The following is a 121,896-nucleotide window of genomic DNA, read 5'->3' on the forward strand; positions in this document are numbered from 1 at the left end:
AGGCCCTGGGTAGAATAAAAGCAAGAAGTCTAGAAAATGGGGGATTTTTCATATGGGAAGGACATAGAGATGAAAGAAGGGTTATTGGGGTAAAGGAGAAAAAATACAAGGTTCCCACAAAAGGCTAGGGAGTCTTAATTCTCTATTTAGTGAGCAGGAACTCAGACACTGGGGGATGGGGATATGGGTTAAGATTTATGATATTTGAGAGTTTATGGATAGGTGATTGGAAATAGTCTTAAAATAAGCATATGCAAAAATATGGATTTTATTTTTGGTTCTGAAGATAAGATCACTAATGAAGTATAGCTACTTATTTCCCACTTAATGAAAATTGTTACTTAACAAATATTCTTTTATTCTTGTCACCTGTTTCAACAGAGTTTACTGATTAAGCAGAACATGAAAATGTCATAACAGGACAGTAAACCTTGACATCCTACCCAACTCCAGTTCATGATAATGGACTGGCAGTTGCACTGTTAGTTATGAATAGTCATGATGTATTATCCTTAACTAGGATGTGCAACTTTTGGTCTCCTCATCATTCCCTCAAAATGCATAAAGGGCAAGGCCTTTCTGGAGAAATACTCCAAAAACTACCTCTGAAGATACTAGTTTCAGTCAGCTAAGTCACCTATCTTTAGGTGTATGATTTTGTCTGCACAATATTGCTAAGAATTAGTTTGTCAAAACTATTCAAACTGTTTCTTTTCACTGAGGATTGACTGTGGAGTGTGCTTTAGGGGTAGAGATGGGCATCAGGGAGCTCATAAGCTGGTGGCGAAAACACAGATGTGCAGAAGGGAAAATACCATGTCTGATGCCTTCCAGTTCTCAGCCTCTCCTCTGTCTGAGCAGCTATGGAGAGTGGTGCTGGGGCCCTCAGGACACGTGTTCCCCAAACACACATTGCCAGGTACTTAGGGTGCCTGAGACATGAGTTCATCCTGACCCGTGATACAGGTGTAGAAGGTGAGTGAACCCTGAGTGGGAACCTCACCCAGAGATAAAAATGTTTCAGAGAAGAAGCTTCCACAGAGAGCTGTGTGAGCATTGGATTAAGAAAGTGTTAGATATGCTTGGGGAATAGCATCTAAGTGGATGAGAATTCCTGCGTCTCTATGATATATTTCATGGGATGGAACAATAAAACTCCTCAAGAATGGCTTGTTTACTCATTGATTGAGCCATTCTGTGCCAAATAAGAATGGTAGGAACTTGGAGATAAAATGTGGTTGCTTCTATTGAAACTACCTATAGTCATTCTCATTTCCATCAAATTGTTGTGAAGTTCCTTTTAAAAATAAAAAAAAAGACTTCTAAGGAATTTCATTCTCTTCCTCAGTTTCAATTTCACCATCTTTGTCATAAATGGAGGTAAATATCAAATAAGCTAAAATACATGGAGAGCCAAACTTACCCGCGCACTGTTCTTAGTACTTTTACAAGCAGTATCTCATTTATTTCTACCAGAACTTTCATTAGTGTGGCAGTCCTCTTGGACCACCACTATGAGAAACAGATAATCACAGAATTCACAGCAATGCTACCCGATCATATCTTTCAGCAAGTTGCTGTACTTAAGACAGCATATACAATATTGTATTATTCCTTTTTTTAAAAATGTAAAACATTTAAGTAGTCTTACAGAGCTATACTTAGGAAAGTTCTATAAATATAATGGAAATGCCATTTAAGTAAAATGTTGGAAACATTTTCCAACCAGTGAACAACTCTACCTTACTTCAAAAAATAGGATATCTACTAGCGCAATACATGGAAAGTATGATGGTTGCATGCTGGTAGAAGACGAGACACAGAAGGAGATCTAAGTTCCATCTGCAATTCTACCCTTACAGCAAATGGTATTTCCTTCAAGATTCCAGCTTCCTCTTTTTGAAAACAGTGGTATAACCAGATAATCTCTAAGGCATATTATAAAAGTTCTAATTTTATCAAATATAATTGATAGTTTTCATCCTTTGTCACAACTTCCCTTTCTTTCCCCATTCATGATCCTGAATAGCATTCAGTTATTTATAAGCAGGACCCAAGTCCAGCAAGTAAGTCTACAAATGAGTACTCCAAAAGGATGGATAGAGTAAGTTCTGCATTGTATTCTAGGGGAAGAGATCAAAATACACTGATGCAGCTTTGGGACATCTTTCATAACTCTACTTTGTCCCATTATCTGACAATAATCCACTATCCTTCCAGTACTCTGCTTATTTATTCTCACTATGCTGCTCTCTGACTTCAGTAAGGTACCTACTTTCTGTTCTAATTCTTCCAATCCTCTGGAGATATTCTTCCTTTATGATCCAAACTTCTACCACCCCTTTATCAAGATGTTCAAATCTGTCACTACATTGTGGCTATAAAACTTTTCAACAAGCCCACAAATTACAAATCCAAACATCATTTTAGTGTGCCTCTGCCACTATGCTGCTGATCACATCATTTATTTACTGCACACTCATAGCCTTTCTCTTTATCTGAAGCCTTGATGCTGATGGCCAATTCCCTTTGTTTCTCTTCTGTGGCAATTTTTAACCTGCATAACTGTCTACAAGCCTGTATCTCTGTTGCTCCTCCCTTATAGAGAAAATGGATTATTATCTCTTTCTTTATAAGGAAAATAGAAATTATCAAGTAGGTACTTCTTCAATTTTCTATCAACAGATATGTCACATCAATCTTCTACACCATTTTATCACCAATTAGTCCCTTTTTCTACTGAAGCTTTAATCCCTATCCTTTCTCTGGACATTGGATCCTAATATCCTTTCTGTCTCCAAGGATATTTATTTTGTTAATAATTTTGCATTTGGATGCATTATGTTCATATTTATAAGACTCATCGTTAATAGGATAATAATTCTCCTGAATTCAATATAATCCCAACCAAAACACCAGTAGGCTTTAGTAAAAATTGACAAGCTATCATTGAAGATGCAAATGGAAAATAATAGCTCAGATAGTCTTCTGAAGAACAAAGCAGTAATATTTCAATACTTTATATAAAATTATAATGATTAAGACAGTATGATGTTAGAGCAAACAAACAAAAAAGGATGAATTGAGCAGAATAGGAAATAAAAAGTAGACTCAAATATATGACCAACTGATTGATGATTTATGACAATAGTAACACTGCAGTGCAGTGGAGAAAAAGAATAATTATTTGAATAAGTATGCTAGATCAATTGGTTATATCTTTGTGGAGAAAGATGAATCTTAACCTCTACCTCACATGATACCAACATATCAGATAGACTGCAGACGTAAATGTATAATGTAAAACAAAATCTTCAGTAGAAAAGATAGAAGACAATCTTTATGATCTTGGGGTAGCCAAAGATTTGAAAGATAGGACACAAAAAGCATTGCCATAACAGAAATATTGATCAATTGAGCTATTTTAAAATTTAGAATTTTAGGACATCAAAAAATACTAATAGGTGTGCAAAGGAAACACACAGAGTAGGTGAAGATATTTTTGTTTATCATGAAGTATATAATTAAATTTTTGATAGGATTAATGTATAATAGACGAATTTTGAAGTCTCATTAAATATTTGATGGATTTTGAAGTTATGTATTTAGCGCCTACTAAATGGCAGGGACTGTGCACTGGGATCTTTAAGTACGTTATTTCATTTATCCTCACGAGAATCATGCGAAGTTATTTGGTAATGTATTTAATTTACAGATAAAGTAATTGAAGATCAAAGGAATTTAATGATTTTCTCATACTCTCACTTCTAGTAGGAGACAAAGCTGTAATTTAAGCAACAGTCTGACGTCAAAGTCCAAATTCTCTCTAAAATCTGTTTTGGTGGATTTAATCAATATGTAGGTGCAGGCACATTTTATGTGATCTAGTCCACAGATAGAGTACATCTAAAGTATGAACAGAAAGAGATCTGAATATCATTTTATACCATAGAACACCTCAAGTGGGTTCTTGAAATTCAATAATCTAACAGCTATGTGAGTTTGCAGCAAAACTGAAGGGAAAGCGGAAGGAAAGGGGATCTTTAGTGAAGAATAAGAAAAGGGAATTTGGGAAAAGCCTGATGTAAACAGACATGGAAACAAACAGGCAGGCATTCTATAACCCAAAAACAGAAAAAAAAATCTGTGTAAGAGAAAAATTGTACTGGCTTAGAAATCTGGAGAAACAGACCAAACAAAGATCTCAGCTAGGGTCTCAAGGGTGAGCCTGAAAAAGTCCCCTGTTCTCTCTGAAACTTAGTTCTTCTGTCAATAAAATGAGAGAAATAGACTAAAGGATCTCAAATATTCCTTCCATCTCTGGTTTTAAAAGAATCTATGTTTCTACCAAGGGCTGCACATAGGGCAAAGAACACACACAGATAGCTTTTGCTTAGTGAATAGCAAATTCGTCTACAGTTAATGCTTTTCTTTTTCATTTATTTCTCAAAAGTATTGATTAGTCACATTTAAATCAATGCTTTAAAAAATAAATTGGTTTTAATCACAAGTATTTCTTATTTTTCCTGTGAACTTCAGGTTTCACTTCTACCAGGCCTGTGTTCTATATTAAATTGTACTAAGTTCAATATTATTGGGCCAATGAAACTGATTCATAGCCCCAAATGACTATCTTGGCTGCTTAAAGTATACTCATTTCACATAAACACTTACACATAAGTTTCTTTTACTTAAATAAATACAACTGTGCGATTCTCTGGGACACTCTTAAAAAATAAAATGCAGTTTGTTGATCAGACAAAATCCTATAGAGGGCAGTATGGGTTTAGTTGACTCAGTTTTAAATCTCATTTCCGTGTAAAGAATAAAACACTTTAAAAGAATAAAAGGGTAAGAGATCAGGGATGCCTGATTATAATGTAATATATAATCACTGTAACATTTTTGGCATACACCAAAATAAAATGATTTTTAAATTACTGATTATCCGCAAGTTCAGACAGAACTATTTTGATGTTTATATATACAATGTAGGTGTGTACTCATATTTTCTTAATGTTACATTTTATGAATATTCTAGTGTGATTTAAGTCTTTACAGGTTATGTTTAATGGGAAGGCAAAATTCCTTTAGAAGGCATGGTGACTTAAGCCATTCAGCTCTTGATTGAATTTTAGGTAAATTTCATTTTTAACAATTAGTGCTGAGATAAACATGTTTTCATTTGAATTTATGTCCTCATTTATGAATATTACTTTACAATATGCTTAAAGTGGGATTAATAGGTAAATAGGTATTCACATATAAATATTCTTTATATCTAACACTGAACTGCTTCACAGAAATATACCAATTTACACCTGTGTGATATATAGCTTTGACAACACTGAATGATATACTTACTTTTATTTTTACTAGGAAAAATGATGTCTCACTTTAATTTAGTGATGGAGAAAAGCATTGATAAGAATAATATTTTAGAACTAAAAATACTATACTATCTCAGCAAAATCTAAGAATAGATGGTTGGCAAAATAAAGTGTAAAAGCATTTCATAGGTCTCCTGAGAGAGTCAGGAGAGATAAAGAAGGAAGAAGTGAAAATATTTTTAAAATATTATCTTATTGAAGTAGAAAGAAAGAATGATGTAATAGAATGATTTTCTGAAGTAAATAATTTAGTCAGTGAGAATCAGTATATAATTTAGAGTTTCAAAGCTTTGGCTAGGCTCAGTCTACCTGGATTCATCTCTTACCTGTGTAACATTTGATAAGTGCCTCGATTCCTCAGTAGTTGGATATGACAGTTATGCCTGCCTTATAGGATTGCCATAAGAAGTAATTAGATAACAGACTATTATAATTGGTAGATAATATATATTATTAACACTTAGAACAGGCACAGAGTATGCACTCAATAAACAGTAATATTATTTTCTTTTAGTCAAATAGTAATGTATCACAACATGAGTACCTAGAAAAAAATAATGAAATAATGAAAATATATGGTACAGTTTCCAGTTAACAAAGTGACAAATGGAATGAATACTAACTCAATCAAACAAAAATTAAGAATGAAAAGAAAAGATAGAAAAGTGGGATAGAGAAAGCCAAAAAAAATAAAATGAAAGATATAAAATATAGAGCAAGGGCATTAGAACAGGGAAACTATTCTGTATGATACTCTAATGATGGGTATATATATATATTTTGCCAGTATGTATTTGTCAAAACCTATAGAATGTATAATCAAGGAGTGACCCCTAATGTAAACTATAGGACACACAGTTAATAATGTATTGGTATTGGCTCATCAATTGTAGCAAATATACCACTCTAATGCAAGATGCTAATAATAGGTGGGTTATCACTTGGTAGGTGGTAGGGGGGGAAGTAAGAAGTACAGGGAAACTCAGCTGTTCCTTTCTACTGCTTAACTTTCCTGTTTCTTTTCTGCTTAACTTTCCTATAAAGCTAAAACTACCAAAAAAATCCTAAAAACTTAAAACTTAGTATAGAAACTTCTGCTTGATTACATACATTATTTAGTAATAAAAGATACTTTCAAGCTGTAGGACAGAATAAATTTGTTAGTTTTTAATATGTTAAATTATTTTATATTAATATTTCCTTAAGATATTAGTGACACTTTAAAAATTTATGGTTTTAAACATGTTATGTATAGATTATTTCAGCAATCCAGTAACCCAAAGAGGTAAGCAAAGGCAGGCATGATTTATGCCTTCTGGATTAAAGAAAAAGGTTAATTGCAAAGAAAAAGCAAATTGTTCAGTAAAAATCAACACTAATTCTGGTTTCTTGGATCTTGGAAAGATCCATGTTCATTAATATGAAAATAAAACGAACATTATTCTGCTAAAAAAAATGGTAAAAATAGGAAACCAAATATATTAAGCACATAAGGCAACATGAAAGATTTAAAATGTTTTATCAATCATTACATAATTTGGGAATGTATTATAATCTCCCATAAAAAGATTTAAGTTCCCAAACTGGATTTAAAAAAATCCAGTTCTAAGCTATTTACAGGTACCAGAATGAGAACAAAGTACTGAAAATATGAAAGTAAATGCAATTGAGAGAGAGAGAAGGAATAACAGAAGGTGGGCACTACACAGGGTATAAAGTGGGCCAAGATGGATTAATAAAAGAAGGTACACAGACCTTAATATGACAAACAATACAGCAGCTAAATATATAAATAAAGACATATTAGAATATTGGCAACTTGATGAAAATACAATTATAATAAAAACCCTCAATGTGGTTTTTTTTGAAATTTGACTGAATCTAAGCATTTTATCATTTGTCATAACTCATTTAATCCTCACCATAATAACCCTGTGGAGTTACATGAAGTAGACACGTTTGTAATCTCTATGTGCAATTCAGGAAAAGTATAAAAGACAAATCGAAAGTATTTTTTTTGAGAAGTCCAGCAAAAATGATAAACACCTCATAAGCCTGATTAAGGACAAAAGACAGGAATGAAATATAGAATATTAGAGATGATAAGACTTAACTGCAGAGGGTATTAAAAAATAATGAAGTGTCATGATATGCAATTCTAGGGTGATACATTTGAAAGTCTAAAGGAATGGATTAATTTTGGGCAAAATATATAACTACCACAATTAAATAAAAGTAAGCAGAAAATTTGAAATTATCACATATAACTAAAATGAAATTAAAGGAATTGATAGGTTCACAGGTAATTCTATAAAATATTTAAACTACAGATATTTCAGATGTATTAAAATAATACAGAAATTCTATAGATAGAGATATTGAAAGGGTATTATATAAAATTGAGTAGCCATCCTAAGAACACCAAATAAAATCAGAATGGAAAGAAACTACTTAAATTTAATACTTGACTATACAAATAAAATAACAAATATTGTTATAAGTGGTAAAGCTTTAAAATAATTTTATTTAAGGTCACAGAATGGATAGGGAGGCCTGCTTTTGACATTAGTTTTCAATACTGGCTGAAAGTTTACTGAAATAAATTGGGTAAGGAAACAAACTAGTATTAATATTGGAAAAGAGAGAGTTTCACTTCTTGGTACTGTTGATATGGTTGTATCCATCCCAGAAGATTCTAGAAAAATCTTACAAAATTAATGTGATAGTTTTTAAGGAGTCTGGATACAAGACATATTAAAAAGAATAGTTTTCTCTGTAGCTTTGAAGCATCTAGAAGTGGAAAGAGGAAAACTCATTCAAAACAGCACACACACACACACACAAATGCACACTGAAAAAAACAGAAATCAGCTGAGTGGAACTGGATCTATGTGAAATATATATGTTTGAAACATATGAAATTAATAAATATATACATACATATATACACACATATATATAATATTATGAAAGACATATATATACATATATATAATATTATGAAAGACACAAAATACTGTGAAAAAAGTATAACAGTTGTATGCTGTCAGTTGAAGCATATATTGCAGCCAATTTAGAAAGAAGCAGTCTTACAAGATCTATTAAAATTATGAAACATTTGACTCAGCAAACATTCTTCTGGAAATCAATCCCTAAGAAATTAGTCACCACTACATAAGGATATATTCATGGAAATACATTATTATGTAATGTATATGTTACAATATTATATAGCTATAATATTTTAGCCAATGTATTATTTTACAACTAATAAAATAAGAAGTACTAAAATTGTTCCAGTATACTTGATTCCTACAAGGTACCAGTGAATGAGAAAAGGAATATCATATAGACAAGTCTGTTTAATACCCTTCCATTCCTTTGAAAAATGATGCTCAAATCTAGAATGATGTTATAAATAGTCCTACATGGTATATACACAAATATTATCCATAGATATTTAATCAAATATGCTAATTAACTAAATTATATTAATAATATAAATACTAATAAGCAATGAATGAATAAAAATTAATTATACTGAATTAATTGGTAGATGACATCAGTAGGGGATGTGGAGAGAGGACTTGTCTCTCCAGGACAGGGAGAGAGAAGTGATCGCCATGGCTGCATAACAAACAACCCCAACACTTAGTGGCATAAAGCAGTGATTTTTCAACTTGGGGTTGTTCTGTTCCCCAGGAGACATTTTTGGATTATCGTGACTTGAGAGGGTGTTGGTAGTGGCAGGAGGCCAGGGATGGTGTTAAACACCCTATAATACACAGGACAGCCCCTCATAACAAGGAATTGTCCTGGCCAAAATATCAGCAGTTAAATCTGAAAAATCCTGTCTTACAGAGATGACTACATTAGTTTTGGTCAGGCATCTGCTTGTTTGGGCAGGGCAGAGATGGGTGGGCACAGCTTCTTTCCGCTCTACACAGCATCAGGCTAGGAGGCCAGGTTGAAGTCCTGTGAATCTCTCTCATGCACATGGTTTGGTTTGATACTGACTCCAGCTTGAGACCTGAGATTGTCAAGAGAAATGTCTATCTCATGTAGCCTCTCCTGTGGCCTAGTCTTTTTCATAATGGTGTGGCTCAGTTCCAAAGTTAAGTGTTAAGAGAGGAAGAGGGGGAAGCAGAAGGAGAGGGAGGGAGGGACAGGAGATTGGGAGAGAGAAGAGCCACATCCCCACGTGCTGTTCATTTGGTTGAAACAGTCACAAAGTCCTGTGTAATTTCAAGAGGAAGAGAAACAAACTCCACCTTTTGATGGGAGTGGTTTTAGAATGAAGCATATGTAGGAATGAAATACTGTTCTGTCAATTATTAAAAAAAAAAATCTGTCACACTAGCAATAAAATGTTGCTACAAAAAATTATGTCTGTAAAATTATCTACATATGTGTATGTGGACATTTCAGAAGTCCAGGTCAGTTTAACAATTTTACACATTGGTAACCATTTGTTATTTTTTGCAAATACTCATGTCCTTTGCCCATTTTTTTCTCTCAAAATTTTGTTTCCTTATTTGTTTGTATATGTTCTTTATTATTAATTATTCTCCACCTTTTTCCAGAAAGCATTTAAGCTTATTAAGTGGGTAGAAAAATACAAGAAGCTGGCATAGAAAAACTAGAAGAGACATGAGAATTTAAAGAAATGCAAAGACATCTAACAAAACCAGAATGAGAATAAAAAGTCCATGTCATAAAACCTTTGCTTTCCTGTAGGCTGCACACTTACACAGCCAGTGGAAAGAGGGAAACCTGAGACAAATTCTCAATGCAAATGTTTGTTTTGATGTAAAGAACAGAGTTGGTCAAGAGATGGTTGTGAACCATGAGAAACTAAACTTTTGCAATACTGCATGCCTTTCCCTTTGTACATGATTTTATTTATGGAATATTATTCAGCCATAAAAAGAAGGAAATCTTGCTATTTGTGACATGGGTAGAACTTGATGTCATTATGCTAAGAGAAATCAAGTCAGACAGAGAAAGTCAAATGCCATATGATCTCACATATTCTGTGAAATCTAAAAGCAAACACACAAAAAAAACCCAAACTCACAGGCAGAGGGAACAGATTTGTGGTTGCTAGAGGTAGGGCATGGAGGATGGGTGAGATAAGTGTAGGTGGTCAAAAGGTTATAAACTAAGTAAGCCATGGGAATGTAATGTAGGCATGGTGACTATAGTTAATAATACTGTATTTCAAACTTGAAAGTTGATAGATAAGAGAGTAGATCTTAAAAGAAAAAAAATATATATTTATGCTTAGAAAGTCATCTTGCAGCCAGAATTCAGATTAATATATTAAGAACATGATGCTTTTTTTAGGTTAAAAATATCTTAGCCTGAATAATGATGCTTAAAACAAGTGACATGATATGGCTAATATAACTATAATTTCATTTCAGAAAATTACATAAGTTTTTCTGATTATACTTAGAATACCCAAGGAAGGCCATTAGAATAACTTTGTAATAGTTCTAAATTATTATAAAATAAAAGTTGCCCAAGGCCTCATATTTAAAATGCAACTACCAAATAAACACTACAGAATTATTATAATTGCTAATCAGTCATAAAGGAAACAACAGTGATTAATTGAAAGATTGGATTGGAGTTTGGAGATCCAATTTCTGTTTCTAGCTTGGTTCTTAACAATACGGCCTTGGGCAACTAACTAAACATCCTGGGTATGTTTTAAGGAGGTGAAAGATCAAATGGGGTGATATCTTTCTATTCCAAAAAGCTATGGATTCACAGAATTATAATGAGAGGTAGTTCTAAATGAGAGGTTTTTCTGCATACATATGGGGACCTGTACTGCCTTAGGTATGACTGATTGGAGGAAGTGCCTCAGCTTTGTAGATTCTTGAATTTGGGAGGTCATTATTTTATTCAGTATGTGATGCTTTGGAAACAAATCTCACTTCATTCATCCAGTTAAAACTCTTCACTAATTTACCAATGCTCTTAGGATTGAGCATGATACCTGCATGATTTGCTCTCAAACCACTGCTCCTACCCATAACTCACTACTTTTTCTGTTTCTGATACATGTTTCAGGGCCTTTGTATGTGCTCGTCATCCTTGTTTTGCGTATTTCCCTCTCTTTCACCTGCTCAACTCCTACCCTTCCTTCAGGTCTTTGCTAAAATGTCATTTCTGCAGGAAAATGCATCTTGACACCTCAGACTATTCCCAGCTTTTTCCTACCAGTACAAGTGGGTTAGGAACATGGTGGTTTGTGATTTCCCCTTTGTTATATTTATCACAGTTGCAATTTTGTAAATATGTGTCCAGTATTCTCCCTCTAGAGTATGAACATCATTAAGACAGAACTGTCTTGCTTTGTTTAGTGCTTTATCCCCACTTATGTAATGCAGCATAAAATGGAAGAGGAGCTCCCTTACTTTATGACTGAAATCCTACTTGCATTTGGTAAATAACTCCTTGTTTTCTGGCCTTTGAAGGAACACCACCAGTAATGGAAAACCCACTACTGCCTAAGGAAAATCACTTCTTGTTTTGACAACTCTATTGAAAGTATGTTCAACTATTGAACATAAAACTGTGTCCTTATAATTTCTATTTCATATTTCTGTTTTGACCTCTGAATTCCCATGGAATAAGTGATTCCTGAACATCATCAAATTATGTATGACTTTCTCTGTTCCATACATATATTTTTTAGCTAGAAAATAGTCACATTTCCAGTGCAAAAGAAATAGTGAAAGTTGATGCCCGCAGGGAAATGGCCAACTGAAGAAGCGTAAAAGATGGGAGGCTAACCTCTGTTCCACAAAGAGCAAAGGAAAATACTTCACTTGTAGTTTATTAGCCTTAATAAAACAAAGGATTCTGTGAACCAGTTTTCACATCCTCCTTCTCTTCTGATTGCCCAACTTCTGGTCCATCTTCTTTATATATTCTTTTAATTTTTTACTAAATTTTATATTTTATGCAAGATAATGTCATCTACTCTAACTGTGTATTTTTCAATTTTCTGGAGTTCCTAGTCTGCTCATAACCTGAAGTTCCTACAGGCATAAATCAAAGCATCAGTGAGGGAAGAAAGCTCAACTTGGTGACCTCTAACTTACTTTTGAACCCTGATAAGTTATGACTTAGTGTAACATGAACCATGAAGGTCCCACACTCCAAATTCCCTCTCTCTTTTTTTTCCCCCTAAGGTGTAAACCCTTAAGACTTGAGCTGGACTCAATATATTCTTTCACTAAGTATGCTCCTCTTACTTAACATAACTGGTCCTAAGAACCTAGAGACCCTGAGAATGGAGGAAAGATGCTACAGGAATGGGGATTAGCAGGGATCCTACCTTACCACCAGCACTCCCTGCTGCCCCTTCCTGTCTTCCCAATCAGCCTTCATCCCAATGGAAGTTCTACTAAATTGAGGAAAGCACAAGTTCTCTGTCCCTTTAAAGATATGCATGGAAATTAATTACAAAGACAGACTTCTAATCTCAAAATCACATTAAACTATGAGTTCTTATCATTGGAAATAAGTTTAAGGAGCCCATCTCCTTGGCATTACTAGAGTAAGAATGACATATTAAACATTTGAGATTACTGCTAATCCAGCCTCTCTGTGAAGTCCTCTAGTGACCAAGAGCTCAATACTCACACATATCAAGTTCTATCTTTACATAGTACTGGTGGTTAGACATGTCTTTCTTTTTTAAACTGAAATCTGGCAGCTTGTTAATTCTAATTATTGGCATTAATTCTATTTAATCTCAATATTTTGTTGTCATTTGAAGATTATAATCATAACCTAATTTATTTTTACTCTCTATATTAAAAAGAGACTTAAATCTTCTTGTATTTTATTACATTTTTATCTTGGTGTCAAGGTCCTACTAAGTCTCTGTGGTTTTGGTGTTTTGGGGCAATTCAGTATTTAAATAAAGTGGGCATTTTGTTGTAAAATATTTTTTTTCTTCTCCAGATATTTATATAATATTTGAAACCACCTTGAGATTGCGGGGGGCAAGGAAATAAAACATTTTTATACCACTATCTCATCCCTCACATGCAAATTTGTATAAAAGTAAGAACATACAGAATACTTATTTTTATTAATAGATACACAGACATTATCACTACTATTCAAGTTGCGTTAATTTTAAGTATGATGTTATTCCACAAAAATATATCACTAATGATCATTTGTATGATAATTTATGTGATTTGATGATCATCTGTATATATAGTTGGATAACTTTTTTCTGATTAAAAAAAGTAAAATTTGTTTCTTGTAGAATTTCTGGACTATACAGGAAGTGAAAATAGAATCATAATCACCACACTTCTCTTAGAAAATAAACATCATTAATATGTTAGTATATTTTCTTTTTTTCATTTGTATGAATATACCTGTATGCATTTTAATATACTTAACATAATGATGTTTATACATGTTTTAATTTTTTCCAAAAATATTTTCTATGAATACATAATTCAGACTATAGACATGCTATAATTTATTGAGTCTCTTATTATTGGACATTTAAAAAGTACTTACAAATGTTTGTTATACTGATGTGATGGACAAAGTTGTATGTTATTTTTATTCAAATTTACTATTTTCATAAATAGAGTTTTATGCTTGCTGACCTGAAGGATATGAATATTTTAAAGTTCTTGAAATATATTTGCAAATGGCTGAAGGTGATATATTTTTTCTCCTGATTACCTACGTTCTATTACAAACCACAAAATTATTCTTCATACATATATGTATGTATTTGTATAAAAAGAGAATAATAAATAACACTCCTTTTTTTCTCTTCTGAGCTAAGAAACAAGCAATAGACACAAAGACAGGGACATGGAAATAAAAGTTACCTTCATCATTAAAATAAAAAGAAGTTTGATTGTCAAACATGACTTATATTTGTAGTTTTAATAAGCTTTCTAACATATATTTATGAATTATATGGATTTACTTGCCCTATCACAAATGATACTGGCCAGCCATACACAACTCCAATCAGGACAGAGACTTCTTTTCTCAAAGCTTTCCTCAGGGGAGGCAGAGGCAGTGTGCATCATGTCTAGACCTTGACCTTAATGTATGTAACAGATTTCCCTACCTTCATCCAATCTCACCTATCAGACATATATGTTCCCATAGGAACTGTTGTCCCTTTATAGAAAAGTTCAGAGTGTAAAATAAGTATTTGTTTCCAAATATCTTTATAATTCCATCTATAAGTATTTCAAGGCAGTGGACTTCATGGATTCCTTCAGATACATGCATATGTATTTATGAAAATACATCAACACATACATTATACATATCCAGATAGATACTAAAGAATACAGAAAGATACTAAGAATACATAAAGATTCATTGCTAATAACTTTTTTTTTTAAGATGCAAGTTTTCATATGCCTCAACACCAAAAAAACCCAAATAATCCAATTTTTAAAAATGGGCAAAGGACCTGAACAGACATTTTTTCAAAGAAGAAACACAGATAGCCAACAGGCACATGAAAAGATGCTCCACATCACTAATCATCAGGGAAATGGAAAACAAAACTACAATGAGGTATCACCTCACACCAGTCAGAATGGCCACTATCCAAAAGACAAGAAATAACAAGTGTTGGCAGGATGTGGAGAAAGGGAACCCTCCTACGCTGTTGGTGGGAATGTAAATTGGTGCAGCCACTGTGGAAAGCAGTATGACAGTTCCTCAAAAAAACTAAAAACAGAATACCATATGACCCAGGAACTCCACTCCTAGGAATTACTCAAAGAAAAAAAATCTCTGAGTTGAAAAGATGTATGTACCTGTATATTTATTGCCACATTATTTACAATAGCCAAGATATGGAAGCAACCAAAGTGCCCATCAATAGATGAATGTATAATGAAGATGTGGTACATATACACAAATTGTATTGCTCAGACATAAAAAGAAAAGAAATCCTTCCATTTGTGATAACATGGATGGATACAGAGGATATTATGCTCAGTGAAATAAGCCAGGTGGAGAAAGACAAGTACCATATGATTTCACTTATTTGTAGAATATAAATACAAAACAGAACAGAATGAACAAAACAGCACTGAGAAGTGACTGGTGGTTACCACAGGGAAGGAGCTGGGTTGGGTTGGGGTGGGTGAGGGGGATAAAGAGGCCCCAAAATCTCAATCATAATATAAGCTGGTCACAGGGATGGAAGTGCAGCATGGAGAATACAGCCAATGGTTCTGTAACATCTTTCTATGTTGACAAAAATTAACTGCACAAATTAGGATGAGGATTTAATAATGTGGGTACCTGTTGAATCACTGTATTGTATACTTGAAACCAATATAATACTGTATATCAACAACTTCAATAAGTGTGTGTGTGTGTGTGTCTGTACACACATGATGCAAGTCCTGCAATATGCAATTTGAGTTTTTACCAATTTGTGTTCTAGGATGATGGACCATTTTTTAAAGAGCTTAATCAGTTCGCTTGCTTTTATTTTGGTGCTGTCTCATCTACATACAAAGCTACTGAAATTTATTTGTGTGCTTAAGATCAGCGGCTATGATTTGGTGATGTGGTGCTAATACGGCTGTTAATACTGTGCTAAGTGGCAGCAGAAGGGCTTCTGGTTGGATGAAGCCAAAAAGATTCTCTGCACTGCCTTCATCATTGCCCTTTTTCTACATTCACACAGAATTTTGGAGTTTTATTTTCTTGCTGCCTTGGTAGTTTATTCATATTGTAATGCTTTTGTTCATTTGTTCTAATGTCATTTAGCATTATTAGCTTTATAGCAGCTATAATTCTCTATTTTTCTCATATTGTTTTGGAATGTATAAATGCTTCCACTGGCTAGAGGTTGGCATTATGCTTTCATTTTGAGAAAAAGAAATGTGGAAAACAGAGTGTGACTGGAAACACCAAAATTTCAGTGTTACAAATTTCAAGTAATTCTTTGATTTGATTGTAAATGTGGTGATTTTACCATAATAATTGGGTTAATAAGAATTCAGGCAACATTTTATGGATTATAAAAACATGGAATTTAACTTCATTGTAGCTTAACTTTCATACCTAAATATATTTCATTGTCTTTTCATGAAAGATCTCATGCTGTTTCAGATTCTCTGATAATTTCAGGGCTAGAAGGAATCAGGTCCCAGTTGTCTTGTTTTGCAATTACATTTTGAAGCAAGCTTTTGAAGGGTCCAGGCAGTGATGTCCTTATTTCTACTATCTCCAGGATGAAATTGGATGCCATGGGCAGTGCCAGTTCACCTTCCAGGTCTTTAATGCCTAGTCAGCAATCAATCCACTAACCTCTGAATCAAAAATCCTTAAGAAGGATTTCAGGAGCAAAGAAAGCACTGACGCCTAGTTTATGGTAACACTAGTGTCCCTGAAGCAGAAATTCATTTGATTTCAAATTACATTTGGACTAGCATATCTCTTCTCTATAGTAATGATGATAACTCACTGTTTTCATTATTTTCTAATGTGGTTGGGGTAATGAGGATTTGAGTTGTATTTGTTTTGTTTTGCTTGGGATCCACATCTCTAATCTTTGTGGTGATGCAAAGTTAATTTCACTGTTTGTGTGTGTGTTTTTTAATAGTATTGAGACTCTTTTATTCCGTTTGGACCAAATAGGTTATCACGAAGCAGAGCTTCCTAACCAGTGTGCCAAGGCATGGTGAGTTAGAGCCCTGGTAGATACTGATGTCCTTGTCCTCACGGTGGTGACAGGGCCTGAGAGACATGGAACTCCCACACCTGTCCAAAGCCCCAATAAGTACTGACTGTTTATTCTAGCTTGCTTACAAATATTATTTAAGTGCCAAATTATGAGAACAGCCAGAAAGCAATGCTGTAGAATACAGGTCTGCCTGACTTTACACAACGAATACAGATCTGCATCTATTTACTAGCTATCCTTCAAATATGAAGTAGATTGTTATTTTAAAAATATACTCTTAAACTTGAAAACCTTCAGATTTTTGAATATCATTAGAGTATGTGATTCTCACTAATACAATCAAATGCAACTGAAAAATTAAGAAATCAATGAGTCAATAAATAAAGGGCTACAGCTGGTTATAAAGCTATTGAAATAAATTCTGGCTGAAATATTCAATAAAATAGTATCATAAATTTCCAACTCCCAACCCCCTTCACTGCCTCAGTTCTATATAGCACTAATCTGAGTCAGGCCTAATTGAACATTTTACTTCTTAATTTATCCACTTTCTCTTTCGTGCATAATAACCTTATATAATTTTCTCAAACTTAAAAAAAATTTTTGTTGCCACAATTAACAGTTGACTTTCCCCGTTTTTCATGTAGAAACACTTTCTAAGCATGGCATAAGTATTGCATATATGTTGGTTACTAGCAGCTGTGCAGACATGTTAAGTAGTAGGTAGTAAGCAAGCCTTGGTCTATATCAACATGATTGATTTCTGCACATGGGTCTGGAGTGATGAAATTCAAAACTATGACTGAACACACTAAATGTGTCATAGTTCTCCAGATATGCTAAAATAAAATACTCAAATGTTAAATCTTGCAGTGTAAATCATCTACTGCACTGAATTTTCTCTAAGGGTTATGCTTTTCTTTACTCACCTGTGAAAACAGAAATCCTATCTTTTCACTGCTTGGAGATTCAGTTGTTGAAGGTATAAGAAAAGGCCATGTTTGTAAAGAGAAAATTTAAATTGTCCTTTTATTAGATATGCTACTGAATTCACTAATGAGGTACTCATATAAAGTGTCCTCCAGGGGTGAAATAAAAGAACATTCCATATGCCAATCTATTTATCTCCTTGGCCCACCTCCGATCACACTCTACCCTTTTCTGTCTACAGCCTTGGTTTGTATGCAGGTCAAATTACCTTCTATTTATTATATCTTTGCCCTGGCAGGAGGCAGTACCCTGACTGAACAATTGGGTTGTTATTAGCCACCTCCCTTTTAACCCCATCCCTTCAACCACAATACAAAAGGCAATTTTTAACTGATCTTATTGTTGACAGAAGACAAAACATCAATGTGGTTGCAATCACTAAATAACTTGCATATTTTTCTTTAAAATACATGAACAAAAATTAGCGAAAGGATTTCTTATTGTTTACTTGACTCATTTCTCAAAAAAAAAATCATCAAACAAAAATAAGGCTTGTACCTAAGCAGCGGATTTTAAATAAAAAGATATGCTTAAGTCAGAGCTTAAGAATTTGGAAATTTTTCTATTAGTTATGGTTTCAGTAAAGCTTTATCTTGATTTATGTTCAATTGTCGATAGCTCTTCGCTGTTCAACTTTAGGGTTTCTCTACCACCACATACACTCCCACTCCTTCCATGCTAAAGTAGTTAATGATTTATGAAACATTTATGTGCTTAAAAGCCATCAAAAACTTTAAAAAAACATTTCTAGTCCTCAAAAAAAGCCTGTTTTATAATGTACCTTTCATTTGCAATTATTTTTAATAAGCAAGGCACAGCAGCATATATGCTCAAAGGTAGAGTTTTCCTCACCTATAGTAGTAGCTACTACTCATGATTTAAGTAGTAAATTAGGAATTTTTCAGCATTAGTGGTCAGCTTGGTCAGCTTTTTAATAAGTTTCTTAAGTATTTCTTTCTTTCTTAATCTACCAGAGGTGCTGAGGATTCAGAGACCCTATAGCCCCAGGTTATTCAGTTTCAGAGTAGAGCTGGAATCTGAACCCAGGTCTATCTGGATCCAAAGCCTATGCCCTTTATTTTCGTACCATATTTTCTCAATTGCCAATTTTATGTCATATTTAGAATCAAGAAATTTATCTTCCAGAGGCTCACATGTCTCATTTATGACAGTTTCCAAAAACAAAACAACTCGATCCTCCTTTTCCTCCCCCTGGTGCCTACTGCAAAACGAATTAGGCTTTTCCTTGCTGGGAACAAGATTATTGATTCTTACAATCAAAGTGGGCTTTGATATGTCTCCCCCATCATCTCAGGGTTATATTGCCAGGGCACCCTTGCCCCTTGTGCAGTGAAGAGAGAGAGCAGACCCCCTCTCCCACAGCTAACTAAAATGAGTCATGTCAAGTAAGCCAGGAAGTATCTTCCAGGCAGTGATCCCCAAATCTGGTGCTATTCACTTAAAAATGCTTGCCACTGAACAGTATCTTGCTCCTCTTCCTCTCCCATTGCTTCTTTAAAATTCTGGACACAGAGCACTTAATGAGCATCTGCTGTGTGTTAGTCACCGTAAACGCTGTGGATGGTAAGTACAATACAAAGAGGAATAAATAAAGGAACTCATTTTTAACAAACTGGTTTAGAGGAAGCACTATGTAAGACGGAATCAGAAGCTTTTTCAATCCCTATACCATGCCTATATTCATTTTCTGGGGCTTCGGCAACAAGAGCCAGAGACTGGATGGCTTAAACAGAAGTTTATTTTCTCTCTCTCTGGAGGTTGGAAGTTCTAGATCAAGGGGGCCGCCAGGGTTATCAGTTTCTCTGAGGCTTCCTTCATTGACTTAGAAATGGCCCCCTTCTCCTTGTGTCCTCATGTCACCTTTTCTCTGTGCAGGTCATCTGTGGTGTCTCTTCCTCTTCTTATAAGGACATTTATTAGATTGGGCACCCCCTTCATGACCTAATAATCTTAATTACCTCTTTAGAGATCCTATATCCAAAATCAGTCACTCTGGGTCAACATACAAATTTCGGGCAAACACAGTTCAGTCCGTAAAAGTGCCCATTATGCAAATGACTATAAAAGAAGTCAAATAGAGTTTTTAAAAAAAAGCTTAATTATGGTAATTAGGAGCATGGATGCTGGAGTCAGGGGTTTGCTAGTTTGCTAGTTCCTAATTGGTCAAGTAAACAGTGGTCGATTTTCTTAACTTCAGGGCTTGTTGGCCATTCCTTAAAAGAGGGACAATAAGAGTACCTACCTTAGAGGTTATTGCCAGTTGAAATAAGAGTTGGCTATTAGTAGTAGGGTAGCGTTTCTGCAGCGCCTTCTTCCACTGCAAGATGGTGAGGAGCTGGCGTTAGCTACAAGTGGCGAAACCTGTGTCTCTGAGAGCTAGTAAGTTTTGCATTTAGAATTTTTCCCACCTTGAAAGCAAGATTTCTCTGCTACCTGCCCATCAAAACGGCTTCTCTACATTTTAAAATGATATTACTCCATTTTCTCCTTGGGATATAGCATCATAGGAATCACGTGAATAAAAATCACGCAAGAAAAGACGGCAGAATACCTCTCATTTTGAGTATTAACACACATTTTAAAAATTGTAGTAATTTATTCTATATAATACTAGTCGTGAATATATGAACCAACACAGAGACACTTTATGTCCTTAAATTTGTACCTTAATTCATTCTTTATTGAGCACCTCCTACATGTTAGAGATTGTTCGAGGCACTTTGGAGGCAGCAGTGAACAAAACGGACAGCGACAGCTCTTAGCCCTAAGTTTACTTTCTAGAATGCATATAGACACCTTCTCATTTAACAGCCACTTGAAGGGTTGGGGGGAAATGCAACGTACCAAATAGAAATAAAAACAGCCAATCAATTCGGAGAGTCACACAGCCAGTTGGTATTTACCACGTAGCTAGAAAGTACCCCGTGCAGTTAACTCTGGGACCTGTCGGATGGGCCTCCCCCAGAGCTGCCCGGCTCCCTAAGGGGCGCGTCCGGGCTTCCACCGGCCCTCCGCCCCGAGCTGCCTGGCCGCCGCGAAGCCTCCTCCGGCAGGAGCCCGTTCGCCCCGCCGGCCCTGGACGCCCCGCGCGCGGGTTTTGAAGCAGCGCTGCGCACCCGGAGGCGGGGCGCCGCGGGCCCTGCCCCCGACCCACCGCCCGTCCCGACCCGCAGGTCTCAGGTCCCCGCGCGGCGATCGCCCAGAGTGCCCGTGACTTGGGCTTTGGCTGGATGTCTCCTGACCCACGGGACCAGATTAACAGCCTCGCATTAAATCAGAGGGTGGCTCTCGCCGGGAGCCCCGGGCGTCACTGGGAGCTCCCGCAGATTAGAACTCGCCTCTCCTAGCTCCTCCCCCCAGTCCCATGTAAAGCTCCCATCGACTTTTCCGAAAAATCAAGAGTGGCTCAGTTTCTGCAGCGCCTTCTTTCACTGCAAGATGGTAAGTGAGGAGCTGGCGTTAGCTACAAGCTGGCAAAACCTGTGTCTCTGAGAGCTAGTAAGCTTTGCATTTAGAATTCCTTCCACCTTGGAAGCAAGATTTCTTTGCTACCTGCCAATCAAAACGGCTTCTCTTCTGCCCTGTCCCCCTTATCTTATGGCTTTTCCTGTCTTTCCATCTGTCTCTCTCATACTTTCATTCTCCCTCTTTCCCTCTCGCTCGCTCTCTTTTTCTCTTTCCCTGGCATTCCCTATCTCTCTCTCATTCTTTTACCCTCTGTTTACTCTCTATACTTTCTTCCAACTTTCTCTCCCTCTACACCTGCACTCACTTTTCATTCCACCTCTTTCTCTAGATTATGCACATTTGCAAACACTTGGACTTGAGCTAGTCTAGGGGTATTTGGGGTTTTCCTCTCAGGTGTCAATTGCATAATAGCTCAGCTCTGATTCCAATAATAACCTCAGGGAAAGAGCCTACAAACATACTTTTAGAATAAAAGAAAATAGCACTTGATAAACTTATGGCTGAATTTCTTTGGTCTGCACAGCCCAAGCTGGACTTGCTTCAAACTGGGCTTTTTCAAAACCTAACTTACCGGTAATATTAACAAAGTGTGGCTGAACTGACTTAATTTTTTCTCTCTCTTCTGATTTGTTTTTTTCTCTGTTTATGCTATGCTGAATAAAGTCCTCAAATCAACAAAAGACTTGTAATGGTCAAAAGGGGTTTGTCCAAAGCTGGGCTCTGCTGAAATGAATGGCCTTTACCTGATTAAACATTGACAAATAATTAGGAATGGGCTTTTGTACAAATTAACCCAGGAAGGCTGCATACCTGCCCCTGCCTGGACATTTGGAAAGACTGTGTTTGATGTTTGAGGAGTCGGGGGTAGGAGGGTGTTCACTGGTTCAGAACACAGTGGGGAACACATGCCAGGCACTTAGTTGTGGCAAGATGACTTTGGCAGGGCATTGAGACCTGGTGATGGAGAAACCTACAGCTGTGGGTCTGCTGATAACTTATTTCAGTTTTCATTATGTTTACTGGGAGTGACTTGATGCTCCTGTGGTTAGAGTTAGGCATTAGGATCCAACTTTATTTAGTTATCTCTGTAAGAGAGCTGCATGTCAATCTCAGACCATTCAGATCACCATACGGTCCAGCAGCAGTTAAAATTGGAAGAAGGAGGAAGGGAAAAATAGGGCAAGTTTATAATTCAGAAACTAAGAAACTGAAATAAGGGGTTTCATTATATGTCATGCTCTGTCCATTATAGCCTTAGCATTCTGGGTGTGTTGTCTTTCAAAGTTATTAGAAATACAACTAAGGTATTTGCTAGAAAGAGTCAAATAGTTCTTATGTCTTTGAATTATTAAGTGAATTCCATTTACTTAGATTCTGGGTAGCCTGTTAGGTGATTCAGACATGACAACAGAGAATACTCCTGGACATTTACAAATTGGGTCCATCCAATACTAGCCTGTTCTTTGCTGAGAGAGCCTAAGGGAAGTACTGGGTAAACCAAACTGCCAATCCCCTTTTAGTAATTATATTTTGACCACACAAAATTAATCTGAGATCTATACTTAACTGATCTGTTTTGGGTTCACTGTATATAATTTCTGCATCTTTCTTCCACCCTTTTCCCCTTCCAAATTCCTATCACCCATCTCCTGGGGCCTCTCTCCTTCACCCCTCATACTGGGTTTCACAGAACACCGTTCTGCCTTGCCAAGACCAGTACTTTGTAGGAGGCCAGAGCTATAATTGCCCGTATTCCACTACCACGTCAGAATCTAGTGTTGACGTTTCCACGGAGACTTGGGTCTCTTTCTGGGCTGCTGGTCTCCTGGACAACAGAAAGCCCCAACAAGCACCACAGGCACAGGGTAAGTTCTACTCTTCTGCTTTCCTGGTATATCTGAAGCCCTTTTCCAGCACCAATAGTTATAAAGCATCATGGGCTGGAACTCTGTAGAAGGGATGATATGGAAAGCTTAAGGAAGCCCAATGACTCCTGCCTTTTACAGTCTAAATAACCTGCTTTTTAAAAAATACTTGGAAAATAGTGAGAATGGGATTCTTTCCCTTGTCCTCTGGATAATATGTATTTCTTCCTACACTTTACAATTCTTGGAGATTTCCAGCTCACTGAGGAAGTTCGGAGTTTAGGCAAAGCTTTATAACAGTACTCGCGGGATGCTGTTAAGAGTCAAGATACGAGTTGGAGTATTTATTTTAGAATTCAGGAAAGTTCCCTGGGGTATGAGAGAAGAACAAGGGGAAATACTAACTTAATCTTTTATTTCATGGAGGAAATTCTAAGAACAGTGTCTTATTTGTAGAAAAAAGTTAATCATTTCTGCACAAAGATTTCCACTTTGGAGGGGAATAGAACATTGACAGAAAAATGACATATTAATTTTGACCTGGAGCTTAGTAAGCAGTATTTATAAATATTAAAAGGACTTCTCTATTAACACTCAACCTTCTGGAAAAACTCAGACACTTCAGCCCCCGAACACTGAAACACACTTACGTGTCAGGAAGGAAGTTGTTGAATTTTAGCTTTCTACCACAAACAACAGAGAAAACAATGCCCAAGATTCTGAAACCAGTGTATGCAATTTTATTCCTGTCTCTTTACCTATTATTCTAGTTTAATAAAAAAAACAGTAATATTTCAGTTTAAGTAGAGGAGGAACAGAGTCAGACCTGTACTAAATGGGGAAAAGTAAGTAAAACAATTTAGCATATTTTTATTGGAAGGTGTCATTTGCTGTCAAATAAAAAAAAAAACTCTGAAAAAGTATAAGAGACATACAGATGGTGACATTTGAAATATATTAGTTTGGGATGCAGTTTTGAGATTTTCATCAAGCTCTTCAGAGAAGCAAGGTCCAAATTATTTTAAAGTAGGAAGTGCTAGTACATAAAATTCTGAATAAATACTGCCCATCACATTTAACTGACAGGCAGATGAGCTGAGATTTTCATCTGGGGAAAAATGGTAGCATCAAAAACAGGATTTGATTCTAGAGCCAAACACTATATTATCAAGCACTAAAGCTTAGGAACTAAGATATAAACTTGGAAAATATAGTGGAATTGCAATGTTATGCATAGTAGGGGAAAGGAGGATCAATAAATATTGGCATGAGTCTATAACACAGATGGGAAAGTCTTTATAAGTTTAGCAAGCAGGAATGTATATATTAGGGAGGAGGAATGTGACCTCTTAGCTCCTAAAAATTTCAAGTGTAGTCACACTGGCAAAGAGTCCATAAATTTTTTTCTTTCATAGAATTATTGCCCCTTGAAAGCTTTAAATATTTTGTTTTCCTGTGTGGATGCATTAGCTCTTTTTAGAAAGGTAATCAAGCCTATTAGGCTTTCTGAAATCCTTCAGTGACTCTTTATTACACAAAAACTGTAAGTTTTTTTATTACACAGAAAAGTGCAAGTGTGTTTTCTCAGTTATCCATTTGGGGTTTTCACATAGAATCATCCAGTGACTCAAGTTTCCCTGTTCCTAACACGTGTTCATGGGAAGAGGCTCAGCTTTCCTCTCAGCTCTACAGAAACAAGCAGGTATGTGTAGATCATCAGAATATTGAGACTGGCCATGTTCCATGCAGGCCATTTTTTTTATTAAGGTATCATTGATATACAATCTTATGAAGGTTTCACATGAACAACATTGTGGTTACTACATTCACCCATATCATCACCATGCAGTCCATTCTTAATGTCATCCCTTAATACCACATTGCTTCTTTTGCTTTGTTAAATTCATATGGTGACTTTCAGTTGAGAATCGAAGTGGATATATGTCCACAGAGTGATTAAAGTTAGGTGACCAATGTCACATTGAGGAAAATAAAGAAAACACTAATGAAAACAACCACCAAAACCCTCAAGGAAGGAAGACCTGCAGTCAAGCCCTGACTTTATACATTTTAGTTGTGTGACCTCTTGAATCCTTGTTCCTTGCCTATGAAATGGGAATATTTGCACTGCTTTCCTCAAAGTGTTTTTGGAAAGATCAAATAATATGAGTGTGATAGTAGTTTTAAACCATAAGCCACAGCTCATCACTTGGAGAAGGGATGCAAAGATAAACGGTTTTTGCAAAGATTGCTTCATTTTCCATGTTTTGTTTGTTGTTGTTCCTGAGAGAGTAATTTAATCTAGTGGATGTACAAACGCATCAGTCTGAGGCTGCAAGGAGCCAACCCACCTCTTATTTTTTTCTTTTTTTTAATGTGCAGGGAAAGAATGCAACAAAACCTTTCTAAACCCTTTTTTCTGTATTTAAACAGTTGCATGCAGCTCATTTTCCTACATACCTTCCCGATTCTCCTGTGGTTACAATCTTAAAGGCCATATAATCTCTTCAAACACTCAGCAAAGAATAAAAAATCCACAGTACAAAACTGAACAATCAGGTGGTAGGTGGGTGTAGATTGAATTTAGGTCTCTGAGGAGGAGGGCTCCCTGAGGTTGAGTTCATAAAACAAGCAAAATAATAAAAAAGTTTAAGCAGGTTAGGGATCAGTGGCATTATTATAAGGTTACAAAGTCAACATAGTAGAGCAGCTTTCACCATTGTCTGCTTTTTGCAGCTCCAAGATACTCTGGTGCAGAAGGAGGAAGAACTTGCTAGGTTACATGAAGAGAATCATCATCTCAGACAATACTTGACCTCTGCTTTGGTTAAATGTCTTGAGGAAAAGGCCAAGGTATGTAACTCTCCCCTTTGTAAGGACAGAGCTGTGATTTGAGAAAACAGACCATTTGGGTAAAACTCCTTGATTAACTCTAAGAAGTGTACTAAAAAACACGGTTTGGAGTGCATTTAGAGGATGGGTAGATTTTTCTAAAGGGAATACATACAGCATCAAGAATTTTTACACATGGTTTCCTGGAAGTATCTCAATTGTAGATTTTACCATATATTTTAACGAGAGTTCCTTAAGAATCAAAAGCCAGTCAAGGGAATTGCTGAAACAATAGAGGTTAATCAAACGACAGTTAGATAGATGGAACACTGGAATGGGAATCACATCTCAGAGATACTCGGTTCTTTTATTTACCTGTTTGACTTTTGGTAAATCACTCCCTCACTGAGGGCCTCAGTTGCCTTCATCTGTAAATGGATGAGCTAAAACATCTTTTAAGAGTCTCCTCAGCTCTAAAATGTTACGAATATGGCTGGAGCCTAGATCTCTTGACTGGCAATTAAATATCACCAATCACATTATCTTTTAATGAACATCTTTTCTTACAGTTACAAAATGAACTATTTCTAATCACAGATAAATAGTGTACCCATAGTCCCTTTTTGTTCTTCCTTACTTTGGGTTTTGTATTTTTTTTTTGTTATCTGTTTGCCTTTGGTTTTCATTATTGCTTCTATCATGAATCTTTACCTTCTTGACATGCTACATTATTTGATATCTACTCTTACGAGTCATATCAGTTCAGAGAAGAATGGATACCATATTTGATTCTTTTGCAGCTCAGTTAGCTTTGTTAATAAAGGGAACACTTCTCACATTTATTAGCCTGAGCTCGTAAATCTCCACCATTCCTCAACTAAAGGAGTTATTAAGTTAGTAAGTGATAGTAATTCAGCACTTTTTCTCTCATTCTTGATTTTTCAAGATTAAGAATAATATAATACATCTCACACAGGATGCAATCTGGAAGTGAAGGAAATCAGAAGCAGTGTTAGTATTTCTAGCGGTTCTGTCTAGGTTCAGATAGCTTAGGTTTCACTCTTGGCTGCATGATCCAGGCAAGTCACTGATAGGCCTGGACTTCAGTTTCAATCATTAAAGAGGATTTTAATACTGCCTATATAAAATGAGACTGTGCATGTAACCAGTGTTCAATACATGATAGTTGCTATTATTGCCATTATAACAACAATTACTTCCTTCAATTGAAATTTTAAAGGCATCATTTCTTCTTTTCAATTTTTAAATGACCAGTAAAAAATATGAATTGGAGCTTCTAGGTGGTAAATTTTCATCATGGATCTTAATTTAGAAAAATAAGTTAATCTAATCAGTGTGCATGGGAGATTTTTCAGGAATTTCAGTGACTAGTAAATATTTGAAGGAGTTGTAATTAGAAAGAGTAAAGAAAATGATCTTGGTTGATTATCTGATTGTATATTTTCAAATATTACTTCTCCAGAAATTGTTGTCAGCAGATGAGCTCTCCAAAGCATATGGGAAATTCAGGAAGGGGAAGAGGAAACCGAGAGAGCAAAGGTATGTTCCTCCAGAGACCCCCCATCGCAAAAATGCCAGGAGGAACCTCTCTAGAGAATTTGCCACTTGTGAAGAACAACCTGGGCCCCCCGTGGATCCCTGGGTTCTTCAGACGCTCGGGTTGAAAGACCTCAACACCATTGATGACACCTTCCCAGCTAACTACAGTGCCCTGCCTTCCCATCCCAGAAGGATCGCCAGCACATTTCCCCAGGTTCCGGACGATGCGGTGGATTATGAAAATGTCCCCCAGGAGGATCTGCAGATGGACTATGTGGGTGACAGAACAACCCTCTCTAACAGCACTGCCAGGCACAGGAAAGATTCTTACTTCTTTTCTCAACCTGTGAATCCCACAGGAGGGCTGCAGACTCTTCCTTACTATACTGCTGATGTGTCCCCCAATAAGACGGAGATGGCCTTTTCCACCTCCCTGAGCCCTCACTGTAATGTGAAAACTCATTCCTTCCACCAGGGACAAGCCTTTGTTCGTCGAGATGAGGAGGGAGGCTGGAAGTTTACCTGGGTCCCTAAGCAGTCTTAGTGACCTCTCATCTGTCACACAGGACTGCCATGCACTCTGTTTACGAAGGCCTCTCTTGCCCTTGAACCTGACCGTGTGGAATATGGAAGCTATTGCCCAGACTGTGTCCTGCCACTTTAAATGTCACTCTCCATGACCCACTTCAATCTGCAGAGAATAGCTTCCAAGAATCCATAATGAAACATGCCTACTCTTCTTTCACCTAGATTTGACTTGTTTACACAGCAATACCTGCTGTTGACTTCCTCCCTTTGCCCTATACTTGAAAAGGTATTTTCCAATTGCCTGAATATTCCTTTGAGACCTACCTGTGCTATTCCAATGGTAATGTGTCTGACAGCTTTTCTTCTTTCATCAAGCAGTTTAACGTTCACAGCCTTCACCTTTTCACTTTTATCTCTCTCCTGCTCCTCTTCATTTCTGAAAACTGCCTTTAAAATGAGTGTTATTATTCCTCCGAGTGCCTGCTGCTGAGTGTTCAGATAGCTGGGGGTGGGGTAGAAACAAGTGTCTTTGCCATCACCATTCCTGAAGGTATGATGTAAATGTGCGCAGTGTGATGTGCAACTCAGTGCGCCCGGGGGCCCCATGCTGGGGTTGACAAAGAGCCTCTCCAAACAGCTGTAACTGCTGGTGAGCAATGCCACTGATAAATTAAAAGATGAAAGAAGATGAAAACTACTTTGAAATGCCCCCCATGGAAAATCAGCTCCTGTGGGCACCTGGCAGTGTCTCTTTAGCCATCATGGCTCAGACAAGAATATTTTTGAGGTGCTTGTGTAACAAAACTCAGATTCTGACTAACTTTTATTGCTGAAAGTATAGTCTAGCCTAGCTCTGCCACTGCCTCACTCACTCAGTCATTCATATATTCATTTCATCATCATTGATGCACCCAAAATATTTGTAGAACATGTGCCAGCTATCAGACATTGTGTTATGGAGTGGTGAGCAAGTTAGGCACGGTGGCCACCCTCATGAGACAACCACTCACCTGCCGTGACCTTGGTAATGCTGCTTCCCAAGTGTGAAGATTCAGGTCTCTCAGCTGCAGATCACAGAAGTTGGACTAGATAATCACTAATATCCCATGACTTGAGGTTGGATGTGTCCCCTTTACCCTAACACTGCCCTCCCAGGCCACTGTTCTCTCTAGTTTTGATAGGCATTGCAGGTATGTTGGGTGAACTTCATATGCAATTTTAAAAAATGTATGCTATTTGTAGTCAACACCAGAAGTCATCGGTCTGATCCCAGTATTCTTTTTTCTGGCACGAGCCCATTTTGCAGGCCAATTCAGTCTGTGTGAGAGTAAGTGGCATCTAACAAATAGAGACATAAATTAATTTTTAAATGAGTATGCATAGAATTAATGCAAATATCGACATCAACAATTTCTCTCTTTCTAAATAAAAAAATGTATTCTTAGTGCTCATGCTAGTTCTCTTCCTTACCAATGCCACAAGCACCCTGTCCTTCCAGAATAATGTACGTATCAAAGATGTGCACCCAGGTCTCTGGGGACTAAATAACAGTTAATGACAGAATCCACCATGTTGAGCCTCTTTCCTATTTTTCTCTTTTCCCCCCTCAGTCATCCACCTTGTGCAATCAGTGCCTGAGAGCATGGCCGTTTGGGATTCTTTGTAAGAAGACATCCCTTCTGTTGCTGTTGCTGTTTGGATTTTGCTTTATTTTGGTGATGTGAGCAAATACTCTGTTTTATAAGGTTTTGTTACCACCCAGTTTTCTTTATAATTTTTGAAAGGGAATCCAAGATAGTAACTAATATGATTCTCAAGAATATTTTCATGACTTTAGGAAAAGAGAACATGCTCAATTTGCTAAAAAAAAAAAAAAAGAAAAAAAAACAAAAACAAAGACAAAATGAAAAGAGTACCTTTTAAATTCTGTGTATCTATACTTTCAAATTTAGTATCTGTGCCCCAGTGGGTGAAATTAATCTCTTTTTAAAATAACCAACTTATGAATTAGAATTTATAGTATTTTAATACCCTAGGAATCAATAAAGCAACGTAATTATTTTGAAAGTCTAAATGATCAAACTGTGAAACAAAATCGGTCAGTCAACAAATATTTATTTCACATTTTGATGTGCCTTTTCCTGTGTTATGGACCATGATGAAACACCCAGGCTTGCCACGATACATTTGGTACATAAACAAAGCCACATAAATTGTAATAGCTTTTAAGTGAAACTTGAGCTCCACTTTGTTTAAAGATACTACAGCACACATGGTAAATTATGATAACATGCTCTAGTTTATATCATGGTTGGTAGTATGGAAGAAAATTACCACATCTTCTTTCAAACATTTCTACAGACATTTGATATTCATTTGAATCATGTATAGAAAATTATTTGTTGATGTTTGAGAAATTGGAAATTTCTCTCACCTGAGTGAATCTAACTTTAATGGTTTTACCATGCTCCTTCAGTAAACCACAGTTAATATTCTAATATAAAGTGAGAAATAAAAACTAAATGCTTCTGTGATTGTGATGAATATTTTATATTGCATAAGACATTTTCTAATAATGGATTTTCTTCTCCTAGGTTTTACCCATGATCCTGTTGATTTGCCCCTTTGTTGTATAGTGTATATGGACAGACCAGTATCTTCAGCATTTACAGTTTAATGGTTCATTCCCTTATCCAGGATACATACTGAGGCTTTTGGGTGTTAAGTGGCCTAAAGACTCCAGTGTTTTGTGGGTACAACACTCTCTTGCATAACGTCCCATAAAAATTAGAATTCAGTATCAGTTTTTAAAATTTGATAGTATTTTCAATGCTCTCTGATCATCTGAAAATAAATCATACTTGAATCTCACTAGTATGTAGAAAATAAGGGCGATTGGGAAGCTTCACTTATGAAAATGACAATTAATGAATGGGATTATTTAAAACTGCAGTAATGTTAAACTATAATTTTAGAAAATAGGAAGAAAAAAACTATGTGAATCAGTGGGAAGAACTGCTTATTTTATCCATGTTAAGAAAACAGAAATTTTTTAAAAGTGTGATAAATAATTCAACAGTGGATCTATATCACAGGTGTAGAGGAAAGTACAGATTTATTATATCCAGTGGTAATTTTTTATAAGTTTACTTCTTGCCTATAAAGATACACAATTTTACATTTCAGTTTACCATAAGATTCATATAAGCAAATACCAAATTCACCACTTTTTATTTTTCATGAAACCAAATAAAATTGGTTTATACACTACAAATATATGAGGTGAATATATTTCTTAATGTATTTGTCATATTTTTATCTACATTTGTTTTACACAAACATAACCAGACATCTGATTATAATTCTTACATGGGAAATTCTATAAATGTAAAATATAATTTAACACTTAATATTTTAAAGGGTTACAATTTGTGATTTAAAATATTTCTAATTATATGTGAGTTAATTTTGTAATGAATTTAAGTCTAATAAATGACAAAATATACTTAATCCTACTTTTGGCCCTTATTTTAGAAATGTTTTCTCAGGAAACAGAACAATAGACTAAGAGAAAGTTTTCTGTACTCATTTCAGCCATATATTTTATGTCATAGAAAGAATATGTATTTTAACTCCCAAGTAGTGGTATGATTAATAATTGAGGCACTTATTCAACAGATAATAGCCTGTGTTAGGCTCTGCAGAAGATACAAAAATGAACACGTGCTTAATTAAACTAACTTGGCTATAAACAAGTGAAACATAAACATGCTTAACCAAAACAAGGACATTCGCTCTTGTAATTAAAAAGTTTGTACTTCAGATATGGCTGGATCTAGGTGCTCAAGCAATATTGACAGAAATCTGGTTTGAGATCTAAAGTAAGGCTTAAGATTAGAAATGAATTCCGGAATGGTATTAAGACAGTACTCACCACATGAGTGCATGACAGAAACCAAAATGGGATAGGCAATGTGAGCTTGAAGAGCAATAAGTTATATCCCCTAAGATATTCTCTACTTTTGTGACATTCTTCTTGTATTTCACATTGTAACTCCCCCAAAAGGAATAAAGCCTCAGTTGAATGTTCCAGACTGGTCTTAGTTACATCATGAGAAATTGTGAAAACATTAGGGTGTCTGCATATGAAAATTGTGAGATTGTCCCTGAGGCTATTCTGTAGGCCCTATATCCCTAAGGGGGAGATTAATAGAGAAAATGACTTAAGACTTGTATATCAGCCCAGGAACCCATTGCTACATGGAAATTCTCTTGTTACCATTCACGTGTAACCTGAAATGTATTCAGTTCCTTTACTGAGGTATTTGTTGTTATTGGGTGATGCTATCCCCCACCCACAACTGGCTTGGAGAAAACTATCTAAATCATATTCACTCGAAATGACCCTTGTATATAGATGGAATTAGGACAAGTTATTAGGACCACCTCATTAGAAAGAGGTAGGTATCTTGATTCCTATTTTACAGATGAGAAAACTGGCTCTAAGTGTTTTATGGCTCACATTATAATAAGTATTTGAGGTCCTAGATAACTCTGGCACTGACTTCAGGTCCTATTTTCTTTCTACTATATCACACAAGGATGATGTTTAGGTCCAGTAAATGGGCTTATAGTCCACAGTCTGTTATAGACTATTACAGGCCTCAGAGCTGAAGGCTAGAAGTTGGAGAGGCTCTTAAATCTTTATTTACCTGAATCAGGGCACTATCTGGGGGTCCAATCCTCCAAGTACCATTTTTGCTAGAAGTGTTTGTTCAGAAGAGACCCAAATCACCTGCTGTCATTTCAAAAGAGATAAGTGAATGAATTGAAAACTCATTCAGAAATTTGGGATACAGAGGATAGGATGAAGAAGAGACTATTCATGGTCCAAAGTACTAATGTGCTTCTTAAATGGAAAAAAAAGCAGATTATGTTTTTAAAAATCTTTCTAAAAATTTAAAAGGAAAATAAATCTTTCTCCCAATATTGCTGCTCATATAAAGGCCAAAAGAGTACAGTTCATAAACAATGCTCATGAAATCTCTCTCTCCCTCCTTTCATGCAGGAAATAGATTTTATATTCACATAATGGCATTATTCACTTTCCAGTCACTCCTTCTAAGTATAGCTCTCAGCGACAGTGAAGTAATCAAAGAAGCGTATTTACAGTGCTGAGCCCTCTGCTAACACTCAGGGAGCCTTCTGTCCTCTCACTTTGGAAATCAGGGGTCAAATGATACCTTTCCAGGGACACAGCAGCTGTTTGTTTCCTTCTCTCTCAGGTTTATAATCTGAAATAACAAGGCCTAGAAAGGGTGTTCAAGGTAATTTCTCATTTCAAGAGACTCCTTCATGCCCAATGGGCTGGTTCCTCTGGGATGAGGCCAGGGCCTCAGATCCACAGCCAGGAGCTTTCTAAAGGTAATGTTCCCTCAGGCCTCCAGTTGCTCTGAAGCTAATAGCAAGAGACGCCCTTTAATAACTGTGAAGTGAGAAGTCAGAACCTCTTGTTATAATCAGGCAAAAGGCCAAAACACACCCCTCTTTTCATTTTGGTCTCCTGAGATTTGCCACCATATAGAAGCCACAGAGTCAGTCTTCTTCCATCCCTGGCTCCTAAGGGAGTCACTGTGGGTGGAACCTGGAAGTGGTATCTGCACAGTGAGACCCAAGGTCCCAGCCCTTGGTAGAGCTGTGTGTGCATCCCAGACACCTCAGTTTCCTCCGAGTAAGCACCATATTGCCAGGGATTTAGTCTTTTTTTCTCTGTCTTCAGGATCCCAAGTAGCCCACCTAGCCCATCTTCTTGTCCTTGTTCCCAATTTCTACAATAGTTCTAATTAATATGCTGCTTCCTTTTGAAACGACAGAGGTTGAATTAGGCTTTTTGTGAGCCATCCTGTTAGCAACAGTGGAAGATACATGGCTGGAGACCTAGACCAGCCCTCTGATGGATGTAAATAACATCTTTTTAATAGCCTTGGAACAGGCTTCTAGAAGACTGTTTAGTATCTATGGTAATTATTAGGATGTAATCATGTCAGCAGATCAGACAACAAACAAATTACTCACACTCCCCTTTCTTATGGTGTGGTGATGTTATGGACCAGAAGAGGACTCTAGTCAACAAACTGAGTTCCGTCACTCACAGCTGTGTGACCTAAGGAATTAATTTAGTCTTCCCCAGCCTCAGCGTATCCACCTGTAAAATGGAGAGAATGCTTGCCCTATCTCATAAGTTGGTGAGGTAATTTTATAATTTTTAAGAATCATGTGTAAGTTTTGATTCCATCATTTACCACAACCGTCACACAGAGTAAAAGTCCATTTTGGCTTAATTTTGGAGTGAAAACCTCCATACTTCATAAAATACATTTTAAATTAGTTACATATTTCTACTGATTCAATTCAATAAATGCTCACTGTTTGCCTATTATGCCCAAAATGCAATTTTATGTTCTAGGGATCATGGCCCACATCTGAAAGAGCTTACAAGTTGGTGAGAGGAAAGAAACCAGGAAAGGATTATTGAAGGCAGGAGGTCAGAGACATACGTTGAATATAAAGTTAGAATTGCCTCAGAAGAAGTAGAAGTAGAAGGGAAAAAAAAGAAGAAACTTTCAACAAGGCAAAATGTAAGGAATATTTTGGGAATGATGACTAACTAGATACTAGATATTTATAAAATATATCTTCTTGGAATCCAGAGAAAATATCTGTATAATGACACAGACTGCAGCCTCTATGAATATTCTATTAGTAATTAAAGGGAGGTAACACCCAAAAAACCCAAAAGAGTAAAGACAAGAATTCAGATATATCATTTGCATCTTTAATATAAGATAATTTAGACATAACCTTTCACACCCATTTACATTTATTTAATATAGTAACTAGTAAAGTAGTCCAACTTCTACAGATTTCCTTTAAAATGCTCTCTGTTTCTTAAGACTAAGTCAGACCTACCCTTCACAGACAAAGGTATGGGGATGCAGGTAGTCGAAATTACCATCTTTTCCTAATTGGTATCCATCAGCTTAGATTTCAAAATTCTATGTATTTTTTTAACACACTAATATTGCTCTGCAGACCTTAAATGCACTGCATATATAGCATGAGGACTAGGAAGAGTGTATTGTAGTGGTCATTACATTTTTGGAAATTTCAGTGAGAAGAGTGCCTATCCCAAGTGCTTTCTCTTGAGAAGAAGGGCAAGGAAATTTCTCCCTTGGAGTCGAATGAAAGTATGCAAGGGGCTCCCGTAAAGAGTAAGTGAGACACAGTAAGGGAATGTGAGCCTTGTTTCCCTGGATTGACACTGGCAGCAGCAGTGTGACGCTGAATGGTAGGGAAATGAAACGGGTGGCAGCAGAGCAGTCTGGATGCCAAATGTTCAAGGGAAGAGGATGCCTGTGATTGATTAAATGCTGCAGAAGATGCTGGGTTTGAGACATTTATCTCCCAGGCAATGGGCATGCTAGGCAAGACTCCTGGGTGCACATCTGGTGGTATGAGCTAAAGTTAGGGGAAGGGGCTGTTAGAAGTGGGTAAGCCAAAGCAGTGTGGAAGTAATTCCACCCTAGAACGTCCGCCCCCACAAATGTATCCCCAAGGAGCAAGATCATGTAATTTACTGTCCAAGCTGTGACTTTTAGAGTGACAAATAAAAAATTGGAAGGAATATGGGGACATTTAACCTTAGACTATTGCAACCAGACTAGATACATGTCTAAAATTTATAGAAAAATCAACTTTTGGATGTCTGCTACAGCCAGTAGATAGAGGACAAGAGCCATTCATATTACCTAGAAAAGCAGCAACTATGAATAACAATAGACTAACTTCATCTAGTGAGTTAAATGGGCACTCAAAAGAGAGGGAAGCAGATGTGTCAAAAGCAGAACTCCTACACCAGTTGAACCCACATTGGGGGAGAGGAATCAGTTGTAAGATTACTCAATCAGTTATAAGAGTAAAGCTTAACCTCAACTGGACTTCATTTCATCAACAAAAGTGACCTAAAACATGTATTTACCCCAAAATGGAAAAGATAATTCAGCACAACATGGATGATATCAGCAAAAGGGAAAAATAAAGCCAAAACATCTTAATACTTTCATGAGTTGATATCTCCCAAAAAACTAAGTGTTTGTGAAGAATGAAAAATAATTGAACAGAGAAATGCAGTAGACTTTTGGAAATGAACTGGGGCTCATTTGCAGAGTCATCAAAATGTAGAGTAAAACCAAGTCAAGTTAGATGTATTTTCTTCAGTGACCAGGAGCTTATAATCAAGTCATAAATTACAAGTAAATATATAATGACAGAAAAAGAAAAAAATTAAATTGCCACAAAGTTCTTCACCTAACATATTAACATACATATTTACATATATGTGTTAAAAATGTACATTGAAAAAATAAATATGTATTAAAAATTTATATATATATGTATACACACACTATATAATATGTATATATATGCAATAGCATAACCTTTTTTTCCAAGAAACACTAACATTTTTCCATGCAACATGACTTTCAATTAATAGTATGGCTAGTGTGTAAATTTACTACTTTTAAGAGCATCTTTAATAATCACTTATTCTCTAATTTTCAGTAGTATATATAACTACCTATTCTCAAATATGATGGTTTTCAATTTTCTTTATTATATATAAGGTAACAGTCAGCAATAGACAGTCTGTGGATACAAATTTTCCTTACTTCTTAGAACAGTAGTTGCTTTGTGAAAAGACATTTACACTTTTAATGATTTGAACATAAACAGAAAAAAAAAAAGCCAGGCCTTATTCTCAATGCTCTATTTACATAAACAATAAAGAATTACTCTATGTTGGAATGACAGTGACTGAGAAAACCCCATCTAAGTATTCAACTGCCTCTGGTTTTGAAGGACCAGAAAGAAATTCTTTGGAATCCTACACATGAAGATTTTGTTGTCTTACAATGCAAAATCATGTGCCTAATGTTAATAAGCATCTGCAAATCTCCATTTGTTGTGAGTCACATCTATTGAAAGAAACACTCAGGAAAATTCTGATGGACATGTAAAATTTCAGGTATTGATTTAGAAGCTTAATTTAATAAAATTACTTCAATCAATAGGACTCACATCTAACTTGTTGGCTAAAAATCATCACTGAGATCCCTAAACCCTTTAGGTGGTCCGGTCATCTACTTCCCACTTATATCTCAGAGGACTTGGGCTACCCTTTTCATGCAGCATCTTTTCAACTGTGGCTCTCTCTTACTCAGATACCTGAAATATTTTCAAAACCATCTAGAAAAACAGTATTTGGCTCCTGTATCAAGGACAAACAGAAAGTAGGTAGTTTAGAAAGGGAGAAAGACTGAGTGGGGAGGATAGTCAAACACATTTGCTTTGACTCTTCCCACTGCATCATTATGTTCTCAGGTGTGTCTCTTTACCTCTAAGTAATCACTGCTGCCATCAATATATTTTGAAACCATAAGGTATGTTACTTACTTAAATCTACAATCTGTGATAAGCCTCTTGTTTCTCCTTAGCATAGAAAGATCAAGCTCATGATTTATTTTTACAAAACATTTCTATTTTTTTTAATCACACAGGCTTATGGGAAAAATATTAGAAAACAGAGCTAAGCAAAAAGGACAACCATAACTCTGAACGCTATGCACATTTCTGCATACATCTCCTCTTTTATACACAAATGTATATTTTAAAGACTATTGTATTTGTTTTCTTTTTATTTATAATTTTTTATACTTAAGAAATAACTTAAGTAGCAGTATTTGTTCATACAGAAAAGGAGGTAGGAATTTTGAATTAGGTGATCTTTTTGTTGTCTGCCCAACGGAAATAAGATTGATTTTTTAAAAGGATGTTTATTAAGGTAAAGCTACTTGAAGACTTTATGAATACTTTAGAATGATTACAGTGGGTTATTATATTCCTTTGCCAATAATTTTGGAATATATATTTATTTGTGTGGGAAACAATAATTGCCCTATTGAATCCAAGGTGTACAGATTTACAAAAATGTTCTTGGTTCCATTGCCCTGACCAAGGTGCTGAAATTATATCCCAACTGTCAAGAAGCATAAGAAAATGGTTATTCTTTTCCATTGTATTTCTAATTGCATCCAAATGAGGTATATAGCAAGATACTAAACAATTCTCAACATCACCCCACCCAAAGAATAACAGGCTACTGTAAGCAAAATTATAGCTGAAGACTAAGATAAAAGCATGCTATAGCCCATCCAAAAATATTGAATGTTTGGAAAATAAGCAATCCTATATGACACACTTAAGAGCCCATAACACAAACATATACACACAACAGAAATTGCATATAGATATTATCAGGATAGAAATTATAATTACTCTGATCTTAGAGAAGGCAGTGAATTCACGGAAAAATACTGTGCTGTATTTTCTTACTTTTATCACTGAATTCAAGTATCAAATTTAGGCAAGAGGCAAGAACCCACCACTTCAATGTCTTTGCTCTCCCTGGCATTTCTCTTCTCTCAGTTTCTGTTGAAATGTTTTCTACCTCTAAATTCTCCCCTTATTATTTACATGATTTACCATCTAAGTGTAATTAAATACATTGAACACATGTCATTCAGTTATTACTTTGTCAAAATCCATCTACATTTCATTCACTCACTAAAAATTACTTAGGATAAAGGATAAACAATGAGTATGTGGGTTAAGACAAATACAAATATGTATAATACACATGTTTTTAAGTAGTACATTCCAGAGAAGAATAAAAATAGCGACATGGAGACTCAATATAGAAACAGATCACATCTAGCTTGGAAAAGGTAGTTATTGTAAGAGTATGAATAAGGACTGAGGAAGTGGCATTTGATCTGGGCTTTGAAAGACTGTTAAAATTTTGACTAATGGAGATTGGAATAACATTTAAGAAGAAAAAGGTAAGAACAAAATCATGAGGGAAGAAATTTGTAGTTTATGAAGTAAAATAATGATATATAAAACTAGGAAGTTAGGTGGCAATAAAATAGCCTATTCATCCAGAAAAATTTTACCAGGCTTAGACTTATCCTTTAGAAAACAGGTTTGTGCAAGCTGTTAAAAAAATGTTATTTCAGGTCTCTCTATTTATTTACTTATTTGATATTGGCAAGTTTTAATTTATGTTTTTTCTATATTGAGATACAGAAAATGCATAAGGAAGATAAAATAGCAATAAATGTAGGAGGAAGTAGAACAATAAGGAGTTTAATATCCTTAAAGTGGTAATAGTAATAGAGAGGATATTCAGAAAAGACAGCATTTCATTCTTAACAAATCCTCTAATATGCTGGAATTCCTGTAAAGAAAGTACTTGGATTTCGATTAATTATAATTGTAATTTTCAAACAAACTGGAAAATATTTATCAAGATAGTTATTTGAAACTTAGTCATTGAACAAATACAATGTTAACTGATGTGTAATATGAGATACTAAATTTGCTCACTTTAGGAAATAACTATGTCTATGCTACATCCCTTTGTCTTTAAAAAGCTTATATCCTAGTTTGGGATACAGGTATACAAACAGGTAACTTATATATCACTATAAGTCACATGAATAAAAAACACCATTGAAGGGATTTAGCAGTATGATGTAGAGGAAAGGGCATTGCAGCGAGAGTCTGGAATCTGAGTTCTTTTTTATTGAAATATGGTTGATATACAACATTATATTGGTATTAGGTGTACAACATTGTGATTCAACAATTGTACACATTACTAAATGCTCTGTCAATATACAAGAATGCTACAGTATTATTGAAAATCTGAGTTCTAATTCTGCTTGTCAGTTATAGTCTGTGTGACCTTGTCCTAATTCAGGTTCTTTAGGAAACATGTTCTGATAAAATATTTGTATGTAGAAGATTTAATGGAGTGCCCATATACATATCTCCTTTGGTGTAGTTTCCTTTAACTGAAGTGATATTATGCAGTATTCTAAGTGATGCCGGCCAAGACCCTGAGGACTAGAAGGCAAGCCTATAACTTAAGTATATATCTACCTCAGTCTAAATGACTTGCATCCCTTTTATGATGGAAGAGCCCAATGCAGTCATCTTAAAACCAAATAACTAATGGTCTCTTAGAGGGATGGGGCAGAGACTCTGTATCGTCCCTAATGATGGCAGGTTGACATTTAGCAGTAGCTAGAGCTAAATCAGATTTGGGTAGTTGAAGACAATGTTGGTAGTCTAGGTACACATAGCCTCTATCTCCACCACCAAGGCTGCTCAATTCATGAGCCTATGTGTTGCCTGTAGTGCCAACGATGCCTCTCTCATGATAGATTTTTATTTGGTGGGTGTTAACTTGTAATAAAAAATCTTCATACTTCACATCCACTCCCATAGGGAGTTTTAAATATATTGTCTTGCTTAGGAGTGGGGTTGGAGGACAGATTAAGACACCTTTTCTTTACCTTCCTCACTTCAATAGCTCTGGTCTCCCAGGCCAAGAAACCAGTGTGGGATTCTTCTAATAGTAAAATATGTCCATTTCAACTATGCTTCAAGGACCATAAAAAATGTTCTGGGATGTGTGTGGACCCAATGGACTCAAGGTCGTCAGTATCCAGACCAGAACTCCACTTATTATCAGGTCCCCATATGTACCCACTGTAACAGCAGGGTCATGATAATGATTCAGACCCTCAAATGTTAATATCAACTTGGATTTTGTGTTTCACAGTTCTTAAAACATCATAGCAGTCAGTTTCACAGTGCAAGGTTATCTGGTTAAATAGCTGTAAGTCCTTTGGGAGATTTGGGAAACCAAAATGTAAACACATGTCATGATGTTCAGGCATTCCTTATGGGGCTTCAGGCCCTCCATTGATCATTGGATTAATTAGTTTGAGAACTGGCTCACATCTGGAAACTGGGCAAGGGGTTGGGGTATTTTATTGGAGTGGTGGCCTGTACCCTTTCTGGCAGTCATCTGTGTTTCCCATAGGAACACTATATTCTTTGAATCATTACCACAGTTCCTGGGCTGCATACGGACACTGGTAGTCATAATGACTTCAAACTTGTTGTGGTCTGGCTTCTCTTGTTTTAGCATTTTATTATCAATGAGCCCAGATCTCAGCATCTTCTTCTGTCTATCTACCCTGGACTAGAGATGACAGCCATCAAGGAGCTTTTCAAACACACTACTTCTCTCATTAGTGCATTGCTAGTCGCTTTGATAAACAGAATCATGGGGGCTCTTTGGTAACATAACCAGCTGTGGTATTTTCTGGCCTCATTTAGTAGATCCACTCCAGCACACCCACTTCTCTAAGCATTCTTTTCCCATTTGCCTTAATATGTCTGGCATTTCTACTTAACTGTATGACAGCTTCCAACAGCCGTTTTAACAGTGTATCAGTGTCATGTTGCATGGTTCTTGTTAAAGTGTAAATCTTGTATCATTTATCCTTACCTACTTTCTGTCCCTCTTTCATCCAACACATTGAGGATCTATTTTATTATGTGTACCTAAGTTATCCTTTTCCATATTTTAAGAGAAGAGCAGAGGCATTCAAAGCACAAAAAGAGGGTTTATAATTGATAATTATCTGTTAAGACTTAAGGTATACTAACTTAAGGCATTCTAGGTTACCTCGATGTTCACCATTTACATATGTCCTTACACTTATAGACTGTGGGCACAAGACATGTGAAACTTGACCCGATTTTTAAAAAGATCATCTCTTCAAATGCACACATACACATACTCACACATATGTATAAACTCACACATCTTCCCTCATCATGGGCCAAGAAGTAGCAAATGTTTATTCTAGGCCAAAGGATGAGAGGGAGAGGAGTTCCAACTCTTTCATGTTTGAGTGAGCAGTTATGCATGAATGAGAAGAGCGAATTCAACTTGCCAAGTAGGTCAGCAGACAGTACCCTGAGAGACCAGAACAATCTGGTCCTGAATCACCTTCCATTTAGTTCATAAACATTGCCCATTATATCTAGCGTAGGACACCTAAGAAGAAACAGTCTGTGTGGCCAACATAAGGTACATGGAAGAAGACAGAGAAATGGCTATTTCAAGACTGAAACTTTCTGGAGCCTAACTTGCTGAAGCCAAGTTAGAACATCATGAAATCATAGTCACAAAAGTAATTATGTAGTATTACTGGAGGGAAGAGAAATATTACCAACTTTAAAACCACATTTAAAAATGAAATATGCAAAATTGATTGTGACTAGGTGTTAAAAAAGCAAATGCTAAAACAAGTACTACTAATTGATGATCTCTTCTGCGAAGCTCTAAACTTATTTTTTATTTTTTTATCGGAGTTATAGGAATTTACATTACTGCTGAAACTGTGGCCAAAATACTATATTTAATGAAATATAAGTATTCAAATATGTGTTTGTATTTTTTGATTCGGCATTTTGTGTAGCGTATTTTATCATGTAAGTCTGCTCTCTATGCCTTTCCCCGTCTCTGTTATTTGAGGAAATAAATGTTGCCTCTCTAGCTTAAATCTCCCTCCAATTTTTTTTGTTTTTGCATGGTTTGGTTGGAAACATTATATTATTCCTTATAGAGGTTTGTTAAGGACACTTGAAAATAGAGGAACATTAATTTCTTTAAATGAAGAAAAAGGAATGCCCCTCAAACTCTGTAATTAAGTTCATTTTAAATGGCTCTGTCAGAGGAAAAAGTTTTCATGAAAACTGTGGAGAGGTTGGCATGAAGATTGTCCCCTATACTAAGTCAAACCACTTGAAATTTTGATTTCTACAGAACAAATATAGTCTAGTATTGGAAATTTCATAAAATTTAATCTACCTCAATAGGCATCTGTTATGTTATTTAGTGGAAAAAAATACCTAAAAATACTTAGCAAATTAAGCTAATAAAGTACATAAGCAAAAGAGCTAGAAGTGACTACATCTACATCACATTTGGTACTATGTAATTGAAATTAATATTTATTTTCTGAGAACACTTGCCTTGATTATAAAATAATCCTGGTTAATATCAAAATTGATAGCTATTTCAGATCATTTGTAATCATTGAATATACTTTGGTGTTCAGTCCAAATATAAGGCTAGTAATCATTGCAAAATGCAATCTTAACCAATAATGTGCTTGTTACTTAAAAACTCTTGGATTTTTTGGGGTGAAGAAGTTTTCCTCTCTGTACAGAAGTGATTACCTTCACTTGGAGATATTCAGTAGACTCTGTGGTCTTCCAAATGTGTTACATGGTGCATTTATAGTTCTGGGTAGTGAAGCAAAGCTTCTAACTCAGATAGCCTTCTTATTTTTGTGAATCATTACTGGCATTTTAAGAAAAGTACCTTAGAGGATATTTGTTGCTTAACTTGAAACCACTCTATTGAAAAAGTTATCATTTACATGTATATTTAATGCAAGTGATAGCAATCTATTTTTATTCCAATGGGGCAATCAAATGCAGCAGTGAAATATGGAGATACTTTCAAGACCAATAATTAAGTGACCTCAGTGGCTAAAATCCATTGTGTGGAATTACTAATGTCCTTTCATGCTGTAACATTATAAAACAAAGACAAGAATGATTGTCTTGCAAATGATTGTTTTCTAGATCAGTGTGCCAGTAAAAATGAAGAAATAGATGTCAAATATATCTCTAGATCTAGATAGCAGAGAAGTTCCTCATATACCCCTTGTGTCTAGGCAGTAATGAAAATATTTAATAGTTATTCAGAAAGGGTTTGTTAAAAGAACAAAATAATCAATAAATTATTAGATGATTCTCAGTGATCATATAATACCTCATATGCATGCAACAACTTACCATTTATCAAACAGTTTCAAATATATACAACCTAATTTAATACTCAAAGGATGTATGATATATTGGAATGTGCAAAGAATTTGAAATGAGGGGATAAAGGTTTAAGTTCTATTTCTGTAATTTTTTTCTGCTTAGATTACTTTGAACAAGTAAATACTCTGAGTCTTAGTTTTTCACATCTGTAAATAGGAATGGTAAAACCTCTATCATAAGTATTGCTGCAAGAATTAATTTAGAGATTGCATGTAAAAACCAACTTCTAAAAACAATTCAAGTGTTAGAACATCTAATTAGAGATGAACAAGATTTACTTCTGGAAGTAAAGTTACTTGATCAAAGTGCACAACTACATGTCCAGTGGTACAGATGTGGGTCACAATATGATTATTTATCTTTTTTACCATTTCTATGAACGCATAATGACATGACGTATAGTGTTCTTACACAGTTAAGTCCATTATCCCTTGGTGAGGATATTTCATTATGAACATATTTTAACATTTCATTCAAGGCCTCAAGTTGCCCTCTTAATGCTCACTGTAAACCTCTGCAAATGCTTTGTATTCATGAAAGGCACAGGTTCAGGTACCTAGATTTTCCTTCACTGACTAGAGAGTGCACCATTTGTACAGGCAAATGTGAAGAGTCAACTCGGGAATTAGTTTCCAAGAAAACTTCTTTCCAAACCCTATAATGCAGATGATTCTTTTACCTTTTGATGCAATGTGTCTGTTCCTACTTCTAACTTAATTCCCTAGTTCTGTGCAAGCCTTTCTAACTGGTTCTCACAACCATTCAGATACTCATTACACCTACTCCATGTACAATTCTGTGGTATAAAGCACTGAAGAATACCAGGAGGGAACAGATTTTAGAATAAAACCTTGGCCTCTGGAGATCTGAGGAGAGGCAGCAGCTATTTTTCCGAACTTCAGTAAACAGCAAGAAATGCCTCTGATACTCGAGAAGATTAAATCCTTAACACCATTAAAGTACTTCCTCTTTTCAGCTAGCTTTATTTGAAACCAATTAGATGTTACCATTGATAAGTCTATTAATAATTCCACATGGTAGTTTCAGTTTCTAGACTTTCTTGTATTTTTCCCTAGATTGCCACCAGATGCAGGCTTTCCCTCAGAGAAACCTCTTCTAATACCTTTTAAGTTAAACGAGATTCTCCTGATTTTCCCTTCCAAGGAACCCTGAACATTTTCATTATGGCAATTCCTACAGTTTGTAATGATTTATTTATTAAATGTTTATCACCCTTATTAGAATGTGAGTTTTTAAGGGCAGGAAAGTTCCCAATATTATTCAACTTTTTTTGGTCCATGTCTTATGACAATAACTGGGATATACAATTTTTCAACAACTGTGTGGAATGACTACAGACCCTCCAAAGTGTCTCGATAGTTTGCCTTTCCATTCATTCTTCGCATCCTCTTGCTAGGAAGGACTCAAGGTTAATCTGGTATTTTAGCTATGAAAATAAAAAGTTTACTTTGTGCTTATCAAAGTTAGTATAGAACAGGAAAATTGGTTCAATATACCACTTTTCACAAAAATCACAAGGGAAAAGTTCAAGCCTTTGAACCTAAACAAACTTCACTTTCCTTGCATATTTTTTATACTATGTGGAAGTCTTCCCAGTCTGATTTCACCCCAAATCTGAGCGAGCTGAGCTTCCTCACATGTGTGGCATGGGGCTTTCCCTTTGGGGGTTGCTGGCAGAAACTTCAAAGATTTTAGAGACTTGTCCAGTCAGGAGGACACATGTGATTCTTTTTTGAGGGTAAAGTCCTATGGGGCCATTGAGGACGACATCTCAAAGCATGGCGCTAGAATTGGAGTGGCCAGGGATTCCAGGGTGAAAGGCCCCCTGGTCTTCAATGTAGGGAAGATGAACATGGGTCTGGTGTCCTAGAGGATTTCTCTCTTCTCTATGTGACTCTGCATTCTTTTTTCTCTTCTCTTCTCCTCTCCTCTCCTCTCCTCTCCTCTCCTCTCCTCTTCTCTTCTCTTTTCCCTCCCTCCCTCTCTTCCTTCTTTCCTTTTCTTCTGAGCTGCTGTGGATCTCTTTGAAACGTGCTGTCTGTATCACCATGGATGCACTCAGCAGCTCTGCGGCCCCTCTGGGCTATTTTACTGCACCGCTGGGTCCTTCTTACCAGCTTTTGCTGAAAGGTAACAGGAGATCACACACAGTGTCAAGAAAATGTTGGCATAGTCAGAGAAACAGATATTGTATTAGTTGCAATGAATTCAGGCCTAGCGATAGTAGGATTAACAAATCCATGTCTGGCACTCTCCGTGGCTTACAATGAGCACAGCCTGGGTCCTGGCGAGGCTCAGCAAGCTCCCTGGCCCCCGGTCTGCTTGATGGAGCCAGACTGGCCCAAGGTATTTGGGAAGTCTATGCAGGCCTCCTAAAACATCTACCTAGAAAAAGGAGGAGTGTACAGAGGTGAAGGAAAGAAAGAAAGAGACACAGGAAGAAAGGGAGGAAGATGGAAGGAAGTGAGGAAGGGAGAAAGGTAGGAAGGGAGGAAGGAAGGAATACAGACAGAATTACATAAAATACCAATTAAGCAATTCCAAGTGAAATGAAAATAAACAATAGTAGCAGTCCTTAATAACTGCTTTACGCATAACTGTATTACTAACATCCCTTAATAACTGTATTAATGAATGTAATATCACAACCACACAATGATACAGGTACTACTTCTAGTCCCCCTTTACAGATGAGAATGGGGCAAAGAGAGACTAAGTAAATTGCCCAAGCGTTCACAGCTAGGAAAGGGTAGACCGAGGATTTGAACTCGGAAAACCTGACTGCAGTCTGTCTTCCTGAACATTGTGTTTAACTGCTTTTCCTCGCAGGCTCTCACCCAGACGTGAGGAGTTACCCACAAACATGGCTTGGTGGACATTGAAAGAAACTAAGATACGTGGAAGGGCACAGCTGTAATGATAGTGAGTCACTAGTCAATTATTCAACATTAGCTAATATTTATTGAGCAAAGCCAAGTTCTAGGAATGTTGAGATAAAACAAATAGGTCCTTTGAGTCCCTACTTCTGTCAAAGGTGATTTCAAGAAAAATGTTACTTAGATCTGGCCCTTAAATTATAGATAGAAATACAGGTTGGAGGAAGAGAGCTTTCTTTGCATCAAGAGCAGAATCTAGAAATGGAGAAGAATAAGGGTCAGAGGAAAAAGAAGTTCTCATATTGGGGAATAAATGGACAATTATTTAACATTTCTAGACCTATGTTGATGCAAACAGGGTGCAAGCATTTGCCTGTATTAGTGAGTACCTCTCCACTGGGGTCAAAAGAATTTGTTTGATTTGACTCACCAGCACTATTCTAAGAAAAAGCCCAACAAGCTGTTTCAGATGACTTGTCAGAGTTACCTCACATCTTTGTACCCCTTTCTTTAATTCCTTACAGATGTGCCTTTTTCTTGCATCAGCCATTCAACATTGTTACTTCAGAGTGTATCTCATTCAGGTTTGTCACCCCCCCATCCCTGAGGAATTTAACCAAGCAGGATGTTTGCTAATGCAGAGCGCCATCTGCTGGCGATAATTTGGAATTAACAACATGTTTCCTGTGAGACCTGTTCAGCCCTCATCATGGGTAAATTTTGGCTGATATAAAGGTATTAGGAAACTAGCAAAAGCCACTGTGGGAAGCCATCCCCTTTATTAGAGAGGTACCTGAGTGACTTGGGTTATGTAGAGAGAAGTGGGATGATATCCTTGCTTTTGTTTGTGACATTAGAAATGCATAATGGCTTATAAAAATATGGTTATGATAGATGGCCAATAAAGTCTGGCTGCTGATAGCATTCTGATATGAGAAATAACATGCAATATGGAGAAAAAGCACTCCTCTGGAGTCAGAAAATCTGAAATCTGGATTTTTAGCTATGTGAACTTGAGCAATTCCTTCATTTTTGTGAGTGTCTGGTTCCTCATCAGTTAAATGATAATCTTTCCCACCTGCTTGGGGAGCTAATCTGGGAATAAAGTGAAGTGAGATGATGCACATGAAAATATCAGTGAGAGGCTACACACAGAAAAGTGACAAAAGTAGTCACTTTTATGTGAGCTATTGAAATTGGATCACACCTTTCAGGACACAATTAAGTCTGAGCGCTGATACTATTTCAAGGAGGAATTACAATATGATGTCTTAGAGGGTTGAGAAAAATGGAGTAAAGGTTATTTGTAAATTTCCTTGTGGTTCTGAAAAAAATAGATGATCCATTCCTCCAAGGATAATATTCTCATTCCCTTGACTGCTACAGTTAGCAAGGGCTGTCTGGTGACTCAGAGAAGGGGTCTATCCCACCTGGAAAAAGGTGGCTTCTCCACAAAGTGGTCAAAACTCTGTGTGAGGGTAAGCGCACATGGTCAGTGTAACTCTGTCCTCTGCCCTCACCTGAAGTTCATGCAGGCAGAACCCACCAGCCAAGTGGGAGGATGCTCCTTGGCCCATGTCTAGGCCACAGTTGTACTTTGCTTTGATGCCCATCTTCTCATTTAAGATTACATGTTAATGCACATTTTGCCTTTTTTGAAAAGGAGGTTTTTAGGGGAACTGTGCTTAGGACTCTAGAGGACAGTGAGTCCAATGGCTTCCTTTTATAGATGAGAAAACTGATAACCACAGTAGAAATAACAAAGGTTTCCTCCTGATATCACAATGATACCAGACATGTACCCATATCTAGTGACTCCCCAACAGGTATTTTGCTTTGGTTTGTTTTTACAGTACCAGCTGTTGTCCTAGCTTTGTAGATCTCCCTTGATTTACACTCCAAAAATGATTCTGATTATTAAATTTTAACATCATAAAAAGATAACATTTAATGGCCAAATAGATAACTCCTCAGCTTACAAACATACATCAAAGTTTCCATCAGTGGTGATATAGAGTGTGTGGGTGTCCATGGAAGAGAGGCAGTGGAGAAGAATGTGATAAAAGTGGTATGAAACAGAGAAAGTCCTGTAGGCTGGAAATACGGTCCAGTGATAGGCAAATGTAGGCCACCCACACAGGTGTTTGGTGTCATGGAGGTCAAGGAGGAGATAATTCAGTGGATGACGAAGCATGTGGGCAGGCAAGCAGCTAGGGTTCGGTGCCCAGATTGGCAGTGGAACTCTTAGTTGTTAGGCAGCCAAACCAGAGTTACAGTGTCAGGAGTCAAAACTAGCAACTAGTCAGTGAAGGACTGGAGATCTGGGTTGCTTATCCAGAATGAAGAGACTTCTCCTCTTACTTTCTGCAGACTATGCTAGTCTGTGGGACCCCTAAATTTGATTCTGAACCAGGGGCAACTCTTCCGGTCTCTTAACTCCAGACAGTGACGATGACAGTGGCTGCTGACTGGGACAGCACACCTGAGCTCTTTGAGGAAAGAGTTCTTTGAGTTCTAAAGACAGCTCAAGATCCAGAGGGAATCTTGGCTCCTCGGGGATCAGGCACAGAGAGGACTGGAGGACTGACCAGCAGACTTCCTCACTCAGTGTTTAACTCTGACCCCTTAGAAGAGCATGTGGGGCACTCATGGAGCTGGTTCTGACTCAGGGAGAGACAGTCAGAGTGTGGTGCTTAGAAAATGATCTCATGTGTGTCTGGACTGCTTTTTTTGACTTCTCAATGACCATGGCCGTATCTGCTTCCTGTGGACCCAAGGCTATGGGAGACCAGCAGCAGGTCAAGAGACAAACTGGCAACTTGCATTCTTATTCAGGTTGGAGCTTCTGAAACCCAGAACTGCCAAACTGTAAGAGAACCCTTCTTCCTACAGGTCTTAAATCCTACTCAACTCCAAAAGTCATTTCCTAGGCATAGAAGTCCCCACTGCAAAGCATGAGCCTGAGCAAACCAAACACAGGGAGTCTCCTGGCCCTTCTGGTCCTAGGCAAAATTGAGACAGTTACTTCTCCAGGTCTGAATACGAGACAGTCTGTACAGTTACTTATTAACCCTGGCAGCACCCTAGGGGCCCCTCAAAGCACAAGTGGATTTCTACTGTTGTTTAAATTGCAACCTTGGGCCTTGTGTCAGACAGCAAGCCAAGGAAGGTGGAGTATTTTATTAAATAAAAGAAAGCTTGAAACATACCACAAAGTTCCTCTACTTCAGCTGTTAATTTTAGAGTCTTTAATGTTTAATAATTAATGGGTATGGATACAATTGATCATTTTAAGTCTTTGTTTATTTGCACAGATTTTAAAAGCAATCAACTCAGCTACCTGTCTATTGACCTTGTTGGTAAATGTTCCTGGTCAGTGACCTGGGAGCAGTCTGATGCATTCACAATAGAACCTTGTCTTTAGATTGCTAAGTGGTTTTTTAGGAAAACATATCTGGAATCACTCACTGTTACTAGGATAATATTGGACTTGAATTCAGACAGGCCCTCAAGAGGAATTTTAGGAAGAAAAAGAATGCCTTTTTAGAGTAACCTCTTAGTACTGTTATTTTTGGTTCTAGAATATTCAACACACATTTCAAGAACCTATTATTGAGATAGGCTACAAGAATTAAATGACAAAACTGATGCATGAAGTGCTTAGCTGAGTGCTCAAAACAATGTGGCTAATCTATATGTTAAGACACATAAATTTTGGAAAATTCAGATAATATCCAAGATAATACAATCACCAATAATCTCATGCCACGAAGATAATCCCTGTAAATACATGCAGCAATTTTTCCTGGGGTAATTATTATAATAATGATAGAAATATAAATTATATTTTCCAGTTGTTTTGTGGATACTGAGATAGCCACTCCTAAGGAATTTGGTGTAAAGAGTAATGAATTAAAGTTGGAGGATTAAGCTTTTAGCCTAATTCTTCAGTGACCTAGCTTTCTGACCTTGACAGATTCTCTCAAGATTCTGTAGTGTTCATTTTCACCTCTACAAATGTACAAGTAGAATTAGGTAATCACTAATGGCTTCCTCCACTAAAAATGAACATTAAAAACAAAAGTCCTATTACCCTCTTTTCTCCAATTTTTCTACCAACATTTTCACCCTAATATGCAGAGATATAGAAAGGATTAAATCAGCTAATGTAAAAATTGTGATTAAAAAATATTATAATTCTTACATTTATATTGATTTGTAATCCTGTATATATAGCTATAAATACATACACATACATGCAAGTGGGCACACACTCATGTTCTTGGTAGTACTAATCACCAATAGGTCAAAAAGATATTCAAATAAAGGACTTGACAGTTTTAGAATAAGCTAAATCCTTGTTTTGTCTTGTCAGTGAAAAATCAGTGAGTTGTGCCTGCTCAAGCGCTGAGCTAAGGTCTAAGCACTCCGTAGGAGACGAGAAAAAGAGTAAGTGATTTACAGATAAGGCCAGGAGCCTTGGCACCAGGAACTATTGTTTCCTTAGCTCGAGTCCCTGGGAGAGGAGTGTGCCTCCACGGGCACAGAGTGTTCCCCAAACAATGTCAGACACACGCCAAATTGAAGCTTCGCCAGGTCCCAGCTACCCAGCTGAACTCCTGCGTGCCGCCCATGGGCACGCACAAAAGGCAGCCCCAGGTTACCGCAGCCTCTCAGGTAGGGACCAAAGCTGCTATTTGTCATCATTAAGGGACTGGGCCATTCTTCCTCCTCCTGTCCTCTAATCACTGGCAGGGAAACTTGCCTGGAAAAAAAAAGTAGGACAAAGAACAACTCAAAGTTCTGGACTTAGGTAAGAGTGAACTCCCTTCTCTCAGCTGCTTCTGTGTCAGGAAACTGCCAAATTCTCCTACCTATCCTCTGTGTCGGCTTGAGTTATATATTTTTCTAAAGAGCTATATATAAATATTAACAGAGTAATTGTTTTCTGAATATGAAAGTAATGCTTATCATTGTAAATCATTTAGAAAATCTGAAGAGACAAAGAGAAATTAAGAAGCTTTCATAATTCATAAGACAGATATGGCCACAGTGATCATTTTGTTATATGTAATTCTGATCATTTTCTGTATTGTGAAGTACATATATGTAGCTTGTACAGCAAGTGAGTAGCTGTGAAAAATCACTGTTGTCCATAATTGGTAACACACTGAATATAATATTTTGTATTTCTTTCAACAACATATCATGTTTGTTGACTAATGACATATTTGCAGTCATTGAGTAATTGTAAAAGTATAAAAATAATATTTTTCATGGTTGTTATAAGTATTAAATAAATAAATGTCAAATTTCCTACAATGGCACCTGACAAGTAGTCATCTCTAATTGAATGTCATTAAAATCTATTCAATATGAATCAATATGAAATTATTTTTCTGTTTAAATACTCAAAACTATACAGCAAAACTCTGTCTTCAAAGGGGAGAAGGGAGAAGAGTTTCACTGAAGCTCACAGGACTAAAACTCAGTGGTCTTTGAGTTGGTTGACAGTTCCTTCAGTCCCCTCCTACAGAGTGGGCCAGATTATACTCTGCAAAATCCAGTGGCTGAGAAACCATTAAATTTGAGAGCATAGCCCATACTATTTGTCTGGCAGTTTTAGTCATTAGAAACTCCTATTTAATGTCAAGATCATATTGTGTCTTTGCATCAACTTAGTGATCCTAGTTCAAGATATTTAACAATATAAAAAAGCCTAACTTTCTTTGCTCAAAACCGTTGTGCAGGCAATGCAGAACTGAAGCTATATGCCCCCATGTTCTCATAGAGAGGACTCTTTTATGTTCTGGGTGACTTGCTTTTATTTAGGTAGCCTAAGAGCTGCAAATTGTTGACTCAAATTAGACTTAGTGTTGCCAAAGAGGTCAAAGTTTTCTAAAAATGGCATCAACCTTGTTAATAATATTGGACAAATCATATATAGCATGATTAGCTCTATGGGACCAGAGGAAGAAAGTACATATTTTGAAAGCCCATGGTTAAAAAGAGGTGGAGCACCACATAGATGTGTGAGTCTCTAAGTCACATAAAAGATGTTTAACAACATGCTCACCTCTGACCCATGGCTAAGAGGATAAGCTACTGTTACCTGGCAGCAAAAGGCTCTGGAAAGGTTTAAATTAAATAAGAAGATACGGATGTCATTTTCCAGCCTTGCACTCTATTCAACAACCATTACTGTCTGAATGTCCTAAGCAGTGTAATTGGAGGTTTTATATATGCAATGCTGTTTCATTATTAATTTCATTTAATTCTCAGAGAAATCATGCATTTTAAAGAGAAGGCAAGATGAGAAAGATGATAGCCAATTATTTTTTTTAAAATAACTTTCCCTTGAAATACATAGCTAAAAAGTGGCAGTGCTGATTTTTCAAAGTTAATTGCATTATGCCAAGGCTAGAATAATTCTGCGAATTTAAAACCAATGTTGCATATATGGTATCATTCTATTTATTTGCGCACACACACACACACACACACACACACACACACACACACACACCCCAATCTGAAAACATCAAAAAGACAAGGCATATCTTCTCGTCTCGATATTCCATTGACTTTTTAAGTGATCTCCTTGCCCAAGGTAACTGCTTCTTTTATTATATCCTCTAGCAAGATTGATCTTTCCAAGGCATAGGTCTGATCATAACTATTCCCTGTTTAAACAAAAAAACAAACTCAGTGGATCATTTTTGCTTTTAGAAAAAAAACCCCAGATTTCATTGATTAGAATTCAACTCTGTGGCTATTCAATCTGGCCCGGGTTAACCTAGCATTGAATTGGCAGCTCAGAGCAGTCCATGGTCCTCACTTGAGTCATGGCATCTTCCCATCCCCCCTATAATTCATCCAAGTAGGGCTACTCAACACTCCCCAGACGTGGCATTTGCCTCCAGGTTTTTGCTCATGCCACTCGCTTAGGGCTATTGCCGCCTATTTTAATCCTGCATACTTGTATCATAAACTATTTCCTTGGCTATATCTTCTCCACGATCCCATTCAAAAAGAATTATTTTCTCCTTTCTATGCTTATACCACTGCAATTTACACTCCTATCATAACATGAATTTCATTTTTCCTTATAAGATCTTCAAGGTGAGAGAGTACTTAAAAATGAGTCACCAGAAGTTTAAAGAAAATAAGATTTGGTCCCTACTTTCTAGGAGCTAACAGTCTGGTGTCAGCAAGGCTCTAGGCCCTTTATCTTCACTTCAGTCGTAACAACTCATTTTATCTGCTTCTTTATTTCTACTTCTGTGGTATTCTGCAGTTTCACCATAATGCATCTGCATTCTTGTTTTTTATTTATCTTTCTTAAGACTTGGGTGTCCTATCTTAGTCTAAAGACTCATCAGGTCATTTTCTAATTCTGAAAAGTTCTCAGTTGTTATCTCTTTAAAGATTCCTTCCAACATTGCTTCTAATTCCCAGTGAAAGTTAAGTATCTTAGAAATGTTAAAAACTAATAAAGTATTAAAAATGGCATTAACTGTTGGGTACATTCTTTATTTACTGCTTTCTCTTTTACACTATCTATTCAGCTATGAGCTGCTAGTGCACAATGTGCCCTGGGTATACTGTTTATTCCAAGATTTTTAAAAGAATATTTATCTAGCAAAGTAATAAATGTCCCACAAAATGTTAGACACCAAGCTTAACACATAAAATCCAAACACTGCCTTAAATTCCCTTCTTGGTACCACCTAGTGTCCGAAGAATGAATTAAACATCCAAGTATAGTCACACAATTTGACATGTTCAGAAGTTTTAGTTTTTCATTATTGAGTTTTAGCCACAGAATTCTAACAGCTGTCAGTAGTTTAAACTTATTAGTTGTTTCAAAACTGGCAGAGCCAACTCCAGCTGTTGATGGATTGTCCATCATGGACAGTTTCAATATCTTCTACATCAGGAAGTCTGATCACTCAGTGAGGTGGAGGACATGGAATTGGATGGGCTGTCTGACTGAGTACAGTACTGTTCATGCAATGTTCTATTAAGTACTCAAAAAATTCAAACTCCAACAAATAGACCATTTTTACCCCAACTATTATATGAAATCAACAGGATTTTACATGATGATATAACCACTACATATAGGGCCTTTACATAATGGTGAAAATTTACTTCAGTTAGTACTCAACCTAGATGTTTTCTTCCCAGCAAAAGCAATATAACATTTCATAAATTTTTCTTAGGATGAACCAAAACAGCCAACTTACAAATAATGTATTAACAGATTTAGAGATATATAAGTTCTTATGGCACTCAGTGGAATCAATTGACTTCCTTTATTCTAAAATCCAGAAAATAAAAATATTCCATTTCCTTTGCTCCTTTGAGTTAGAGGGGACCACATAACCCTCATTGGGATGAGATGCAAGAAGAAGTTTCTGGGCTAGTTTCTAAGGCCTTTATAAAAAAATTAGATGTTAGGATATCTTTGTCAGTTCACCTTTCAGCTTTTCTGCTTTTTTTTTTTTTTCTTCCTGGATAGCAGTTGTGTTGCTAGGAGTGTGCCAACCATATTGTGATTATGAAATGAAAGCCACACACTACTGACAGCAGACCAGGATAGCCTAGATTGCTGATATACATCTTGAGCAGCTGTCTCAGCCATGAACCCTTAAATACTGCCTGTCTGTTATAGCCTTTGCTAGTTATTCTTTTCTGTCAATGTAATTGTGACTGATATCAGTCCCACCATTCAGGCATCATTAATAGCTGTGTTCTTCTTCCCAGTGAGACATATATCAGAGGTTCTGAAACTATCCTAGTTCAAACAAGTAGTTGATGTATCAGTAATTTCTTCAAAATGCTCCAGACTAAAGAAATAACTAGCAGTTCTGTTTATTAAGTAGTTAGATCCAAACAGTTTAACCGTGGTAGTTCATGTGATATCAGTGTTTCCATCAAATATGTAAACTAGCCCACTATACTGTTATGAATGGGTGGCAGTGTCCCGGAGCACTTAGGTGAAAAATTTGGAAACCATGTTCTGTTTTGCTTCCCTAGAACAGAAAAGCAAACAGGAAATAAATTAAGTCTGGTTGCCTGGAGTGGGGCAAGGGGGATCAGGTGGAAAGAGGCACAAAGAAACATTTTAGAGTAATATCTTTATCCTGATAATAGTGCAGCTTACACAAGCTTCAAAAATAATCAGATTCATGATATTGTATGCAGAAAGTACTGAAATCTATTACTTGAAAGGGCACTAATGGTGGTAGTCAGGAATGACTGCTGAAGAAGATGATAGGACCCCAAACTGCAACGCACACAAATCTACCATTCGCTCAAGGGAAAGGGAACAGCTGGGACAGCATTACAGTAAAGATGTAAGGATGCACCATACAAAGACTTCCCAGCAGGAGGTCCCAAGAGCCCAGGCAAGAGTTCTGATTGTGTGTAAGGGCTGCGGGAATGCTTTCTGCCTTAGATCGGGAATCACCAATGTATGCAGAGCATGCCTTGGAACCATGGAGTCCATGATGGGGTCTTAACCAAGGTTTCTTATATTCTGCTGGCCGCACGGGTGTATTCTTGCTAGGTAGTCAGCCCCAATGGCAGAAAATGCTCTGTAGGGAAAACAGGTAAAAATGATCTATCTACTATTGTTAATTAAAGAATGCTAATAAACTGGTAAAACCATCCTCAAACTCCTTGAACTCATGGTTACAAAGTGATACTATTAATAGACATATTTCATGCCTCAATTAAACCCTAGTTACTTGTAGTTTGGGCATGCACAAATATTTCTACACAGTTACTTCAGAAACACAGCTCAGGGAAATTCTAGACCTGCTGGAATTAACCTTTACAGAATAAATAATATCTTAGTTAACCAAAAACAACAAACAGAGATTGTGAACTGTAAATCACTATACAAACATAATGAATTTTGTATGCTAGTACTTGCTTTGCACTATTCTGTGGTACTAGAGAATGGTGACACCATGCTAATGTTTTGTTTATCACTCAGTCTTTGACTCTATCTTGAATTGAATCTCTTTGTAGAGTAAGGGACATATTGAGCAAGTTGATGGGTTACTCTTAAATATTAATTTTTTTGTTGTTATCATTAATCTACAATTACATGAAAAACATTATGCTTACTAGGCTCACCCCTTCACCAAGTCCCCCCCCCACAACCCATTACAGTCACTGTCCATCAGCATAGTAAGATGCTGTAGAATCACTACTTGTCTTCACTGTGTTGCACAGTCTCCCCATACCCTCCCACATTATACATGCTAATTGTAATGCCCCCTTTCTTTTTCCCTGCCCTTATCCCTCCCTTCCCACCCATCCTCCCTAGTTCCTTTCCTTTCGGTAACTGTTAGTCCATTCTTGGGTTCTGTGATTCTGCTGCTGTTTTGTTCCTTCAGGTTTTTTTTGTTCTTATACTCCACATATGAGTGAAATCATTTGATACTTGTCTTTCTCTGCCTGGCTTATTTCACTAAACATAATACCCTCTAGCTCCATCCATGTTGTTGCAAATGGTAGGATTTGTTTTCTTCTTATGGCTGAATAATATTCCATTGTGTATATGTACCACATCTTCTTTATCCATTCATCTACTGATGGACACTTAGGTTACTTCCATTTCTTGGCTATTGTAAATAGTGCTGTGATAAACATAGGGGTGCATCTGTCTTTTTCAACTGGAGTGCTGCATTCTTAGGGTAAATTCCTAGAGTGGAATTCCTGGGTCAAATGGTATGCCTATTTTGAGCTTTTTGAGGAACCTCCATACTGCTTTCCACAATGGTTGAACTAATTTACATTCCCACCAGCAGTGTAGGAGGGTTCCCCTTTCTTCACAACCTCGCCAACATTTGTTGTTGTTTGTCTTTTGGATGGTAGCCATCCTTACTGGTGTGAGGCAATATCTCATTGTGGTTTTAATTTGCATTTCTCTGATGACTAGTGATGTGGAGCATCTTTTCATGTGTCTGTTGGCCATGTGAATTTCTTCTTTGGAGAACTGTTCAGCTCCTCTGCCCATTTTTTAATTGGATTATTTGCTTTTTGTTTGTTGAGATGCATGAGCTCTTTATATATTTTGGATGTCAACCCTTTATCAGATCTGTCATTTATGAATATATTCTTCCATACTGTAGGGTACCTTTTTGTTCCATTGATGGTGTCCTTTGCTGTACAGAAGCTTTTCAGCTTGATATAGTACCACTTTTGTTTTCCTTCCCCGGGGAGATATATTCATGAAAAAGTTGCTAATGTTCACATCCAAGAGATTTTTGCCTGTTTTTTTCTAAGAGTTTTATGGTTTCATGACTTACATTCAGGTCTTTGATCCATTTTGAATATACTTTTGTGTATGGGATTAGACAGTGATCCAGTTTCATTCTCTTACATGTAGCTGTCCAGTTTTGCCAGCACTATCTGTTGAAGAGACTGTCATTTCCCTATTGTATGTTAAATGTTAATTTTATCCTTGGTAAAATAAGGAAAACAATCCCTGATTGAGAAAGAAATTGTATGTAAATGCATAAATGTATGTAAAGCACTGGGCATATGGAGGCATGCAATAAATGTTATTATAGGGATGGCTCCATAAGCATGGCAACTGTGTAGTCAATATAGGGCCCAAGCTCAGAATGCCCACTATTCATTTTATGCTGTCACTATCTTTTAAATCTTAATAATTGGATATATGAATTTTGAACTCATGTCTTATGAGTGATATCCTATTGCTATATGGTATTGATAATACCCTGTGAGCACAGGATTTTGATGGACCTAAAGTACATGGGATTTCACCAAGATTCAAAGTGCGTGTAAGAAAAATGTGCTATGTCTACAACTGACTAAGAGTGGTACTGCCAACTCCAAGAAACTATGCTTTCAAATGGACCAAAACTTGCTTTGAATAAATAAAGCAGGCCATTTTGTTCTAAAAATCATGAATGACCAAGGAGCTCTATCATATCTTTTCTAACTCATGTTACTTCCCTGTATTAGCCAATCAATTGCACTAAAAATTATGACATAGGAGGAAAGGAAAGATAGGCAACTCATAAGTTCCTTTGCATTTTGATCCTTCCTAAATCATCAGTAAACTGAAAGGAGATCATGTAGACAGAATATGCAAGAATTAAGAAGTGAAGTACAAGCAGGTGAGTTAGCTTTGTGCATTGTTTCACTATTCTGGCAAGAATGAAATATTTATGCATGCATGAACTACAAATTATGATTTGCATAATTCCAGTGATTCTACATACAATTTAAATACTCTTATATTTCATTAAAATTGGCATTGTGCAATCTAAAGATGTACAGTAAAATGTACACTAATATTTAAGATTTTTAATTTTTCTTTATTTAAAATGACATAATGTCAAATGAAAAACACCATGACAAATCATGAGAAAAAACATGGAAGAAAAGAAAATGCTGGTCTTTTAGTGACACTTTTCCCCTGCTTTTCAAAACCACATTTTCATTTTACACTCAGCACTGTAAATAATGTAGCAGGCCCTGGGTAATTAATATTATTGCAGCAAGTGTTCTTAATATGATAGCTACCTCATGCTGTGGATGAATGAGTACTTGGATTCCTACAAACACAAGATCAAAAAGACACATTGATTCAATCTATGTATCTCTTACTTATTTCTTGAGGGTAATTGAAAAATAGAATAGAAAAAGAAATAGTGAATATTGCTTCAGCTAAATTCTGAAAGAAAAGACCGCATGAGTAAATGTCAATAGTTTATTTCATAACTAAACCTGAAAGGTGGGTACTGACTTGCAAGTACGTTCTGGGAAATGGAAACCTGAGCGATTTCATGTTTCCTTGGTGACAGGTCTTTCTTTTCAGACATTCTGTCTTTGTAAAGTCGGAGTTGAAAGCTTTGGGTGCTATTTCCTCATTCTGTTGGCTTCAGCTTCTTTCACAGTAACAACGATTTGGAGGTCAGATGCGAATTGGTAGTAAGATAACATTAAAGAGAGTTGAAAACTTGCATCAAAACACAATTGAAGAAATCATTCAATATATGTCCTTTATACATTTAATGACTTAAATATTATATTGCTGCTTGAAGTCACTGTTTTACAAAAATAGAATATTCTAGATGTTTTTTATCTTTATAAAAAGAATTAATAACCTAGAGTGGATAGCTTCTTTTTCCTAACATGGTAAGAATCTTAGATGTATTGAGCAAGCATTGTATTCTCTTTAATACAGGCATTGGAATCGTCAGCTTTTTTTTCTAGTAGACAGTTTCTGATTTTTTTAAAAAATTTTGAGGAGACACTGAAGTGTAATCTTCATGTCACTTTGTAAATATATATATATGCAGGGACAGCTGAGCATTTGGGCCAGAAAACAAACATGGACATAGCCTGGGTAGAATCTTACAGACATAACACTTTGTCCTTGGAATGGCCATACAAGACTTTGAAAGAGGAGAGGGGTTCAGAGAAGGAGGAAGCTTAACAAAATATCGTACTGCCAAATGAGAGGGGCTTTTGGGGGGTTCTCATATGAAGAGATGGGATATATGGGTTTCTGAGAATCAGCCAAAATACTCAATGAATTAAAAGGGAAAAATAACTCAAATTCTAAGAAATGTTGTCACATAAATGCTTAAAAAAGAAATAGAATGTGAATGATTTACCACTCAGAATTTAGTTCTTTAAAGTCATGAAATTCTTTTAGCAATAGTACTAAGTTTTCCTTCATCCATAAAGATAACAATGGTAGAATGCTCTAAAAGGTGAGAAAAAAATTAATACTGTTATACTTACCTTCTTTTATAAAGACATTTTCAGAGAAAAACTACTTAAAGCCAATTATGTCTTCTTTTTGTTTTGATGAAAGACAAAGTATAAGATTTTCCTATTATATTATTTGAGTTAATACACCTAATGGCATAAAATAAAGAGTGTGCTGACATAACATGTTTTCTTTTCTTCTTTCCTCCCTTTTATTCTTCTTTCCTTCTTTATTTGGGGATGCAGATATCTTTAAGATACTTGATTTCATTTCCTTAAAATATATGCCTAGAGGTGGGATTGCCAGATCATATGGTAATTCTATTTTTAGGTACTTCTGGGGGACAATTTTTGCAGACATTCCAAGAGTTGTCACCACCTACTATCATCAATTGCACCATCTTTTGTTACTACACAGATGGATACCAGCTATTATCGTCTACAGAACTCTGAAAAGGGAGCCACTAGAGGTACTAAACACAGTATCAGCCCCATCCAAATGCTGGGACATTGTCATCATCAACTAAAGCTAAAGAATAGAAGGAACTTTGCATTCCATTCAGGAAATGGAAGAATGTGTCTTACATTTTTTTTTTTGTACTCTGAATCCAATGGTGTATCTCTTATAAAGAAATAGAAAAAGAGACAGATTCAGAGAGACACAGAGGGAAAGCCATGTGAAGATAAAGACAGAGATGAGAGTGATGCATCTATAAGGCAAGGGACACCAAGAATTACTGAACCTACCTGAAGTTATGAAGGAGAAATGGAACAGACTGTCCCACAGAGGCTCCAGAAAGCACCGACCGTGCCAACACCTTGATTTTGGACTTCTGAACTCCAGACCTGTGGGAGAACAGATTTCTGTTGTTTTAAGCCACCAAGTTTGTGGTGATTTGTTATGACAGACCAATGAAGGTAATACATATGGCTAGTTAGACTTGTTAAATGCCTTGAAGACCATTATTTTCATTCACTCAAAGGAGTCATTTCAGGCAGTTATTGTCTTGGTTTTACAGGTGAGAAAGCAGAAACCTGAGTGGCATGTTGACTTTCCTAAAACAGTAGAGTGAGGTATTTGGAGACCCAGCCCAGTGGGACTTCCTAGCTATTGAGGACCATTCACTTACTTAGCAAGTATTACCAAGTTCAGCCTTTGTTCCAGATGTTGTGCTTTTTACTGGGAAGAGATGAAGATCATAAAATTGATGAACATACTCTCCTTGCCAGCAGTTTGCTCGCAGTTTATGTCATGACATACAGGAAATAACATAAGCTTATAAAGCAGTAAAGTGATGCAGAAATATTTTCCAGTTATTGTGGGACAGAGAGGACTGGGTAATATCGTGAGCTGTGGCTCCAGGATACCTCAGCAGTTAAGTCAAAGAAACAGAGCAAAGGGCCCCTACTGATCTAGTTCTAACAATGGTTATTATGTGTAAAATGCAAAGTTTAAAATATACTCTCACATTATTATCTCATTTGCAATAAGTGAGAGTAAGTGTAATTAATGACTGACTCATAGATGAGGGTCTGGGACTCAGTAATAAGCCTGGGAACTGAACTTGTGTCCATCTATACTAATATTTACTATATCATACCAAACTTCCCGGAAATTCCATACAGTAAATAACTTACATTTCCTTTATTTTCTCTTTCATATTAATATCATTAGAACATTGCATCTTACAGTCTTCCATGTGAGCACTAATCACAGTTATGCTTAAATAATTGTGTACTAATTAATTTTTTTTCTGTAGGAGGATCCAATTTTCATGATCACATGTTACATTTAGTTATCACGTTTCTTTAGTTTTCCTTTATGGAGTATAATTCTTCAGCATCTTTTTCCTTTATTGGTGTGACACTTTTTGAAGAATGTGAGCCATTTATTTTTTAGAATGTCTCTCAATTTGGGTTCATCTAGTATTTGGATTAGGCTCATGCTGATGTTGTGCATTTCGGCAGAAATACCGCAGGTGTGATATTGGGTTTGTCTCAGTGCATCATATCAGGAGACATCTAGCAATGAGTTCATCTACTATCATTCAGATCTTGGTTCTGAAAAAATATTCTCCATTAAAAAGAACCAGAGATCCTTGCAGGAATGCCTAATTCCAAAGCTGGGTCTGAAAATACTCAAAATAACCTGGAAAATTTTCTATGCTAGAAGATAAGGAAGTTCTTAAAGAATCATGATTATAAGATGAAAGGATATAAAATCCAGCTTAAACAGACTCTCAATGAACAATTCTGTGAAAATCTGAGCATTAAACTAAGGAATAATATGATAAAAATAATAATTAATTAATAATAATTACATTAAAAATGAGCTACACACTGTTGATTAATGTAAGAATCTACAAATCCTTTAAGCATAAATAAATAAATAGAGGAAACAGAAGTGTTTTTTTCAAATAATATATGTGGAATAATTTTTTTAAAATAAAAGTTATGAGGCCCATTAATCTATCTGGTTCATTTACAACTATCCATAGCAACTATACACAGTAAATACTACATAGTTATTTGCTATATCAGAAGTTGAATGAATAAATGAATGAGAGAACAATAGATTATTGCTATGATTTCATTTTTGAAAACTATTGTGACCCTGACCAAAACATTTTATATTTTTAGGTCAATTACCCACATGTAAAATACTAGCTGATGATATCTTAGCACTTGAAAGCAGGATTCTAGATCAGATATCCTCTTTATATGCCTTCTAGATTTTTGAGTCTATATAATCCAGTTTGTGTCATTCCTGAAGATACTTCAGATTAGGCCAAAACTATTCCCTGAAACTTTCTATTATTATAGTAAGATATTCAAGACATAAATTAATTTTAACCAGTATTTTGTACAATGTTTATTTAGGTGTAATTGAGATACACCTGTTGCTGTGACTCATTGTTACATTTCCATCATAATAGAAACCAGTTTCGTATTTATATTTCACACTGATCATTAAGTTCTGAATACATGTAAGTTTGGCCAACAATATTCATATTTCATTACATTCTCCATGAAGAACACTGAACTGCAATTAATGTCATTTATAATTAAAGATTGAAGATTATAGGAAACAGTACAAGTGGGGGCATTGAAAGGCTTAAAAAATGTATTCATCTGAGGCAGTTTTGCTGGTCACTTTACATGCTGACTTCTACACTGCAAGCCATGTAGAATTCATTATATTTTGTAAAATATCTACTTCCTTTCATGTCTTACACAACATTAAAGAATGAAAGGGTGACTCTTTTGGATTATTACAAAAGGGAAAATACATGAGTTGAATTTCCAAGGTAACTAAGAAAGTCAAAGTTAAAGACATGATAAATAATGAGGAATGTTTGAGTAGCCAAGGCCAGAAACTAAATTTAATCTAACTTAAAATAAAATGAAAATTTATTGTAAGGGTAGTGAAATGTCTCATGGAACTCATGTATTAGCTGGTGTCTGGACCTTGAAAACAACTGAATACAAGGAATTTAATATTATTAGAAATATTTTTCTCTCTCATCTGCTTCTCTCTCTTTCTCTGCCTTCTCCTTATTTCTGGTACTTATGGTAGGAAACAGAGATGCTACGTTCAATTCCTGAGCTTTCATTCTTAGATCCACCAGGTGCCTACCCCTAGACTGAATGTGGCTTGGAGAATTACAGACTTGGTGTACAAACTGGCTTCACTTCCTATATCCATTTGGATGGAAGAGAAGAGCAGGGAACTTCCCCCCAAATGTGCTCAGTATCATTCCCCCAAATACCAGCAATTATTGAGGGCACATAATGTTCCAGGTACTTTATGTACAATAAATCTGTGAAGCAGTTGTTATCCAGTTGTCAGATGAGGAAATAAAAGCTCTGAGAAAGTACATGAACCGCTCATGGCACTTAGTGGGTACTGGAACCATCATTTGAACTCATATTTATTTGATTCTAAACAACTGTTTATGTCTTTCCTGATTAAATATAAAGTATTCACATTTTCATTAAAAGACAAATTAAGAGAAGGACTAATAAACACTTAGATAATTGAGGTGTAAGAGATTATAAGGGACAAAGAAACTTACTTGTGTTCTATTTAAATACTTATTTGGATTTCAAGTTCTGGCTATAATGAAGTAACTGGGATTAGATTTAACTCACATCTTAAGAAGATTCGAAACTGGGTAAAATATATAAAACACAATTTTTAAACATTAGACAACAGACAACACATAACTATGGTCTTATAGAGAAAGAAAACAAATAAGAGTGAGCATGGAATCATACAAACTGGAACACATTACACATCATAGGACAGGGAGAGTGCATTAGGATTTTTCAGAGAAACAGAACCAATAGCGTGTATATGCATACAGGAAGAGATTTAATTTAAGGAATTGGTTCTGTATCATGCAGGCTGGCAAGCCCAAATTCTGCAGTATCGGCAGGGGAACTGGAGACTCAGGGGGAAAGCCAATGTTTCAGTACAGGCCCTAAGACTCTCTGCTCCAGGATTCCCTGTGGCTGGGGAGACCAGTCTTTTTTTAAATCAAGGCCTTTGACTGATTAGATGAGGCCCACCCACATTATACAAGGGAATTTACACAACCCAGTGCCCTCCAATTTAAGTGTTAATGTTAACACAGAACTATAAACTCCCAGGAAATAAGTAGGAGAAAACCTAAATGATTTTGATTTTGGCAATATCTTTTTAGATATAATGCCCCAAAGACACAAGTGATAGAAGAAATAATAAGCTTGACATCTTTATAATTAAAAATTTCTGCACTGATACAGACATTGCTAAAAGAATAAAAAGACACAGACTAAGAAAAAATATCTGCAAAAGACATATCTGATCATTTAACATTTGTTCAAAACATACAGATAACTTAAACTTCAACAATAAGAAAATGACCTGATTTAATAATGAAACAAAGACCTTAACAAATACCTCACCTCAGAAGATATGCAGAGGACAAATAAGCATATGAGGAGATGTTCCATATTACATGTCATCAAGGAAATGAAAATTAAAACAATTGGATACTATTACATACGTATGTAGAATGGCCAAAGTCTAGAACACCGACAACACCAAATGCTGGTGAGAATGTGAAGTAAAAAGAACTTCATTAAGTGATGGTGAGGTTGCAAAATAGTATAGCCACTTTGGGAGATAGATTGGTAGTTTCTAACAAAATGAAACATTCTCCCACTGACTGTACAACCCAGCAGTTCCATTCTTTAGTATATCCTCAAAGGAGTTAAAAATTTACAACCATACAAATACCTGTACATGGATGTTTATGGTACCTTTATCATACTTGCCTAAACTGGGGAAGAGTGTTTCAAAAGAAGGCACAGGTAGAGCAATGGGCTTAAGTCAGGAGCACACCTGGCATATTTAAAGAGTAGCAAGAAGGCTTTTGGGGCTCCATAGCATGAGTAAGGAAGAATAGTAAGAGATGAGATCAGAGGGAAAATATGGGAGAAGGTTCAGATTTTGCATGGTCACTGAAGCAATAAAAGAACATCTGCTTTTATTTTGAGTAAAATTGAAATTGGGGACTATTGTCAAGAGCAGACGATTGATAAGCCTGACAATATTTTGTAATGATCACTCTGGCTACTAGGTTGAAAATGGACTGTATTTGAACAAAAAATGATGCAGGGAAAACAGCTAATGGTTATCATAGTAATCTAGGCAAGAGATAATGTTCACTAGGATCAGGTTGATAGTAGTACAAGTAGAAAGAAGTGGTCATGTGCAAGATAAATTTGAAGGTAGAAGCAATGGGATTTCCTATAGAATAAACAGGAGATATGAGATAAAGACAGGAATCAGCAATGTCTTCAGTGTTTTTTGCCTGACCAAATGAATAGATGGAGTCGCTGTCAATTGAGATGGAAAAAGCTGAAGGTGGCGCACCTGTGGGGCTTAGGACTAATAGTTCATTTGAGCATGTCAAGCCGTGAGCTAGTATTATCTAAGTGGAGATGTTAAGGACAGGTGGATACACAAAGTCTGAACTTGGGAAACACATTTGGTAATCATCAGCATGAAGAGAGTACTCAAACCATATGAGAATATGAGGCCGTCAAGGGAGTGAGTGAAGACAGAGAAGAAAAAGGATCAAGGACTGAGCCCTGGGTTTATTCCCCATTAATCAATATGGGAAAGAGTAAGCATCATCTAATGAGGCTGAGAAAAAAGTGACCTGTGAGCCAAGAGGAAAACCAAGATATTGAGATATGAGCATTATTAGGGAATATACAGCTAATATTCTCTTTGGGAACCTTAACATGGTCTCTTGTCATTTCCGGAAGATTTTTATTCTGAGCAGACAGCTGTGGCTTACGTTTTACAAGAAAGGTCACGAACTATGGAGGTGAAGGACCTGGATTAAAGTAGAAAAAAAAAACTATCTTTAGCCAATTACATGATTCTGATCAACTTATTTATATGTATTTAGCCCTCCATTATTCAACTGCAAAATGAATATATAAAATGTGTGCAAACAATAAATTTCATTTCTTATATGTTTTAATATTTTTATTACCCTATCTCTTTCAATTTCCCTACCTACTATGAACAAGTCTAATGATTTCTCATATTTCAGTTTGTCTGCAATAGTAGGAAAAACACGTGGATAATATGTTCTATTATTTTTCAATACAGGATAAACTAGGGAAACTGTGCTTTCTCTTTCTTATCTATCAGAAGAAACTAAATAAGAGTTTTGGCTCTTTAACCCAAAGGCTTGGATCTTTAGTTCTTATCTATTCTGGCATATTAATACTTTCTATAGTTTGTAACAGGCCTTTCTATTTTGTTTCAAATGGAAATCAATCTACTGTTGTGAAATAGTCACAGACCTAGATTTCTAAATTCCCCAAAGTCTGATATTATGGTAACAGCCCGTAAATCGCTAACTTTTCATAGCCTTAGAAAAGCGCTTCCCCAGAGACAAAAAGATATAAAGTATCAGTGGTAAGAAATCTGAAATCATCCTTTTATATCAGTCACCCAGTGATTTGGTGTGGTCCTGTTTAATTTACAATAAATAGAATTCTGTGTCCTTAAAGAGTTGGTAATCAAAGTTCTCTCCTCCCCTCTTTCAGCTTGCATGCCCTACATAAGCAAAACCGTAATATCTTTCTTTCAAATCTCATATGTTGGAGCTTTACCTATCCTTTAATGTCTGACAAATAACCACTCTTCCTATGTAAACTTCCTCAACTCAATCAGTTGGAAATCTCTGATTCTTACCATCTTGTAATTATTTTTATAAATTGATTTTCTTAGACAAACTTATTAGGTATTCAAGGATAGAAAGTAAGCCATATGCATTACACTTAATCTTAATAGTTACCCCAAAATATGTTGATTCTATAACCCAATACAAATATTTTTTTGTCAAGTCCCATGGAATATTCACCATGACAGACCATATCCAGGGCTACAAAACAAAGTTTAACAAATTTAAAAACTAATTTAAGTTCCTACCTCAGAAAAGTAGAAAAAGAATAACAAAATATACCCAATGCAAGAAGAAGAAAGAAAATAATAAAGGCACAAACAGAAATCAATGCAGCTGAAAATGGGAAAACAGTAGAGAACATCTGTAAAACAGGAAGATGGTTCTTTGGGGAAAAAACAACAAAATTGATAAGGCTCTACAAAGACTGACAAAGAAAAAACTAGCAAAGACAAAATTGCCAATATCAAGAATGAAGATCTTATAGTCATCAAAAAGAAAATCTCACGTACTTTACCAAAAAAAAAAAAAGAAAAATCCTAGAACTACTAAATGAATTCAACAAGGTTTCAGGATGCATAAGACATAAAAATCTATCATATGTTCATAATAAAAACAAACATGTGGGAATCAAAATTAAAAATACAATATCATTTAAAATTGATCTAAAGAAAATTAAATTCTTAGGTATAAATGTAATAGTATATATAGAGAACTTGTATCCTAAAAATTAAAAAATGTTGATGAAAGAAATCAAAGAACTTTATGGATTGTAACACAACATTGTGAAGATGTCAGTTCTCTCTAAGTTGTTCTACAGGTTCAAGGCAATCCTATAAAAAAATGTGTTGAAGACATACTTGATGGTTAGGCACTTTATATACTGTGTCTGTATACAGCAACTGACATTTTATATATACTTATAGACAAACTTTCACGATTTAACCTTTCAATTTAGTATTATTGAATGTATTTTCCCATTTCACACTGGTAAATCCTAAAAATTATTTAATTTAGAATTTTTGGTAGGTTGAGTGTTGATGAAACATCATTCGGGATTAAATAGCCTGTAGATGTTGATTGATTTCTAATGAACTGCATTCCAAGAAATGTTATTTAACAATAGTTTCAATGCATAGCTTCCAATATCTATTTCTTCAGAATTTTAAATTATACTGTAAATTAACAGAAATGGGAGACAGTGCTGAGCACTGAGCAAGTCCTTTCTTTGATTTCCAGCTTCTCATAGTAAATATTAAGGACATCTTCATTTGCTTCTTTTCCACAGATGGTAAAACCGTTAATGTTAAATGTTTTAAATGTTCTTCAAAATTCATGGTGTTGAAGAAATCTAGATCTTTGAAATAATCTAAATCAAAAAATCTGTCAATAGCATTAAATAATATCTGAATCTGAGTTTTTTAGGACTGCATCTCTTTACTCAGATAAGGATTTACTTCAACTTTTTTCTCTCTGTATTTGGTGAAATTGAAAATATTATTAGCTTCTTGTTATAAATGGGGGAATTGCTCATATTTAATTTAGTTTATTCTTATAATTAGCCTCAAATAAAGTAGTCAGACATTGAACCAACATGGAAAGTTATTAGCATAATAAATGTATGTACACTCTTTATGTTCTTCATAAATCTGTGAGACACTTGATGCCCTGGGGTATATTAGAGACCTCTTCTGTTTCCAGACTCATGTTCTATTTAGTGCCTCAATATATCAGGGAATACTTGTATGCTCAAACAAGTTCAAGCAAAAGAGTTCATTTATTGTTTTTCACATAACTGAATAGTAGAGAGACTGATTAGGCACCCAGGAAAATAGAATCAAACATATCATCAGAATTTGAAAAGATATGTGCACTTCTATGCTTATTGCTGTATTATTTATAATAGTTAAGATATGGAAGCAACCAAAGTATCCATCATTAGATGAATGGACAAAGAAGGTGTGGTACATATACACAATGGAATATTATTCAGCCATAAAAAAGAAAGAAATCTGCCATTTCTGATAATGTGTATGGACTTAGGAGGTATTATGCTAAGTGAGATTAGCCAGGTAAAGACAAATACTATGTGATTTCACTTATTTGTGGAATCTAAAAACAAAACAAAACAAAATGAACAAAATAGCAACAGACTCATAGACACGAAGAAGTGATTGGTGGTTACCATGAGGGAGGGGTTGGGATGGTTGAGTAAAAGAGGTGAAGGGGATACAGAGGCACAAAATCTTAATCATAATATGAATTAGTCAGGGGATGAAAGTACAGCATAAAGAATATACTCAATAGTTTTGTAACATCTTTCTATGTCAACAGATAGTAACTACAGTAGTTGGGGTGAGGATTTAATAATGTATATAACTGTTGAATCACTGTTGTCTGCTTGAAACCAAAGTAATACTGTATATCAGCAAAACAATAAAATATATAAAAAATAAATAATATTATCAGATGAGAAGTACTAATATAAAATGTCAATTCTTTCAATTTATTTAATGTAATGCAATTCTGATTGATATCACAGGAGATAGAGAGACAGGTAGAAAAAGACATAGAGGTAGAGATGGAGATAGATATAGAAGAGAGAGGGAAAAAAAGTGAATAAAACTGGAGGAGTGAGGAATAAAAATAGGTAGTAAAATATATAAATGGAGAGAACCCTTTTCTTGATCAAATGCTTTCCTGTAAGTTACTAATAATTATAACTATGATATTCATACTGGAGTAGAGAAACAATTCAATGTAACAAATTAGAGTTCCCCAAAACAGACCTACTTATGTAAAAACAAATGATACATAATAGAAATGACAATACATGATATGAATCAATGAGGAATAAAGAGAGAGTTCAATAAATGGTGCCGGCACAACTGCCTGTCAGTACAGATAAATTCGTTTTCTTTTCAAAACCATAAAAAAGGAAATTACAAGATTAATTACTTCAATGTGAGAAAAATATTTGAGAAGTATTGGAAGAAAATATAGGAGAATAACTTTGAGTCCTCAGATTTAAAAAATACTACTTTGACCAGAGACAGTGAGCAAAAGTCATAAAGGAGTTAATTAGTAAACATGACTACATTGACTTTAAAAATTTTTACGACCAAATAATGATATAATAGGGTCAATGATAGGCCAGAACATGGAAGTAGATATTAGAAAATATGCAACAAACCAAATTAGTATTGAGAATATATTAAAGGCTTCTATCAATTCTTGACTGGGCTGATGGCTCCATGGATATATATACTTACATCAAAATTTATCAAATTGTGTACCTTAAATATATGCATTTTTATTACATGTCAATTAAATATCAATTAAGCAGTTAAAGAATAATAGAAAAACAACTCATTAGGAAGATAAACAAAGTATATTAAAAGGCAATTCACTAACAGGGAATATTGAGTGGCCCATAAGTATATAAAAAATATTCACTGTTACTGGCAATCAGGGAAATATCTATCAGATTAATGATGGTTCCATTTCACAACCATAAGATTAGAAAAATATAAAAGGTAAAACCAAATATTGGTAGATGCTGTGGAAAATAAAAAATTTCATGCAGTGCTACTAGGACTTTGAAATAGTATAACACATTTGAGAGTAATTTTTGCAATATTGCAATATTGAAAAATTGAATATACAAAACTGAGAAAGTGAATATGTAGAAATACCCAAAGGCCTAGCATTTTGAATTGCAAGTGCTTGAGAAAACCTTTATATCTGTGTCACACAGAATACAAAGATTTCTATTGAAATATTTGCAATAGCAAAAAATAGGACCAATTAAATGTCCATCAGTAGAAGAATGGATGAACAAATTACAGTTTGTGTCTAAGTTTAGAGATTTACTATTAACCAATAGTAATGTAAATCATAATTATGAAAATCATGAATAAAATATTGAGTGAACAATTTTTAGAATTAAATGTCTAGTTATTTAAAAATTAGAAAAAGCAAAAATATACTATATATTCTATAAAGATTCACATTTAGACAGCAAAATTACAATATTGGCTAAAGGATTTCAAATGTATCAAATTTATCATGCTAGTTACTTGTGGGAGAGAGAGGGAGAAAAGTAAACAGTACTGGGGTAGTGGAGAACAGTAGGATGTGTCTGTAATGATCTTTTTCATTAAAAAATATGTGTGCATGAAGCACTAATATTTGCTTTATTATTCTATGTATTTTTCTGTGATTTTAAATATTTTGAGAAAAAAACAGTAGCTTTCTATATTCGTATAAAGATCAAATAACCTAACAAATGCAAAATGTCATAAAATTACAAAGCAATACATACTGGTAAGGCATACAACCCTTACTTAAACAAATACTGATATTAGGCAGTATCATGAACCAGTTTCCCATGAAGTATTGATTGATAAATGAATGCACTTTTAAAACCTTACGGTCTTTTCACTATTTATCATTTAATTGGTAAATATTAAGTGAATAACAAACCAGTGACCAACTTGTAAGTGCCCAGAAAACACGGCAATAACAAAGTAAAGGGACCAGACGGAGGTGGGAGTGGGAATGCGGAGATACGCATTCCTTTCCAAAGTTCCACACCAGGCTTCGCTTGCTGTCGACACTCAGTAAATGTTAAACAACAATAATAATAACAGGTACCATCTGCATGCCAAATTTAGAGTGGTAGAAACATACAGGATCGACAGCCCGAAAGGCCAGACTTCCCTTACTGATTATTCCCAACATGCACAGCATTTTTCTTAGCTCAGTTAATAGTATAAATATTCTTTCAGTCAGTTGGGCAAAAAGCCACCGTTATCTTTAACTCTATCCTCTCCATCACCACTCACAAACCCTTTGAGAAACCTACCTATCTCTAGTCTATTCCCTTTGTCAATCATGCTTAACCTTGCTGTCAACTGTTTTCATAAAAATAAATATTTAGTTATACTGTTGTCTTGCTCAGAAAACCTCTGATCATGCTCCAGTGCCCAAGAGAGTAAAATCTTAGTATTTTAGCTTGGTATATAAGACTTTTTAATGCAGTGCCTCGTGTTTCTACCATTAATCATGCTAATCACTTGAAAACCTTCTCTTGCACCCTTTGTGTGCCTCACGTGCATGGCTAATTCACATATCCCAAAAAACATCCCGTGCATTTTTAAGTACTGACATTCTTTCCTCATCATGGAATGATTTTCTCTCTACCTGTTGGATTCCTATCCATTCTTCCAAGTTCAACTTAAAGTATTCTCCTCTGTGAGGGCATCACTGATCCTCTCAGATGAACTGATTTTTCTTTCATTTTTCCCTTTTAACACATTATTTACATCTTTCACACTGTATTATAATCTAGCTTAATGATTACAGCTGAAGTTTACTGAATACTTGGTATACCTCAGGTGGTCTTCTAAGTTCTTTTTATTATTATTATGTTAATTTTATTATAATATTATATGTTAGCGCATGTAATTTTCACAACAATCTTAGAAAAGATTTATTAGCTGCTCTACAGATGAGGGAACTAAGGTATCGAGAAATTACCCAATTTGACCAGTGCTAGTAAATGACAGTGCGGGGATTTGAACCTAGAGTGCCTGCTCTTAGCCACTAGACTAACGGTGAGCTATCTGTTCTGCTACTAGATATTGAGCTCCTTGAGAACAAGTGATTGCCTTATCACCAGTTCACCAGTTTCTACCTTGATCCCATCCACCACCCCACATAAACATCTGACTCCCCACAGCATCTAACAGAGTTACATATAGCTAGTAAATAAGTTATGCTATGGAAAGGAAAGAGAAAAAATTTCAACAGTTATCTTTTGAAAACATTATTATTTTCATCATCATTATTATTATTACATAGTGCCCTTATCCAAAGGTGATACATTTCAAGACCCCTAGTGGATTTCTGAAACTGCAAATAGTATCAACCTACATATACTAGGTTTTTTTTCCTACACACACATATATATGATGAAGTTTAACTTATAAATTAGGCACAGTAGCAAATTAGCAACAGTAACTAATTAATAAAATAGAATTATAATATACTGTAAAAAAGTTATATGAATGTGATCTCTCTCAAAATACAGAATTGTACTGTACTCATCTTTCTTCCTGTGATGATGTGAGATGATAAAAAGCACCTTGAGCTTTGACTTCCCAGCTTCCAGAACTGTGAGAAGTAAATGTTTATTGTTTAAGTTACTCAATCTACGGTCATTTGATATAGCAGCCTGAGCTAAGACAGAGAGGGACCTTGGAAGGTGTTGTCTTCCTGAAAACTGGGTAGAAAAAAGCCATGTGGGTTCTTTTAGAGGCTGTGCTCAAAGGACCTCAGCACCGGGGGAAGGGTGAGGGTCTCTGTGTTCCATGAAGACACCAACCATGATAGTCATCGTTCACAACACCATGCCTGAGAAACCAAAGAAAATACAACTGATGTAAATGATCAGACTCTTAAAACATCTCCACATGTACCCATTTGTTAGGACCACGTGAGTATCAGAGATGGAAAAGAGTCAATTAAAAATTGACAACTGATTTAGAGCCAGTCTTATGAGTTGGGAGTATATAGAAAATTGTCATTTGATTTAGAAAAATATATGCTGTGGAACTTATAATACTTATTAGAATTAAGGAGTAAATTGATCAATGAAACCACAGTTTGGAAGCCATTTGTAAAATACTTTAAGGTTTGTAGAGAATTGACAACACTTCTGTCTTGCTTGTTTTTTGATAGTTCCTGAAATCCATTAGTGAAGAGGTATTAGGGACAATATGATCAACAGAAATTTGATGAAATCACATAATTTTATAAAATAATAAATTTTAAGAAAATGAATAAATTATCACTTTCCTTTCTCAAAAGAATTAAAAAGGGAAATTATTTTGAAATACCCCTTTTTGACTAAATCCTAATCATACCGATTCCTCCTATAGAATTAACACCATAGGAGTAAAAGCTTATATGTGCAAAGATGTCCATCACAGTATTATTTATGAAACAAAAAGTTGGCAGCCAAAATTATATAATTCATTCAAACTGGAACACAACTTAGATAAAAAAGGGCATTAAAAATAAATAATCGGTCTATAACAGTCATATATTAGAACTATCTATTGAGAACTAGAAACTATAGTTACAGCAAAAATTAGTTAACAATTACAGTCCACTTATTTAAAATAATGCTTACAGAGACTATGCTTAAAAATCATATTCAATTCAACTCAATAATCTGTATTATACAGTGGGTATACAGCAGTGAACAGCACAGATACCATCCCTGTCCTTACAGAGCTAAAATTTTATTGGCTCATGAAACTGATTTTGTCATATAAACATTGTTAGCATGTAAACTAAACTAAACAAAAGACAGTGTCCATGATGTTTAAGGTAGTGAGTGAAATTCGAGGTGATTTTGTTTTCACATTTTATTTGTGGCATTTCTACAGTATTGTTTAGGCATTACATTCAGAAATGGTAAATGATGACTAATAATGAGTCAATCCACTGGTATTTAGTTTTTTTTAGCCTTGTTAAGTAACAGGTTAGGTGGTAAATGCTTTACTTATATCCTCTCCTTTATTCCTTACAATAAATGCATATGATGACCTTGAGGTTTAGAGGAACTAAGTAATTTTTCTAAGGTAAAACACATGAAAAATGTCAAATTTTAGCATCAATGCTTGATTCCAAAGCTTTGCTCTTAATTACAATTGTTCACCTGCTGGAAAAGGATGTCTTCTCTGTGGATGTTCTACACCTTACTAAATTTCCTGTTGCTTTCATGCTAACATTAAACACTCAAAATAATAACCCTAAGTCTGGCTGCGACCCAGTGCAAGTTCTCCCAGGAGATTGCTGGCCTGGTATCAGAGATCCCAGATGGGAACCCATGCAGGCTGCCTTCCTAGGCCTACTCTGGCAGCATATATTTTGATCCCAGATGGAAACGGCAAATGAACAAAAACAAATTGAACAGCTCAAATATGTAGAACTTATTTGATTCAAGTTCTCTTATTTTAAACTAAATTTTTAAAAAGTTAAAATAAGGGGATGGATAATTGTTTGATTAGATTTTGTTTTTCATGTTGCCTTTGACCATACAGCGTAGTCCTCTAAATCACAGTGACAAATTAGAAAAATCATCTTTTTTGCAATGCATTTTATTCCTGAAAAAGACACTTTCATGGTTTTTCTCTTAGGTCTTTCTGTTTTCCTCATGTTTTATCCTTATTCACCAAACCACACTTGACACACCAGGTACTTATCATCTGATAATAAGGCAAGAGGTTTCTACCTCTCAATAATGGGGTGAACCCAAACATCAGTGGAAATAAAATTATCTATTATAATTTATCCTTACCTGTGGAGGTACCCCCTCACCCTACCCACTGCTCAAACTGCAATATACCCAAGGATGCATAATTAATATCAGCACCAAGAATATGTCCCCTCTTCCACAAGTGGAAAGGACATACTTTTTATAGTAAAAATATCCTAGGACAGATTGTTATTCCATCAGTTATCTAGTTGTGTATTCTTGGACCATTTATGTAATCTCTCTGGCTTTCAATCAGTGAGGAAAGGGAATAAAGGTAAAGATGGTTTGGTGGCTAAAAGTCAGCTTATAAATGAATTTGTCCCTTAAGCCAGTATTTCAGATTTTATTCTTCAGGAGAAATATTATTTCTAGAGGAGGCTTTGTTTCTCTTCTGACATTAATGGCTGTGTCTATGTGATCTGTTGTCTTTGTGACTATGTAAAAGTATTTGTTTTTTTGCCAGGAGCTTTCTGTGTCCATACTTATGGTTTATAGTCTCTTGGGTGCCTGCTTACTTCTTTGATACTAAATGATCCCGCTTTTGTTCAGAGTTTTAATTTTATCAAAAGAAAAACTCATCTCTGTTGAACAGCAACTTGAAAATATAAAATGGAATAGAAAATCCCTTATCTATGTGACTTCATCCCAAAGTGCAGGAAGTTCAAACTGGTTCATACAATTATTTCACGTGCGTATTAAAAATCATGGGTGAATGCATATTGAGTATGGAATCCAAAAATTACTGTACCAAATGGAAGAGCTTATCATTCACATTTGAGAAGTCACAGAAGAGAATTCACTGAAGGCTACCAATAAAAGAAATTTCTCAATATATGTTAAAGATGTACTATTGTTTTTAATACATTTTAAGCTATCCTTTCTCCCCTGCACTCTATACTATTGCAGAAATGATTAGAAGCATAACAGTGGACACATTACACAATAAAGCTCAATAGTAAATTAATTTGGAGGAAGGCACTGAAGCTAGGGGAAGAAATAAAGTTAATGAAAAGTCAAGTTAACAATAGTTACTATAATTCAACATTAAATTTAGCTCACAAACATTTTTATGGGAAAGACATAGAACTACATTTGTGTCAAGACTTCCTTTGAAATTATAATGTCTGAACTCTTCTTACTGCTTAGGGACAATGAATAATTTCTCTTGGTTTTAATTATTGAAGAAAAATCCTATCCAGGTCCCTGAGGGAGAAACAAAGGTTGAGTTTCACCAGAGGGGAAGGGAGACAGAGAGCCAAACTTGAAGGGGTGTGGATTCTCTGGCATAGAGTTATGCAAGTGTCAGAGGATTTATGGGTGACAGGAACATGCACTGTATTGCCATTGCCATGGAGAGAACTGGCTGGACACCTGGGAGGGGTTAGGCCAGTGCACTGACAGGATGAATACCAGGACTGAGCCTCTAGGCCTAGCCTTGGAACAATAAAGGACAAAGGATTAGCAATCAACAGCCGCATCTCCTTGCAGAAAGAACAGACTGACCGTGGTGACTGCAAGAGCAGATGGACCACGCAGTTTCCTGTTATCCTGACACCAAGGAAGCTTGAAGAGCACCATGGTGAGTAATACTGGATGTTCTGCTAGATGGGGTGACAGGGTCTCATGCCCTTTTTAAGTTAATCTAGAGAAAAAATGTAAATATGGTGTTTCTCGCATACAGGTCTTATAGATTAAAGTCATTTATGCTACATGTAAAACAAATTATATTGTCATAAGATTTTCTATTGAAAAAGCCACATGTGTCATCTATGAAAATGTTAAATCTGTCATCTGAAGATCTGTTTAAATATTTTTTAAAACAAGCTGCTTTGAAAGACTTACAAAGTGGAAGCTTTAGGTAGAAATCTTTCCAAAGATGACTATTTTCAGTTTTGAATATTCAGTGACAAAGTATGTGATGTCTTGCAGGGGAAAGATTGAGGACACTATGGACACTAACAAGTATCAATGGCTTTTTCAGGTGGGTGTGGATATCTTTGCTGTGTAGCAAAGTATTTGCCTAACTACCCACCTACACAACTACTGGGATGATATCCCATCATACTTTCAGTTAAACAAATCTCAGACCACTTTTCCTCAACACTTTATGCAGATGTCAACACAGTTTGGTGCTAGACAGCTAAGTGGAAGTGATATGAATTCCAGAAATCTGTAGCTAGTACTTTTGTAAAATTCATCATCAATATTAATTATCTCTATTCAGCAGCAAAAGTGATAGTAAAAAGATCAATGATCAATTTTTAGACAAACCAAATATCTCTGGAATACTTTTGCAGCAGTGAAGAGATGCAAATATTTATATAAACATATTTTGAGTGTGCTACATGTAAAATGTCACCAAAACATTATATATTTTTATTTAATGATTAGAAACAAATGCCACAATCAATATTTTTATATTTCTGAGACCTGTAAAAGATACCTATTTATGTGCTACTTCAAAGCTTTTTGGTTTCATTTGTCCCAGATTTATATACCCATTACTCTGGGTACTGGCTTTACATGAACAGGTAATATCCCTTATACCTACGCCGTACATCTCCTGTTTCCTGCTCTCAAGACTCCTCGGTTGACTGAAAAGCTTGGAAAGCAATGGGACCCAGCTAAGCACCAATAAAGCACAACTGAGAATTACACAATCTTGGGTGAAACACTGATAAACGGGAAGCAGGAACTAGTAAGTAATTCTCCTCCCCCACCATCCTCAAGATAGATTGTCCTGGAATGCAGTTTATGAAACTTATTGGCGACTGAGATATCAGGAATCAATTGCATAGCAGCAGGCAAATCAGTAGCATGTCCTAGCAATTGGCTTTTTCTTTTTCTCTGCCTCACTTACATTTTCCTTCACTCCTGCTCCCTGGTGCTGTGCTTGCAAATGAAGACAGTCTCAGATAAGCTCAGGCTCTTCTTTCTGTAGAACCCAGGTTAAAACAAGAACTTCTATATATTTCTCTCTCAATTTTTTATCCAATTATTATGTATGACTAAAATATAAAATATATTTTCAATCTATACTTAATTTTTTAAGTGCCATATATGCACAATATTTTGTAAAATAAAAGATGAGTTAATTAAAAAAGAAATTTATCATAACTTTTCAATTTATTCATATATAATTATGATGTAGACTTCTGTGCATGAGTATTCATCTTTAAAAAGTATGTAATTTTTTAAAAAGCATTCAGTGCAAAACAACAGCAAAACTTAGATGAAACATTACAAAATATAAAATGAGCAATGAATTACTTATATTAAATGGGAGTTTCAGTCCCAAATGGTGACAAAGAAGGCTCCTGAACTCACCTCTTTGCGTGGACACACTGAATCTGTAGCTACACGTGGAACAGTTGCCTCTGGAAGAGCAAACTACCCGAGTGACTTCCACGTAGTGAACAAGCACGCAACTACTCAAAATGAAAGGGGTAGAAAAGGCTGAGACACGCTCTGGCCGTAAACCCCAACCCCACCACAGTCACATACACAGGAGGCAGCTCCCTGCTCCCAGCTTCTCCCTGAGTGGTGAAGGGTTTGGGCAGAACCATCAAGTGCCCCAAATTTATTTAAGACATTTGTGCCTGAGAGGTGGCTCCCTGGCAAACACTAGCTCTGAAAGCCAGGGGGCTGCCATCCAAAAGGCCCACATGACTATAGTAAAAACAGGAAGTTTTCACTATAGTAAAAACAGGGCTTGAAAGGACTCACTGAGGCTATCTTCCTCTGGGCTCAGCACAGAGGGTGTAGACTGAGATGTCCAACTCTTAGTCTTTCATTGAAAAGGACTGTTTACGTACTTTAAAGGCTGCTGCTTCCAAGTCAAGCTTCTAGTTGAACACACATTTAGGGGCTGGCTGTGATCCTCCCTGGACACCTGGAAGCTCGGTGGGCACCATCTTCATGTTAACCCTCTGGCCTCCTCCAAGCACCAATGTCTCCCAGAAAGGAACTTGTGCACATGGCTGGCACTCTGGCTTATGTGGCTGCCACTCTGCGGATGCACCTATGGATCATCTGGCTCTGGTAGCCAATGGGGTTTGTGGTTGTGAGTCTCACAAGACTGTAGCAAACAAAGAAACAGGGCAGTGGAATTCATTTCATCATAGGAGAAAAAAGAAAAAAAGACTGGAAAGGAGTGAAAATATCTTAATGGACTTAATGGACAACATCAGATGCACAAATATTTACATTATAGGGGTCCCAGAAGGAGAAGAGAGAAAGAAGGGGAAAGAAAGTTTATTCAAAGAAATAATGCTGAAAACTTCCTTAACCTGGGGAAAGAAACAGACATTCAGATTCAGGAAGTCCAGAAAAGTCCAAACAAGATAAATCTGATGACACTCACACCAAGATACATTATAATTAAATTGGTAAAAGTTAAAGACAAGAAGAAAATTTTAAAAGCAACAGGAGAAAACTTGTTCTGTACAAGTGAACAGAATGGATACTATAACAAAAAGACAAGAAATAAGTGTTGGTGAGGATGCGGGAAAAGGGAACCTTGTATGCTGTTGGTGGGAATGTTAGTTGGTACAGGCACCATGGAGAACAGTATGCAATTCCCTGAAAAATTCAAAAAGTTAAAAATCAAAGAATGACAATTGATTCGGCAATCCCACTTCTTGGTGCATGTGTGTATTCGTTTCAGTATTATTCACAAAAGCTGAAATATTGAGATAATCTGATTGTCTGTCAACAAATGGATGGATAAAGATGTGACATATATACAATGGATTATGATTCAGCCATAAGAAAGAAGAAAATGCTGCCATCTCAGACAAAATGAATGGATCTTGAGGGCATTGTGCTAAGTGAAATAAGCCAGACACAGAGTGTCTCACACACTGCCTGTGTTGCTGGTGTGGGAAAGTGGAAAAGGAGTTGTAGGTGCTGCGGTTCAGGGGTTGGGGGAAGAGAGAGAGGGTAGTACAAGTATACATACTGTAGCTATAAGATGAATAAGGTCTGTAAATCTGATGCAAAACATGGTGACTATTGATGAAACTGTATTATAGAATTGAAATTTGCTAAGGGAGTAGATCTTACTCTCACACACACACAAAAAAGGATATATTTGAGGTGGTGGATGTGTTAATTATCTAGATGGGGCAAATCCTTTCACAATGTCTACATGCATCAAATCTCCATGATGCATGGAGATTTAAATACTGCACAATTTTATTTGTCAACAATACTTCAATAAAGCTGAAATGGAAAAATTTTGTTGACTATGTATGTTAAAAGAAATATTAAAGCAAATCATGAATATGTAAAAAAAAAAGTGTTACTGGAACCTGTTAAAAATCTTACAACAAAGTTTCAGGTATTCCCTGGTGACAAAGAGTTGGAAGAAAAATTTTATCATAACTAATGTAGTAAAGCATTATTTATTTTGTCTTTAGCAATGTAATTTTTTAATACTTTGAAATATTAGTGGAAGAGTTTTTCTTACATCTGGAAGAGAAACACCTTCACAGAAAGTATGCTTATCTATGGCAGTGCTGTGCAGTATTGTAAATAAATACTTGCTGCTGCAGGTGAAAATACAACCCTGAAGTCAATAACCTCCTACTAATAAACACTGCTTTGCTCTCAGTAAATTAGGATGGTAATGAGAGCCTCTTTTTAGCTCTTTGAAAGCTGGTTTCACTCACAAAGTAACATAGGAGATCTGTCCTTTTAGCCTCTGATGTCTCCCACATAAAACTACAAAAGTAATCTTACTAGCTTTACTTCTGAAAGCCTCCACACCTCCCATAGCCTTATAAGGAAGTTACTACTCATTAACTCAACCCTGATGGTCCTCTACAATCTATCCCCAACCCACCTGTTTAGTCTTCTTTGCCATATTCTTCTATATACATTCTATTTAGCAGGAATCCCTGGAGCTTAATTGGGATTCAAGATAGGTTATGGTTGACCTATTTGTAGGTAACCCCTGGAGGCATGTATTTTCATGAGTTAATTTTGGGTTGAAAAAGTTATCTAGGAGGAAGCTTCTGCTCAGGGGTACAGAATGTAGAATATAAGCTCCCTGACAAGAGAAACAATAATTTGTTCACTAATGTTGTAGCCTCAGTGGTACATGGTCAGTGGCCTTTAAATATCTGTTGCATGAATGATCTGATCACTTGGGAGAAGAATGGAGGGCACTGGCCTTAGAGGTAGTTATAAGCTTGTGAAAAGGTGCTGCGTGGGCAGATGCAGAGGGAACTTTTCTCAAGAGATCCCTATGAACCACTGGAGCTCAAGTGACCCCGCTCTCAGGCCCAGCAAAAAGGGAAACCCAGAACTTGTCCCCATTTTTTCCAGAAATAAAACTTGAGGACTGAAACACAACTTTTTGAATAAGAATGAAAGGAATTCTCCTTTCTTTTGATCCGTCAGAGTTAACACAGCTTTTTGGAGAGCTAAAAGTTAGCTCACTGGTTTTCAGGAAATTGGTTTTCCCATGGAAAGCATCTTCTGAATATATGCTCACTAAAATCTTGCATAGTGAAGGTGGGGCAACAATACTGGGGGATTTGTACATTGTGTTTTATTTCAGCACACCAAATTAGTCACTTCCCAAACATATCCTCTATATTCTAGCCTTTGCCTATTTCTCTTGGCCTATACTATCCTTCTTTCTCCATATATACCTGCTAATATTCTATTTTTCTTCAGTTCCCCACTATAATTCTGCTACAGAAACTGGAAAAGCCTGATTCAATGTCCAGCATAATTATTTGCAAATAAAAAGGCATTCTCAATTCATAATGTATCCCTACTCTGCATAGGCCTTCAAAGACATGGCTACCAAAATTTTATTTCAAACAGTATTAAAAAGCCTATCACATCCTCTAGTTCTCACAATTCTTTCTCACTCCTTGTCCTGTGTACTTTTCAAAGATTTATGATACCTGAGTAGAGAGGAGACATGAAAGAATATTTCCCTCTTCCTTTCTGTTGAAGAGTAGGGGCTTCTCCTGCCTTTTGTTACTCTCTAGAGAAACTACTGGAACTGTGGGCCTGTGGTAGACTGAATGATGCCCCTCCCCCAAGATATTCATATCCTAATTCCCAAAACCCGTAAATTTTACTTCCTATGGCACAAGAAAATTTGCAGATGTGATGAACTTAAGAATTTTGAGAAAAGTTTAATTATAAGATTCTAGATCATTCACATGGGCCTGATGCAATCACAAGGAACCTTATTAGAGGGGCATAAGAGAAGTCAGAGCTAGAGAAATGATTGCATGATGACAAAATCAGAGACTGGAGTTATGTATTCTAATGATGGAGGAAGGAGCAAGGAATCCAGATCGCATTTAAAAGCTGAAAAATCAAGGAAATGGATTCTCTTCCAATGCCTCCAGACAAAAACAACCTCATCAATACTTTGACTTAGTGTTAGTGACAAGTCAAAGTAATTTTGGACTTCTGACCTCCAGAGCTCTAAGAGTTTTTTAAACATTTGAGTTTTTTTTTAAGCCATCAAGGTTGTGGCACTTTGTGACAGCAGTAACAGGAATGTGATGTAGATTTTGACACTTAGAAACAGAGTGCTGCTGTAACAAGTTCCTAAATATGTGGAAGTAGCTCTGGGCTTGGGTAATGTATAGAAGGTTGGAGAATTTTTAATGTCATGGTGCAAGAAACTGATATCATCTTAGAGAATTTCTAAATAATCATTAACATACTACTCATAGAAATATGGATTTTAAAGGGCTTGATGGTGAAGACTTAGAAGGGAATGAGGAAAATACTATTAAAAATGGGAGGAAAGGAGATCATTTATGTAATGGCAAACATTTCACTGAATTTCATTCTCTAATTATGTGAAAAGCAGAACTTGTCAGTTATGAACTTGGACATTTAGCTGAGTGGAAGTCCAAGTTAAGAGTAAAAGTACAGCTTAGTTTATTCTTGCTGCTTATAGTTGAGTGTAATAGGAAATATATACATTGTAGTAAAAGCTATCAAGCAAAAAGGAATCAAGACCTGATGTTTTGGGAATCCTCAGCCTATCCTGATTTCAAAGGATTCTAAAGTTAAGAAATTCATGATTAGGAAAGTGTGCTCTGGAGAGAAAGACAAAGTGTGGTTGGACAAACTTTTGATAGTGACTCAAAAAGAACAAAGTTTTACAATGAAATAGTAGATGGCTATTTGTAAAGATTAGGGATGTGACTCATGGATGCCCTCAACCACCTCATGAGAAGTCAAAAATAGAGATGGGTTTTTCTAGGAAATACCTACAGAGGAGCTTCCTATCTATTCGAGTGGGTATCCATGAAATACACAGGGATCCACAAAGTTTTTGGGAATATTATACCTTTAGAAACACTACAAACTTGACCTAAATAGGACAGAGAGGGTATGAGAAAATACTGCCAAACTCCTAAAGTTGTACAGATAAGGAATAGGATAATAAAAAATACTCAGCTTCAAACACACGCTACCCTTCATGATAAAGGAAAGATGAACTTCCAGTTTCCAATCTGGCATGTAAGGAGCTTAGAAGTTGTCATTCCACAGTAACAACATGTAAAAAATTTGAACAAATTGAAAAATCAACAACTCAGAAAAGTGAGGTAACAGCGCAAACCACTATGCCACAAATTGGAGAGGCAGCCAGGCAGACACAGAGAATCACATCTAACAGACAGAAACTCATGAGCAGAAACCTTTGTATGAAATAGCACCAGGTTAGAGAAAACCTAAACTGCAACTGATGAACTTCTGGAGGCACAATGTGGACAATTCTGAGAGTTAAAATCCACAGGACAGCCCAGTTAAAGGGAAGCTTCCAACTTCTGCGAGTTTTAGCTGCAGGAGCTCTGTTAGCTTCCCACAGTGAAGATTAGAGAAAAATCCCTTATTCCCTCCAGCAGGGGGACGAAAAAAGTCACCATTTTGAGATATGCCAAAGCATTCTGTTCTTAAGAAGACTTGTCCCAAGAGAAACTATTGTACCAAACCCTAACCTACTGAGGTTTTATCAGAGTCTAACTGACTTGGAGAAAGGGAAATAACCAATTCTTACCCTCTAGGATTAAAGGTAGGAAAGGGAAATACGCAACTCTAGGTCCCTTTAGCCATAAGGGTAGAAAAAAAATGAGAAGCACTTATGAAATGCACAGCCCTGGGGAAGATTCTCCATAGAAGACTTAGACCTAATGCTGGGGCTATACAGTAGCCCTTCCTCCACACCTCACTACCACACCATTGAAGGCCTATTTACTGGACTCCCTTTTATCTAGTAGATCACATCTAACTTTCAACAAAACATTACAGTGCATACTGAAAGACAGAAAGACTATAGAGAGAGCAAGAATCATCAGAGACATGACAAGGATGTTAGAATTATCACACCAGGAATTTAAAGCAACTATGATTAATATTCTAAGGGCTCTAATGGAAAATGCAGACAACATGCAAGAACAGATGGATAATGTAAAAGATGGATATTCTAAGAAAGCATCAAAAAGAAATGCCAGAGATCAAGCCTTTGTTCTTTCAACATTTGGTTTCAGAGGATTCTACTGATACTAGCTCAGAGGTTCTTTCCTCGTGTGTTCAGTCTACCATTAAGCCAACCAAAGACGGTCTTCATTTCTGTTACAGTTTCTTCATCTCTAGCATTTCTTGTTGATGCTTTCTTTGTATTTCCATCTTCTGCTTGCACTTCTCATCTGTTCTCACATGCTGTCTTCTTTATCCAGGAGAGCCCTCAGCAGATTAATCATAGATGTTTTAAATTTGGGGTCTGATAATTCCAGTCCTGCCATTTCTGATTCTAAACTTGCTCTATTTCTTCAAATTGTGTTTTTGTTTTTGTTTTTGCATTTTGATATGTCTTGTAGATTTTTCTTGATAAGCAGACATAGGCACTTAAGGGAGGAAACTGCTTATAAATAGGGCTTATGAGGTGTGGGGGTAAGGGAAGAGTTTTATAGTCACATTATTAGCTCTCAGTCTTTCGGTTAGCCTTCTCTCTCTCTCTCTCTCTCTCTCTCTCTCTCCCCCCCCCCACCCAGATCTTCCTCTACCTATCATGGGGTTACATCTTGATAAGCCCATATGTTGAAAAATCATAAGTCAAAAAACACATCTAATATTCCTAGCCTACCAAACATTATAGTATAGCTTTCCCTACTCTCAACATGATCAGAACACAATTACATTAGCCCACAGTTAGGTAAAAATCATCTAAGACATAGTCTATTTTATAATAAAGTGTTGCATATCTCATGTGAGTTATTGAATGCTGTACTGAAAGTAAAAAACAGAATAATTGTAAGTTTATCAGTCATTAAATGATGGCATGCCTGACTGGGTGTTCTGGCTCACTGCCACTGCCCAACATCACAGGAGAGTACCAAACTGTGTATCAATAGCCCAGGAAAGATCAAAATTCAATTTTTGAAGTACAGCTTCTCTTAAATGTATACTGCTTTCACTACATTGTAAAGTTGAAAAACTGTAAGTCAAACCACCATAAGGTGGGTACTGTCTATATATCCCATTGGTTCTGTTTCTCTGAAGAACTCTAAAAATGGGACATAAGCCAAAAATATAGATGGCCTCTAGAAGCTGGAAGAGACAAGGAAATAGATTCTCATCTAGAACGACCAGAAGGAACTGGAGTCAGCTGTGTTGACACATTGAATTTAGCCCAGTAAATCTAATTTTGGACTTCTGATCATGAGAAATGTAAAATAATACATTGTGTTGATTTCGGCCATCAAGCTTTTGGTAACTTGTTACAGCAACCATAGGAAACTAATACAGGATTTTATCCTCATTTAATTAGTAAAACATTCCTGTTCTAACATATACTCTTTATGTAATACCTCTTCTCTTGTTTAAATAACATACACAACTGACTGAATTTGTGTCTTACTTTACATTATTTCAACCCTCCTTTTTATTCCAGTATTTACTGTGTGATCCTACTGTGCGCAAGTGTCGTCCACGATATCTCACCTCAGCTGAAGGAAGTAAATTGACTTATCTTCCCGAGCTTGTCTTTCACTGCTGTGTGGAACAATGGCAGAGAAAAATCTCAAATTTTGAGGTAATTAAACCTATGTGACTAACTTTAATAATTGAGGAATAGAAGCCAGCGGCTACCTATTTCTTCTGAAATTCAGGAGCAATAAATTAAGCACTTTCTACCTGGTCGCTTCAAGGTATCTAGCTAAATAGATCTCTAGTTTCCCACTGTTGTAACTAGCATGATAATTTACTCTTAGATTGGCTTGCTTTCTTCCCTTTTATACCTTTCCCATTCCCACTCCTATTTCTGGGAATCATTTCCAAAAATAAACTGTCTACATGGAGGCCCATATTTCATACTCGCGTTTTGAGAAAACTAGCCTAAGTTGGTTGGTAACAGAAAAGCCCCTGAAAATCAAACCATCAGAATCAGATTCTAAAGCTAGAACACTTAGTAGTCAGTAAGGACTGTGTTGCTGGTGGTGAGTGGGGCAGTGATAATCCTTGCCTGCCATAGCATTGTAGTCACTAAAAATTTTACCAATGACAGATCAGAATAAGGTGAATATAGAAAGTGAGGTCAGTTTTAAGAGTTGCCATTTAAATCATATGGGTGCAACAGTAATTCTAAGGATGGTGATTTTGCTGGCTTTTATTTACATCTTCAAAAGCTTTAGAAACTAAAGTGACAGACTCAGGTTATACTTTCAAAATAAGAAGCCTCCATGGCAATGGTTTAAAAGACGAAAAAAAAGACCCTCAAGCCCTACAGCTACAAGGCATAGGCCCAAGATTAAAATTATAAAGACAACACAGATACATCCAACTTTATATATTTGTTAGGTGTTTTATGTCAAAGACAAGCTGCTAGTAGAAGAAGTATGAGACTTGAGGCCTGCAATGGGGACATTTGATTAATGGGGACATTTGATTGAATGGGCTTAGAATCTCCAAACTCTAGATTCTCCTGATTACTCTGGCTCAGCAGGGACAGTTTACTTTCCCTTGTACAGGAAACGTTTCCCCTCATTCCCTAGAGTTCCTGCAAAACACCAGAGCCAGTTTGCCTTGCAAGATCATATTTGTTTTCATCAAAAATACCCTGCCTCCTTTCATTGCCACCACAGTAATAAATATAGTCAGTCTGAGCAGGAAAATAAAGCTCCCGTTGCAGGAGAAGGTGGACAGGGCAGAGGCAGGGAGATGGGATAAAATGTTAATGGATGAATCTGAGTAAAATTTATATGGATATTCTTTGTACTATTTTTATTTTTACAGCTCTTGGTAAGTTTGAAGTTATTTTCAAATACAAATTTTTAAAGTACATATTTCCAAAACTGAACTTAAAAGAAATAAGGAAAAACAAAGCTTTTCCTCAAAAGACCTCTGAAGGCTACATCTCTCAGGAGAGCACAGTTTGACAAATATACTATGATTTTAAAGTTTTAAGAGGTTTTACAGTATTTTTAAATTCATACTCAACATCTCTAAACATATTTCAGGAATAAGTCTTGGACGATTGGTTGGATGGGAGGTTCTTATATCTGATAAAACCACTTTCATTAGACATACCAGAGCAAGAGATTGTGAAATTGGTATGAGCTGGTTTAAAAGTAATCCGAGTCCTTGCTTGCATTCCAAAAAGCAACATCAAAAGTAAGCCCAAGGAGCAACTTGTTCCTTAAGTCTTTGACTTTCTTGACCCTCAGAAATAGCTGCATTTTATGGATCAAAATAGTACCCATGAAACTGAATTTTCTAAAACCTTAAAATGTGAGATGCTTTGTAAATGTCCAAAATGAATCACCTTTCTCACTTTAGCCAAGTGTTTTTCTTTTTTCTTTTTAGTTTATGATATATGACAGGGGAAGCAATTTTAAAAGTCTGTCTGAGATTATTTTATTGTTCCACCTAATGAAATATTTCTATCCACTTCTATAATTTAATGTCCAAATTACAAATTGGTAAAATGCTCCAACTAATATATAATGTCATTCTATTGAAACAGTTTAGGATGTATGGCTCTTTATTTCTCTAATCTGACCACAGCTTGTCTGCCTCTTCACAGCAAAATCAGCATTCTGTTTCAATTTTTACACAGAAAGACATTTTAAACCTCGTTGTGTGGGACAAGTCTCATCAGGCATGGCATGCAGAAGAAAGCATATTTCCCATTGCACTGATGATGATTCCTAAGGAAAGCCTTAACTTCTTTGCAGAAATTATGATTCCTAGGAAAAAGCCTTAACAGTTCTCTCTCCTTTCTCTCACTTTCCAGAAGCAGCAGTTTAGGACTTAAATGTTCCATCCATTCAGGCTCCCAGACTGGGTGAGCTATACCAGAAAATTAAGACTTCTAAGTTGTGCTAAAGATATCAGGTGATCCCCTTGGAATAGGCAAACTACATTTGTTTTCAGGTCATATATTCAATGCCTGTACTTTATTTTAATCCATTAACTTTACATAGAAATAAATTATGGCCTAGACAGGGGAAAAATTTATTCAAAGCAGAGTTGGAATCAGCATCCAGGCAGCCTGTTTCAGTTTAGTATATTCATCAAACCTACTGTTTTTGTTTACTCTGAAGTTACCTTCCTGATGACTTCAGCAAAGGAGGAGCTCTGATTCCTTGAGACGATGGTGGTACTTGGATAGTAGCCGATGTATTACTTTAAATGTGAAATGGGACTATTTCCATGTGAAATCGAATTGGTTCTGCAGAGTTCAAATTAGTTTGTAACTTTTTGGTTGGTTGATACTTGACTTTAGCTGAAATCTTTAACGTATATTGTTTTCACTATTGAAAATGAATTGTTTGGTATTTCAAGAATGAAATCAAACATTTTCTAAATGTCCTACAATTACTAATCTTACTTAGTAGCCAAAAGGTGAATGCTCTTATTTGTGTAGATCCCTGCTTTGGTTTGAACCCAGCACAGAAGATGGCATCAGAGAATGCATAGATGTTAAGGTGGCAGAAAAAGTTTTCAGCACTTACAACCTGACACAAAAAAACTGATTAGGACCACCACCCACAGACAAGAATAACTTTGTGGCAGCCTGTAAATCTACTGAAGGCCCCAGCATCATATTGGGGAAAAAAGTCCAAGAATAGACACATTGAAGAGGATAAGAGAAGTTTTACTTCACCTGTGATAATCCTTCCCCAGGGCAGCTCAGTGCCAAGAGAGACCTTTTTAGCCTGTGATCTCCCATAGGGAAAAGAGGGAATATAGTGAATACCTATTTTCCTCAGCCAGCTGAGACACTGCTCAAGACAGTTCTTTATTACCCCACCCAGGAAATTTAGTGAATCAGCATAGCTGAAGAGTCTAAGGATAGCTAGGACCAAGGAATAGGGGAAGGGACTCACAGCAGCCAAGGTAAAGTCAATAAAGTGACATGGCTTCTATTAACTGCCTGGCAGACTCTACCAAGACACTCCCCATAAACCTCATAGAACACATCACCTTTGGATCCCCCAAAGTAGTCCATGTGCAACCCCACACTATAATCATCCCTTCTTCTGCAGCTAGTGCTTTTTCCACATATGCCACCTGTAGATGGCACACACAAGTCTTTGCAGATCATGCATGAACATAAGCATCTGGCTCAACTCTGCTGGGTTGGGAGAAGGTGAGTGTGAAGATTTCAGGCCACTGCTCTAGAAAGAATCAGTGGGAGGTTGTATGAACAAGCATGGCTTAGCAAGGTTGAGAGAAGGCATACAATCCTAATACTTCCCCTCCAAAGAAAATAAAAGGAGTATAACAGGTGCATCCATAGAAAAGATCTGAGAAACCCATAGAATCCCTAGCTGGGCTGACTGGTAAATATCTTTCTCTCCTGAAGGCACTCAATGAAAAGTGGTAAAGGTGACTGCTTCTTTAAATAAAAAGATAACAATGCAAGACTTCAAATAACATGAGAAAACAAGAAAACATGACACTACCAAAAAAACATAAAAAGTTTCCAGTAACCAACCACAAAGAAATGGAGATCTACAAATTCCCTGATGAAGAATTCAAAATAATGGTTTTAAGGTAGGTTACAAGCTAAAAAGAACACAGATAAACCACTCAAAAAGTCAGGAAAAAAATATATGAATAAAATGAGAAGTTCAGCAAAGAGACAGAGTCATAAAAATAATCAAATATTCTTGAGCTGAAGAATACAATGAATGAAATGAAAAACATATAATAGTGTCAGTGATAGCCTCCATCAAGAAAAAGAACTGGTGAACTTGAAGAAAGGGTCATTTGGGTTTATGAAGTCAGGAGATGAAAAAAAAAAGAATAAAAATGAGTGAAAAAAGCCAACTGAATATATGAAATAGCATCAATATACTATATACACTTATGGGAGATATGCACTAAAGGAAGAACAGAGAGAGAAAAGAGCAGAAAGCTTATCTGAAGAAATAATAGCTGAAAATGTCCTAAATTTTGGTAGAGATATGAACATCCAGATATATGAAGCTCAGAAGTCCCTAAATAGAATCAACACAAAGTGGATTACACCATGACAGTTTATAATCAAATTTTTAAAAATCACAAAGAGAGAATTTTGTAAGCAGGAAGAGAAAAGCAACTCATCACATACAGGGGAAAACCCATAAGGCTATCTGGTGAATCCTCAGCAGAAACCTTGCGTGCTAGGAGAGAGTGGACAATATATTCAAATATCTGGGGGAAAAAAACCTGCCAACCGAGAATACTATATTCAGCAAATGTGTCCTTCAAAATAAGGGAGAGATAAAGACTTACATATACAAACAAACGCTGACGGTGTTCATCACCACTAGATGTGTCTTTACATATAATGATAAAGGGAGTCCTCTAAGTTGAAACAATAGGATGCTAATTAGTTATGGAAAAACACACAGAATGTATAAACCCCCTGGTATAGGTTAAATATGCAAATTAAGAATACACTAATACTATATATATTGGGGATGCACAAAACACTTTTAACTCTAGCATACAAGTTAAAAGACAGTTACTAAAAATAACTATAGCTAAAATAATTTGTCAATGGATACACAATATTAATAGATAAAAATTGTGACATCAATAATATAAAATGTGGAGGGTTAGTAAAAGTGTAGAAGTATGCATGTGATTGAAGTTTAGTAGCTATACGCTTAAAATTGACTTACAAGTAAGATGTTTTATGTAAGCTTCAGGCTAATCACAAGAAAAAACTATAGTAAGTACACAAAAGATAATGAGAAAGGATTAAATGTATACTACTAAAGAAATGATAAAATCATGAAAGAGGGCAGAAAAACAAGAAAGAAAAAGAACTATAAATCAGAAAACAATTAACAAAATGATAATAGTTAAGTCCTTTCCTACCAATAATTCCTTATAATGTAAACGGATTAAAAGATAAAGAATGGGTGAATGGATTAAAAAAAGGACCCACCAATACTGCTGCCTGCAAGAGGCTTGTTTCAGGCTAAAGGGCACACATAGGCAGAGCATGAGCAGAAGGAAAAAGATGCTCTGGGAAAATGGTAGCCAAAAGAGAGCAGGGATGGATATACTTAGACAAAATAGACTTTAAGTGAAAAACTGTCACAAAAGACAAAGTCATTTATAATGTTGATTCATCAAGAGGATATTACAATTATAAGTATATGTGCACCTAAAATTGTAGCTCCTAAATAGATAATGTTTACAGATATCAAATGTTACAGATATCAAGTGTTAACAGATATCAAAGTAGAAACAGATAGCAAAACAATAATAGTAGGAGACTAACTGCCATAATTTCTATCAATGATAGATCACCCAGATGTAAAATCAATGAGAAAACAGCAGACTTGAATAATACTGTAGATCAAATAGATCTAACATATATAAAACATTCTATTCCAACAAAAGCACAACACACATTCTTCTTAAGTGTACATGGGACATTTTCCAGGATAGATTGTATTTAAGGACACAAAGTTTGACAAATTTAATTCTCCTGATCCCCATCACAATAGTTGGCAGGGGGCACTGACTTTTTAAAAATTCTACATTATACTTTGTTAATCTACTATATTGATTCACTATGCTAATTGGACCTGGTAGGGAGGATGTTTCAAGCACTTTAGTCATTTTTCTATGACTTCCATATTCTAAAATATTATGGCTTTAGAAAACTAATTGCAATCCCTTTTTATATATTTAACTCTTTAACCTAACCTTGTATAGTTCTATCTTGAAAAGTTAATTTTTTTCTAAATTTCTAATTATTTATTCTAGACTTATTAAGTAAACCCCAAGCTCTGTTAATTTCAAAAGATCTTCTCGAATATGTTAAATTCATGTGCAGTCTATTCTATTACCTATTTTCTATTTTGTATAGCTATTTTATCCAGTACTTTATGTGTTAATTTACAAAAACATATTTAAATTTATTTCCATTTTACTTTTTCTTAATATCCGTTGATATTCTTGTCTGTTTAAGCTTTCAAAAAATGTTTATTGTCTCATTATATAGGTTCAAGAAAAAACATGATAGATTTAGTAGTGAAATCACATGACTTCTACAAATTGGGGAAATTGAAATCTTTGTAATTAGACTCATTCATAATAGAAGTTTCTGCATTTATTTTATATATTCCATACATTATTATTATTTTATATAAATTATGCACATTTTTCATTGGGTTAATCACTAAAAACTTTGTATTATTCCCTCTGTGGATGCAATCTATATTAACTAATAACATATTTTATTAAGAAACATGAATGAATAAAGCAAACTAGGAAATAAACTGTGGAAAAAATATGTTGTAGTTTGTATGTAAATCTGTACTTTATAAATATATATATACTTTAGTGTGTGGAAAGGGAGAGAAACAATAATAGTGAGGGTCCTTGACATTACACGGAGAAAGAATTGAAAAGCAAGAGTAGCCTGCACAGATGAGACATTACAAGTTTCTTCTATTGGAAAGTTTTTCATGTGGATAGAATAGATATATTTGTGGTCATGAAAAATACAATTGTACCATGAATAGAAATCTCAAGGTCACAGTTGTTGAAGAGTATTCTGTTAAATTCATGTAAAGCAAGCAGAAGCTGCCCTAGAAAGTTAATGGGCTAATTCCCTGCCCTTGCATTGTGCAAAGGGAGGCTGAAATCGCTTGGAAGGGTATTTATGAAACAGATGCTAGGTAGTGGTATTTTGAATTTCTTTCAATTGTAAATCATTGATCTTGTGGTGTAGGTTATTTACTCTTTACTTTAATGTTTTCCTAATCCCACACACAAAATTGATCTTAAAACAGCATGGTAGATCATCATTTCCGTGACTGCATTACTGCAGCTCTTAGTTCAGTAGGCATTTTGCTAGTAAATGTAAAGTTGCACTTCAAAGTAGGATATCCTTTGAGGACACAGTCTTATTTAAATTCCTTCAGAGTTTATTTTAAAACTAATGGTTTCAGCTTATGTTTTGGATTTGATTCACATTGTTAAATACTTGATGCAAGTTGGAAAAGCCAACTTTACATTCTTTTGCTTGTGAGCAGAATAAATTCCCCAAGACAAAAACCAAGAAGGATGACTGACCTAACTCAGCTTTTGTGCCTTTATTTGTTCAGGAAGTCGAAAGTGCCATGAGTTTGATTAAATCAAATAAATATGTTGGGGTTGACACTTTGTGTAATGCATTCATTTCTCTTTGTTTGGTCCCTCTTCTAAGCACTGCCAAACCTGTTGTCATGCAGACACACATGACCATTTGCTGGTAAATTATTACTTTTTGGAAACTGAGTGGACACTAGTTCCTCATTTAAAAAAAAAGAAAGTTAATTCGAATGTAAATACCTAACAGCCCACTCCTGTTTGTGTTTCGGTTGGGTGGTTTAAATGGTTTATGAACTTTGTTTTCGTCACATGCAAAATTAGCTGATTTCATTAGCCTCCAACTCAAAACTGGTAACTTCTGTTGAACACAAATTGAACAATTTTGAATCTCTTGGCACAGATTTAAGAAAATATTTATGTATATAAGTGCCATTACTCCATACATTTCCAACCATTTCTCTTGGTGGCATAGTTGAGTAAAACAAAACACATACTAGTTTTGTTCCGTAAGATTCAGGCATCTGTTGAACTCTTACTACACTCCAGGACCTATGTTGGTGTTGGGAAAGAAATAAAGCTAGTTTCTTGCATAACATTGTTTAAAATGACAATGAGCATAATTCATTGTCCCTCAAAACAAAACCTAAGAGCACAAGAAAGGGATTAAGTACCATAAGGTTTCCTGACTGAGAAGGAGCATCTTTCACTGCGAGAGATTTTGTGAGCTCAGAAGGAAATAGGGTTTGAACAAGGTAGGGGAAAATGAGGAAGAGGAATTGAGGCTTAATAATAGATAAGTAATCTGCTTTCTAGGTGAATCAAATGCAGTAATAAATTTTAAAAGGCATATGCTTCAGTCTGCTATAGGGCGAATATTACCCTTTACAGCAATTATTTTTATAACTAAATTAGGTCATCCAGAAAGGCTTGATTTTTCAGGGACACTGGAAGCATATATCACTATAAAATCTCCGGAGAAGCATGACCTGATACTGCATATAACTGAGACATTCCTGCTTCCTTCAGGGAGTAAATCAGTTGATTTTCAACTATTTTATTCACTTCTAATTTAAGTGTCCTCCTTCTAAGTGGTAATTTGACCCAGAACATCTCTAAAATGTCTGAGACATTTAGCGATTCCTCAAGGGGCTGTTACACCTGTGAGTCATGATGAATTCAGGAGGCAGGACAAGTTAATGACTTTTGGAAAAAAAATATATTTGATGTAGCAGGATTCACTTCCAGGAAATCACTTAGCATAAAATCTAAAGGTCAGGAGGATGGAAAGTAGCAACATGATTGCCTAACACCATTTCCTTTCATGTTATATAAAGGAAAATGTCTGAGAGCTTATCAGGAAAGATGCTTTTACAAACGAACATCAGAAATGCAGCATGATACAGTCAAAAGAAGACTAGGTTAGGAATTAGGAGACCTCAAAGTCAGTTCTGGCTTTGATACCCATTTCCTGTATGACCGGTCATATCACTTCTCCTCCTGGGGCCCCAAGTTCCTCCTGCACCCGATCAATGGAAGGCTTGGAGAAGATCAACTTTAAAGTCATTTCCTATTCTGACAGTGTTATGATACCTTATCATGCATTTGATCTTTATAGATTTTTAAGAGTGAGAATTAAGATGTAAGCCTGATTTGAGGTTATAGGCTTAACAAATTTGGAAACTGCTTTAGTAGTGAATTGTGCAATGCCAGATCATGATTAGAATTGCATTAGAAATGAAGTTGAGAAGATCTGAAATAGATCACTTGGTAACAAACCAGTGTCTAAGAATCTAGCGTTGAAAGAAACAGAATTTATTAATAAGTAACAGTTTGAGGTTTTGCCCTAAATTTGAGGTGCTGTTTGAAAGTCTTGAACTAGCATCTATGTTTGAGAAGCATAAGCCTAGCAGTGACTACTAGAAATTAATTGACTAAAGATTATAAAGTTTAAAAAGAAGAAAGTGACTAATTGTACTGACTTTAATGATAAAAATTTGGTTGATTATATTTAAATGGCAGCCTAGAAAACTGATTCAGATATGGGAAATATCAGATAAAGCTCTTAAAAATATCTGGCTGACATATTTATTTTATAGATAGAGAAACCAATGCCCCACAGAGATTTTTCTCTCTCTCTCTACATATATAGATAAATAAAATTAATATGTCTATAATGATACATATGTACTTCTCAGAGAGAGAGAAAGGGAGAAAAAAGGGAGAGAGTTCATTTTCTAAATATATTACAGAATGAAGAACTAAGAATAAGAATGAAGAATTAAAGCAGATCGTCATCTTTTACAGCAAAATAATATAAGGCCCAGTCATGCCATGGGTCATAGCTGTCACAGGGAATCATGAGAGTTGTCTAAGGTGGACTGCCTTCCCCAAGAATTCCTTGGACAAGTATCACCAATCACCTTCCCTTCTAATGATGAAACAGTTGACTTTGATTGGCCTTAGCTCTGTTATGGACCTTCTTCGGTTTTTGTATCAAACTTCAATGGATATTTTATAAATTTCAGCTTCAAAGAAATATCAAATACATGAAATATATATATATTTAAATATGTATATTTAATATACTAGTGATAAATGCAGGTGACAGGAAGTCATCTGCATGTGTATGTATAATAATAAAAAAAGACTGCAGAGATATAATTAGGATAAAGTTTAGCCTTAGATAATGGAAATTATGTATCTATATTACTCTTTTTAAAAATGAACTGCATATTGTAAATTTACTCTGAAAGTATAGTATTCTGAAAATATGTGTGTGTGCTGAAAAAATAAAGAGCTCAGATTGTTTCTTAGAGGAACTACTGTTTTCAGTGGGTGTCCATAGGGTTTCAGTGCTGAATTCCAAGTGGTCCTCCAGTACCTTCAGCACAACCTCTCTCAGGAAACTTTTAATCTTTTCACTAGCCAGAATAGCAGAAATGTCAGGAGAGACCTTGTCCACAGGCATGTAGATCTGACAAATTTAAAAGGTCTAGGAAAACATTTAGCAGCAGAAAAATCAGAGAGGCTAGCTTTTTGATCTGAATATTATTGAATAGAAATATTTGTCTTCCTGGTTTGAAATTGAATACATGTAAATTTATTGTAACCTGTGAAATTTTAGGTAAATTCCAGGGACTTGGTTAGCATATTAGCTGTTCTAAAGTTATCTGTGTTTGAGAAAGAAATTCTTGAAGCTATAATGACCTCACTTCAATGGGCTGATAGATTCACAAATATTGGGCCCAGTGATAAGAGTGGAGCAGCAAAATCTCTAGAACTGGACTTTGAGTTACACCCAAAAAACTGAACTTCACGATAGAGAGGAAAAAAATACTAATTTTAGAGGGATAATTCAGGGAAGCTTCATAAATGTGGTACTGATTGGTTTGCAGCCTAACTGGAATTTTACCAGGCATATAAATGAGGAAGTACCTCCCAAAAGAAAACTGTGGCATGGGCAAAGATACAGGATGTTGAAGGCGCCTGACATGTTTGAAGTACAGTGCAGAGACTGGTTACAAATAGGCCTGGAGATACGAGTCGAGACAAAAAGAAGAAAGAGGCTTACTGGCTCAGGCATTTAGATTTTATCTCATAACCAATGGGGTACCAAAAGAAATTTATAAGCATGGGAAAGGGACATCAAATCTGCTCTTTAGGAAGATAGCTTTGGAGAAACAGCAGAAGAAATCTGCTCTTTAGGAAGATAGCTTTGGAGAAACAGCAGAAGACAGAGTGAGGGAAAAGCATCTGAAATGAAATGTAATGTTCTTTTGCAGAAGTTCAAGTGAGAAATGATTATTATTTTTTTCAACTAAATCACTAAAAGTAAGAATAGAGAACAGAATTTCTGCAATATAACAAGTCATATTTTGTGCCCTTTGGCACAAATCTCTTCGGATTTAAATATAGACAGTGAAGAGCAGGCTAATGCCCGGGAATTTTCTGTGTAAAAAACAAGTGGATTCTATACCATTTTTCAAGACTGAGAAAACTTGATTATTGCGAGCCATCAAATTTGCACAGCTACATTGTCTCTTTCATTTATGAGTTGTAATTTATATATCCCTATTATATACCAAGTATCAATAGACCTGTAGGGTTGCAAATATTTCTCTGCCAATAGAAGAGTTTTAATCTATTTAGGGAGATGGATATGGATCCAGTGACACAGGAAAGAATGCAATGAGACCTATGAGATCAGTATAAAGTACTGCATAGTGCCAAAAAGAAAGACATTGATTTTAACTGCTTGTGCACTGGGTCTATGTCTCTGCAATTAAACTGTGAGCTCCTTGAGGTCAGGTCCTGGGTGCTACTAAGTCTTTGCATTTGTGAACCTTGCCCAGTATCCGACCCCTAGCCAACATTCAGAAAATGTTTACTGATTGTAATTTGGTTGAGAATAGATTAACAGAGAAGCTTGATGTACACAAACTTCAATAAAGAGTGTGTCTTAATCTCAATTTTCTTATAGTCTAATAGAGAAATAAGGTGAGTGAAGAATCAGTTTCAAAAGAATGTGGATAATAAAAGCTAATGTACGGACAAAACTAATTCAGAAGAAATGTAGTTTTGTATGGATACGTCTTCTGTGAAGTGAGGAGTTGGTTTAATCAGACATGTTTCTGGGAGCTTAACTCAAACACTTTGAATCAGAGTTTTGGAGGGAAGCACCTTGCTCTTTATTTTTTGTTTCATAGGTTATCCTGATAAAAGTTATCTAGTTGAAAATGAATGTTAAATGTAATAACTTGCTAGGTGAGATGATACAATCACTTTCTCATTTAATACAACCAACGAACCAACAAAATGCACAGGTAAGATTCACCTTCTCTGCCTACCTGGCCAGTTACAACCTAGGATACATCTCCTTAAGTTCTGATGATTCTCCCTCTAATTAACTTTAAACAAACCATCACATACTTTTTATATAAAGGCAAACTTCCTACCTCATCATGACATCTGTACCTTTTATAAGATTTAATTAGCTCACATGAAAAACACGCCAAAGAACTTGATAAATTCAAAACATTTCATTTTTTAAAATGAGACACCCTCAGATACTTTTGCTTACCAATCATTCACTGGACCCTTTTGCTTTTACATTTTTAAGCTGTTTGTAAAATTTTCTCTGCCCCTATTTACTGAGTTCAGTCATAGCTTGTAGCACAGACAACAGACCCCAGTGTGGGTGCTTCTCAGCATTGCTCAGTCCTGTGTAAACCTACTGGCTGTCACCACAAACCCTCGAGTAGCCAATTACCAGCTCCTGCCTCCCAGGATCATCTTCAGAAGAAAGTTGGAAAGATTTGTCCCTAGCTAGTATCTCCAACAGTCCTAGTTATTGATGCATGTTTTATTCCTCAAGAGTCTTGACAGGGAAGTCACACATTTCAGTTGCGAAGGTTGCTCGTGAAGACATGCTGCCAAATCTCTGGATTTTGATGGGGTGTTACTGGGGTGTCCAGATAAGCCATGGATGCATGCTCTCTGGACATACATGATTCAGAAGCACTGGGAGTTGAACTATTTGGGTTGTGAACATACCAGTCTTGGACTTGTACTGCTAAACTCTAATTCTTGAAATAGTGGGATTTCTGATCAAGTGTTGAAAAATCCAGTAAAACACTCCGGACTTCCAAGCTCAGCTCCTGTTAGAAACTGTGTTTTCCCTGGGCTAGATTCTCCATTTGAAGCCAACGTTTCAGTCCAAACAAGAAAGGGGACTCTCTCTCATCTGCATCTAGATTTCTTCACTACTTCTCCCAATCCAATAGGTATACATTTGTTCTGAGTCACTCTGGATGACCTTTGCATGGAAAGAATATTTTCCACACCCAACTTCACAACACCCCCAAGAAAAGATATAAAAATTATTTCTCACAATGCAATAAAACACACTCTTAAGAAAAAAATGATTTCATAAAGTTCAAAAAAATTTGGAAGGTGATCATTCTTGAAATACAATATTAACATTATCAAAATTACTATTATTATTGTAATGATAGGGATGGCAATTGCAGTAGTGTTAATTTTTCAAAGTGAAAATGTTGGTGTTCAGGTGAATGATTCCTTCTTGGACAGGCAGATATTGGTTGAAGGTTCAATTCTGAGGGCAAATCTTTAAAATTTGGAAGCTACCCTTATTTTAGAACAGCTGGTATTTTCCTTAGAACACTGTACTATCAACCATTTAAGGACAAACATCTGAAAGAGTTACTGCATTTTTCTCAAATCCTTATTCTCTGCAGTGTCATTATCATTTCTTGAATTTGAAAATATTTTATATAAATTTTAACTTAACATTCATTAGAATTCTGTTAGGTAGATATTATTATCTTTATTTTGCACATGGGGAACTGTGGCTCAGGGACAACATGTGACTTGGCTGATAAAACAGTCTGAAGCAGTGGAAGCAGGATTAGGACACACAATTTCTAACTTGAGCGCATTTATTATGAAGAATTTATCCAAAGCCAATAAAGTTGTACAGTAGGAAAACAGGTAAATAACATGAAACTAAATCAGCCCTTTTGACTTAGTTAACTGTCTAACACCCAAGTTTCCAAGACCATTTATTGCATAGTTACTATATATCTCTGGAGACTGTATCTCTTTGTAACACAAAAGGCTATTTCATCCTTAGATTGTTTTCTTTATGAAATTTAAGTTTTCATTCCAGGGAGAGAAATGTTTAGTTAGCGATGTACTGTTCCAGGATGAAAGAGAAATAGCAGACTTGGGACCAATGGTGGAAGTAAGAATGCAAAACTTTTATCTTGAGGAATTTGGGGATGTTGCTGTTGGAAGAGATTGTTATACAGATACTATTACTCAAGTCCACACAGGAAGCTGTCAAGAGCTCTTTCCACTGCCCTAGCATATAATTGAGATTTCCATATTATACTGACCCATGTGCCACTGAACTCCAAGAGTTAAATTTAAAATGCTGTTGCTCAGTTCAAGTTGAAATGAGCAGGTCAACCCTCCTAGGAGAAATAGAATTGGGATTATAATTTGTTGTGGCCATATGAATCTAGAAGGGTGAGTTTCTAACTCTTGTTTTTATGAGAAGTCATTCAAAAATTATTAGTTTTTGCCACATAATTACTAGTGTAAATACATCATTTATTAAAAATGCCAATACTCAAAAACACTGTTTTTAAGAGAAAGGACTAATTGTGATTTTTCAAATATAAGTTTATGTTAGCTGGTAAGTGCTTCAGTAGTTGTATCCACCACATTCACATTTCTATAACTGTAACTATTTGCATGAAGTTAGGTCTCTAGTTTAATGCAGTCATTATTATCAGTCAGTAAATAAGAAGCTTGAATTCCACTGTGATATTGGGAAAGAATTTTTTTAAAAAAAGCATTTCCAGTGGGTCCCTAATCTCAATCCACCAACAATTACTGAGCACCCACTTTTGGCATGCAGACCAGGGACCCTGGAGAGGTGGAATTCATAGGCCACATTCTTAAGTAGTTTAATGAAGTCTAATAAGGTGACATATTAATATAGAGCCCAGCATACATGCATATATGGGAATATGTCATATACTAATATGTAACAGTCCAGGTGAACAGCATAAACTAAAGGAGCTCAGGAAAGAAGAGGCTGTAGCTAACCAAGGCAAGAAAGGCAATGAGAACATGTCACTCTCTTTAAGAAGAATAAAGTCCACTATATACTTTATCTGTAAGAATGAACCCTAAAACTTAAGTGAGGACTGGAACTTAGGCATCTGAATCCTTGTTTAGCCTTATTTCCCATAACACTTAAAATCTTATTAAGACATAAGTTTAGCAAAACCTTTAGCATCTGATTCTCTCCAAAATCTAATTTCCTCTACTTTTCTCTCAATGTAACTTTGTGTCTCCAGAAAGAAATTATATTTCCTTTAGTATACTACATTGGTTTACAGAGAATATTTGGGGATGGACCCTGAAATATTCAAATTAAGGTTTAGATCATTGTCATTAATTCTTTCATGTCACACCATCATTTTCTCACCCAGAAAAGAAGGACTAAGCACTTTAAAGTTGGTATTACTTCCTATAGGTTGAATATTCTCTTCACTGTTCAGCCATTAGCTTCTTCTTTGTGAGGTGGGGCAACCCTTAGCAATAGCTTAGATCTTCCTAATTATAATAGCTCTTTTAGAAATCAGATTCAACAAATGCATTGAGTGGAAGACCCCCTCAGCTCCTTTGATAGTCAAAGTTATAGGAGTCACAATGGAAAGATCACTAATGATTCCACAATGATCCTTGGAGAAGTTATTCTGGTATTAGTTGGATTGGTAGGTCTCTAAAGTAGAGAGTAAGCAGCTTCATTAACAAAAAATAAAATTATGTCTAAGGGCAAAGATAGTCTCTGAACACTCGGCTCCCACCTGAACATGCAACAAAAAGCCACTAAGCTTTGCACTAAGCACTAGACACTAAGCATGCCGACTGTGTGCTTAGTAAATGACAGGCAGTAGGGAAACATACAGCAATTAAAATCATGGAATTTGAAATCACAGCCCATCACTGCCACTAACCAGTCACTAATCACTGAGAATTAACTGAGTAGACAGGCAGAAGTTCAATTCAGGGATAAGCAGATGGCTGGGGGAAACACATATCAGCATTTGAGTCTCAACTCCACCTCTTATTAGCTGAGACTTTGAGTAATTACTCAACCTCTCTGTGCTTCTATTTCCTCATCTGAAAATTGGAACTAATAATATCTGCTCAGTATGATTATGCTCTTAAAAGTAGAACCTGGCAAAATAATAAACATTGGATGAAAGTTTATTATTAGTGGTACTAGTTTATTTGACCCTCACCTTTATCTATAAAATGGAAATATAGATAATACACTTGCCTCTTAAGATTGGTATTATAATTAATATCTACCTACACATAATGATGTAGGTAAAACACTTAACACATATTATTACATGGAGCATGGACCTTTTAAAAATACATTTTAAAGTATGATTATTTGCCTGCTGTATTTGAGTGTCCCATTACATAACATGCACATGGATGAGGCTAACGGTTCTCTGAAGGTCGTCAGCCTTTTTCTGTAACTGAATTCAGGTTATGGCCATCAAAGCTCTTTCTGGTAATTCTCTTTTCCGAGGAGCAAAAGAGCCTCAAGTGTCATTCAGGAGATTAAGTGTTCTTTAAATAGTACAACTGGGCAAAAAAAAAAAAAAGGTTTACATGATTAGTAAACTCAAAGTATCAAAAAATTGTCCTCATGTCTGTTGGCTCTCTATTTTAAAGAAATGACTCTCTTGGGTGACAAATTTATCAAGGAAGTTAAAGGAAACCTTTACTTTGTAGTGGAAATAGGTAAGGAAGTAATCCTACAGGAAGAAAAATATAGTAGCTTGGTTCATAGGAGATGCTATTTAGATAAATCCACAGAGAAAATTCCATTTTCCCTTCAAAGGGTTGGCCCTGGTAAAAGATATTTCTAGGCTTGGTTTTTGATGATGTCTACTTTTTTCCCCATAAGCCATTAGCAGTAGACTTGTCTAGACAGAAACAAAATTGGTCAGGAGGTTTGCCTGGGTTACAGTCCCATGGGTTACTTACTTTCTGATGTAAGGGCCAAACTCTATTCTGGTACTGGAAAGGTCTATACCTTGCCTTAAACAGAAAATACTCAAATTCAACTTAAGAGAAAGAAAGAACCAGATATTGCAAATTTGGCCATCTCATCTAAACAGGTGACTCTTATGCATACAACAAGTAGCAGAACAAGAAGGAAGCAATGTATTTGTTCTGAAAGGATTTTTGCCACTTCACTGGAGTGGATAAACTGGAAATCAGATAACCATCATGGCTTTCTGACAGATGAGGTCAAAGAAACATAAACAGTGGTTTAGGATGTTCTACTGGACTTTCTTCTTACATGGTTAAATGTGTGCTTAATTAATTCAGAGATTCTTAAAACAATAATAAATAATCAGAAAACCTCTACTTTTTTAATCCATATAAATGATTAATTGCCTTAATGTGATTTTTGACTGAAAAAGTTGATAAAACAGTCAAAAGGAAAATAAACTCTGGCTCTTTTCATAGAAAAACATTCTCACGTGTGTTTCATTGACACATGACCAACAGACTCTTAACTAAAGAATAACAATTTTCTCAAACATAAGAGAAATGTGGTGACATTTACAGTGAACCATCTAAACCTAGGTTAACTAGAAGTGTATACGTGTACAAATATAAAATGCAACTTTTCTAGGCAATAAATTCATACCAATATGTTGACTAGTAATAGCTTAACAGATGGAAAATCTGTCTGCATAGTGTTAATAACAGATTGAGACTGGCCAAAATGTTGAGCTTCATTTAACATACTCTGTTGGGTGGAACAAAAACAAATATTAATCTTTTGGATTAGTTTAAGTGGGACTATGAATCCAGTTAGTTATTAAAGCATACTTAGATCCAATTTCTCTTCAACTTCATGGTACAAATCAATAGACAAACTTCTTAAATGAAGGACTCCAACTGTGATATCCCTGAAGTAATCTTTGGAGGATATTTTTAGGAAGTTGAACACATTCTAACAGCAAATCCTCAGGTGGAAGAATTAGGTAGACTTAACCCTAGAATATTAATACACATCACAAGCAGAATGGAAGCTTACCTTCTTCTTCTTCCCCTGAGGTAACTCTGGGAAACTAAGGCACCTACATACTAATCTCAGACTGCCATTACCAACCACAGACACACAGGCCCCCATGTACCTCAAGATAACACTTTAAAAGAAGAACTATTTGCCCTTTTTATTGGTTTCTCTTGGTGATATGGCTATTACTGAATGGTTCAAATGATAATTTCAACATAATGTTGCATATAATATTGCATATATCTATATTGACATCTAAAGATCTCAATCCATTTTCCCTTCCTCTTAATGCATGTGTCTGAGGAACATTTGACATAAGTAATGCTAGGGATGTTTCCTGTCTTTCAAAATAAAGGGACTTGGATGACCAAACATTATTAAAAGGAATCATTAGCTCTCCCAAACAACATTCTTCCAATCATAAAGATGTACACAAGCACAGACAGAGGTTTATTTCATGACAGGGAGATAAATAAACCTGAGATCAAAGAAATTATTTTTATAATTCTCTTAGGTATTCAGTCAACAAGTCATAAATCTTAACATGCTGATATTCTTTAGTGTGAATACTCTCTTGCCTCCTTATTGTCTCCATTTAAAAAATCTCAGTGGTCAACAATGCTCGATGGATGAAGTCTATCTAACCAAATGTCAAATAGTATTCATCAGTGCGGGGCGGGGAAGAAGCTGCCATACTGAATATCATTAGGGAGGAAAGCACAGATGTTCTACCTTTTCAGCAGTATAAGAGAAAAGAGAATCCCAAAGAGAAACAAAATATGAAAAGGCATATTTCAGATGACTAACTCTTCTTAGATAAAATGGAATGAAGTAGCTATGATGTCTGTTTTAACTATAGAATATCATAAATTAAAGATCAAGTAGATTACGTTGTTATAGCTATTGAGCAAGCCTGTTTCTTATGGGGTCTCTCCATAAGAAACACTTTGAGGGAAGGAACTATTGCATAGTCTGTTTGAATTCCCATAGCATTGTATGAGACCAGATACACAGCTGGTGTTCAATAAATATCTTGGATTAAATAATGCTATTTATCTCAGTGTTCCATACTTTAATATAGTATCTGACCATAGTAGGTGCTTAATTGCTTATGTTTTTAATGAATAAACTTTGGTGATATAACACTTACTACCTTTCAATTTCATGTGCATCTATTGCACATTCTGTGCCAGCATATGTTCATCCTTGGGTCCTTGCAAGAGAGAGGCTTCTTGGTTGTCAAAGCCTACTGCACAGTTTGTTCCTGATATACAGCTGTTCCAGTTTTATCCTTGCCAGTCATTGAAATATAACAAAACTCCTATTCAGTCTTCATCATAAGAGGGCCTCAGCCATTTAATGGGGAAAAATGCAGTAAGTAATGGAGAGGAGTTTTACCATTTCATCTTATACACACACTAGGTTAAAGAAATACAAGACAATAAAATAAGGACCAGGTGTCTACAATGACTCTAAGATAAGTGAAATGTGACACTGGACTCATTTTGGAAGAAGAGCAAACACTGGAACTCAAGCTCGGTTTCTTGAGAATGACAGAGTGTTCCTTTATGGGTTTGTTGTCTTTCTAGCTGTACAGTGCAAGGGAACAGGAGCAACAGGTCACAACACAGCCGTCTTGCTATGAGCTCCTTTAGCAAAACCCTCTTTGCTGAGGGAGGCCAAGAGGATGGTCTTAGGGAAGATAATGTTGGTATGCATTTTTTATATTTGTCCAGTAGGATGTCTCAGCTATGAAAATGCTTCATTGAGAAAAGACCAAGATATTTCACTGAGACATATATGTAAAATTATGTATCTAATTAAACTAATATATAACAAACAACTATTAAGTACCTACTATGTACTTGGCATGGTGCTTCTGATTGTATATATAATCTCTCTCTTTATCTTATTAAAAATCCCAAAGGATACAGATGAAGAAAATGGGGCTTAGAGAGGGATTCAACTTGTCCTACATTACGTATCTACTAAGTGATATGCTTTCCATTTAAACTGGACTGTTGAAATGATCTCTGTTAGATGGAGATCCTGTGTTCCTCTCTTCTAACACACTCACACGCCCATACACACACCATTCTTCTTTCATTACTACCAAAATGGTTATATGAATGCAGGGATTTGGCTATATGCTCATTATTGTTAAAAAAAAGATTTTTAAACATGATTACTGACCTTGCTGTCACTCCCCTGCTGAATATTTATCAATAGCTTTCTACTCATCCTGAGAGAACGAGCTCTGTTCAGCCTTTAAGGTGCTTCATAATCCAGCCCCAACCTGAAACTCCTCCTTTTCATGTATTTTATGCCTCAGCCAAACCCATTCCTACAATATATCTTGAGGGTTTTCTCAGGACTTTTTCACATGGCTTCCGTGATTTGAAGAACTCTTTACTCAGTTCTATAACTGACATACAATCTGAGGCTTCTCAACCGACACACTGGCAGCAAGAACAAAATTGAACAGTGCCTTCAAAATTCTTAGTTAAAGTAATGAAAAATCTAAATTTTTAATCCAGCCTTAAATGAAAATTAAATCAGAAAAATAAGATAAAAATACTTTAGTTCACAAAATCATTTTGTGAGCCATTCTCAGAAAAAGCTTCTGATTTTGTCTTTCATTTCAATATAGGATTTAGGTGACCCAGCAAGAGACAGGCAAGGGTGATTCTAGGATGACAACTAACTTGTAAGAGGCATAGAGAATGACAAGCCCAGATTTAAGTGATGCGACCCAGGAAAAAGAGACACCAAGAGCTCTCATCATTGAGATGCCCTTTGCTCTGGCGAAGCTGGTTCATGGTTTTATCAGCTCGTACCCTGTGCTGATGAAATCCTCACTCTTGCTGCTAGCCATGGCTGTTGACTGAGGATATTCACCCCACCATCCTGAAATTTCTGAAATTTGTGACCTGGAAGTCAGTGAGCTTAGAAGAAAAAAAATCAAACCATTTCACTCTGTGTATCCAGTGACCAGCTCATTTTCTGATCTGCCAGACACCAGACTGGAAATTCCTGTATTTCCCAAAACTCAGTTCATGCCTTTCCCACTCAATTTTCCCAAAGAAACTCTTAAAACATCAACGGAAAGGTGGAAACTAAACTATGACCCAGACTTCACCTAAGTTACCCTCTGCTAGGAGTCTTGTTCTCGTGACATGTGGCTCCTCTTACAGAGTTGTTTGTGCTTAACTGATTTCTATATTTCATATTAATATGAAAATAGTTTTTAAAAATTGAAAAATCATTGAGAAAAAGGAATAAGAGATGTGAAGTATTTAACATAGTGACTCATATATAGTAAGTGACCCAATAAGTCATAGCACAATTGTTATAATTTTATGTATCACTTCCCTTCTCAGTTATTTTTTTGGAACACAGTTTAGGTAAAAAAATCTTTCAAAATAGTCATATAATCTTGATTATGTAGCACATGTGCACAAAATGTCCTCTTACCACTGAGGAACACAAGCAAATTCTAACTTCCTTGAGATGTTAGCAACAGTGAAAACCCGATGGTATTAATGTCCATAAATAAGGTATATATTAATTATAACAAATATATCTGATGAATGACCTATGTAAAGAGTTTAATTGACATTAAAATAATTGTGTTCACATAGCACATAGACATATACTATATAAAAGATGTAGTAGAAAAAAAAACTACTCTAACAATCAAGAGACCTTGAATCTACTTCTGAATCTGTTACGACCTAATTCATGAAGCTTGGTAGGGTCCTTTCCCTCAGGACAGTAGAATACTTTATCTGCAAAATTAGAACATTGGTCACTTGGGCTAGGAAGTATATTTCCTAGAATTCATTTCTCTGATGGTCTTCGGCTAGAATTGTCAAAAGAAGAACTTGCCTGAGATTTGGAAGGTCTGAGTAAAGCATGTGCCATGACTGTTGGAGGGCTGTCTCAGTATGGCTTAACACAGACTGCTTGTCTGTGTTAAGCAGATGTAAGAGTGTCCAGTAGAACTCAGCTTACGTGCACTTTCTTCCTCTCTGCTTAGAGGTCACCTTTGCCACTGCCAGCCCTGCTGTCCAGGCCCACCAACAGACTTGGCTGCAAACTCAGACATATCAGCTACAAAGTGGCACAACTTCCTGAGAAGTGATTTCCATCAACTCCCCACCAAACTCCCCCCTTTGTGGTCCTGATACACAGACTGAAATTGTTTGATAGCCTGGATTTCCAAAAAATCTTCTGTTTGTCCATTCACATCAGTGCTTAAGGTGGACTAGTCAGTGACCTTTTCTCAGATCTTCCAAATCCCCTCTGGACTGTCCCTTCTTCAGTTCCTCCCACAATTGGGTAAGGTCTAATTCCTTTAATAAATCCCTTATTCATGTAACACCTATAGTGACTCTGTTTCCCTGACCTATAAAATGTGTTGATGAGCTGTAGGACCCCCCACTAAATGGGACATCTTAGGATTTTCAGATTCCATTCCATATGATATTGTATGATCTATGCATGTCTCAGTAAATAGTAGGAGCATATTCAAGCCCTTTCATCTATTTCTAGCAGACAACAGGGAAGTTAAGACTGTAAGTTTTCTTGTAACTTCCCAGAACACAGAGTATTGAGTTCTCAGATTTCAAATCTATAACCAATAAAAGATTTACAGTGACTGCATATGGATTAAGTAGACAAGCAGTCTCACCTGCATAATAGTATATATTTAGAACATAAGTGCTTAAAAAAGAAATTAAATAAAAAAATAACAAATGCTTCTATTCATGGTTCTTAAGTATACAAAGATAAAATAGAGATTAAAGATTTGTTCAATAGCCAAGACCACAGCTGAGCCCCAACCCCAGCTACTTCCCATTAGTCCTCAATTGTTGCAAAAGTATTTCACTTGTACCTAAAGGAACAATATCTCAGAAACTATTCTAAGACAGTAAATCAAGAAAGCTGGTTTGTTCACATTTTTTTCTTTTCTTTCAATTCTGAGGTAAACCTCCCACAGAGAAAGTTATACCATGTTAAGGACTCAGTAAAATGAATGAAAATATATTTATGCCACTCATGGATTACTTTCCTGTGGCATAATTCCAATCAGTAGCACTGGAGGAAAAAAAAGTATATGTGTGTGTGTGTGTATGTTTTATGGTTCCTTGACTTTATAATTGCAGCTGTTCAAACATTTCTTATTTCATGTTACAAAATAAGGATTTCACCAAAGCACAAAAAAGCAGCATATTTTTCTATCAGTTTAGCATTTGTCTTGGGATTTAAACAAAACAAATTAAGAACACGTGGTTTTCACAAGCACTAGTTTGGCTTCATCAAATCAATTTCCAAATTATCCTTTCTTTGAAGTCTCCTTCTGCTAAAAATATTACCAACTCATCTTTGCATACCACATTAATTAAAGAAGGTAGTATCAGCATATTAATTTACAGTTTAGAAAATAATTTTATGAACATAAAAATAGATCAGCAAAGTATAGAAGGGAAAGACTCCGGCTCTGGAGTTCAAAGATTCTTACCTTCTGTGAAGCAGAGTGGGTCAGGCAGAGGTGGGGATCACTTCTATATTGAACCTCAGATCTCTTAGGAAATTTCTGTAAGATGAGTTCACTCATGTGAAGGTGATGTGCAAAAGGTCTGAAAGGAGACAAATAAAGGATATTAAATTAATTTGCATTTTACAGATGAGGAACAGCTATTAAATGATTCAGCCCAAATTAAATACAGGCATATCGGGACCAGAAATCCAAAGTCTTGACTCCTAGTGTAATATTTTTTCAACTCCATCTCACTGCCTCTCTTACATTGCTTTTGCTTAAAAAAAAACTGCCCAAAAATAAAAAAATATATATTTTTAGTATGGACTGCATCATTTCATGTAGAAATTTAAAATGAAGCAACATATTTTAAAAATGAAGAGATTACGAGCAGGAAATTGGGACCCAACTTTTCTGGGTTGCGATCTGAGCTCTTTCCCTCAATAGAGTTGTGACAGAATACACCAATTAACTGCTCTGTGCATCAGTTTCATCCTTAAAAGTGGGATGAAATTAGCCTCAACATCATAGCTGTTTTGAAGAGATACTAGTCGGTATATGTAAAGCACTGAGAATGTCTGGTACATACAAAGCATTCAATAAATGTTACAAATTTTGTGTAAACAGTCCTATAGGGTCACTATGTAAATGCATCTCTATTATACTAGACTTGCCATCAATAGGGTAGCAACACCGCTGGTGTCCTTTTATCTTTAAAAGCACTGGGGATGAAGCAAGTCGGGCATGCGCAGGGCAGTAAGGGAATTTAGGGCCCATCTGGTCACACCAATCCTCATATTATCCAATAAATAACTATCCTTTCCAGCATCACCTATAAACAATCTTTCAGCCACTATTCAGTGTTTTAAAAGACAGAAAAATTCTCATCTCCAAGGAAGTTCTCTTACCATCTGACAGGAATAGATATTTAGAAAGTTTTTCTTTACTTTGAACATAATTTTGTTTCATAGTAACTTCTGTCCACAGGAACTAATTCCTGGCTCAGAAAGAACAGTAACATTTTACAATCAATAAGGACTGTGCAAAATACCATAAAACTTAAGTTATTAGTAAGTATTATAAAATAAGCCATATTTGGGTATTGTGAGATAGTCCTGACTTGAAGGTCCTGCAAACAGACATCTGAAGCTTCTCATCATCAGCTTTCACTTTTCACACTACATCTGCCCCATGCTTACTCTCATTTTTGGCTAAATACAAATGTCCAATTTATAACTTTCATAAATGAACCTGTAGTACAGTTTGAGTAGACATTTATTTCCTCCTACTCAAATTCATCTGCTGATGACATATTTGTTTCTATTTTTTCCCCTTCTGACCTAGGTTTTCATTCGTGTTGGGAGGAGGTCATCCAGGGGACATGCCCGCAGGTTGACTGGAGGGCTGGACTCTGGCAGCCATAGGCTCCTCGCCCCCTCCCCTGTCCTTGTAATGTAGCCTTGCCCACCATTCCCAAAGCTGAAGTCATCTCTAGAGTAATATGTTGTTGAGACCATTTGTATTGTAGTACATGTGACTGAATCCAAGTCCTCTACATAAACTATCAAGATTCCGGCAGCCGGGTGCAGAGACTTGCCTTGTGGCATCCAAAGCAAGTCTCAAAAAGTTAAGCTCCCTTGTTTTTGAAACTGCCACTCACCAGTCTGGAGTGGCCGGCCTTTTTCTTTGGTCTCTCCTTGCCAAAATGGGAGCCAGTTTCAGATTTCACCTGGAGGCCTCCCGAAGCTGCAAGCCAACAATCAGTGAGCCAGCCAGGAGGCTGAAGAAATGCATCTTGGGAGACAAGCATTTCCGGAGGAAATCCAGGTTGGCCATCAACTTCTATGTGGGGAGGGGTGGCGGTGCCTTAAATGCTCGTGGACCACTGTGTGATATGGGCATGCTCTGGAAATGCTGGCTGGTCTACTGAACTTGTTTGAGGGAATGTGCAGTGGCAAAGAAGGAAAACATGGTTGCGACAGCGGGCCAGCCTCCACAGTGGGCAGTTCAGCTAGCCTCCAAGGCCTAACCAGAAGCTGAAGCTCCAGTCAGAAAGTGTGAAGAACTGAGGTTAGAGAAGGAAGTACTGTTGTCCACTGCTTTGCTGGCTTTGGGCTGGCAAACAAGAAGGGAGAGCAGAATCATAAGTCAGAGGTCTGAGCATGCCATTCTGAAAAGCTAGGAGGGTACCAGCTGCCACTGATTAAGGTCCAAGAGCGGGTGACAAAGCCTGAGACTAATGGGTGGAATCTTTGGGAAGGTGAGGGGTGGAAAGAGGAGAATGTTGTGGTGATTGATAGTGAAATAGACAAAGTGCCCAGTGCTGCCCCATCTTAATACAAAGGGTAGTTTTAAGTAATAATTACCTTAGACTTCTGATAACAGAGAAATATACTCCAAAACTCCTAGGAGAAAAACTTGCATTCTTTCTCTGTTCCTTGAGGATGTACATCATATCATGTTTTTGAAATATAAATATCCCAGGAGATCAATAAAATACTGCTCATAGGGACTGAAATAAAATAAAAGGGGGAAAAAGCAGCTTTTTAAAACACAACTGCTATGGAAGCTCCTGAGCCCTAAATCTAGTCCACAGCCTCCATTAGATTCTCATCAAGGGCAAACACAAATCTTAAAAGTCTTCACAAAAATTGGTACAAAGCTTTAGCCATGTGACTGGGTAATTTTAATCTGATACAATTTGGTTTCAATAGTTATTTGTAAACTAGTGAGTTTCACATTATTGTATCTCATTCATGGCTAAATTCAAATAAAGTCTTTCCGACTCTCTTTAAGTGTGATTTATTCCTTTTCTTCTCAAGTGGAAAATGTAGTTGATTTATTTTAATCATTCTTATTCTCTATTTCATGTATTTATGCAAAATAATTTCCTCTAAATAGTTTCAATTTCATACTACATATTTTCATATGTGGTGCTATCGTATATTCAGTAAATAGTTGACAGGTCTCAGTGAGATATATATTCAGTAAATAGTTGACAGGTCTCAGTGAGATGACCGGCACAGCTGTTACGCAATTTAATTACCTGTAATTTTAGTTTCCAATTCCTCTTTAACCAAACATTTGCTTTTTAATTGTCTTTATTTCTATACTTTCCAAAAGGATACTATATCCTTTTGTCATTAATTTTATTATTATCACATTCTTGTTAATATATTTGATCTATATTATTTTTCCCTTTTTTGAGTTTATTGAAATGATATAAATACTTTAGGGGGTTGCAAAAAATATGTACTCTTTTTGTTACACTATCTTGTAGCTTAGAAATTCAGTGTTAGCTGCATTCATTCTGCTATTGTATCCCATCCATTTTTTTGTTTCTACAATTATTTTTTTATTTTTCAATTCTGATTTTCCTTTCAAAACTGCCTGTTCACTTTTATGAATGGATGTCCTCAAAAACGTCTTTAAGGGCATTAATCATACCTAGCTTTCTTCTAGTTTCTAAATTAAGACTTTGGAGTTTAGTTATTTGATTTGTTGATTGTACATATTTGAAATCCTGATTGACAAATACTGGCAGATGAAGATTTTTTCACTCCACCAGAAAATGTTGCTGTGAATATAAAGGCAGATCTGATCGAAGGCTGCTGGGATGCACTGCCATGTCTGCATTTCAAATCTGGAACCACTGCATTTCAAATCCTGGGACTTGAAGTCTGAAGATTTAATTTAAGGTGCAACTCTTGCAGCCTTGGGGTAGAAGCCATGGAGTCAAAGCAAACACACCATTGATATCAGAATGAAAAGATGAAAATGTTCCAGTCCTGGATGATATTGCTGTGTCACTGAATAAACAATCCTCTAGATGTCTTATTTAGGAGCTTGTTATTTTATGAGTTAACATATTTAACTTTTATATCCACTATGAGTTATGTTTTCTGTAATTAGAGCCAACATCATCCAAATTAATATACCACCTCCTACAATCTGTTTTCCAAAAATTATACATTACATCATGCTACTTTTCTGTCTACTTGTCTCCAATGGCTCCCGATCCTATTCAGAATAAAATTCAAACGCTTACCTGGTTTCCAAAACCTTACATAATCTCACCTTTGCTTCCTGCTATGCCTACCTTCTTACCATCTCTCACATGCCCTCTTTCAGATCCTCAAACATTTGTGTAAGATCATTTATGTCTTAGGGCCTTTGCACTAGCTCTTCTCTCAGGAATGTTCTTCCTCAGATCTTTAAATAGCTGGTTCTTTCTTGTTCACCTCTCTACTAAAATATCAGCTTCCTCAAACAACTCTTTCATAACTATCCCAATTAGAGCAGCTACCCAGTAATTTTTCTATCACATTAACTTATCTTAATTATTTGCACTGCATTGCCTTGATCTAATATGTTTCTTCCCTCCCTTCCTCCCTCCCTTCCTTCCATTGTCTGGCTTCCCTTTTAATAGTGTAAGCTTCATGAGAACAAGGATGTATCACATCATTTCAGTGCAGTATTCCTGTCACATAGAAGAGTGGCTGGTATTTAACAAGTCCTCGATAAATATTTGTATAATAAAGGAATGAATCTACCCATTATCTTGCAGAAGTTCTTCACTGTTCTGATCAGCTGGTGGTAATTTTCTCCAGTTAATCACACTGCTATGAATGTATTTTTATACCTGTTTCATCATTTTAGTAAGATTTTGGAAGAATAACTAGATAAAAGTATGTATTTAGAAATATTTTTATAAGAATCAGTTTCCCTAAAAGTAATCATCATTACCTTTGAACATTTTAGTATGTAAACACCACTGTTTACCTTAAAGTAATATGATTTATGATTTTTTTACACTTCTCAAATTATTATAATCGCAATTCCTGAACAGAAACAGAGAGCCAGATAGGAATATCATACATGAAGCAAACATACAGAAGGTGCCCATTTAGTCCTTCCTATTTTAGAGTTATTAATTTGTTGTCAGTAAATACAAAAATAAGCAGACTCTAAAGCCCAAATATGAACTACAAGAAAAATATGTTAGTGAGAATGCAGCCTGGTCCCCAAGTTGTTTTTACCTAAGACAAAAGAGTGTATTTCAGTGATTGCCAGGCTTTGTACATTGATCATAATATTTTTCAAATAAGAATCAAGTATTTTATGTTGTTACATTAAGACATGTATGCATATCATCATTATTGCTATAAAGGATATTACAACATCAAATATTGCAAAAGATATATTTAAGAATAAAAGGACACTCTTTTAAATGAAATACTTTCAGTTTTGTGAAAAATTTACTTCACTGTTCATATCTTTCTCATTTTGCAATGGACCAGTGGAAAACTTCTCAATTCTAATACTACTAAAAAAATTCCTGGGACTTGAAGTCTGAAGATTTAATTAAAGGATCAACTCTATACTGTGTGACCATGAAAAATCACTTAACTGTCTAGAGACCTAAGTTTATCTCTTTATATCCATCTAGCTAGAGGAAACTGAGGATCAAATGAAATAATCATCCCATTAAATATTTTGTAAACTATTAATCTATAAATATAAATTATGGATTTAATGGAAGACGTGGGAGAGAAGGGAATGGTGGCTCTAGTCTTTTCCCCTGAGGAACTAGAAGTTGCTTAAAATTGAAACAGGAAAACTAAGTTTTGGAGAAAAGATCAACAGTTTAGTCTTGGACATCAGTTGGAGGTATACATGAACACTCAAGTGAACATATTAAGTAGGCATTTGGATATAAGGATTTGTAATGTAATGGAGGGATATAGCCTGCAGGGATACAGCCTTAGCAACTGTTACCCTATAGGTGGTTTTAAAATTCATGAAGGTAGAGGAAATCACCAAGGAAATGAGGCAGACACAGGAGAGAACAGATCCCATATCTGTGCCCCTGGGCGTGATACTGTTCCGCCATCAGAGAGAGGCGGAACGCAAAGGCCGCTGACGATGAGCACTCTGATGACAGAGAATCCAGGGAAGCATTCTGCTGAAAACCAAGGGAAAACTTTTCCAGAAACAGGTTAGAACATCTCCTTGACGCTCTTTGTAATTCAGGCATATAAACTCAATATCCGCTCAGCCATGCGAAATATAAAACCGATACTTACCACTGTTAAAGAAGATAAAATATAAAGCTGTTTACAAAGACAATCCACACATATGCACATTAACATAAATTCAAAAATGTCTCTTGCACACTTGAAATCTGAGCATTCCAATGTACATAACCAGAAGGTAGAATTGAAATTTAACAAGGTGTAGGCTTTCACCCAGACAGAGCTTTGGGGTGCTCAGAGGAAGCATCAGTGAATGGCCCAGGAGTAGAATCAGTGGATACATTAAGTGACTGCTTGGAGATTTGGAAATCTAATTCATGCTTTGCCAATGGTCTTACTGGGGTGTGTTAGTGCAGTGAATCAAGCCTTAAGTAACTTAGCGATGTGACACACTGTAAACATTTTAATAAGGAATTTGCATGTGTATTCAAATGTTAAAATGATATTTTATCTTCCTAAAGGATCCTTTCCCATTTTGAAAAGACCTGCTTATGCCATCTTTTAATAGTGAAATCACCCACCATGATTAAAATAGGTTTTAAATCAGAAAATAAATTTATAGCAAACTGTTAGGTACTATACTGATTACATGATAGAAGGTACATGTGGTCATAAAGCTCTAAGTCCATCGCAACATCTCTGTTAACATCGGAAGGAGAATGAATATAAGGTAAACACCCACTACATTTTAACAACTCTTTTTTAAAATTTCAGTCTCGGTTCCAGCAAAACCTTGCTTTGGAACAGTTTGTCTTAGTGTGTCCTGGTGCTGCCTGATCCTATTGACATAGCTCCCCTTAGTCTTGAACTTTCCCCAGGTTAAGGAGTTGTTGTTTACCTCCCTCACTGCTGACTGCCGATGCCCCCCAGTGGTCATTGTGGAAACAGAGCTAGAAAATAGTGTCCCAATTCTGCAGTGGACAGAGAGAATATGAAGAGTAACTGGTACTGAGAAACTGTTGCCACGGTGTTACAGCTTGAGCCAGTTTTCCTGCTTTATTTCTTATTTGCTTCTTCTGGAAATCAATCTTTCTTGATATTCTTTCCAAACATTGTCTCTTTCTTGACATTTCTAAAGCAGAAATCTGTATCCTCCATCAACGAGATCTTGACACAGATTTATATGCTTAGAAAGAATTTATGGCCTAAGGGGCAGGCAAAGGCAGACAGTGTGGATGCTATTTTAAGCTCACATAGATCCTAGAACAAAGTAGAAGATTATTTGAAGAAATTTTCATTCCTGGAGAAGATATGCAAAAAACAGTATTCACAACATTCTTTTCCTAAAATATGTTGCCTAGTGACCAAATTGCATCAATTGACAATTGATCTGGTAGGAAACTCAATAGATGGTCTGTCTGACTACCCTTTATGAGGAATAACGATGTGCTTGTGAAGCTCCTCTACCCAGAGGAGAGGGGTCTGTGGAACGAAGAAGTGATAGAGGTAATGGAACCAGGACAGGAAAGAGCTATGCTTGATAGCATAAGAGAGTAATGGAGAAGTTCAATGAAATCTGTGGCAAAAACAATTATTTTTATTTAAAAAACAGGAAAGAATAAGAACATTTATGATAACAATAAACAAAGTATGTATATTTGCCAGGCTGTACACACACACACATATATATATATATATATATATATATATATATATATATATATATATATATATATATTAATGTGTTTAATCTCCACAACAATCCTGTGAGGAAATAAGTATTGCTGTCATTGTCCTTACACATTTGATAAAATGTATCAAAGTTAAGAAATTTGACCAAAACAAAAAGTAATCTGGGTCCAGAATCCATTTTCTTAAGAAAGAATATTATGAAAGAAGAAAATTAAAAACAATATAGAAAAGATAATATGGAAGTTTGAAAATAAGCAGTGAGAATATTTTTTAAAAAAATTAATGGACCCATATATATTCATCAGCTTGGACTGCCATGCCAAACTTCCAAAGACTGGCTGCCTTAAGTAACAGAAACTTATCTTCTCACAGCTTTAGAGGCTAGAAGTCAAGATCAAGGTCCTAGCTGCTTCAGTTTCTGATAGGAGCTCTCTGCCTGGATTGAAGACTGCTACTTTCCAACTGTGTACTCACATGGCCATTCTTTTGTGACAATGTGGAGACATATAAGTAGGGAGAAAGGAGAGAGAAACAGGGAGACAGAGAGGGAGATCCAGTGTTTCTCCCTCTTCTTATAAGAACTCCAGTCTTCTGCAATTAGGGCCCCACCCCATGACCTCATTTAGCTATAATTACCTCCCTAAAGGCCCTATATCCAAATATAGTCACATAGGGATTATGGGCTGAAAATATGAATTCTGGGGGACACAATTCAGTCCATAGCACCACATTTTAACCTAAGTGAAATAAAAAGCTATATGAGATATTGAAAATAATATTTTTTGGATATGTGCAAGAATATGTATTGCAGCTTTAGTCATAGTGATGAAAAAACACAATAAAATTGAAAAATAAAGGGAATCCTCCTTAATTGGGAAATAAATGAATAAATGCCAGTGTCTCCATGGCATGGAATATTATACTGCCTTTAAAACAGATGAAGTAGAGTTAGCTGATATGAAGGGTAAAGTTAAATGAGTAAGAAGAGCTGTGTATATAACATGGTCATATTTTTATATAAAAACAGTAACAAAAATAATCCTGTGCATTTTCTACTTCTTTCTATTGAGATACAATTGACATATAACATTATATTAGTTTTAGGTGTACAACATGATTCAATACATGTATATATTGCAAAATGATCACCACAATAAGTCCAGTTAACATCTATTCCTTAAAAATCATACTCTTTAATGTAACTGTGCAATACATAAATTTCATCGAGCATAAGTGATAATCTACAACCAATCCAGCATTCAGTGAGAGAGCAGATCTGATTCCTAGAAGGAACAATTAACAAAGGAAACTTGATCAGTCTTAGATGAAAGCCTGAAACTCAGCTTCTTGAAGCAGATTTGTGCTATGATGCTAGGAAGGCCCTAAAAGGTAGATTAAACTAAAACTTGATATGAGTATTTTAGATTTGCCTTTCCAAATTTGAACTCTTCACTTCCATCCCCCCAAAAATCACTTTCCAGTGAAAGGTGTCTGTTTTTCCTGCCAAATAGATACTGAGATAAATATTCAAGTGATACCAGAACACACAGAGGTATGGGAAAATAGAAAAAAAATGGAAAAATGCCAGCTAAGAATACATTATAAAGCCAGTTACACTATGGACAACTGGAACTAAATACTTCCAGGGAACTCTAGAACAAAGTTCATGGGTATCTGAGGGAGAGGAAGCTGGGTTATTGATATGTCATCTCCCCATATGTCATTGTTTGAGAGCTGCTTCTGGGCCAATAATTATGGTACTTCCAATTTGCCTGGAGTGCAGATCCATTGTGCTCCCACAGTCAGGGGAAAAAAAATCCTGGGGCATGCACTAGCATGTATTCACAATAAGTTTTGAAGTAAAACCATCTTCTTTAAACTGTTGCTCATCACCACTGCTCCAATCTATTTCCAAGTTGTACTGTTTCTATGTCCTTTAAATATATCCTGAATTTAGCCATATCTTAATATCCACACTTCTACCAGGCTGGCTCAATCACCACCTCTTGCCCAGACTATTGCACATTCTATCAGGCCTTCTTCCCTTCAAAATGCTTTCCTCCAGCTTTTTCTACACATGGAAGCTTCACTGATATTTTTACAGGATAAATATGATCATGCCTTTTCCCTGCTTACAATGCTTGATGTTCCCTCAGTGCCATCTGAATAATGTCTGAATTTGTTAGCATACTTTGGACTTCTTAGCACGGTCCAGAAAGTGTATTTCAAGTGCTTCCCCCTGCATACATACAAAGAAACTCATACCACTTGATACAATGCCTACTGAAAGTCCATATGGTTTGGCAAACCTATTCTTGGACTAGAAAATGGATCTCTGTAACCTTCTCATGGTTCCATCCCCTCAGAGAAAGTATCTTAAAACAGATACTTAAAAGGGAACATAAGTATAATATTTCCTTTGATAATATTTTCTTAGCGTGATACAAACAAGCTTAGCATCACAATCCCTTTGTATAGCATCATTGTTTCTTGTTATGGTGATAATCAATTCCATACTTTCTCTATTGCTTGAACCTCAACACAAAGATGATTTTACATTTTTTCTTTTTAGGTCTGAGAGAAATTTTTGCAAAACTTTCCCAGGCAAGCTTATGTTGAGGGGTTACATTTTGAGGATAAGTCCCTAGTTTGGAAAAATATTTAAAACTTATTTATTGAAAAAATGCTAGAATTGAAAAATTCAGAAGGTTGTGGGTTAGTCACACCTCAAAAAAATACCAGTCTCTGATTCCCTTTTCTGGGTAGAGACTGGGCCTTCAATGCCTCCTTTAAGACTGCATGCAGTGGGGGCCTTACATATGGCCAAAGCATAGCATAGCCCTGTTGTAATAAGACCTTCTATCAGGGACAAATTGTTGAAAGTGAAGGTTTTGGTTTGAGGAAACCCCAAAAGGTGAAAATTGATCCACATGTGCCAACA

At 36.0% G+C, this 121,896-nt stretch overlaps 1 protein-coding gene and 1 long non-coding RNA gene across 6 annotated transcripts; both read left to right on the forward strand.

The window, feature by feature from the left end:
- Positions 1 to 21,300: 21,300 nt before the first annotated feature.
- GMNC (geminin coiled-coil domain containing) lies at positions 21,301 to 31,747 on the forward strand. Its single transcript, XM_017673181.3, has 5 exons — positions 21,301 to 21,567; positions 23,285 to 23,459; positions 25,073 to 25,161; positions 26,196 to 26,312; positions 27,775 to 31,747. Exons 1-5 carry the CDS (start codon positions 21,565 to 21,567, stop codon positions 28,393 to 28,395), a joined length of 1,005 nt encoding a protein of 334 aa, XP_017528670.1. The 5' UTR covers positions 21,301 to 21,564; the 3' UTR covers positions 28,396 to 31,747.
- A 20,011-nt stretch (positions 31,748 to 51,758) lies between these two features.
- On the forward strand, positions 51,759 to 112,956 carry LOC108384079 (uncharacterized). 5 transcript variants are annotated; one of them, XR_012129295.1, is made up of 6 exons: positions 51,759 to 51,835; positions 77,996 to 78,086; positions 78,437 to 78,488; positions 78,996 to 79,205; positions 87,447 to 87,587; positions 91,362 to 95,154. It is a non-coding gene; the product is annotated as an uncharacterized lncRNA (long non-coding RNA). The 5 variants fall into 5 exon arrangements; XR_005062915.2 differs by lacking the exons at positions 51,759 to 51,835; positions 78,437 to 78,488 and adding exons at positions 51,838 to 51,971; positions 112,633 to 112,956 and having other exon boundaries at positions 91,362 to 91,552; XR_005062913.2 differs by lacking the exon at positions 51,759 to 51,835 and adding an exon at positions 51,838 to 51,971.
- The last annotated feature ends 8,940 nt before the right edge of the window (positions 112,957 to 121,896 follow it).

The sequence above is a fragment of the Manis javanica genome, chromosome 3 (genome assembly GCF_040802235.1).
Source record: "Manis javanica isolate MJ-LG chromosome 3, MJ_LKY, whole genome shotgun sequence".
NCBI classification, from domain to species: domain Eukaryota; kingdom Metazoa; phylum Chordata; class Mammalia; order Pholidota; family Manidae; genus Manis; species Manis javanica.

What these genes read in the sequence shown, in the direction of transcription:
- GMNC (XM_017673181.3), top strand. An exon ending in ACAAGCACCACAGGCACAGG is followed by an intron (nt 23,460 to 25,072) that starts GTAAGTTCTACT and finishes GTTTTCACATAG; the next exon opens with AATCATCCAGTGACTCAAGT. An exon ending in GTCTTGAGGAAAAGGCCAAG is followed by an intron (nt 26,313 to 27,774) that starts GTATGTAACTCT and finishes TTACTTCTCCAG; the next exon opens with AAATTGTTGTCAGCAGATGA.